This window comes from Chiloscyllium plagiosum, unplaced genomic scaffold, assembly GCF_037043375.1.
Source record: "Chiloscyllium plagiosum isolate Xiang-an unplaced genomic scaffold, Cpla_swu_hap1 HiC_scaffold_41, whole genome shotgun sequence".
Taxonomy (NCBI): Eukaryota; Metazoa; Chordata; class Chondrichthyes; order Orectolobiformes; family Hemiscylliidae; genus Chiloscyllium; species Chiloscyllium plagiosum.
The window spans coordinates 30804401-30948579 of NW_028270179.1; the positions used below are offsets into that span (position 1 = coordinate 30804401).

A 144179-nucleotide genomic window follows, 5' to 3' on the forward strand; every position below is an offset into this window, starting at 1 on the left:
AGGCCAACTCTCGCATTTTCACTGATTCGGTTGTTCAATGTTTTCACTGTCAGGTAAATTTAGTGACAATTAGAGCCAGCAGGAGTCTCTGGGCTTAGAGCAGAGACGAGAATTGTCGACATGCAGAGACTGAGATTCGAAGAACATCCAATATTTTACTCATTATCGGAAACAATTTCATTCTGTTATATTCAATGTTCACTGTGTTTCCTATTTGTATAAGTATGCATCATTTTGGATTTCAGTCTGTTTATTCACATGGGTACATCTTGGAATTGGGTTGCATTTTACAGCATCCCAGTTGCTGCACAATCACCGTGATCTATTCTGTTATGCAGACTAAGTTCAGAGAGCAGTTGAAGAATATGTTGAATCATTCCTTTACAGATAAATCGATCAAAGACCTCACTGAGCAATCAATCCATGGATTATCCGTTTCATTTGGAATATCCAGACAAGAAACAAACTGTCAGTCTTTAAAAAAAAATCTAAGGGTAATGCAGATTTGAACAATATTATCCGAACGGTCACTGGTTTGCACATTACAATGCTTCCCTCTCCTCAGAGGGCTAGGCAACAAATTTCTGAAAGAGAGATTTGGACTTGATGTCTGAAAGGGATTATTTGTGACAGCGATTGTAACAAATTGTAAGACATAAACTAAAAATGACAGGGGGACTGGAATTTATGCAAGAAGTGTGCGGATTGGGAATCTTGGAGAAGAGACAAGAAAGAATGGTGAATAAGAAAAGTGAGTGAGCAAAACCAAAAGCCATTTTCAAAAACCCCACAGTAAAAAAAAACCAACGAAACTGACACATTATGTTCAAAGAAAATAGGCCTAAATGGCTCGTGATTTCCTGCCAGGGCATTCACAACAAAATGAATGGGGCTGAATTGTTTGATAATGATGTAATTAATATACTAATGGGATTGGATATTGGTTCCGATCATGTGGAATCTGTTTGGATTAAGCTGACATACACCAAGACACAAAAATAACAGTAAGTCTGGAATCGTTTTGTTGGTAGTGACCTGCAACTGGAAATTAAAAGTAAGAGCAATGTTAGAAAGAATAATGCACAATCATTGATCTCTTTAATCTGCATCCGGATTGGCAAAATCAATGAGTCACGTCTCCATAGAGGAGGAATTCCTGGAGTTGAAAAAGCATCGTTCCATAACTCGTAGTTTGAGGAATCCAGGAGAAAACAGGACAGCCCAGTATGGGTGCTGGATAATGAGAATGAATAATTAATAATATTTTTGTCTGACATTCCTTGAGAATTAATGGCAACTATGAAGTATAACATATTTAACTCTGTGACGAGATTCCGTATCTCAATGGAGTAAAGGCCAACGGTATGAGATACATGATGGCGATTGGGGAATATAACTGAAATGTATATGTAAAAGTAAAACAAGGCATCCTAACACCGCATGGATGAACTGCAGCATCATGTCTTGCATATTTGCAAATCATGACAGAACCATGATTTACAGGAGAAATTAGAATTGGTATCAAACGGGAAGAAGTGGAATAAGTGTTGGTTGGAATTGGAATACAGACCTGAGAAGTCTCACTCCCAACAGAACGATTCCAGACTTACTACTATTTTTGTATCTTGGTGTATGTCAGCTTAATCCAAAAAGATTCCACATGATCAGAAACAATGTCCAATTTCGAAATTAGCCAAGGAAGAATGGGATTGTTTGGGGATGGAAACTTCATGACTGTGTGATTGATGTGGTCGGGGGTGGATCCATCTGCGTGAACGCCTGATAGATCAGTATAATGTGGCATTGATCACTGCCCATGACTGACTGGGTGATCGATGTGATTGGAGTGTGCTCCACGGAGGACTGACAAAGAGGCGTATTGCGTAGGGCAAAAGATTGACATGGAGGGTGTGCAGAAACGGAAAAGTGGAGGATGGGTGGAGAGTATGCACGGACTGAATGTGGCATGAGCCTTCTGAGGGGCAAGTACTGAAGAAATATCTCCCTTGCAGGGATTTCACTCACACTTCTTCTCTTCCTCTCTCTTTTTCTCTGTTTCTCCTCTTTAATTTTCTCTCACTTTATCTGGTCATTAACATATCAAACTATGTTTTTCTATCTGATTCACTTCCTCTTTTGCGATCTTACTCTTCCTCCTCTCTAAATTATCTGCCTTCTTTTTCTTACACCATCTCCGTCCGTACCTCTCACTCCATTTATCTGCTTGCGACCAAACAAATGGAGCAGTGGAGAGTGTGGAAATACAAAGGTGTTTTTACATACTGTGGGTCAGGCATGGGGAAAGAGTGATAGGGATACGGTGTGCATGGATAGTAAATAGATGAAGGAAATCAGTTGCAATACTAAGAGGTAGTAAAATTTTAAATTGGGCAAAACATTTGGGCGTAATTTTTATGGGAAATATTCGGAAGGATGAGCAATATTTCGGCAAGGACATTTTTGAGCAGACATAACATTGGGGAAGCGGGCAAAACTTAAGGAGGCTAGATGTAAAACTGGGGAAAATGCAACACTAAGAGTCTAAACGCTCTGTAAAAATAAAGCTATATGACACACAACATAGATTCACGTTGTTTGCAAAATTACGGGACTGCAAAATTGAGAGAGCAAACTTTGGGGGCACACAGAGTGTGAGTAAAAGTAGGAAGTTGCATGGTCGGGGGGGTGCAGAGTTTAAGATTGGAAGAATGGGGCTGTAAATTATGTGGGAGCTGAGAAAATATTGTAAAAAGAGTCTGCAAAATGTTGCAGAATGTATAAATGTGTGGACTGAAAATTTGGAGGCGATCGTTTACCCTGCTTTACTATCATTCTGCCTATCTGTCTCTCCCACTTCCTCGTGGGATCCAGGATCCCATGCAACGGCCGAATACGGCCTCTGTGGTCCACGGGTTCTTGATAATATCATTGCAATCACCACTTATTCGCAATTTCCTTTGTATCAGGGCTTCATTCATAAAGACCTGTGCACTGTTCATGATCCATGTAAAAACGTTCCGTATTCTGACATAGTACCTAAACTGCTCGAATCACGCCATTCGGCCCATCAGATCCAGACCGATCCTTTGAAGGGCAAACCGGGCAGAGCCACCCAAACCACGCATTTCGCAATATATTAAAACAGGGCAAGTTTCGACTGTGGAAGGAAAACAGAACACCCTGGAGACGATGCAGATTCCACACAGAGTGAAATTGAATACAGGTTCCTGGTGCTGGGAGGCAGCAGTATTAAATTCTGAGCCACAATGTCGCTCCAATCTCCACTATCTGCAATAATGTCATAGTCTCATTTAACTGAATTTTATATATTCTAACCAATATTAAAGACTGAATTGATTGTAGAATCTGACTTCTTAATTGTGGAAACATCTTACAATTATATGTGACCTATTAATATTGTCGGCCTGCCACCTAATCGTATTATTCAATTGTTGAATCACTTTATAAGAGCAAGGGTTCTGTGATTATGATTCTGATTTTGTGATTGTTGTAAGTATTTGGGGCGAAGATTTCCTGTGCACTTCTTCGGTCTTCATTTAATTTGTATGAACTTACAAATTCATTTACTCAGTAATAAGTGTGAATTCACGTCAAGAATTGTCTACTTTACTCATTCTCTAATGTGGCAAGGTTGAACAATTAATGTTAATCAGCTTTTTTGTTAGTTATGCAATTTCTCGACTGAATGTGGGAGATACTAAGTTTTTCAATCCATTCATGACGTTGATAAAGTAAGTAAATATGTCCAATTCCGCCAATGGTGGCTTGTCTTACATTAGATTCCAGAAGTCAAGCTCAAATCGTTGCGAAAATCGAATCAGTTCTTCCTTAATCCATTTGTTATTCATGCTTCAGGTTTTGTTGATGTCGATTTCTTAGCTGTTGACAAATGTTCTTTACAGTAGTCTTACAAATAGAAGTGAAAACTATATCAACGAATGCTGTATTGCGGAAAGAATAAAAGAGAGGCTTATGCAAATATCATTCTTGTTCCATAATCTGAGAGCACTGAATGTTTGGATATTTCTGTGTTACAAAGAAAATATGAGGGATGTTTTATCTTCACAATGTGAATGTTGACGACAGCCGTGTGTTCAACACCATTGCCAAAGGAAACAGATCTTAAAATTCAGAGGTAAGACCTCAGCACCACCCTTTCTAACTATATACTGAGCTTCCTGACCAGAGACGGCAATCAGTGAAGATAGCCCACTGTATCCCCTCCGTCAAAACACTCAATATTGGCGCCTAGAAAGATGCGTTCTCCACCCCTACCATACTCCCTGCACATCCACGACATGTGTAGACAGAACGCCATCTCCACGTTTGCTGACGAGACGACCACGCTCGGAAAGATATCAAACAATGATGAGAGCTCAGAAGAAAGAAAAGAGATCGAGGATTTTGTTACGTGGTACAATGATAACTATCTCTCTCAATGTTAGTAAAACTAACGAACTGACAACGGACTTCAGAAAAAAAGAGGAGAACACAATCGTAGCTATATCAACTGAGTGGAGTTTGAGAGAGTTGAGAGCTTCAGGTTCCTCAGAATGATGATAACCGATAATCTGTCCTGTACTTCCCACGGAGATGAGAATGTCAAGAAGGTGTCACAACACCACTTCTTCCTCAGGCGGCGCAAAAAAATTGGCATGTCCAAAACAACCCTCATCAACTTTTACAGATGCACCATAGAGAGGATACTGCCGGGTGCAGAATGGCCTGATACGGCAACTTCTCTGCGCAGAACCTGAAGAAACTACAGTAGGATGTGTGCACAGCTGAGATCATCCCGGAATCCAATCACCCATTTATAGACTCTATCGTCAAGTCTCGTTTCCACGGAGAAGTTGCCAACATCATGAAAGACCCAAACCAGTCGGAAATACTCTCCGGCAACCGTTTCTGCCAGGCAGAAGGTACAGACGTTTGAGAACAGGAACTGACGTGTTCAAGTGTCGCTTCTTCTCTGCTCTTATTAGACTGATTAATGGAGTCTTTACCTCCAATTATTGCTCAACGTTTTAATGTTGATCTTGCCTCGCGTATGTTTTGTGTGCCGTAAAATGCATGGCTTTATCTGTCCAGTATTTTTTTTTCATTCTATCATCTATATATCCTTGATTACGATGATATGCCTGTGCTGTTCACAAAAAGCCATTTCGCTGTGCTCAGTTAAACAGGATTATAAATAAAATAAAATAAAGTAATATCAAGTCAATTCATAGTCCAGAAGAAAGAGGAGTAATATTGTACTGTTCAGCTGCAACATTAAAACACATTTTTACTAACAAAAGCAGGTTCAAATGCAAGTTATCAGGAATTGACCAGAAACAACTGACAGCACTTGCAGTATCCAATAACCACAGTCGCTGTTCTCTTCTTGTCGTATCTTGACTTTAATTTGTGACCAGAAATGGGGGAAAAGCGATGAAATATGAAAGCAAATGTGAACGGAACAGAACAGGGCATTGTCATAAGAAACAGAGCAATTCTGAAAGCTTACAGAGGAGTGGTGTCAATGAATGAAATTGGGGTATTAATAATGTTAATTCTGTCCACTAGGACATTGAAAATAACAAGTATTAGATGTGTGGCTGGCATTGCCAAAAAGTAACAAATGGCACCTTTGGAAGGCTTCATTTTTCTCGACTGATGGTCACAGTTTCAATTTGCCTGGGAATCAAAGAGCCAGGTTTCCAAACACGATGTACAAGAGTTCTGGGTAAAGTTAGTGCATTATCCCATTTTATTTTATTCTACTTCCATGGGAAAACTTATGATTGGAGTTGAGAAAAAGTGGAAAATATTGCTTTAGTAAATAAAGTTAAGGCTACATCTCCTGAATTAGCTGGGATTCGTAAAGGGTCTAAAGTAAGTCTTAAATGAAGTTCCACGCGACTATGGTCACTAAACAATTCACTGATGTAATTAATTTTCATTTTCATTTATTGTAAGTTCAACAGGTTGTTAGATGATGAATTATTTATTTACTGAGTCTACCTATCCATATTTCAGTGCAAGATTACATATATGTTTATGGCAGCTGAAACAGGAAGGGACACATTATTATGATGAATCATTGTATAAGCTGAAACTGTCTGATCAGCCTCACGGTATATGCAATTCTTTCTCTTGAACATTGAAGAAAATTAAGCTAAATGTTAGAGGATAAAGTGAGGACTGCCGATGCTGGAGATCAGAGCTGAAGACGAGTTTCTGGAAAAATGCAGCAGGAAAGGCAGCATCCGAGGAACAGGAGAATCGACGTTTCGGGCATAAGCCCTTCTTCAGGAATTCCTGAAGAAGAGTTTTTGTCCGAAAAGTCGATTCTCCTGTTCCTTGGATGCTGCCTGACCTGCTGCGCTTTTCCAGCAACACATTTTCAGCTCTAAGCTAAATGTTAGTCTCTTAATGCTCTCTGCGTGAAAACCTTCCGAGGCACATCTCCTCAAAACTTACTCCCCCACCACCCTGAACCTGTGCCCCCATGTAATTGAAACTGTGTTCCTGATTCGAGAATGCTGAAGCCTGTCTAAATACGTGACTTGCTGCTTGTTGGCATTGACAGGAACAGATCTAATACTTATCATTTGCAATGTTCTGCTGGACAGAATTAACAATATTCATTGCCCCGTTGCATTCTTGGACATCCACCCTCTGTGTGCATTCAGAATTGTTCTGTTTCTTATGGCCCTGCCCTGTTGTGTTTGGTTCTCGGTTGCTTTCACAGTTGATGGATTTACACACATTTCTGGCCTGACATAAAGTCCAGATACTACAGGCTGAGAATAGCAATTGTGGTTGTAGGATGCTGCGATTGCTGTCAGTCGTTTATGCTCAATTCATGGTATCTTGTGTTTGAAACCTCTTTTTTTCCTGAGAAATTACCGTGATTTTGCACCTTAACAGTAATATTCCGTTTCCTCTCAACAGTCTATGATTTGAATTGATTTGATTTATTTTCCCGTGTAACTAAATATGGTGAAAAGATTATTTGTGATCAGTAGAAGCAGACCATAGAGTGAAATCTTACATGCAGATGATAGAGTGAAAATAAACTGGACAGAGTAACCCATGCAGTTTACAACACACAAAGCAAGATGTGGCAAGATCAACATGTAAATGCTTCACCCAAATAACCACAGATCGAATAAAGCACATCTTCTCCAACTGATTATAAAATAATTCGAATGTTCATGTTCTAGATTTATATTGTATGTATCATCAGATATAATGCAGTGTGAATACTGATCCAAGATAATAAGACGTCACCCTATTTTTACCTGGTGGAAATAAAAATAAATCACTTACCTCGATGTTTCTAAACGTCACATCTTGCAGCTCTCAGTTAAGGATAATATAACAAAAAATAGCTAAAGTAAAGTTTGCTATGCAGTGTACTCAGATTGCAGTCAGTCAAAACTGTGGCAATTGAGAATGGGTTCAATGGATCATCAAGACTGGCAGGTATATTTATGCATGGCGGTCAGAGGACACATAAAATATGATGAGAAGGAAAAGATAATCACCTCGTGACTTACGTTGATATTAACTCATATCATTTATCTATTTCCAATGGAAAGTCACAAAAGCCTTCAAGGATGCGTATTTTTTTTTCAACCAATATATGCCATAATATGTAAGAATTGAAATAATTTGGAGCAAATGTTTCATTTTGGAATTACAGAACTTCCAGAGTGTTTATTGAACTGTCAGATTTCTGTAGTCCGAGCAAAACAAGAAAAGATTTTTGCGTCCAGCCTCTGGGAGAATGACTTGGCTTAAAAATGAATAAATCCTGGCAAACATGTTAAATTTTATTCATGAACATTACAACACAGTTAAATATTATCCTATGTAACCAACACTGGAGTGATAGTTTTGCAGGTAACACCAACAGCTGCAAGTATCGGGTAAAACATACCTTCTATCTGGAAAATTACTGAATACTTGAAGTAGGCACTGATGTTGTGGACTCACTGATGTTTACTGCTGAAAAATAGAAGTTTCTTCAATGCAAGCCACTTTTGTATTGAGAAACCGCTTCCGTGATATTAGTAATCTATTTGAGTGTCAAACTATTAAATTAGAGTAATCCGAACAATTAGAAAATCAAATGTATTTACTTCAAATCATGTTCCATGGTTCAGGCAAACCAGGTTATAAATTCTAGGTGTGCAGCATACAACGTAAATCAAACACTCAATTCAAAGTGGGGTATACGGTCACAAAGTTCAGAAATCTCTTGCTGGAAAAGTCATTCAATCATTGCAAACACACTTGTAGAAGAGGAGTCAGCTAAAGACTGGATCTTACTGTACGTATGTCTATCTTTACCTTTCTTCCAAATGGAGAAAGTAATCAAGAGACACGGAGTAAGAAATGATCAGTATGGAATGATTTGGATACATTACATGTGGTGCACAGATTAACATGAGGAAGATAAAAATACATACAGTTTGAAAGGCATTAGGGAAATGGTGATCAGAGATGTGCACTGAAACTTTAAGATGATTTAACTACGGTTATCTGCTGAAAACTACACCCGAAATCCGTGGAATTCACGTCAAGTCGAATAGCGTCAATTGAGGGAGGAAAGAAAACACTAATCATTCCAGTGTAGAATTCTTTACTGAGGCATTTTTCAGGCGTTATTTCAGATTTCCAGTGTCCACCATAAGTTACTTTATGATGAATGTCTTGGACAGATTAAAAATGCAAACGTTCCATGTCAACCACCTTCAAAAGCAATGTCAATCCCACCGTCCAAGGTCTTCCATTCTCGTGCATTGGGAGCGTGCTCGTTATGTTCGTTTGAAAGATGACCTGTTTTGAATCATTGACCAGAGCTGACAACGTTGAATATATATTAAATGCGTAGGCAATGGACAGATGGAAAGTAGAGATGAGTAATAAATTCTGGCTCAACCAATAAGCACACTTTTTCTTTATAATGGCGATTAAAAAAGACTGTTTGCAAAATTGGAGCAGTGGTGTGACTCGTATCTTGTATACTTTGATCAACTTAATTTTGCACACTATTGTCTTTGAATTATGGGCCAACATTCTCCTTGACTGGTCTATTACCCGATGAGCTGAAGAATGTGTTGCTGGAAAAGCGCAGCAGGTCAGACAGCATCAACTTATGTCATTCTTGAAGAAGGGCTTCTGCCCGAAACGTCGATTCTCCTACTCCTTTGATGCTGCCTGAATTGCTGTGCTTTTCCAGCAACACATTTTTCAGTTCTGATCTCCAGCATCTCACTTTCTCCTATTACCTGATGAACTTGGATCCTTGAACTTGAACATGACATAGAATTTTATTTGAAGGTGTGGTTATGGGACGTGTGCTTTTCTGGTTGGCCAGCATTCATTGCCGACTCCGACATCCCCTTCAGAACACGGTGATGAGCATACATTTTAAAAGGCTGCAGGCCATTGTTGACCCACAATGATATCAGGGAAGGATTTTGTCCCAGCGAGAGTGATGGAACAACTATATAATTCCAATTATATTGGCTGGAGATCTTCTGAAGGATTCAGCCGTTGTAGCATTGGATCAGAACCGGAACAACGAACCAGTCAGTTCAGGGAGTCGGACCAAATGTGAGACCGAGATAGGCAACAGCGAGAGTAAGAATAGGCAGAGTTACGTCGCTGGGCTCAGAGGAGAGAGAGGCGCAGATACGAAGTGAGTTACTGAAAACGTTTGGAGAAAACAGGGTATTTGTGATTTGTGACGTTAAACTTTCTGTTATTGATTGGGACTCACTTAGATCCAGGGGACCAGATGAAGAGCAAATTATTGGATGTGCCCAGGGGAGGATTGCTTTTGAGACAGTACATTGACAATCTAACTAGAGACGCGGCCATACTAGATTCGAGATTATGAAATGTGTCAGAACAGTAGATCAGTGCTAAGTGGAAGAGCACTTTGGACTTAGTGACTATAAATTCATAAGATTTCGAGGAGTCATGGACAAGAACAAGAGTGGCCGTCTGATTAGAGTGCTTAATTTGGAAAGGACCAATTGCATTTAATTAGATAATAACTGGTGAATGTGGATTTGACAGTTATTTGAGGTCCAATCTGTATCTGGAAAATGTGAGGCTTTTATAGACCAGTTGATTAAACTACAAAACATTAAAATAATTTGAATGTTAAGCCTGACAAGAATCGGGAATTGTGGGTAACAAGGCGAATTGTAAGCTTAGTTAAAAAGGGGAAAAAGAAGAGTAGAATATACATTGGCAGGTACAAACTGACGAAGCACTTTGGGTGGATAGAGAAAATTAGTAAGGAGGTTAAATGGGGAATTAAGAATCCTAAAATCGACCACGAAATGTCTTTAGCAAACAGGGTCAAGGAGAATTCTAGGACTTTTCATGCATAGATGAGAAGAAATTGTGTCACAAGGAAAGAATAGGCACACTCGAGGACAACGGGCGTGCAGTTGAAATTATGCATGGACCACAGAAATTTTAAAGATGTTTAATGAAAACATTACATCAGTATTCGCCAATGGAGATGTGCGAGGGAAAACATCCAGCAAGATGGGCAGGATACTGGAACGCACTGCCACATGAGGTAATGAAAACAACCAGTTTGACGATATTTCAGAATCATTTGGATCAGTACGTGAATAGGGAGAGAATAGAGGGATTCCAACTGAAGAAGGGCAAATGACTTGTGTTTTATTTTCATTAGGGCATAATGTTCGGCGAACGTTTGGAGGGCTGAGGGCCTGTTCCTTTGATATACTTCTTTTTCTTTGTTCTAAGTCAGGATATGAGTGGCTTGGAGGAGACCTTGCCGGTGATAGCTTCCCCATGAATCTGCTACGCATTTTCGTGTTCGGCACATTGGTAATGCGTTTTGACAGTGCGATCTGATTGAAATTTGCTGAATTTTGTCAAGACATCCGATATAAAGAACAAACTGCTAGTCCTGAGCGTGGGCGTTGGAGCAATTGGATAGATGAGAATATAATGCCATTCATGCACTGCTTTATCCTGGATAGTTCACAACTTCTTAAGTGTTGTTACAGCTGCACTCATCCATACAAGCGAGCAGTAGTCCATCACACTCATGACCTGCACCTTTTAGATTATGCAGAGGCTTTGGGTAGTTAAGACCTGAGTTATTCGCCACAGTATTCCTAGTCGCTGACCTCTTCCTGTAGGTAATGTGTTTACGTGGTGAGTCCAGTTGAGTTTCTTATCAAACATAAAGCCCAGGATGTTCATAGTGGGGACTCATTAATTGTAACAGCATTGAATGTGTCGGGTCAATTGTTAGATTGTCTCTTATTGGTAGGGGTCAAAACTTGGCATGTGCACGACGTGGATATGACTTGCAACTTTTCTGTTGAGTGTGTGCTGCTGGAAACGACAGCAAATCAGGCAGCATCCGAGGAGCAAGAAAATCGATGTTTTGGGCAAAAGCCCTTCCTGAGGTAGGGATTTAGTCTGAAACGTTGATTTTCCTGCTCCTAAATGCTGTCTGGCCCGTTGTGCTTTTCCAGAACCACACTCTGGCCTCTTATCGCCAGAACCTGCAGTCTTCTATTTGCCTTGACACTTGTCAGCCTCGCCAAGTCATCGTACAGATATTGTTGCAGTTGAAAATGGATTGCTTCCGTACCTAGGTAGATGCAAATGATGAGGAACATTGGGCAGTCATCAGCAACATCCGTAATCATGACGTTATGCTAGAGTAGCTGACGATAATTTAGCCTTGGTCACTATCTTGAGGAACACATATAGAGATGTTCTGGTTCTGAGATTACTGACCTCCAACAACCTTGACATTTGGCCTATCTTATGATTATCACCCTAACTAATGGAGAGTTTGCCCCGAGATATCCATTGAGTCCAGTTTTGCGACCTTCATGTCAAGAGCTGTACTTCCCCCTCAGCTTTGAAATTCAGTTATTTTGCCGATGTTTGAAACAAGTCTGTAATGTCTGGATTTCTGAGTGATCTACCCCTATCCAAACCGGCTTTTCTTCGGTGTCACTGAGTCTCATTTCTGAACGGTCTCCCATACAATAATGTGAGTCCATGGCGAGCACATGGACTGCACTGTTCAAGAAGGCATTCAAAATCACCTTGTTTAGGTGGAAACTAAAGTTGGGCAATAAATGCTGGATAGCCAGTGATGCCCACGTGACATGAGTGAATTAAAAAACTTGCATGTCTATAACTTCTCCGTCCATTAAAACTGTTTTCTGATCCACTTTTTAAATAATGCTTGAACAGGTTTTTATTAGAAAAGCAAACGGACACACACACACACACACACACACACACACACACACACACACACACAGAGTTATTCACGCACGTTCAAAAGCTGCGGTTGAATGCGAGATGCACACAGTTGTTTTCTCCTGCGGTACAATTCCTTTATCTCTTCCCAGTGTTTCTCAGATGGCTGCACATTCAAGGTCCCCATCTCTACCATCGGCCACGTTTGGTCCAATGAATTCTTGAGACCCGAGAATTGCTCCAACCGACTGTAATCTCCTCCCATTTGTTGGCCACATTGCAGCCCACTCTGGACGGTTCGACCCTGTCTCAGATAGACATGCCCAGAAAATGGTTTTGAAATGTCAGGTTTGATGGTTAGGATTCTCACGGGATTAATGTGTTAATCAACTTGTTTATTGGTCAGTGAGGGCACGGAATAGCTACATGAATCACAGACATCAATATAAACGTCTGGCCATTTTGTGGTCGTCCTGGTATGTCTGGAGATCTCTTTGCAGAGCAACCTTTGCTCAATTTCCTGCTTCTGACCCTGCCATGTGTGTTCCAACCTAACCCACCGTCATTCAGCAAATCATGCTGGATTGCGCATGTGTCTGTGCAGGAATACTTCAGAACTGACTCTCCAACAGTGTGGTGTTCCATCAGATCTGGCTTCCCAGTAGTGAGTGCTGACCTCAGTGCAGAATATCCGAGAGACTGATTTGTGCTCCCTCATTACTGATACTTTGACATGTCTGTGCTCAGTGCAGCTCATAGTGGCTTGTCAATCCTCATGACTCCCCGTTCTATTCAATTTACACTGACACTCCGCTGGTCCGAGGCTGCATGTCCTGAACCACTGAGGTTCCCCAACCGGGAGGGAACAGGAGGGTTCAGTGGTCCAGGATATTCAGCCTCGGAACTTCGGGTGACCATCCTCCAAAGTGGACTTCGGGTCAGGCCGCAGAGAAAAGTGGCCAAACAGAGGCTGATAGCTAAGTTCAGTATCCAGAAGGAGGGCCTCAAACGGGACCTTGGGTTCATATCACATTACAGGTGATCACCATTGCACTACACACACACACACACACACACACACATACACAGATATTCCTACACACACACACTTACATACACACAGACGCGCACACAGACACCCACACACACACCCTTATAGACACACACACTCCCACACTCAGACATGCACCCCCTCACAGACTTAAGACACTCTGCACTCACTAAACACACACTTTCTCACACTCACAACCCCATCCCAAACAGACACACACACACAGATAGACAAAGACCCACATGCACACATATATTTTGTGGGGTGAATTTATACTTGGAGAGTTACATTGTACTTTGCTCAAAAACTGCATGCATTCATGGAGAACTACGAGCTCAAAAAATGCAAGAATTTATGTAAAACTCTATCATCTCACTTTTTAGATTCGAATCAATGTAAACATCATGGCATAGACAGAGAACACAGTGGGCGTACACCTACTACATATTGTCTAGCTCTCACCATTGTTAACAGGTAACCCGGGAATGCAACTTTTGAAAAAAGGTTTTGTGATTTACACATGAAAGAAGTGAAACTATGACTGTATTCTAACAGATGGAAGGCTTAACAGACAATCAATTTTTCAATATACAATTTCAGTTACATCACACTGTAAATTTTTGCTATCAATTCTGTGTTACAATCGAGCCTCCACTATCACCTGATGAAGGAGCGTTCCTCTGAAAGCTGGCGTGCTTCCATTAAACCTGTTGGACTATAACCTGGAGTTGTGTGATTTTTAACTTTGTACACCCCAGTCCAACACCGGCATCTCCAAATCATGAATATAATTATACATCTTCTCACGTAAGTGATCAAAACTCTCCACAATATTCCAACAGCAGAGTCACTGATTCCTTCTACAGTTTGCAGAAACACTCACTTCTTTTATAGCAGATTTATTTAAGAATAAATTGCAAATACCAATTTGTTCCTTGCTTCGAGGCACTATCAAAACTTGAACTAGTGTTAGATCCAGAGCTAAGTGGCTGAATTCTGTGCTGGAACAATTCTTCTATCTTTTGGATTCAATCGTCCCATTTCTGATAGAAGGGATAACAGTTGTAAGATCAAAAAGGCTGATTTCAAAGTAAGGGGGTGACCCAGATCATCACAGGGAAGAGCGGATGGATGCTATCGGGAGTAGGCAATGATTAGTGTGTAGATGACTGACAGAAGTGTTCACCAGTGGAAGAATATTAATGAATAAAATGCGAAAATCACAATGATCCAACAGGAAAACACGGGTTTCAATTTATGAAAGTAAATGAATTTTTAACGAAATAAATGAATTTTGGACATGTTTCACGGCTGAAACAGCTTTCTGTTATGTCGGAATTATGGGATTCAATCGACTTCTCATATACCTGCGAATAATGCAGTGGAAGAAAAATAATACAGGTGTTCGATTTCTGTAAATAAGAAAAGGAAGAAGCAATAGACTGGAAAAGCATCAGGAAACCGAGTGTGAAGAGTCATGCCTTCGATGTTCTCCACTGAGTATCTCACATCTCCGGGCTAAGTCAGTCCTCAAGCTTTCTCTTTATAAGTTCAAAACGTATTCTGTCAGTAATAATGACATATTAATAAAAGCGTTTATCTGCATCTTGTGTGGACCACGTTGGCAGCTCATTAAGCAAGGAAAGCAGCAAGGAAACGCATGTTTCACTCAGTCTTATTGATTTAACTCATGAAGGGAGAGGCAGACGAAATACGACTGAGAAAGAGAGACAGAGAGAAATGACTGAAGTAGGGAACATGACATTTGTGTCTGCCTTTTCAGAAACAATCCGACACCAAACCATATTATTCAGCTTCCATCCATGCATCACTTTCATTTACCGATATACATAGAACGTAGAACAGAACAGTACAATACAATACAGACACGTCGACGATCGATAATGTACCGAGATTTTATCCTCTTGAAGATCAAATTAATCTACATTCCAAATCTTTTACGATCAACCATGCAGCTATCCAAGAGTAACTTAAGTATCTGACTCTACTACCAACGTTGGCAGGGCATTCCATACACTCACCATTTCCTGTGTTAATAACCTCACACTGACAACTTCCTCCAAATCTTCCCCCAATCTCGTTAAAATTGTGTCCACAAGTGATAGCCTGGGGAAAGGTCTCTGGCTAGCCACTCTATCCATGCCTCTCACATACACACCCCGTTACTCATAGCCACACACGTACATACACATACTCTCTCACTGACACTCACACCCGCAACACAGACACACACCCATATGAACACACACGCATAAAACTTGGTGCAGTGAATTTGTGCTTACAGAATTGCATTTTGTATTGCTCAAAAACTGCATGAAAGATGCAAGATTCTGTATTTTTTTAAGGAAATAGGATCATGCTGAACATTGGGACATAGAAAGACAGACTTCAATCTCACACCTTCAATGCATTTTGTGAGCAGACATCGCACCTGTCATTAAAGTTCACTTGAGAATGTAAATTAAAAATAAAAGTTCTTAGATTTACATATGAAAGAACTGAAACCAACACGGTTTTTCCAAATGTTGAGAGACTTAACTAACAAAGAAGGAAATATTCAGTATATCATGTCAGTTGCATTACATTTAAACTTTTTGCTGTAAATTATGCATCTTACGATCTTATACTCAACCACCACCTGACGAAGCAGCAGTGTTCTGAGAGCTAGCCCTTCCACATAAATATAATGGAATATTGCCTGGTGTTGTATGATGGAGAAATTTGTACACTCCAGTCGAAATCTGCCACCTCCAAATTACGTTTCTCGTTATCTTTATCCAATCACTTCTCCCCCTTATTCAATGCGAAAAGTCCTATCTCCCTCAACCTTTATTCAAAAGATAATCCCTCCAGTACACGCAGCATTCTGATAAATCTACAGTGCACCCTCTCTAATGCTTCCATATTTTTCGAACCACTGAACACAAGCATCCAAGTGTGGTCCAAACATGGTTTTATACAGCTGCAGCATAATCTTGCGGTTCTTAATCTAATTCCACTGCTACCTAAAGCCAACACAACATACACCTTCTGAATCACCCTTTAAACTTGGGTGGCAACTTTGAGGGATCGACGTGTGTGAATCCCAAGATCACTCTGTTCCTCCACAATGACAAGAATGCTGCCTTTACCTTTGTTATCTGCATTATAATTTCAACTTTCACAATGAATCACTTTGTGCTTTTTCAAGTTACACTCTGACTGCTACCTCTCAGCCCCGTTGTACATCCTGTCATTGTCCCGTTACAACCTACAACCGCACTCCACATGTTCAGAACTGCAGTAACCTTTGTCTCATCGGCATACTTGTCTAACCACCCTTCCACTTCTACATGCGAGTTATTTGTAAAAATCACATAGAGCAAAGTTCCCAGAACAGACCCCTGTGGAAAACCACTGGCCACCGAGATACAGGCTGAATACTTCCCATTTACGACCATTGTCGTCTTATATGGGCCAGCCAAATCGGTATTCAGTCAGCCAAATTTTCCTGTGGTGTGTCTAGGTGGGATGCTTTTCAGTCAGTCGATGTGGACATGATGGCCGAATCACCGACTTACACACTGTAGGGATTTTGTCATTCTAGATATGCTTCCATTGTTCATTGACAGATCCCGTTACATAACACAAGAGATAGCATTAGAACTCCAAATCTCTGTGAATACCCGAAACACAATGCATTCCTTCTGACAACGTCTTCATGGAGGAGCTTTCGGTCCTGGAAGCAGTTCATTACAGGGCACAAGCACAAACCCCTAACATCACGTCTTAATTTCTGAAGGGTGATGAGACCCATTCAACTCTTCATCTCTGGAATCTGAATCGTGAAAGGGTGGTAGAATTACTGGCTTTTATTGGTAGAGGAATTGAGTTCCGGAGTCCTGAGGTCATGATGCAGTTGTATGAGACTCTGGTGCGGCCGCATCTGGAATATTGTGTGCAGTTTTGGTCGCCATACTATAGGAAGGATGTGGAGGCACTGGAATGGGTGCAGAGGATGTTTACCAGGATGTTGCCTGGTATGGAAGGAAGATCGTATGAGGAAAGACTGAGACACTTGGGACTGTTTTCATTAGAGAAAAGAAGGTTTAGGGGTGACTTGATTGAGGTGTACAAGATGATTGGGGGTTAGATAGGGTTGACAGTGTGAACATTTTCCCGCGTATGGAGTCGGGTATTACAAGGGGGCATAGCTTTAAATTAAGGGGGGGGTAGATATAGGACTGAAGTTAGGGGTAGGTTCTTCACTCAGCGAGTCGTAAGTTCATGGAATGCCCTGCCAATAGCAGTGGTGGACTCTCCCTCTTTATGGGCATTTAAGCGGACATTGGATAGGTATATGGAGGATAGTGGGTTAGTATAGGTTAGGTGGGCTTGGATCGGCGCAACATCGAGGGCCAAAGGGCTGCGCTGTATTCTTCTATATATATATAAAATTAAGGAGTTCTCAGAAACAACAGCGACGGTCAGGGGAGGTAAACAGAAACAATGTGACAACTTGAATTAAATGTCAAAAATGTGCTGGGACGAATTACCAGAATTCCCTGCCGAAGGATATTGAAAGCCAACCTGCAGCACCCAGAGTGCAACAATTCAAGAAGGCAGCTTCCTACCCCTTTCACTAGAGGGCAATTAAGAACAGGTAATAAGTGCTCGTTCCAGTAAGCAATGTCCAAATTATTTAAGAATTCTGACAGGGTCATTCAGGAGAGTAAATAGAAAGCACTTCTACACACAGAGAATAGTGGTGGTTAGGAAATCTCATCTTCAAATGGCGGCTGATGTTTATTCAATTTTTACATTTAAATCTGAGATAGACAATTTTTATATGAGCAAGGGATGTGTTCTCAAGACAGGCATATGGAGATATCCCACAGATCACACATGGTGTTCCGAGCCAGCTGAGCAGATTCGAGGACCTAAACGGCTTCACCGTGTTACTGATTTCCTATAAATAAGTTATTTCGATCTTCTTTCGTTTTCTCATTACTCAGGCTGGTAACTTTGTTCGGTACATCACGTAAACTTTAAGGAGATAGTTTTGAACTTCCGTTCCAGTCACTCCCTGCCTCAGTTAGTGATGTAACTTTTAACAGAATTCAAACTGGTGCCAATTATCATTATGTCTGTGATGAAAAGTAGGGTACTCTTTGAAACCATAAAATGAGCATCGGTGTTTCAGTTTTGTCATTCTCCCTCTCACCACCACAGTGATGATGTTGGCGATACTGCTTTTGCTGCTTGGAAAGCTGGTGATGATTGACGTCCAGAAAAATTGTAAGTACCCCCGTTAATCTTCCTTGCAGAGAATTGCACAACTTCTTGTGGTCAAACGAGGCAAGCACTCTTTTGAACGTTGGCCACTATGCTCTTTGCTTTCTTCCACGACTACAGAAAACGTAAATAATGAAGTATTGATCTGAATGACACACATGATTGATCATGTGTGTTCAACCAGATCAATACTTCATTAGTTCCGTTTTCTGTAGTCTTGGAAGAAATAAAGATTTCACACAGAAAGACGCCGATCATAAATCCCAGTCTGTCCACAAATTGTACGCTTGCATTCTTTCTTATTGGAAATATTGATCGCCAAGCAGATGCGCAATTGGTATGCGACAACTCAGTGGAAGTGGGATGTTGTGGGTCAATGTAGGTTTCAAATTCTACCTGCTCCAATGTTGTGTAATAACATCTCTACAGCAGATGGATTCGCATACAATTCAACAGATTTTTTTAAATATATGCATGGCTTTGCCGGACTTTAATTTCAAATGGATTGGATTATAAAATGCAAGAGGTTTCACTCAAGGTAAACAAGATTGGAGTCAGCATAATTGGAATATTGTGAACAGTTTCGGTCATCGTACCTGAAGAAACGCAGACCACAGAAAGTTCATTGAGCTGATGCCAGTTATGGACGGACTGTCTTAGCAGGAGAGGTTCAGTTTCGAAACCCATTGGAGTTTCGAAGAATAAGAGGTGAGATTATTGAAGAAGAAAAGACTGTTGAACACCTTTCCAGTTCAACTGATGTGAGGTCTATTGATCGAATGTGAGAGTGTAAAACGAGAGGACCTCATCTCAGAATGAAGTGTTAACAATTTAAAACATTCTTGGGGAGAAGTTTCTTCTATCGGATTGTTGCAAATCCAGGGAATTATTTACCCCACAAAGCTGTCAAGGTTGAAAACTTCAAAGGAGTGACAGACACATGTTTCAAATAGTAAGGGAATCGGTGAAGTATTGGTAAAAGGCGGGAAATTGCAGTTGTGGGTGTAGTTGGTCTGATATCTGCAGTGGCTGCAGCATGAACGCCTTCACAATGGCTGCATTCCTCCAAGTCCTGTCTTCTTTGATCTCTGATGTATTATTAAAAGTGTCTATATTGGCCGTGCGTCAAGATGTCTGTTGCACAAGGAAATACTTAACACTTACCTTTATGATAGGTCCGAAACAATCCCTCTTTGATCAGCTGTCGACCATATAAGAATCATAGAATTATCCAGTTCAGTGCGCGACCATTCTATCCATTGTCTCTGCCCTGGCTGCTGTAAAAGCTGCAAAGTTAGCACAATTCTCCACCTCAACCTTCACATTCCTCTCAATTCATCCCCTTAACATGAATATCCAAATCTCTTTTGAAACCTTCTGTCGAATATGCCTCCACCTCTGTCCCAATTAGTGTGTTCCATATCCCAAAAACTCTCTGAATAATGAAGTCGTTAAGTTATGGACCAGGGGATCTGTTCACTTTTAAGCCAGCTGATGTTTCCGATTGATTCTTACTTCCGAAAGCAAACTGCTCAGAAGCTTTACACTCCCTCGTCCTAAACATTTGCACACTGTGAACAAACTAATCAGTTCTCAATCGGATATATCTATAGCAGGTCAGAGCTGCAGCACTGCATGCATATCTGGTATTCACAAACAATAATGGAAACCACTTCAAGCAATATGCACTGTTGCGACCCCAACGAAATACGATTAGAAACGAGAGACTTCAATCTGCATTTTCTGGCTTTATGGCCCCCAGTGAGACCACAGGAGGATATCCCCGTGTGTGGAATGTTAACATTGAAGCATACTTTTTCTGTCTCCTAGATCCAATCATTCCATGTGTTTTAGAGAGAAGTTACTGCAGTAAAGTACCATGTGATGAGACAATTTCAGTAAGGACCGATGGGGCATGCCCACACTTCCAAGTGTGCTGCATGCCTTTCTTGCCAGCGATGAAGAAAAGGGAACATGCACCTCTGGAAAGCATTTGAGTTTCCGAATGGAGAGATCTGTCATCTCAGTAATTCCATCTTCATTTCAAAATCTCAATACAATGAGCTCTGGCACACTGCTTTCTCAGACACATGAATAAAATTAACTGACACCAACAAACTTAAATTGTCCAAGCTTCATTTCCCATTCAGATCATAGTTATAACATAATGACAGGGACGAGGGCAACGGTCACAGAATAGGCAGGATACCGCGGCGACATTGTCTTTGTTGCAACTTAGCTGCTGTGTAGGCCTTTGGTTACATGGCAGTTGGAAGACCATATTCAGACCGGATCACCACAGTGTAGGAATGGTATGGAGGCTCTGGGGAGGCTCCAAAAGAGGTCTGGCTGGATAGGAGGGGATTAACTGCAAGAAGTGAATGCAAAACCTTGGATCATATCTGCTAGACTTTGGTAGTAGGAGGGACGAAGTGTCAACAGCACAAAAAATGATGCAAGGATAGATTATCCAGGCGGAGCTTTTTTTATCCCCAGGGCGGATATGTCAAATAGAGGTAGACATATATTTAAGGTGAAGGAAATACATGTGGAATCATATGAGGAATGTTTTTAACAGCGAGGGATGTCGGCGTCGGGACCACGCTGCCAGGAGAGGTGGCTGAACTGGATATCGAAGTAAAGCTTAAAATTAGATGTACAAATGAACGAATAGAGTAAGAGGGATACAAGCAACGTGCAGGCAGATAGAATTAGTTTAATATAGTAGCATCGTGGGGAGAACCAGCCGTTCCTATACAGTAAAGTTCTGTATTCTATGGATCGGGTTAGCAACAAAGGAAAGCAAAACCTGCTCGGGTTGTTTTGCTCTGAAGCAGAAAGGATAGAGGGATGAGTGTTTGTGTAAGTGTATGTTTGCATGTGTGTGTGTGTATTTGTGCAACTCTGTATATGAGTGTGACCGAATGTGAATGTGGGAGAGGGTCAGTTTAAGGGTGTGCGTGAGTGTATGTGCACATGTGAATGTTTGTGACTGTGTGTGTGAGCGTAAGTGATTTTGAGTGTGTGTATTTGTGCATATGCAAAGGAATGTGTGAGTACGTGGGAGATGATCTTTGTAAAAGTGTGCGTGAGTATATGTTTGTGTGTGGGATTGTGTGAGAGTGTCTGATTATGGGACAATGTTTGTGTAATGGAGTGTGTGTGTCTGGGAGAGAATGTGTCAGTGTGTTGGAGAGCGTGTATGTGTGTGAGAGTGCGTGTGCGTATGAGTGTGGTAGGAAGGTTTGTCCAAGTGTATGTGAATGCGAGTGTGTGTCTGTGAGTGTGTGAGAGTGTGAGTGTGTGATTGGAGGGTCTCTGTAAGTACGTGTGAATGTGCGTGTGTGCATGTGACCGTGTCACTGTGAGAGAGGATTGTCTTTGTGAGTGTGTCCGTGCGTGCATGTGCTTGAAATTATGGGAAAGGTTCTGTGGAAGTGGGTATGAGTGCGTGAGAGAGGGCGTACCAGGGTCTGTGTAAGTGCATGTGAATGTATGTGAGAGCATCTTTGTAAGACTGTGTGTGTGTGTAAGTGTTGCAGGAAGGTTTGTGCAGGTTTGTGCTTGTGTGTGGGAAAGGTCTGTGTAAGTGTTGTCAGTTGTGAATGGCAGAGAAAGGTCTCAGTAAGTGTGCGTGAATGCGTATGTGACTGTGAGTGTAAGTGTGTAGTAGGAGGGTCTGTGTAAATGCGTGTGTGACTGTGTCAGTGTCTTTTTGTGTCTGCGCGCACATATATGAGTGTGTGTCAGTGTTTTGTGTGGGAGATGGTGGTGCGAGCGTGAGTCAATGGGAGAGACATCTGTGTAAGTCTGTGTCTCTGTGTCTCAGTATTTTTGAGTATGTGCAAGTCTGAAGGAGAGGGGATGTGGATGTGTGTGTTAGTATGTGTGAGCGTGTGGCGGCTGTGTTCTGTAAGCGTGAATGACAGTCTGTGTTTGAGGTGAATGTTTACGTGTGAGTGGGTTTAAGTGTGTGTTGGGGGTTAAGTGTCTGCGTAAAGGTGTTTAAATATCTGAGTAAGGGAGATTATGAGTAAATATGCATGAGAGTGTGTGCATATGTGAGTGTGTGTGAATGTTTGTGTGTGAGGTGCTGTGTGCGTGTGAATGCATTGGAGGAGCATATGTGCAAGTGTGTGTGTGTCCGTGTGTGCGAGTGGTTGTGAGTATATGGAGTGCGTGGGAGAGTTACTGCGAAACTGTGTATCAGTATGTGTGAGTGTGTGGAAGGAGGGTGTACATGTCTGTGACTGTGAGTGTGAGTGTGTATTTGTGCGTGTTTTGAGATGTGCGGGTGAGACTCAGCAATTCTGTTGGTGGTCATGTGAGTGTGTTTGTGTGCATGGGGGAGAAGGTTCTGTGTAAGTGTGTGGGAGTGCTTAAGTGTGCTGAGTATGTGTGTGCATATGAGAGTGCAAGTGAGTGTGTGTCAAGAAGGAGGTGCTATATAAATATACATGAGAGTGTGATTGTTTGGGAGGAAGATCTGTGTAAGTGAGTGAGTGTGCCTGAATGTGTGCATGTGGGACAACGGTCATTGCAAGTTGATCGGTGTATATGCGAATGTGCGGGTATCGAGGAGACAAGTTGTGCATGTGTGGTTGAGTGTACGAATGTGGAACGAGGGTTTTGTAAGTGTGAGTCTCTGTGTACGTGAGTGTTAGAACACAGTCCGTGCATGTGTGTGTGAGGGTGTGTATGGGAGAAGCATTTGTATAAATGTGCGTCTGTATGGGAGATGTGTCTCTGTACGAGTGTGCGAGTGTGCGAGTGTGTGAGTATGGGAGTAGGGACTCCATAAATGTGTGTTAGTGTTGGGGGAGATGGTCTGTATAAGTGTGTATGAGAGTGAAGGAGGAGGGCCTGTGCAGGTTTGTGTGCGTTTCTGCCTCTGTGTGTAGAGGGGAGGGTCTGTATAAGTGTGCCAGCGTTTGTGAGTGTGAGCATAAGAGGAGGGTCTGTGTAAGTGTGTGTGGTGCCTTCGAGTGTGTATGGGAATGTTTCGGAATAAGTGTGTGTGAGCGTGCATGTCTAAATGTTTGGGTGGACGTTCTATGTAATCTTGTGTGACTGTGGGAGCTTGTATGAGTACATTTGAGTGTGCACGAATATATTTGTGTGCTCTTGTATGCGAGGGTCTGTGTAAGTGAGTGTGCGTGTGGGAGGACAGTCCGTGCAAATGCGTGTGGACGTTTGTGTATGTGTGTGTGTGTGGTGGAGATCGTCTGTGTAAGCGTATGTGAGTGTGTGAGAGAGGGTGTGTAAAATTGCTTATGAGTGTTTGAGCGTGTCTGAGTGTAAGGAAGGAATGTCTGTTTAAGTGTGTGTGAGTGTGTGCAAGTGTGTGTGCGAGAGAGTCTGCGCAAGTGCGTTTGTTTGCATGTGCGTGCATACGTGTGAGTATGTGGCATATGTTCTGTGTAAGTGCATGTGTGTATATGTGAGCGTGTGTGTGTTTCTGTGGGAAGAAGGTCTGTATAATTGAGTAACATTGTGTCTGCAGAAGTCCTGTGTAATCGTGAGTGTGTGTGGGGGGGGCAATTCCTGTGTAAGTGTAATGTGTGTATATGTGAGTGAGTGTGAATTCGTGGAAAAAGGTCTGTGAGTGTGTGTATTTATCTGTTAGAATGTGCGTGGGTGAGCAGAGGCTGTGAGTGTCTATGTATATGGTAGTATGTGTGACTGCGATTTTGTGGAAGAGAGTCTGTTCAAGTTTCTGTTTGTATGCGTAAGTGTCTGTGTGTTTGTGTATGCAAGGGTCTGTGTAAGTGAGTGTGCGTGTGGGAGGGCAGTCCGTGCAAATGCGTGTGGACGTAAGTGTGTGTGTGTGTATGTGTGTGGTGGAGATCGTCTGTGTAAGTGTGTGTGAGTGTGTGAGAAAGGGTGTGTGAAAGTGCTTATGAGTGCTTGAGCGTGTCTGCATGTAGGGGAGGAATGCCTGTTTAAGTGTGTGCGAGTGTGTGCAAGTGTATGCGGGAAAGAGTCTGCGCAAGTGTGTTTGTTTGTATGTGCGTGTGTACGTATGAGTGTGTGGCAGAAGTTCTGTGTAAGTGCAAGTGTGTATATGTGAGCGTGTGTGTGTGTCTCTGTGGGGAGAATGTCTGTATAATTGAGTTAAAGTGTATGGGAGGAGGTCCTGTGTAATTGTGAGTGTGCGGGGGGGGCAATTCCTGTGTAAGTGTAATGTGTATGTGTCGGTGAGTGTGTCATGTGTAGGAGCAGGGTTTGCTTAATTGTGTCTGAGAGTGTGACTATGTGAGGAGGGTCTGCGTTGATTTGAGTGTCTGGGTTGGAGGAGTTCCTGTGTAATTGTAAGTGTGCATGCGGGATAGGATTTGGGTAAGTCCTTGAGTACGGGAGAAGAGACTGTGCAAGTGTGAATGTGTGTGTGAGCACATGTGTGTGGATGGAAGGTCTGTGCATATGAATGCTAGTGTGCAAGAATGTCTGGAAGGATAGTATGTGTAATTCTGTGCATGTATATGTGAGTGTAATTCGGGGTATGAGTGAGAGAGAGGGTCAGTAGTAGTCTGGGAGTGCATATGCGAGGGTTAGTATTTGTGTGTGGGAGAAGCATCTGTGTAAGTGTCTGTGACTGTGTGTGAGGTTGTGTGAGCATATAGGAGTGCGTGTGAGTGCGAATGTGTGGGAGAGGGTCGGTGAAAATGTGTGTCAGTATGTGTCAGTGTGTGTGAATATGAGTATGTGGGTGGAGGATCTGTGTAAGTGTGCATGTGTATATGTGTATGTGAGGGTGTGTGTGAGTGGGAGGCACATCAATAAAGTGTATATGAGACAATGATTATGTATGAGAGTCTGCGTTTATATGTGAGTGTGAGTAGGTGTTTGTTTTGTGGAGACGGTGAATGTGAGTGAATGTCAGTGTGTTGGAGAGGTTCTGTTCAAGCATGTGTGCTTTATACATACATGTCTGTGAGTGTGCATGGTAGGACGATCTTTGTATGTGTGTGGACGTGTCAGTATTTGAAACCTTCCGTTTAAAAACGTGTGGGTGCATCTGTGAGTTTGACATGAGGGTCTGTGTAAGTGTGTGTGAGTGTGAGTGTATGGTAGAGGTTGTGCAAGGGTGTGCAGGGGAGCAAGGTGTGTGTAAATGTGTGTGAGTGCAGGTATGTGTGAGGAGAGTCTGTATAAGTGTGCGTGAATGTGTGAAAGTGCGTGTGAGAAGGTGTGTGAGTGTGTGGATGAAGGGGTTGTGCAGGTATGAGTCTGTGTAACTGTGTGTGTGAGCTTGGAGGCAGCTTAGTGTAAGTTTGTATGATATGTAAGTGTGTGAATGTGCGTGTGTTGGAGGAGGGTTTGTGTATGTGTGTGGCAGTGCGTTAGTGTGTCTGTGTGCGAGAGGAACACGAAAGCTGCGTGAGCGTCAGAGTGGGCAGAGGGTGTGTGTTGTCTGAGTGTGCGCCTGAGTGACTGTGTGTATATAAGTTCATCTTTTAGTGTGAATATGTGGATGAGGCTCTCTGTTAGTGTATCTGAACGTGAATGCGTGCCACGAGGGTCTGTGCAAGTGTGTGTGGCTGTGTGTTTCAGTGTATTTGAGCATTTGTAAGTGTCTGTGTGCTTGGGAGACAGTCAGCGGAAGTGTGTGTTGGTGTGACAGTGTGAGAGGACGGTCTTTGTAAGTGTGTGTAACTGTATGTGTAAGTATGTGTGAATGATTTTACGTAGATGTGAGCATGTGGGAGAGGGTCTGTTGAAGTGTGTGCCAGTGTGTGAGTGTGAATGCATGGGAAGAGGGGCTGTGTAAACGGGTGTTACAGTGTATGAATGTGTATATATGAGTGTGTTTGAGTGCGTGCATGCGAAGGTCTGCGTAATTCTACGTTTATACGCCTACATGTGTGTGTGTGGTTGGAGGTTCTGTGTACATGTTTGAGTGCCTGTGTGAATGTCTGGGAAAGGGTCTCTTTAAGTGTGCGTGAGACTAAATATCAGCGGAAGATCTGCATAAATGTGTGAATATGTGAGTATGGGAATAGCGTCTGTGTTAGTTTGTATATGGACCGGCTGGAGAACATTCTGTGTAAATGTGAGTGAGTGTGTATGTCTCTCTGTGTGTACATATGTGTATGTGTATGTGGGGGGCCGGAATGGGTTCATGCAAGTATGATTGTGCGTGGATTGTGTGAGTGTGTGATTGTGGACGGATGGTCTATGTAAGTGTGCGAAAGTGTGTGTAAGTGTGTGTGAGAGACACGTTATGTGCAAGAGTGTGTGAGAATGTACGTGTGTGAGTGTGTATGAGGGAGGGATGTCAGTGTAAGTATGTTTGAGCATGTGTGTGAGAGGGTGGAGGATCTGTGTAATTAAGTGTGCATGTGTATATGCGAGTGTGTGTGGGAGAGGTTCTGTGTAACTCTGTGTAACTGTGTGGCAGTGTTGACTGTGACTGCGTGTATGTGGGAGGAGTGTCTGTCTCAGTGTGAGTGCTCGTGATTGTTTCTATGGGAGAGTGTCTATGGAAGTGTGTGAGTCTGGGATACAAGTCTGTGTAATTCTGATCGTGCATGTGTGTGTGGGAAATTGTCTGCATAACTGTACGTTAGCATGTGGAAGCATGCAAGGACTGTCTGCGTAATTTTGAGTGTGTGCGCATGTGAGAGGATTGTCTGTTTAAGTTTGAGCGTTTGCATATGTGGGACGGTCCGTGCAAGCGTTGGAGTGGATGGAAGATCTGTTCAAGTGTGAGTCTGTGGATCGGAGAGGGTCGATTCAAGTATGTGAGTTTGTGTGAGTGTGGGTGTGTGGGAGAATGGTCTGGGTAGGTGTGAAGGCGCGTGAGTGTATGCGTGTGAAAGAAAGTCCATATAAGTATGTGTAAGTGAATGTATGCTTGAGGAGGAGTTGTGTAAATATCTGCAATTGTGTGAGTGCTGGAAAGGACATGTCTAAATGTGCCTGAGTGTGTGAGTATGGGAGAACGTCTGCGTAAGTGCATGAGTGTGAGAGTGTGGGAGAGGGTTTGTTTAATTGTGTAGAGTGTGGGAGTGCGGGGAAATGACTGTGTTAGCGTGAGTGGGAGAGTGTGGGAGAGAGTCTGTGTAAGTTTGTATGAGTGTGGGAGTGTGGGAAAAAAATCAGTGTAAGCGTGAGCGTGAGAGTGTCGGAGTGGGTCTGTGTAAGTGTGTATGAGTGTGGAAGTGTTGGAGAATGTCCGTGTAATCGTGAGTGCGTGAGTGTGGGAGAGATAGTTTCTTAGTGCATGATGGTGACAGCCTGGGAATGGTTGTGTAAGCGCCGATGTGTGTGTGAGTTTGTCTGACAGGATCTGTGTTATTGTGTGTGAGTGACATTGTTTGTTGGAGGAGTGTGTGTGCATATGTGCGTGTGTATATGTGAGTGTCTGTGTGGGACAGAGTCTGTGGAAATGTCTCTGAGTGAGTGAGTGTGTGGATGAGGGTCTGCGTAAGTGTGTGCGAGTATGTATGCGTGAGTGTTGGAGGATGGTTTGTGTAAGTGTGCACAAGTGTTTGAGTGTTGGTGAGTGTCTGTCAGTTTGTGTTATTGTATGAGAGAGTGTGTTATTGTATTTGAGTTTATGCATGTTTAGAAGGTGTTTTTGGGTAAGTGTGCATGTGTATATGTGAGTGTGTGTGCGAGCGTGTTTTACTGTATGCAAGTGTGTGCGTGCATGTGGGGGAGGTTGTCTGTGAAAGTGTGTATGTGAGTGTGTGCGCATGTGTGGGAATAGGGTTTGCACCAGTGTGTGTGTGAGTGTGGATAGAAGGGCTTTTCATTCATTCGTGGGTCTTGGGTGTCAGGGTGGTGATTGAAATGGAGAGGAACTTCCCAAGTGTGGTGTTCCCTAATACCTGCAACCCTTGTACTTCTAGTTGAAGGTGGAAGTGCTTTTTAAATGCGCTGTTTCGGGACTTTTGAGGAATTTGTTGTCTACGCGCGAGTGTTTGTGTGTGCAGTTCAGTGCGTAGATGGAGGTTCCATGTGAGTGTGTATGAGTGGGTGTTTGAGTGTGTGAGTATCTGCTTGTGCGTGTCCATGTGTGAGGATGTGCTTGCGTGTGTGAGCGCAGGAGTTAATCTGTGGGTGTCTTTGACACTGTGAGTGTAAGTTTGTGAGTGTGTGTGTGAGGATGTGTGTCTTTGTGTGAGGAGAGGAGTGAGTATGTCGAAGAAGGGTCTGTGTAAGTGTGTGTGAGGGTTTGGGAGGAGGGTCCGTCTTAGTGTGTGATGATGAGAGTATGGGAAGGGTACTGTAAGCGCCTGTGCGTCTGTGAGTTTGTCGGAGAGGAACTGTGTTATTGTGTGAAAGTGTCACTGTGTGTGGGAGGAGTGTGTGTGCATATGTATGTGTGTATATGTGAGTGTCTGTGTGGGAGACAGTCTGTGTAAGCATGAGATTGGGTGAGTGTGCGTGATTGGGTGAGTGTGTGTATTTATGTGTGACTGTGGGAGGGCGTCCATGTGAGTGTGTGTGCGATTGTGTGAGTGTGAGTGTATGTATGTGTGCGTGTTTGATTGATGTAAGAGCGTGTGTGGGAAGTTATTACGTGCTTGTGGGGTTACCTGTAGAGTGACAAGCAACAAAGATCATGGTTGAGGCCATCCTGGCGGTCGCCGAACTGAGATACAGCGTCTGCTGAGTCACATGCGTGATTATTACCCACGGGAGACTGATTCTATCTAAACAACAGCGGGGTGCTGTGTGTATGAGGGGTGTGTGTGGGGTTTGTGTGAGTACGTGTGGGAAGTGTGTGTGTGTGTCTGTGCGTGTGTGTGTGCCTGTGTTTTCGTTTGTGCGTGAGTGAGGGGTAGCGTGTGTGAGTGTGTGTCTGGGTGTGTGTCTGTGTGTGAGGGTGTATGTGTGTGGGGGGTACGTGTGTCGCGGTGCAAGTATGTGTGTGTGTGAGGGGTGTGTTTGTGTGTGTTGGGTGAGGTATATGTGTACGTGTATGCGTGTGTGTGGGAGTTTGCTTGTGGATGTGGATGTGTGGGGTTGTGTGGGTAAGGTGTGTGTGTTTGTGTATCCGGGTGAGTGGGTGTCTGTGTGGGTCGCTGGTGTGTGTGAGAGGGTGTGAAGGAGTGTGGGCATGTGGGTTTTGTGTGTGTGTCTCGGTGTGTGTCGATGTGTATGTGGTTGAGAGTGAGTGTGTCTTTGTGTTTTGTGGGTCTGTGTGTCTGCGTGTGTGCATCATGTGTGTCCGTTTGTATGTGGTTATAGGGTGTGTGTGTCTTGGTGTTTGTGTGTCTGTGTGTCTGCGTGTGTGTGTATTCGTGTGTGTGTGTCTGTACGTGTGTATGTCTGTGCCTGTGTGTGTGTGTGAATATATATTAGTTCATACATGTGTGATGATTAACCACAGCAGACTCTTTGAGTCCATATAAACAACAGCAGTGTGCCAGCCTGCTCATTGTAGCTCGGAGCAGCAAGCCTGATGATGTGGACATCTCCAATATTGATTGTTTGTGTCTTGGTGCTGGCGCAGCCCAACACTGCTGACAGGGAACTGCGAAGCGGCATTTATTTGGGAGGTCAGTGCAAATCGGAGAGAAGACTCTGGATGTGGGTGAAGGGGAGAAAACAAGGTTGTCATTCTGCCCGTTCAGCCTGTGCCGCCTTTTTTTTGCGTCAGGGCTGTTTCGGCTTGTTTCTGCGGTATCTCAGGTCGGTTCTGTTAAGGTGAAAAATTGCAGCGCAATCAAAATCTTCCTTCCTGCTCTTTGCTGAGTCACCGTGTGTTCGGTTTCTTAAACAGGATTATATACAACTAGAGGGCTCAGGGCATTGGTAAAGGATGCAGAAATGCAGAGTGAGGAACGAAAACCACTCTCACTGAGGTGTTTGGGGAGCGAGCGACCTGTCAATGGGGAGCTGAGGAGTGCGTTCAGAAGCCTCCAGGACGAAATAATATGGAAAGGAATGACAAGGAAACAACGAAATGGCGCTGGGTGAACTGCCCACTTGCAGAGCTGGCATGTACAAGCTTGGCCGAACTGCCTCCTTCTGTGTTGCGGGTGATTCTAAATCATTGTAATTATATCTCCATTCAGACATCCTTCACTCCCTCCTCACTCTCCTCCCCCCACCCACTGAGAGGCTGCTGTGAACATTACCTTTCTAAGATAATAAGATGTAGGGAATACAAATACACTGTATGGCCCATCTACTCTGTTCCGCAGTTGAAGAAGATCGTTGCTGAACTGATCATCCGCAATTCCATTCTCAGGACTCTCTGCAACACTTATGATCCCTTCCCTGATTACAGATATCCCTATCTCAGACCTTTCAACTCACTGAAAGACGGTAAGAGTGAGGCACTGGACATTTGGGGAGATCAAATGTAAAGTAGACGTGTCCAGGGACCTGAACAGCATTGACGTACAAAGGGATCTTGGGATTCAAGTCAATGGCTCCCTACAAGTAGCTATGCCATTAGATAAGGTCACAAAGAAGGAATATGGCAGGATCGCCATTATTGGTCTGGTAATTGAGCACAAAAGGTACAATATCATGCTCTCCCTTTATAAGAGTTTGTTTGAACAACACCTAGAACGTTGCGTTCAATGCGGATCAACACAATTATTTGAAAGATTTGAAAGCAATGGAGAGTATGCTCAAGAGGATTACCCGAATGTTGCCTGGATTAGAGGACATGAACTATAAAGGATAGGGCAGAAAAATGCAGTTAAATATCACACAGCCACAGGTGAAAGTCCAACAGTTTTATTTGGAAGTACTTAAATCAAATACGAGTCATTCTGAATCCTATGATACTCGCCCACATGTAAACTGACGAAGGAGTAGCGCTTCGAAAGCAAGGCTGCTAAATAAACCGTTTGGATTATAACCTGGTGTTGTCCACTTTTTAACTTTGTCCACCCCAGTCCAACACTGTCACCTCTAAATCATTATCAAGTGTTTCCCCTCGAGCGGCGGAGGCTGAGGGCAGACTTGGACGATGTCTATAAAACCATGAGATGCATAGGTAGAATGTTTTTTTACCCGGAGTTGAAATGTGTGATACTAGAGGCTATGCATTTAAGTTGAGAGGGGGCTAGGACAATAAAACGTGATCCTCAAATCTCCTTGAAACTGTCCCATTCAACTCTGTCTCTCTCGCACTCGTTTTTTTCTCTCTCTATCTCCGTCTTTCTCTGTCTTTCTATCTCCATTTGTCTCTTCATTTCTATCTCTACCCCTGTCTCTGTCTCTTCTACACTTTATGATATCTCTTTCCCTCCATCACTATCCTTAGCTCTGTCTCTGCGTATCTGCATTTTCTCTCTCTCTTTCTGTCTATCTCAATCCCAATCATTCTGCTGTCACTATCTCTGTCTCTGCTTCTCTATCTGCCTGCCTCTCTCCTCCTATCTCTCCCTCCCTCTCTCTCTTTCTCTCGCTGTCTATTTCTCGGTCTCTGTCTCTCTCCCTTTAAGCCTTTTCTAGAAACAAAATACTGTTTATGCAATGCCTGATGCCCGGTGCCAGAGTTTCTTTCACATGGTCCAGTAAGGCACCATGGCAGATTTCTTGACATCCCAGCTCCAACATGAGTTGGTATGTTCTCTCAGAATTTTGCTTCCAATTGTTTGACCTACTCGGAGAACTGTGCACCGCTCTGATCTACAAATTAAAATGATCCCGGCTTGTGGGTCATATAGGAAAAGCTAAGGACCCAGACTGAAAACCAGCTTGTTAGGCCAGAGGCGCCAAATTGTTTTGTTTCTGTCATCATTGAGGCTTATCCGTGGATGTATTCAGAAGAGGTTCCAAGGATACAATTAACACGAAGAACATGGACATTTCAAAAAAGTCAAATAGCTTTCTTCCAGCACAAGAATTGTTGGGAAGATGCAATTTCATAGTTTAGATAGAAAGTTTTATCCTTTGAGAAGTCGCAGTAGCAGATGGATTATCACATCTCAGTTAACAGTCACCCCGCCTCCACACTAAATCTTCTTATTCAGCCGATTGAAAAGCTGGTTTCCAATTGGCATAACGGTACATCGCCACTTTATGTGTCAGTGCTGATATCCTTAAACATCTCCACAATTCTGCTCTCGGTATCCCTCACTTTTACCGTACCTAAAACACAGTGCACAATTCTGCTCTCAATATTTGTCCATTACACCACATATAAAGAACCGTGCACAATTCTGTTCTCCATATCTCTCAGGTACACCATACACAAAACACCATGAACAATTATGCTCTCATTGTCCCTCGCTTACACCACATTTAATGTACAGCACACAAATCTTCTTTCAACATTTCTCAGTTGTACCACATAAAATGCGCAGTGAAGAATTCTGCTCTCAATGTCACTCAACCGCAGCAAATGTAAACAACAGTTCACAATGCTGCGATCTGTATTTCTCAGTTACACCATACTAAATCATTATGCACAATTCTGCTCTCGATATCACTCAATTGCACCACACATGAGCACAGTGCACAGTTGTGTTCTCAGTATCGGTTATAACAGTCTTTGAGCACTTTGGATAGCTCTTCATTCCCTGTCCCTGTGTGAAACTACACTCCACTCTGGGTTGGAAACTACTTACAGGACTGAATGTTGATAATGATGAAAGGCGTTTTCTGTTTCACAGGTTTCTTCAGCGATTGTATGAGTTTGGGTGCAACTTGTAAACAAAGGCCGTGTGACAACAGTGAGACTACTCTCAATGGGATATGTGCCGGTAACAAGTACTGCTGTTGGAAAAGCTGATGAAGGGAAAACCAAATGTGTCACAGGGCGCGGAATGACTGAGGTTCAACTGATGCTGTCTGCCCATTCTGAAATTCTGTTTCAGCTCAATCACGTAGACACGATAATATTATGACCCACTGTTTTCTGAAACAAGGAAATAAAATTCACTGCATTGATCACTGGTTGTGTCTGTCTCTCATTGCTCACTACGATCAGGGTGTGCTCACATTGACCAGAATTTAGGGAATGTGGGTGGAGGGTGGTGGAAGGGGAATGACCGAGAATGAGGATGCATATTGATTTTTTGTAGCTCGTACTTCGTTACAATCACAGTCCCATCGCTTCATGACAAAATGCCATGTTCACACATTGCTTAGCAGGTTCAACTCCAGCTGGAATCACAGGCTGGAGAAAATCATCACGATGTCTGGATGTTCCAATTCTGTCAGAGATCAGTGTTTAGGCATCTGTGCACTTTTGGACAAACAATGCTTAGGCAGTCAGAACTGTCAGAGGGACAGTGCTGCGGAAGAGGGCTCTATTAGAGGGTCAGCACAGACGCAAACGGTTCTGCCAGACACTCAGTATTAAGGAAGTAATCTCACTTAGAGGATCAATGCTGGGGAAGGAGGCTCTGTCGGATGGTCATTGCTGCGCTTTACGGCACTGTCGGTGTGTCAGTGCTGAGGATGTGGGCTCACTCAGAGGTCAGTGGTGAGGCAGAGTGTGCTGTTGGAGGGTCAGTGCTTAGATAGAGTGTCTTATTGTAAGGTTAGTACTGCAGGAGCAGTGCACTGTTGGAGAGTTAGTGCAATGGGAGCACAGCGCTATCGGAGGGTCAGTGCTGAGAAAGTGGGCATTGATGGAGGGACACTGCTGAGGGAGCGGCCAGTATTGGATGGACAGCGCTGCGGGAGGCTTAGCGCTGAGGCAGTGTCACACTGTAGAGGGTCAACGCTGATACAGTGGGCATTGTTAGATGGTCAGTGCTGGTGGAGTGGTCACTGTTTGAGGGTCAGCACTGAGAGAGATCTACACTACCGAGGGAAGGTGCTGACTGGGTGCTGCACTATCGGAGGGTCCGTGCCGAAGGAGTGGGCACTGTCAGAACTTCAGTGCTGAGGGAGTGCAGCACTGTTGGGGGTGTCAGTGCTGAGGGAGAGGCGCATGTCAGTGTTATGTGTGTGTCGCACTGACGGAGGGTCAGTGTTGAGGGGCTGATTCAATGTTGGACACTCAGTGTGAAGGGAGTGCCACACTGTCAGAAACGCAGTGCTGTGGGATCTCCGCACTGTCGGAGGGTCAGTGCAGAGGGAATGCCACACTGTCGGAGGGTAAGTGCTGAAAGATCATGAACATTCAGAAGGTCAGTTTGGAGGGATTTCGCACTGTCAGACGGTCAGTGCGGAGGGAGTGCCATACTCTCAGTACTGAGGGAACTGGTAATGGCGGAGTGACACACTGACGGAAGTTCAGAGCAGAGGGAATACCACGCTGTCGAAAAGTCAGTACTGCCGCTCTATCAGATGTGTAGTGCGGCATTGTCACATGTTGTGTGAGTGCCACATGGTCTGATACTCAGTGCTGAGGGTTCTCTGCACTGTCGGAGTATCAGTGTTCAGGGAGTAGACACTTTGAGAGGGTTCATGCTGAGCGAGTGTGTCATTCTCAGAGCGACAGCCCGATGGGGATGCCACCCTATTGACCATCTATGCTGAGGGAGCGCCGCAAGGTCAGAAGGTCAGTGCTGAGGGAGCGCCGTACTGTTGGATGGTCAGTTCTGAGTGGGTGTGGCACTTTTAAATGGTCAGCCTGAGGGAATGGCTCTCTGATGATGGGTAATTGCTGAGGGAGTGCCGCACTGTGGGAAAATCAGTGTTAAAGGAGTGCTGCACAGTAGTGCCGAGGGACGTCCACTCTGTTAGATTAGCAGCGGTGACGGAATCAGCATTATCGGAGGTTGAGCACTGAGGGAGTATCATGCAGTTAGAGGGTCAGTGCTGTGGGACCGCGGTTCCGTCGGAGGTTCAGTGTTGATGGAGCTTCAAGTTATTGGAGGGTCAGTGCTGAGGAACTGTGGCACTCACAGAGGGTCAGTGCTGATGGTGTGCTACAATGCCAGAAGGAGAGAGCTGAGAAGGCGCTGCACTGATGGTGGGTTAGTGCAGAGAGTGTGGCGCACTGTCAGTGGGTCAGTGCATATGAAGTGCCGCACTGTCAGTGGATCAGTCCTGAATGATTGCCGCACTGTTCGAGGGTCAGTGCTGAGAGAGTGTTACACTGTCGAAATCGCAGTAGCGAGCAAGCTCTTCATTTGCTGACTGCCAGGGTTGAGGGACAGTGGCACTGTCCTAGGGTCAGTGCAGAGGAAGGCGGGAACTGTTGGTGGGTCAGTGCAGTGCGAGCTCAGCACTGTCTGAGCGTCATTGCTGAGGAAGAGCAGCACTGTTGTATGGTCAGTGTTGAGTGAGTGGGCACACTTGAGTAGTCATAGCTATGGGTGTGGGCTCTTTCGGGCGTTTAGCACAGGGGAAGTGAGCACTTTCAGAGGGTCAGTACTGAGGAAGTGCCGCACTCTCGGAAGTCAGTGCTGAGGGGGTGTCCCACTGTTGGATGGTCAGTGTTGAGGAAATGTCTCACTGTCAGAGGGTCAGGACTGAATGAGTTCCACAATGCCGAAGTGACAGTGCTGAGGGAACTCTGTACTATTGGAATGTTAGCGCTGAAGGATCTCCAATCGTCAGAGATTCAGTGCTGTGCGAGCACCGCACCATTGTATGGTCAGTGCCGGGGAAGGACAGGATAGTGCTGAGAGAGTGCAGCACTGTGATAGGATCATTGCTGAGGGAGTGTGCAATGTTGGAGGATCAGTGCTGATCGTCATTGCTGATGAGGTCCCGCACATTAAGGGCAAGTGCCGATGGAGCTCTGCATTGCCAGACGGTCAGTGCTGAGGCAGAGTCCCACTATCAGACGGTCAGTGCGGAGGGTGCGCTGCACTGTCGCCGGATCAATGTTGTGGGAGTGAGCACTGTTGGAAAACCAGCGCTGAAGGAATGCTGCACTGTTGGTTGGTAAGCGCTCAGGGAGCCTCGCGCTGTCACAGGATCAGTGCTGAGGATGCACAGCACCTTTACTTGGTCAGGGCTGAGGGAGTGCCGCGCTGTCGGAAGATCAGTGCAGAGGGAGCGTTGCATTGTTGGTGAGTCAGTGCTGAGGCATCGCCGCGCTGTCAGAAGATCAGTGCTGAGGAAGCGCAACACCATTGGTGTGTCAGTGGTGAGGGAGCTCTTAACTGATGGAGTGTCAGTGCTGATAAAATGCTACACTGTCGGAGGGTCAGCAATGGTGGAGCTCCGCATTGTCGTAGGGTCAGTGACAAGAAAATGGGGCACTATTGGAGGGTCAGTGCTAAGGCAGCTCCTCGTTGTTAGAGAGCCAGAGCAGAGGCAGTGTCCCACTGTCAGTGGGGCAGTGGTGATGTAATGGGGAACTGTTAGATGGTCACTGTTGAGATAGCGGCGCACTGTCGGATGGAAAGTGCTGAGGGACGGTGCACTATTGTCGCGTTCGCGTTATGGGAGCACCACACTGTTGGATGTTCAGATACAAGGGAACGTCGCACCTTTGGATGGTCAGTGCTGAGGGAGTTTTGCACTGTCGGATGGTCAGTGCTGAGGGAGCTCCCACTATCAGAGGGTCAGTGCTGATCGAATTGCGCATGGTCGGATGGTCAGTTCTGAGGGAGCACAACAGTGTCGAGCGTCAATGCTCTGGGAGCGCGCAATTGGGAGGATCAATGCTGATCGAGCCCTGCACTGTTGGAAGGTCAGTGCGGAGGAAACGTAAGGCTTCCCAAGGCTCAGTGCTGAGGGTTTGTTGCACTGACACAGGGTCAGGCTGAGGGACCTCGGCTATGTTAGAGGGCCAGCGCTGAGGGTGTGTCGCACTGTTGGATGATCAGTCCTGAGGATGTGTGCCACTGTCAGCGAGTCAGTGAATGGCTAGCACGGGTCTGCCATTGATTTCGTCTTGAGGTTGCACTGCTCTGTTGGCGGGAGTGTCCCATTGTTGTAGGGTCAGTGCTGTGGGAGTGCCATACTGTCGAAGACCTCCGCACAGTTGGAGTGTCAGTGCTGCGGCAAAGTGAGATTTTGGGAGCGCTGAGATGGTGGGCACGATCAGTGGGCTGAGGGTGTCCGCACTTTCAGAGTGACAGCGTTGAGGGAAGGTCAAACCATCGCAGGGTCAGGAATGAGCAATTGCCACATGGTTTCTGGTTCAGTGCTGTGTCAGTGGGCACTGTTGCAAGGTCACTGCTGAAGGAATGCCCAACTATCGGAGGATCAGTGCTGAAGAATTGCTGCACTGTTGGAATGTCAGCCCTGAGGTAGTGGGTACATTAAGACGTCAGTGTTGAGGGAGCGCCGCACTGGAGGAGGACCACGCTGAACGAGTTTGACACTGTCAGTGGGTCAGTGCTGAGAAAGTGTCCCATGGTTCGTGGAACAGGACTGAAGGAACTCCGGATTGCCAGAGGCCCAGTTCTCACAGGGCTCACAGTCGGACGGTCACTGCTGAGGGCGTGTCGTACTGTTGAAGTGTCAGTGCTGAGGTAGCTCTACACTGTCAAAGGACCAATGTGGAGCGAGTCCCGCACTGTGGGAGGTTCAGCACTGAGGAAGTGCCGCTATTGGGGACTGTCAGAGCTGAGCGAATGCTGCACCGTTCGAGTGTCAGTGATGAGGATGTGTCACACTGTCGGAATGTCTGAGCTGAAGGAGTGCCACACTGTCAGAGGGTCAGTGCTGAGGGAGATTTGCACTGTCGGATGGAGTGCTGACGAAGTACGGTACTGGTAGACGGTCAGTGCAGAGGGAGAAGGCACTGTCTCTGGATCAGTGCTGTAGAATTGCTACACTGTTGGAATGTCAGCGCTGAGGCAGTGGGTACTCCAGGACGGTCAGTGCTGAGGGAGCGCCGCACTGGAGGAGGACCACGCTGAAATAGTTGGACACTGTCAGAGGGTCAGTGCTGAGAAAGTGTCCCACGGTTGGTGGGACAGTGCTGCAGGAACTCTGCATTGTCCGAGGCCCAGTGCTTACAGGACTCACAGTCGGACGGTAACTGCTGAGGGCGTGCCGCAATGTTGAAGGGTCAGTGCTGAGGCAGCTCCACACTGTCATAGGGTCAGTGCTGAGCGAGTGGCACACTGTGAGAGGTTCAGCACTGTGGAAGTGCTGCACTGTTGGAGTGTCAGAGCTGAGGGAGTGCTACAAATTTCGAGTCCCAGCGCTGAGAAAATGTCACACTGTCGGACTGTCTCGATCTGAGGCAGTGACACACTGTCAGAGGGTCAATGCTGAGCGAGATTTGCACTGTCGGATGGAGTGCTGAGGAAGTCCCCTACTGCTAGGTGGTCGGTGCTCATGGAGCGCTGCACTGTGGGAGGGTGAGTGCTAAAGGAGTGGGCAATGTCGAAAGGTCAGCAGTGAGTGATTGGGCATCGTCAGCGACTCAGTGCTGAGATAGTGGAAATATCGTCGGGTCAGCTTTGAGGGAACATTGCACTGTTGGAGGGCCAGCGCTGAAGGAGCATTGCACTCTGAGAAGGTCAGTGCTGAGGGAGCGTTGCATTGTTGGAGGGTCAATGATGAGTGAACGCTGCAGTGTCGGTGTGTCGGTACTGAGGGAGTGCAGCACTGTCAGAGGGTCAGTTCTCTGGGAGTGCTGCACTGTTGGAGGATCAAGGTTGAGGGTGTGTCACACTGTGAGAGGGTCATTGCTGACTGAAATCCTCACTGTTGGAGTTTCAGTACTGAGGGTCGGAAGGTGAGTGCTGAGCGACTCGGCACTGTCAGAAGTTCAGTGCTGAGGCAGTGGGCACTGTTGGAGGGTCAGTGCTGAGTGATTAGGCACTGTCAGATGGTCAGCACTGAGGGTGATGGTACTATCACATGGTCAGGGCTGTGAGAGCTCCAGTGACCGTGTTCTGGGAGGTGGGTGAAACAATTTAGTTGTTTACCACAGAGGGCTGATGATGATGGGTTATTAAAAATATTGAAGACTGACAAAGAGAGAGTGATTCTTAAACAGTGAGGGAATTGGGGGTTAATGGGGGAAAACAGGGAAGGTGCAGCAGTGGTTAGTCAGATCAGCTGTGGTCCTATTATATGTCACAACAGAATGTGATGTCGTGAAAGGCTTACCTCTGCTCCTGTGGTGGGAAATATTCTCTGGATCTCTGTCTACCAGGAATGTGTGTAGCAATTTCAGTCAGTGGTTAGCACTGCTGACTCGCACAGCCAGGCATATGGGTGACTGTCAGATTGGAACTTGCAGATTCTCCCTGTGTCAGCATGGGTTTCCTCCGGCTACTGCTGTTTCCTCCCACAGTTCAAAGATGTGCAGGCTCAGGTGGACTGGCCATGGGAAGTTTCTCCACAATGTGACAAGGATGTGCAGGCTGGCTGGATTAACTCTGCAAAAATACAGGCCAGAATGCTGCTTAGTATCCTGTGCACTCGATCGGTCAAATGGCCAAACGTCATAGGAGCAGAAGTTAGGCCATTCAGCCCATCGAGTCCGATCTACCATTCACTAAGGGTCTGCCCTAGGATCTTCTTCTCTCCTACCAATGAAAACATCTTCCCAAAATTCACTCAGTCCATGCTATTCAATATTCTGCTTCTCCACCATAGAGATTCTGCACAGAAGCTTTGGAATAGTAATTTCTCTGACGCACTGTGGGATTGGGGTAAATGATTAGCAGTTTGACTCAGTGAAGAAGGTGGTGAAATTTCGACAGAGTCTCTGAAATGCGATGCAGTGACGTGGAGCAAGCTCAGGTTGTATCAAAGGGTGAGTACACATGTTAATGATTTAAAATGATCACGGATTCAGCCTGCTGAGTTCCTTCCAAGGAAGGAGGGCACTATAAACATCTTGTTGAAGGGCTGTTCGATTCAGAATACGTCAGCTCCAGGGAATTAGGACGGATTATGTCCAGAATCGCTTCTCACAATATCTCGGCACTGAACAGCACCACCCAAGACTAACCCTCAAACACGTGCCGTGCACTTCGGAGTAAAGAAGGTGAAGCAAGGGATATAATCCTGACGTATGAGCAAGGAAAATGTTTCATAGGAAAATCTACTGGAAAAAATCAGTGAGAGCAGAATCCAGAATCAGAAGTGCAAATCGGTGTGAAGGCTTTCCACAAAGGAACCAGACAGCAACAGTGAAAAAGTGAGAGACAGACAGAGACAGCAAGAAAGATCGAGAGCAAGAGACAGTGTGTGGGAACATCAAAGAGAGGAAAGAGAGAATGAGAGAATTGTAGAGAGCCAGACAGCGAAACAAAGAGCACGACAGACAGAGACAGAAACACAGAATGTTTGAGAGAGTAAGAAACTACGGGAAGAATGACAGACACGGAAAGTTAAAGATACAAGGAATTCAGAGAGAGTGAGAAGCGGTAAGTGAAAGGGAGCGACTCATATTGTTACATAGTAAGTGAGACTGAGTTGAGAGAAAGTGATTGAGTCAGTGTGAGTAACTGTGAGAAGCAACAGTGAAAGAGATGAGAGAATAAGAAATACATATATAACTAAGCAAAGATGTTAACGGAGTGACAGCAAGAGTGCCAGAGAGACTGTGAAAGACAAAGATTCAGCAATATATGAGAGAAAAGAGAAATTATGAGTGAAATGAGCGAGTGAAAGTCAGAAAGACAGGGACATACAAACAGAGCAAGATAGAATGACAGAGTGAGAAAGATGAGAAGGTGTGAGAAAGCAAGACAGAGGTACAGGCACAGTAAGAAAGAAAAAGAGAGTGACAGCCAGAGGCAGTGAGCAATAAAAGAGGGAGTCATAATGTGAGAGAAAGACAGAGAGTGAGAGACATAAGAATGACATAGTGAGAGTGAAATAGAAACACGATTGACAGTATGAGGACAAGACAGAAACAAAATGAGAGACAGAGAGAAACGTTGGGATCCTTTGCCGATATTGACAGTCCGATTGTTCCTACTATCTTTCTGTTACCAGATTCGAAGGCCCCGGCTCTCGCTTGCCACTTGACATGGGACTGTTAGAGACCATTCCCATAGAAGTAGGTTTGTAAACAGTGTCATATTCGCTCTGCCCTCTCCAGGCTCAGAGGAGCTGACCACAGAATGAAGGGAGTATTCCTATTCCTCCTGCTTGAACTCCTGGACCTGTTTCTGTCTCGGGCCGGTCTTTTGCCACGGAGGAATTTCATCGCACAAGTGAGTCGCTACCGCGTGGGGGCATGTGGGTGGGAGGTTATCGAAAGTCTGGCTCTCGTACTGAAAGGAGACTGCTGGCTTTTGCTGATTTCACTCAGCCCCGCTGGCCCCAGGCACCATCCATTCCCTGTCAGTCCGCTCTCTGATACTGCCTTTTCCTAGCTTGGCACTGAGGCTTTGTGGACCAGAGAAACAAACAAATAGACACACAGCCAGAGAGAAACACACACACACACACACACACAACCAGAAACATATCACCTCAAACAAGGAGTCGTCCGATTCCGTACCTCAATATGCTGAAAGGTGATCATCTCACTCAACGTCAAGTGAGTGGGTTCCCACTTGCAACCCACATCCTTGATGCCTTTAAAACTACAAAATAAAAACTCTTTCTCCTGCGCATCAGCACAAGTCACTGTGACACTCTAGCATCCACCCACATATGCTGGCACATCCTACCGTTCAGGCACAGCCTGTGTGAATAGATAGCAATCATTGAATTCGATCTCCACGTTGGAGCTTTACAACAGAGCAAGTCGGAGACGCAGGTTTGTCAGCCGCTCTGTAGAGCAGGTTTAGAGGTTTATTTTCTGGGCGTAGTGGCAGACTCCAAATGCCTCACATCCACACTCTGTCCGAACCTAGAAAAAAGATGCAGAGTCAAAAACTTTTCATGGGTGTTTGTTTGCAGAGACGAAAGTCTCACGTGCGCGATCCCCATGACCCTAATGGCTCCCTCTTCCGGCTGTTCAGGTTTCACCATCAGTAATTCTGACGTGGTGTACGAGTGGGTTGAGAAGAATCCTGGTTAATCATCGGCCTCGCTGGTTTCGTTCGCAGAGACTAGAGCCACATATGAAGTGTTGAGAGGCCTGTGCCGAGAGCAGACCTGCCGAGGAGACGAGCTGAAGATCAAAGCCAACTGCTACCGGGGTACCCATTGATGCCGGGCGAAGGAGTTGGTGATGTTGGATCTGCTGATGACCCAGACGCTCCATCTTCCATGTGTGAAAGTGCAATGGCATGGATATTGTGGGATCGTGGAGATGGCACTCCCAGCTACCAAGCATTCCATTTTTACACAGCTTAGCTTGGTATTCAAGACCCCTACAGCATTATTACCCTGCCATCTGTCATACTGGCAATAAATATTGATGATAGTGCCTGTCAATCGATCTCTTCCTCTTCCTCGGTGTCTATTGATCCATTCTGAATGCTCAAAGGTGGGGAAGGATTTGAAAATGAGCACACAAGCTGAAACAGAGATACAAACACCACACACACACACACACACACATTCACCCTATACATAGACACATATCCACATACATGCAACGACACACCCTCACACATCCACCCACATCTACACACACCTACCCATACATACACACACGTGCGCGCTAACACAAACTCGCACAAACACACACCAGTACCCACATACACACGCATATCCACTCACACACACGCACACACCAACACATACATGCACTCACAAACACAAACTCACACACGCACCCACATATGCTCACACCGACACCCACACACATGCCCCCTCAAAAATCGACACCCGCACACAGACTCACACACACACTCACACACTTTCAAACACACCCACATGCACACAGACACAAACACACAATGCCACGCACATGCACAGACAAACACGCCCCTCAGACACTCACACACACACGCCCACACACAGCAACGCACATGCACTCAAATGTACACACAGACACATTCACACACACAGACACATCCACCTACCCAGATGCACACACACACAGGCAAGTGCGCGTGCAACCACCCACCCACACACAAACACCCACAAGCGCATGCACACATTCACAAACACACACCTACAGACACACAAATGCATACCCACACACATCCCTCACACACAAACACACAAATACAAATTCACACACACCACCAAGCCCAATGACACCCACCCACACACATCCACGCACTCACCTACATACAACCACACACGCACCCATATTCACATCCACTCATCCACAACCATTCACGGACACACACCCACACACACCACAACACCACACACTCCACACACACGTACACATTAAACACCCATAGACACCCACCCACACACACTCACTCAAACTGACACGCATTCACCCACACACACAAACACACACCGCGCTCCCACACACTCCACACGTACAGAACACACATTCATTGTCATACACCTATTAAACCCACACCATCCCACGCTCACACATACAACTCAACAAACGCACATCCACCCACACACACACACACACACACAGTTGTATCCGTGTTGTAGAATTGATGGAAATCATCCGCCAAATGCTACATGTTGGAAGGAGATACAAGGGGACTAAGGATAGATCGTTTTTGCGACTCGATTAAAAATGATCGTGTAAATCATCTTTTGAAAATACTTAACACTCTAATAGTTTTCCGTCTGGAAAGGATGATTTTTTTACAAATCCTGGGACAACGATTTGCTGATGGTACGACGACACTGCTCAACCATGTTTTACTTACATGTCAGTAGACGTTAGACAGGCTTTATTGACATCCCCGCGGCAATCCTTATTTTAGCAGACTCTTTACTCAGAGATGTATCCGGTAAAAGAAAAATATGATGAATTTTGTTGGAAACAAAAGTTTCCAGCGGCATCAAGGTTGCAAGGATGAAAAGCATTTTTTCTCCCACGTTACAATGTGCTCCTCGGATGAGCCCTTTATGTGAGATTTCAGATGATTCGATAATGTGGCAGGTGGGAGACATGGCACACGTCTCTGCTGGCTACATCTGCGGGGAATGCACCCAACCCTAGCTCCTTGAAAACCGTGTTAGCGAATTGGAGCTGGATCTGGATGAGGGCGTAATTGAGAGGAGTTACCGGGAGCTGGTCAGTCCCAAGGCTCAGGAAAATTATAGATGGGTTACAGTTAGTGGGAGGAAAGGGGACAGACAGACAGTGCAGAGATCCCCTGTGGACATTCCCCTCAGCAATAAGTACACCGTTTTGGATACTGCTGGGGGGGATGACCTACTAGAGGAAAGTCATAGTAGTCAGTTCTCTGGCACTGAGCCTGACACTGTGGCAAAGAATGTAAGGGGGAAGAATAGAAAAGTATTCGTTGTAGGGGACGCGATAGTTAAGAGAATCGACAGGAGATTTTGTGGTCAGGATCGGGATTCCTGGAAGGTATGTTGCCTCCCTGGTGCTAGGGTCCGAAACGTCTCAGATTGGGTGTATAAGGTTCTAAAAGGTGAGAGCGAACAGCCAGAAATCGTGTTACATATTGGCACGAATGATAGAGCCAGAAAAAGGATTGAAGATATAAAATGTGTTTTCAGGGAGTTAGGATGGAAGCTGCAAAGCAAGACGAACAGAGTAGTGTTCTCTAATTTGCTACCAGTGCCACGAAATAACAAGGCGGGGAACAGGGAGCGGGCGCAGCCTAACACGTGGCTGCGTAGCTGGTGTATTAGGGAGGGCTTCAGATATGTAGATAATTGGGATGCCTTCTGGGGAAGGTGGGACCTGTACAAGAAGGACGGTTTGGATCTGAACTGGAAGGGGACCAATGTCCTGTGTGGAAGGTATGATCGAGTAGTTCGAGAGATTTTATACTACTATGGCAGGGGGGTGGGAACCTGAGCTGTATACCGGAGGTGGGAGTTGATGCAGATGAGGTAATAGCAAGAGGGAAACCATCTAGTGGGAAGGATTTTCCAGGAAAGGAACCAAGGAATCAGTTAAAGTGTGTTTGTTTTAACGCAAGGAATATCAGGAATAAAAGTGACGAACTTAGAGCATGGATCAGTACCTGGTGCTATAACGCTGTGGCCATAACACAGACATGGGTTTCTCAGGGGCAGGAATGGTTGCATGGAAGTTCAAGGATTTAGAGCATTTAAAAAGAATAAGGAGGGGAGAAAAGAGGAGGGGATGTAGCACTACTGATCAGAGACGGTATCATAGCTATGGAAGCTTCCATTGTCGAGGAAGATCCGCCTCCCGAGTGAGTATGTGTGGAAATTAGGAACACCAAGGCAGCAGTCACCACGTCAGGGGTTTACTACGGGCTCCCCAATAGCAGCAGGGAGATGGAAGAAAGCATAGGTCGGCAGATTTTGGAAACGTGTGGACGTCATACGGTTGTTGTAATGGGTCTCTTTAACTTTCCCAATATTGATTGGAACCTCCTTCGAGCAGAAGATTTGAATGGTGCAGTTTTTGTAAGGTGTGTTGAGGAGGGTTTCCTAACTCGGTACGTTGAGAGGCCGACGAGGGGAGAGGCCATTCCAGACTTGGTGCTCGGAAAAGAGCCGGGGCAGGTATCAGATCTTGTGGGAGGAGAGACTTTTGCTGATAGTGAACACAACTTCCTCACATTCTACATAGCTATGGAGAATGAGAGGATTAGGCAAAATGGGAGGATATTTAATTGGGGAAGAGGAAACTATGAGTTTGCGATTAGACATGAGTTAGGAAACATGGACTGGGAGCAATTATTCCATTGTAAAGGCAGTACAGACATGTGCAGACTGTTTAAGGAACAGTTGTCGCGAGTGATGAATAAATATGACCCTCTGAGACAGGCAAGAAGGGGTAAGATAAAAGAATCTTGGATGACGAGAGCGGCGGAGCGTCTCGTCAAAAGGAAGGAGGAAGGAGGTAGCTTACATAAGGTGGAGAAAGCTGGGGTCAAGCTCAGCTCGAGAGGATTACAGGCAGGCGAGGAATGAGCTTAAAAATGGTCTGAGGAGAGCCAGGAGGGGGCACGAGAAAGGCTTGGCAGAACGGATTACGGAGAACGCAAAGTCACTTTACACTTACGTGATGAATAAGAGAATGGTCAAAGAAAGAATAGGGCCGATCAGGGATAGCATAGGGAACTTGTGTGTGGAGTCCGAGGAGGTCGGGGAGCCCTAAATTAGTTTTTTGCTTCTGTCTTTACGAAAGAAATGAACTTTGTAGTGAATGAAACGTTTGAAGATCAGGTGTGCATGCTGGCAAGGATAGAGATAGAGGAAGCTGATGTGCTAAAAATGTGGTCAAACATTAAGACTGACAAGTCGCCAGGCCCGGACCAGATTTGTCCTCGGCTGCTTTGGGAATCGAGAAATGCAATTGCTTCTCCACTTGCGAAGATCTTTGCATCCTCGCTCTCCACTGGAGGCATACCTGAGGATTGGAGAGAGGCAAATGTAATTACTCTCTTCAAGAAAAGAAATAGGGAAATCCCCGATAATTACAGACCAGTAAGTCTCACGTCTGTCGTCTGCAAGGGGTTAGAAAGGATTCTGAGGGATAGGATTTATGACCATCTGGAAGAGCATGGCATGATTAAATACTGTCAACACGGCTTTGTGAGGGGCAGTCATGCCTCACAAAGCGTATAGAGTTCTTTTAGGATGTGACTAGAAAAGTTGATGAGGGTCGACCTGTGGATGTGGTTTATATGGACTTTAGCAAGGCATTTGAGAAGGTTTCCTGTGGTAACCTCATTCAGAAGGTCAGGAGGAATGGGATACAGGGGAACTTAGCTGTCTCGATACAGAATTAGCTGGCCAACAGAAGACAGCGAGTGGTAGTAGAACTAAAATATTCTGCCTGGAAGTCAGTGGTGAGTGGTGTTCCACAGGGCTCTGTCCTTGGGCCTCGACTGTTTGTAATTTTTATTAATGACGTGGATGAGGGGATTGAAGAATGGGTCAGCAAGTTTACAGACGACACAAAGGTAGGAGGTGTCATTGGCAGTACAGAAGGCTGCAGCGAGACATTTAAAGGATGCAGAGATGGGCTGAGAGTTGGCAGATGGAGTTCAACCTGGATAAATGCGAGGTGATGCATTTTGGAAGGTCGATTTTGAAAGCTGGGTACAGGATTAAGGATAGGATTCTTGGCAGTGTGGAGGAACAGAGGGATCTTGGTGTGCAGTTACATAGATCCCTTAAAATGGCCACCCAAGTGGACAGGGTTGTTAAGAAAGCATGTGGTGTTTTAGCTTTCATTCACGGGGGGATTGAGTTTAAGAGTCGTGAGCTGTATAAAACCTTTGTTAGACCACACTTGGAATACTGAGTCCAGTTCTGGTCGCCCTATTATAGAAAAGATGTGGATGCTTTGGAGAGGGTTCAGAGGAGGTTTACCAGAATGCTGCCTGGACTGGAGGGTTTATCTTATGAAGAGAGGTTGACTGAGCTCGGACTTTTTTCATTGGAGAAAAGGAGGAGGAGGGGGACCGAATTGAGGTATACAAGATAATGAGAGGCATAGACAGAGTCGATAGTTTATCTTTGAAAGTTGCCACTCAGGTGGATAGTGCTTGTCAGAAGGCCTATGGTGAATTAGCGTTCATGAGCAGAGGGATTGAATTCAAGAGTCGTGAAGTAATGGTGCAGCTGTACAAGACCTTGGTTAGGCCACATTTGGAGAACTGTGTGCGGTTCTGGTCGCCTCACTTTATGAAGATGTGGAAGCTTTGGAGATGGTGTAGAGAATGGATCGTTGCCAGGATGTTGCCTGGAATGGAGAATAGGTCGTTCAAGGATAGGTTGAGTGCTAGGTCTTTTCTCATTGGAACGGCGAAGGATGAGGGGTGACTTGATAGAGGTTTATAAGATGATCAGAGGAATAGATGGAATAGACAGTCAGAAACTTTTCCCCCGGGTACAACAGAGTGTTACAAGGGGACATAAATTTAAGGTGAAGGTTGGAAGGTATCGGGGATATCAGGGGTAGGTTCTTTACCCAGAGAGTGGTGGGGGCATGGAATGCGCTGCCTTTGGGAGTGGCAGAATCAGAATCATTGGCGACTTTTAAGCGGCAATTGGATGGGTGCTTAAGCTAGGACAAATGTTCGGCACAACATCGTGTGCCGAAGGGCCTGTTCTATGCTGTTTGTTCTATGTTCTACGTTCTATGTTCTATAGCCAGAGACTATTTCCCAGGGCAGAAATGGCTAACACGAAGGGTCATAGTTTTAACTTGTTTGGAGGAAAGTATAGAGGGGATGTTAGAGGCGAGTTCTTTACACAGAGAGTTGTGTGAGCATGGAATGCGTTGCCAGCAGCAGTTGTGGAAGCAAGGTCATTGGGGACATTTAAGGGACTGCTGGACATGCATTTGGTCACAGAAATTTGAGGGTGCACACATGAGGATCAATTTGTCGGCACAACATCGTGGCCTGAAGGGTCTGTTCTGTGCTGTACTGTTCCAAGTTCTATGTTCTTTGTTATATGTTCTATGTACTGTAATGTATTGTCCCGCAAGGCCTCTGCGGATTGGGCTCCAACCGCGGTCATATGAATAGAATAGTCCACTTTGTTGCTTTCATCGATCGAAATCCGAATCATTCTGCATTGCTGCGAAGCTTTCTGCTCACCATGTGACAAAATTTAACAGCTACCCACACAATTTAATTTTCGTTACGGATTGGCCCACGCCTGGTGATGCAGTCACAGATCTCTCACTGTCACCTTGGCACCAGTAGTTACCCCGTCAGTAGTAAAATGAGCACTTACTACAATTCGGATGAATGTGTGAGCTCTCCGTGTACAAATTGTTTGCCATGAGCAGTCAAAGTGATTTTTAAATAGGGTTGTTGCTCAGAATTCTGGGATGCCCTTAACCTGCCTTAGATAACATGACTTTTTCTCTCATCATCCAGTTTTATTCATTTTCCTCACCCTCTCACTCTCGATACTGTTCCTCTCTATATCTGATCATTTCCGTTCTCCATCACATTTCTCAATTTCCTCTATCCCCTCTTCTCACCAAATATATAATATCTCTCCTTCTGTATTTACTGTATTCCTTGATTTCTCCAGTTTTCTCTCCTCTTCCTTCGCCTCCATCTCCAATTTGCTCTCTGGTTTCCACTCTGTACTCATTGTGGGCTTTGTGTGTGAGCGTACACGTATGTCTGTGTGAGAATATCTATGTGCAGGTAAGTTTTTACTTGCCATGCGGACACCTAACGTTTCATAACAAGTAATAGATTGAACTTTTGGAGTGCAATCTCAGATAGATAGGATAGTAAGGGCAGAGTTTGGAATTCCAGCATCGCATCATAAATTATTGCAGTTGGGAGGTCATGTTATGGTTGAGCAAGCCATTGTCTCGGCCACTTTTGGAAGATAGTGTGCAATTTCGTTCTGCTTATTATCGGAGGAATGTTGTGAATCTTAAAGGGTTCAGAAAAGATTTACAAGGATGTTACTCGGATTGCAGTGTTTGAGGGAGAGCGCGAGGTTAAAACGGCTCGGGCTATTTTTTGTAGAGAGTCAGGAGCTGAGGGATGAACTTTAAAACTTTTGCAAATTCATCAGAGACACGGGTAGGATGAATAGACATGCCTTTTCTCCAGAATTTGGAGTCCAAACAAGTGGGCATTTATTTAATGTGAGAGTAATAACATTTAACAGGGACCTTTTTCACATGGAGTTGGTGCATGTTTGGAATGTGCTGCCAGAGGAAGATCTGTACCGAAGGGTTTGCTTCCATGCTGTACTTCTCTATGACTCTGTGATTTTTTGAACCTATGATATTATCTTATCAAGTATCTTATCAAGAGCGAATGAAAAGTCAACATCCACCGCTGATGCATTGTTCCCGTAAACAGACAATTATTGATTGGTGCTTACTCAGCCCCAGCTCACCCTTTTGATATTCACTGGAGGGTGTCATACAGAATCGAGACTGACAGCAGGGCAATTTCACTTCGGAGGTAAATATTTAACAAACCGACAATGACTGTTACACGAGTACTCTCTGCTGAAAACCGGCAAGGAACCGTGGTGTCATACAATTACCAAGCAATGGCCATCTTAATAAGACACTGAAGAATCACTACCTTTGATAGCCAATGGCGTTACTATTCCTGATTCCGCCCATCCCCCTCAAACCATCTAACCACATCCTGGGGTTACCATTGAGAGCAAATCGCTTTATTGCCTCATGTCATTCAATGGGATTACCATCATCGAATTCCCTGACGATTAATATGCTGATGATTACCATTGAAAGGGAAGCTAATCATTGTCCTTTGAAGTTCAATGATGTCACTGTTACAGAATGCTGCCCACCCGACAACATCTTGGGGTTTTCCATTGAGAGTGAAACTAACCATAGCCCCTTGATATTCAATGGCATTACCAACATTGAATTCCCTCCAGAATAAAACCTGGGGGATTACCATTGACCAGAAATTGAACTGGAGTCACCAAATCAGTACAGTCACTATAAGGGAATCTTGCAGCGATTAACTCACCTCCCGAATCACTTCCTAATGCCGTTCTACCATCGATAAGGCACACGTTCGGAAAGTAATGAAATATTCTCTAAAGATCTGAATGATTCCAACGCCAACAGTACTCCAGAGAGTCAACATAATCACAGGTATATCAGTTCGACTGGCTGACACCACATTCAATCCTCCTCTCATTAATCTCGCCAACATTCGGGCGCTCTACCTGTTTTCCTGATGAAGAGCTTTTGCCCGAAACATCGATTTTAAGACCATAAGACATAGGAGCGGAAGTAAGGCCATTCGGCCCATCGAGTCCACTCCGCCATTCAATCATGGCTGATGGGCATTTCAACTCCAGTTACACCCCGTAGCATTCTCCCCGTGGCCCTTAATTCCTTGTGACATCAATAATTTATCAATTTCTGCCTTGAAGACATTTAGCGTCCCAGCCTCCACTGCACTCTGTGGCAATGAATTCCACAGGCCCACCACTCTCTGGCTGAAGAAATGTCTCCGCATTTCTGTTCTGAATTTACCCCCTCTAATTCTAAGGCTGTGTCCACGGGTCCTAGTCTCCTCGCCTAATGGAAACAATTTCCTGGCCTCCACCCTCTCCAAGCCATGTATTATCTTGTTATGTTTCTATTAGATCTCCCCTTAATCTTCTAAACTCCAATGAATACAATCCCAATATCCTCAGCCGTTCCTCGTATGTTAGACGTACCTTTCCAGGAATCATCCGTGTGAATATCCGCTGGACACGCTCCAGTGCCAGCATGTCCTTCCTGAGGTGTGGGGACCAAAACTGGACACAGTAATCAAAATGGGGCCTAACCAGAGCGTTATAAAGTCTCAGTAGCACATCAGTGCTTTTATATTCGAACCCTCTCGGGATAATTGACAACATTGCATTCGCTTTCTTAATCACGGACTCAACCTTCATGTTTACCTTTAGAGAATCCTCAACTAGCACTCCCAGATTCCTCTGTACTTTCGATTTACATATTTTCTTACCATTTAGAAAGTAATCCATGCTTATATTATTATTTCCAAAGTGCAAGACCTCGCATTTGCTCACATTGAATTCCATCAGCCATTTCCTGGAGCACTCCTCCAAACTGTCTTGATCCTTCTGCAGCCTCCCCCCTTTCTCAGTACTAATCCAACTGTCCAAAGGCTGAGCTTAAAGGTAATATGACTATGATTTCCCTTTTAACTTCCCTCCCAGCCAAAGAGGAGAAATTCTTTGAAGCCGCAGGAGAGAAAGGCCAATGTTGCTTCCTCTCAGCTATGAAGCTCTGACGACACTGATACACAAAGCTCTACGCGTTTCACTTTGTGCTTTTCTGTGCCCAGTCAAAAATGTGGGACCCCATCAAGAGCCATCACTCACTCACTGACCAACAACTAGACTCTGAGATCAAGGATTCCAGTGCGTGGATCATCGAGAACTGAAAGATAATTCCCTTCCATGTCCTTTCATTGAATTTGGCAGAACCCAACCTATGTCTGTTCAAGCAGATTTCGCTTAATTTATACATTTCAAAATTAGCTTCAAACCTCCACTTTGGGTTGTGCTATCGGATGAAGCAAGGGGTTACTGGAAGGATTTGCTCCAATAGATATCACTTATGGAGTCTTGCTGTTTGAGCTCGTCAAAGGTTCTCAGAAGAAACCAAACGAGGCAACCTTGACCATGGATCTTCAATTTGCATCAACCGGAGTACATCCTGCTCCTTTGCTGATTTTCCGTATTTCTTTCAGCTAGCATTTAACATTTAGACACAGAATGCATCAGTGCAACAGATCTTGCTCATCACGACAGGATGTTCATTGTTTGATCTTGCTGTGCATTCATTTCTTCCACTGCTTCAACAGTGTCACATCGGCAATTTATTGCTGCTCCACGTCACGGTAAGAAAGCTCCACCCTTCATTTCTTTGTAGTCTGTTTTCTCATTTATCCTGATCTCACTGTTCACGCATTCACCATCTGTTTGCATCTCTCTTTCTCTCCCTAACTATCGCGATCTCCCTCCATGCCTAACCGTACATCTGCTCACAGACCTCTCCGTGAATCTCTCTCCCTCTCTCTTCCACCCCCCCCCCCCCCCCCCCCGTTCCACATCCTTTTCATATCTGCTTTTTGTCATTGTATCTCTCTTTCTCTTTCCTGAAGATACATGAGTTGGCTTTCTCTCTGTTTTACATTTTTACCTCTTGCTGTCTCTGAAAATCCCCCTCTCTCTCTTTCTGTTTCCCTGGTACATCAAAATGCTTTAGATGCTGAAATAGTCAGAGAGTCATAGTGATGTACAGCATGGAAACGGATGCTTCGGTCCACCACTTCCATGCAAATCAGATATCCCAATCCAATCTAACCCCACCTGCCATCACCCGGCCCATATCAATCAAAACCCTTCGTACTCATATATCTATCCACGTGCCTTTTAAATGTTCCAACTGTACGAGCCACCACCACTTCCTCTGGCAGCTCATTCGATATATAGATATGCCCACTGCTTGAAAATGTTGTGCCTTAGTTTCTTTTACCCTTTTCCTCTTTCAAACTTAACCTATACCCTCCAGTTCTAGACTCCCCACCTTTGGTAAATAGATATTTACCATATCTATACCCCTCATGATTTTCTAAACTTCTATGCGCCTCCGACTCTTCAGGGGAAACTGCTCCAGCCCATTCAACCCCTCCCCATAGTTCAGAAACCTCCAACCCTGGCAACATCTTCATACGTCTTTTGTGAACCCTTTCCATTTCCCCGAATTCCTCACCATAGGATGGAGAGCAGAATTGACCGCAATATTCCAAACGAAACCTAACCAATGTCCTTTAATGCGGCAACATGACCTCCCAACTCCTCTATTCAATGCTCTGAGCAATAAAGGAAAGCGTACCAAACGCCTTCTTCATCATGCTATCGACCTGCGACTCCAGTTTCAAGGAGCTTTCACCCTGCACTCCAATGTCTCTTAACTCAGTAACACTCTCTAGGGTAAAAACAATGACTGCAGATGCTGGAAACCAGATTCTGGATCAGTGGTGCTGGAAGAGCACAGCATCCGACGAGCAGCAAAATCGACGTTTCAGGCAAAAGCCCTTCATCAGGAATAAATGCAGAGAGCCTGAAGCCTGGAGAGATAAGCTAGAGGAGGGTGGGGGTGGGGGTGGGGAGAAAGTATCATAGAGTACAACAGGTGAGTGGTTAGAGGAGATGAAGGTGATAGGTCAAGGAGGAGAGGGTGGAGTGGATAGGTGGAAAAGGAACTCGGCAGGTCGGACAGGTCCGGACAGGTCAAGGGGATAGTGCGGGCTGGAAGTTTGAAACTAGGATGAATTGGGGGAAGGGAAAATGAGAAAGCTGGCGAAGTCCACATTCATGCCCTGGGGTTGAAGTGTTCCGAGGCAGAAGATGAGGCGTTCTTCCTCCAGGCGTCTGGTGGTGAGTGAGCAGCGGTGAACGAGGCCCAGGACCTCCATGTCCTCGGCAGAGTGGGAGGGGGAGTTGAAATGTTGGGCCACCAATCAACCAAACCGCCCCGTGTTTGGAAAGTGCTGCCTGAAGATCTTTAGAGAATTCAATCCCTTTTGTAATTGATACGCATTACTGCTACTGTGCCTTTCAAGCAGAGGAAGGGGGGACCTGGAAATGGGTTCTCGAAACATTCGTTCTGTTTTCGTCTCGCACCTGGTGCCAGACCTGCAGAGTTATCCAGCAATTTCACTTTTCGGTTTGACGAATGCTTGTTGAACGTGGTCAAAACAATTATTGCAGATGCTGAAAACCATATTCTGGAGAAGAGTCATGCTGTAAAATTACAGCAGTTCAGGCACATCCGAGGAACAGGAAAATGATCTGAATGAAGAGACTGGGGGCGTTCTAGAGAGGTTTGCCGATGTTACAAATTCAGAACAGAAATGCAGAGATATTTCTTCAGCTAGAGAGCGGTTGGCCTGTGGAATTCATTGCCACAGAGTGCAGTGGAGGCTGGGACGCTAAATGTCTTCAAGGCAGAAATTGATAAATTATTGCTGTCACAAGGAATTAAGGACAACGGGGAGAATGCGGGAAGTGGAGTTGAAATGCCCATCAACCATGATTGAATGGCGGAGTGGACTCGATGGGCCGAATGGCCTTACTTTCGCTCCTATGTCTTATGGTCTTAAAATCGACGTTTCGGGCAAAAGCTCTTCATCAGGAAAACAGGTAGAGCGCCCGAATGTTGGCGAGATAATTGTTGGAGTTGCACTGATTCAGAACTTTAGAGAGTATTGCATTACTTTCCGAACTTGTGCCTTATCGATGGTAGAACGGCATTAGGAATTGATTCGGGAGGTGAGTTAATCGCTGCAAGATTCCCTTATAGTGACTCTACTGATTTGGTGACTCCAGTTCAATTTCTGGTCAATGGTAATCTCCCAGGTTTTAATCTGGAGGGAATTCAATGTTGGTAATGCCATTGAATATCAAGGGGCTATGGTTAGTTTCACTCTCAATGGAAAACCCCAAGATGTTGTTAGGTGGGCAGCATTCTGTAATAGTGACATCATTGAACTTCAAAGGACAATGATTAGCTTCACTTTCAATGGTAATCATCAGCATGTTAATCGTTAGGGAATTCGATAATTCGATGATGGTAATCCCATTGAATGACATGAGGCAATAAAGCGATTTGCTCTGAATGGTAACCCCAGGATGCGGATAAATGGGTTGAGGGGGGAGGGGGGAATCAGGGATGGTAACGCCATTGGCTATCAAAAGGTAGTGATTCTTCAGTGTCTTATTAAGATGGCCATTGCTTGGTAATTGTATGACACCACGGTTCCATGCCAGTTTTCAGCAGAGAGTACTCGTGTAACAGTCATTGTCGGTTTGTTAAATATTTACCCCCGAAGTGAAATTGTCCTGCTGGTAGTCTCGATTCTGTATGACACCCTCCAGTGAAGTTCAAAAGAGGGAGCTGGTGCTGAGTGTGCACCAATCACTAATTGTCTGTTTACGGGAACAATGCATCAGCGGTGGATATTCACGGTTCATTCGCTCTTGATAAGATACTGTGTTCAATATCATAGGTTCAAAGAATCACAGAGTCATAGAGATGTACAGCGTGGAAGCAAACCCTTCGGTACAGATCTTCCTCTGGCAGCACATTCCAAACATGCACCAACTCCATGTGAAAAAGGTCCCTGTTAAATGTTATTACTCTCACGTTAAATAAATGCCCACTTGTTTGGACTCCAAATTCTGGAGAAAAGGCATGTCTATTCACCCTACCCATGTCTCTGATGAATTTGCAAATGTTTTTAAGTTCATCCCTCAGCTCCTGACTCTCTCGGAAAAATAGCCCGAGCCGTTTTAACCTCACGCTCTACCTCAAACACTTCAATCCGAGTAACATCATTATAAATCTTTTCTGAACCCTTTAAGATTCACAACATTCCTCCGATAATAAGCAGAACGGAATTGCACACTATCTTCCAAAAGTGGCCGAGACAATGGCTTGCTCAACCATAACATGACCTCCCAACTGCGATGCAGGAATTCCAAACTCAGCCCTTACTATCGTATCTATCTGAAATTGCACTCCCAAGGTTCAATCTATTACTTGTTGTGAAACGTTAGGTGTCCGCATGGCAAGTAAAAACAGACATACACGTACATATTCTCACACAGACATACGTGTACGCTCACACACAAAGCCCACAATGAGGAGAGAGTGGAAACAAGAGAGCAAATCGGAGATGGAGGCGAAGGAAGAGGAGAGAAAACTGGAGAAATCAAAGAATTCAGTGAATACAGAAGGAGAGATATGATATATTTGGTGAGAAGAGGGGATAGAGGAAATTGAGAAATATGATGGAGAACGGGAATGATCGGAAATAGAGAGGAACAGTATCGAGAGTGAGAGGATGAGGAAAAAGAACAGAATTGGATGATGAGAGAAAAAGTCAGAGAGAGAAAGAGAGACAACCGTGAAAAGGGAGGAGAATAGAAAACCTGTTATCTAAGGCAGGCCAAGTGCATCCCAGAATTCTGAGCAACAAAACCACTTAAAAATCACTTTGACTGCTCATGGAAAACAATTTGTTCACGGAGAGCTCACACAAACATCCGAATTGTAGTAAGTGCTCATTTTACTACTGACGGAGTAACTACTGGTGCCAAGGTGATCGTGAGAGATCTGTGACTGCATCACTAGGCGTGGGCCAATCCGTAACGAAAATTAAATTGTGTGGGTAGCTGTTAAATTTTGTCATATGGTGAGCAGAAAGCTTCGCAGCAATGCAGAATGATTCGGATTTCAATCGATGAAAGCAACAAAGTGAACTGTTCTATTCATATGACCACGGTTGAAGTCCAATCCGCAGAGGTCCTGTGGGACAATACATTATAGTAGATTAGATTACGTGACAGATTACATTAGATTAGATTACATTACATTGTGGAAACAGACCCTTCAGCCCAACAAGTCCACACCGACCCGGCGAAGTGCAACCCACCCATACCCCTACATTTACCCCTTACCTAATACTACGGGCAATTTAGCATGGCCAATTTACCTGACCTGCACACCTTTGGACTGTGGGAGGAAACCGGAGCACCCGGAGGAAACCCACGCAGACACTGGGTGAACGTGCAAACTCCACACAGTCAATCGCCTGAGGCTGGAATTGAACCCAGATCTCTGGCGCTGTGAGACAACAGTGCTTACCACCGCGCCGCCACCCAGAACATAGAACATAGAACTTGGAACAGTACAGCACACAACAGGCCCTTCAGCCCACGATGTTGTGCCGACACATTGATCCTCATGTATGCATCCTCAAATCTCTGTGACCATATGCATGTCCAGCAGTCTCATAAATCTCCCCAATGACCTTGCTTCCTCAACTGCTGCTGGCAACGCATTCCATGCTCACATAACTCTCTGTGTAAAGAACTCGCCTCGAACATCCCCTCTATACTTTCCTCCAAACAGCTTAAAACTATGACCCATCGTGTGAGCTATTTCTGCACTGGGAAATAGTCTCTGGCTATAGAACATAGAACATAGAACAATACAGCATAGAACAGGCCCTTCGGCACACGATGTTGTGCCGAACATTTGTCCTAGTTTAAGCACCCATCCATGTACCTATCCAATTACCGCTTAAAGGTCGCCAATGATTCTGACTCTGCCAATCCCAAAGGCAGCGCATTCCATGCCCCCACCACTCTCTTGGTAAAGAACCTACCCCTGACATCCCCTATATCTTCAAACCTTCACCTTAAATTTATTTCCACTGGTAAAACTCTGTTGTACCCGGGGAAAACGTTTCTGACTGTCTACTCTATCTATTCCTCTGATCATCTTATAAACCTCTCTCAAGTCACCACTCATCCTTCACCGTCCAATCAGAAAACGCCTAGCACTCTCAACCTATCCTCGTACGACATATTCTCCATTCCAGGCAACATCCTGGTAAATCTTCTCTGCACGCTCTCCAATGCTTCCACATCTTTCCGAAAGTGAGGCGACCAGAACCGCACACAGTACTCCAAATGTGGCCTAACCAATGTCTTGTACAGCTGAACCATCACTACACGACTCTTGAATTCAATCCCTCTGCTAATGAACGCTATTTCACCACAGGCCTTCTTCCAAGGTCTATCCACCTGAGTGGCAACTTTCAAAGATAAACTATCGACTCTATCTATGCCTCTCATTATCTTGTATACCTCAATTCTGTCCCCCTCCTCCTCCTTTTCTCCAATGATAAAAGTCCGGCTCAGTCAACCTCTCTTCATAAGATAAACCCTCCAGAGCAGGCAGCATTCTGGTAAACCTCCTCTGAACCCTCTCCAAAGCATCCACATCTTTTCTATAATAGGGCGACCAGAACTGGACTCAGTATTCCAAGTGCGGTCTAACCAAGGTTTTATACAGCTCACGACCCTTAAACTCAATCCCCCTGTTAATGATTGCCAAAACACCACCTGCTTGCTTAACAACCCTGTCCAGTGGGTGGCCATGTTAAGGAATCTGTGTACCTGCACACCAAGATCCCTCTGTTCCTCCATACTGCCAAGAATCCTATCCTTAATCCTGTACTCAGCTTTCAAAATCGAACTTCCAAAATGCATCACCTCGCATTTATCCAGGTTGAACTCCATCTGCCACCTCTCAGCCCATCTCTGCATCCTTTAATTGTCTCGCTGCAGCCCACAACAGCCTTCTATACTGTCAATGACACCTCCAACCTTTGTGTCGTCTGTAAACTTGCTGACCATTCTTCAATCCCCTCATCCAAGTCATTAATAAAAATTACAAAAAGTAGAGACCCAAGGACAGAGCCTTGTGGAACATCACTCACCACTGACTTCCAGGCAGTATATTTTAGTTCTACTACCACTCGCTGTCTTCTGTTGGCCAACCAATTCTGTATCGAGACAGCTATGTTCCCCTGTATCCCATTCCTCCTGACCTTCTGAATGAGGTTCCACGGGGAACCTTATCAAATGCCTTGCTAAAGTCCATATACACCACATCCACAGGTCGACCCTCTTCAACTTTTCTAGTCACATCCTCAAAGAAATCGATAAGCTTTGTGAGGCATGACTGCCCCTCACAAAGCCGTGTTGACTGTATTTAATCAAGCCATGCTCTTCAGATGGTCATAAATCCTATCCCTCAGAATCGTTTCTAACACCTTGCAGACGACAGACGTGAGACTTACTGGTCTGTAATGGCCGGGGATTTCCCTATTTGCTTTCTTGAATGAGGAATTACATTTGCCTCTCTCCAATCCTCAGGTACGACTCCAGTGGAGAGCGAGGATGCAAAGATCTTCGCAAGTGGAGAAGCAATTGCATTTCTCGTTTTCCAAAGCTGGTCTGGGCCTGGCGACTTGTCAGTCTTAATGTTTGATTAATTTTTCAGTACATCAGCTTGCTCTATCTCTATCCATGCCAGCATGCACAACTGCTCTTCAAACGTTTCATTCACTATAAAGTTCGTTTCTTTCGTAAAGACAGAAGCAAAAAACTAATTTAGGGCTCCCCGACCTCCTCGGACTCCGCACACAAGTTCCCTATGCTATCCCTGATCGGCCCTATTCTTTCTTTGACCATTCTCTTATTCCTCACGTAATTGTAAAATGCCTTTGTGTTCTCCGTAATCCGTTCTGCCAAGCCTTTCTCGTGCCCCCTCCTGGCTCTCCTCAGACCATTTTTAAGCTCATTCCTCACCTGCCTGTACTCCTCTAGAGTTGAGCTTGACCCCAGCTTACTCCACCTTCTGTAAGCTACCTCCTAACTCCTTCCTCCTTCTTTTTGACGCGGCGCTCCACCGCTCTCGTCATCCAAGATTCTTTTATCTTACCCCTTCGTGCCTGTCTCAGAAAGACATATTTATTCATCACTGGCGACAACTGTTCCTTAAACAGTCTCCACATGTCTATAGTGCCTTTACCATGGAATAATTGCTCCCAATCCATGCTTCCTAACTCATGTCTAATCGCTAACTCATAGTTTCCTCTTCCCCAATTAAATATCCTCTCATTTTGCCTAATCCTCTAATTCTCCATAGCAATGTAGAATGTGAGGCAGTTGTGGTCACTATCAGCAAAATTCTCTCCTACCACAAGATCTGATACCTGCCCCGGCTCTTTTCCGAGCACCAACTCTGGAATGGCCTCTCCCCTCGACGGCCTCTCAACGTACCGAGTTAGGAAACCCTCCTCAACACACCTTACTAAAACTGCACCATTCAAATCTTCTGCTCGAAGGAGGTTCCAATCAATATTGGGAAAGTTAAAGAGACCCATTACAACAACCGTATGACGTCCACACGTTTCCAAAATCTGCCGACCTATGCTTTCTTCCATCTCCCTGCTGCTATTCGGGGGCCTGTAGTAAACCCCTGACGAGGTGCCTGCTGCCTTGGTGTTCCTAATTGCCACCCATACTCACTCGGGAGGCAGATCTTCCTCGACAATGGAAGATTCCGTAGCTGTGTTTCCCTCTCTGATTAGTAGTGCTACATCCCCTCGTCTTTTCGCCCCTCCCTATTCTTTTTAAATGCTCTAAACCCTTGAACTTCCAGCAACCATTCCTGCCCCTGAGAAACCCATGTCTGTGTTATGGCACAGCATTATAACACCCGGTACTGATCCATGCTCTACGCTCGTCACTTTTATTCCTGATATTTCTTGCGTTAAAACAAACACACTTTAACTGATTCCTTGGTTCCTTTCCAGGAAAATCCTTCCCACTAGCTGGTTTACCTCTTGCTATTGCCTCATCTGAATCAACTCTCACCTCCGGTATACAGCTCAGGTTCCCATCCCCCTGCCATAGTTGTATAAAACCTCTCGAACTGTTCCATCAAACCTTCCATCCAGGACATTGGTCCCCTTCCAGTTCAGATGCAAACCGTCCTTCTTGTACAGGTCCCACCTTCCCCAGAAGGCATCCCAATTATCTACATATCTGAAGCCCTCCCTAATACGCCAGCTACGCAGCCACGTGTTAGGCTGCGCCCGCTCCCTGTTCCTCGCCTTGTTATCTCGTGGCACTGGTAGCAAATTAGAGAACACTACTCTGTTCGTCTTCCTTTGCAGATTCCATCCTAACACCCTGAAAACACTTTTTATATTCTCAATCCTTTTTCTGGCTCTATCATTAGTGCCACTATGTAACACGATTTCTGGCTGTTCGCTCTCACCTTTTAGAACCTTATACACTCAATCAGAGGCATCCGGATCCTGGCACCAGGGAGGCAACATACCTTCCGGGAATCCCGATCCTGACCACAAAATCGCCTGTCGATTCTCTTAACTATCGAGTCCCCTACAACGAATACTTTTCTATTCTTCCCCCTTACATTCTTTGCCACAGTGTCAGGCTCAGTGCCAGAGAACTGACTCCTATGACTTTCCTCTAGTAGGTCACTCCCCCCAGCAGCATCCAAAACGGTATACTTATTGCTGAGGGGAATGTCCACAGGGGATCTCTGCACTGTCTGTCTGTCCCCTTTCCTCCCACTAACTGTAATCCATCTATAATTGTCCTGAGCCTTGGGACTGACCAACTCCCGGCAACTCCTCTCAATTACGCCCTCAGCCTCCTGAATGATCCGTAGTTCATCCAGCTCCAGCTCAAATTCCCTCACACGGTTTTCAAAGAGCTAGAGTTGGGTGCATTTCCCGCAGTTGTGGCCAGCTGAGATGAGTGCCATGTCTCCCACCTGCTACATTATAGAATCATCTGAAATCTCACATAAAGGGCTCATCCGAGGAGCACAGTGTAAGGTGGGGGAAACAATGCTTTTCATCCTTGCAACCTTGATGCCGCTGGAAATGTTTGTTTCCAACAAAATACATAATATTTTTTCTTTTACCGGATACATCTCTGAGTGAAGAGTCTGCCACAATAATGATTGGCGCGGGGATGTCCATTCAGCCTGTCTAACGTCTACTGACATGTAAGTGAAACATGGTTGAGCAGTGTCGTCGTACCATCAGCAAATCGTAGTCCCAGAATTTGTAAAAAAATCACCCTTTACAGACGGAAAACTATCAATCAGAGTGTTAAGTATTTTCAAAAGATGATTTACACAATCATTTTCAATAGAGTAGCAAAAACGATCTATCCTTAGTCCCCTTGCATCTCCTTCCAACATGTAGCATTTGGGGGATGATTTCCATCAATTCTACACCACGGATACAACTGTGTGTGCGTGTGTGGATGCATGTGGGTGGATGTGCGTTTGTTGGGTTGTACGTGTGAGTGTGGGATGGTGTGGGTTTAATAGGTGTATGACAATGACTGTGTGTTCTGTACGTGTGGAGTGTGCGGGGTTGCGGTGTCTGTGTGTGTGTGTGTGTGTGGGTGAATGCGTGTCAGTTTGCGTGAGTCTGTGTGGCTATGTGTGTGGGTATGTATGGGTGTTTAGTGTGTACGTGTGTGTAGCGTGTGTGGTGTTGTGGTGCGTGTGGGTGTGTGTCCGTAATTGGCTGTGGATGAGTGGATGTGAATATGGGTGTGTATGTGGTTGTGTGTAGGTGAGTGCGTGGATGTGTGACGGTGTGTGTCATTGGGCGTGGGGGTGTGTGTGAATTTGTATTTGTGTGTTTGTGTGTGAGGGATGTGTGTGGGTGTGCAGTTGTGTGTCTGTAGGTGTGTGTTTGTGAATGTGTGCATGCGCTTGTGGGTGTTTGTGTGTGGGTGGGTGGTTGCGCACGCACTTGCCTGTGTGTGTGTGCATCTGGGTAGGTGGATGTGTCTGTGTGTGTGAATGTGTCTGTGTGTACATTTGAGTGCATGTGCGTTGGTGTGTGTGGGCGTGTGTGTGCGTGTCTGTGCGGTGTGTTTGTCTGTGTGTGTGTTTGTGTCTGTGTGCATGTGGATGTGTTTGAAAATGTGTGAATGTGTGTGTGAGTGTGTGTGCAGTTGTCGATGTTTGAGGGGACATGTGTGTGGGTGTCGGTGTGACCATATGTGGGTGCGTGTGTGAGTTTGTGTTTGTGAGTGCGTGTATGTGTTGGTGTGTCTGCGTGTGTGTGAGTGGATATGCGTGTGCATGTGGGTACTGGTGTGTGTTTGTGCGAGTTTGTGTTAGCGCGTGTGTGTGTATGTATGGGTGTGTGTGTGTAGATGTGGGTGGATGTGTGAGGGTGTGTCGTTGCATGTGCTCATATCCAATCCTTCCCCACCTTTGAACATTCAGAATTGATCAATAAGACACAGAGAAAGAGGAAGAGATCGATTGACAGGCACTATCCTCAATATGTATTGCCAGTATGACAGATGGCAGGGTAATAAGGCTGTAGGAGTCTTGAGTACCAAGCTAAGCTGTGTAAAAATGGAATGCTTGGGAGCTGGGAGTGCCATCTCCACGATCCCACCATATCCAGGCCATTGCACTTTCACAGATGGAAGATGGAGCATCTGGGTCATCAGCAGATCCAACATCACCAACTCCTTCGCCCGGCATCAAAGGGTGCCCCGGTAGCAGTTAGCTCTGATCTTCAGCTCGTCTCCTCGGCAGGTCTGCTCTCGGCACAGGCCTCTCAACACTTCACATGTGGCTCTAGTATCTGCGAACGAAACCAGCGAGGCCGAGGATTAACCAGGATTCTTCTCAACCCACTCGCACACCACGTCAGAATTACTGATGGTGAAACCTGAACAGCCGGAAGTGGGAGCCAATACGGTCATGGGGATCGCGCACGTAAGACTTTCGTCTCTGCAAACACACACTCATGAAAAGTTTTTGACTCTGCATCTTTTTTCTAGGTTCGGACAGAGTGTGGATGTGAGGCATTTGGAGTCTACCACTACGTCCATAAAATAACCCTCTAAACCTGCTCCACAGCGCGCCTGACAAACCTGTGTCTCCGACTTGCTCTGTTGTAAAGCTCCAACGCGGATATGGAATTCAATGATTGCTATCTATTCACACAGGCTGTGCCTGAACGGTAGGATGTGCCAGCATATGTGGGTGGATGCTAGAGTGTCACAGAGACTTGTGCTGATGCGCAGGAGAAAGAGTTTTTATTTTGTAGTTTTAAAGGCATCAAGGGTGTGCGTTGCAAATGGGAAATTGACGTTGAGTGAGATGATCACCTTTCAGCATATTGAGGTACGGAATCGGCCGACTCCTGCTCTCAGGTGATATGCTTTTGGTTGTGTGTGTGTGTGTGTTTCTCTCTGGCTGTGTGTCTATTTGTTTGTTTCTCTGTTCCACAAAGCCTCAGTGCCAAGCTAGGAAAAGGCAGTATCAGAGAGGGACTGACAGGGAATGGAGGGTGCCTGGGGCCATCGGGGCTGTGTGAAATCAGCTAAAGCCAGCAGTGTACTTTCAATCCGAGAGCCAGACTTTCGATAACCTCCCACCCACATCCCCCCACGCGGTAGCGACTCACCTTGTTCGATGAATTTCCTCTGTGGCTAAAGACCGGCCCGAGACAGAAACAGGTCCAGGAGTTCAAGCAAGGGGAATAGGAATACTCCCTTCATCCTGTGGTCAGCTCCTCTGAGCCTGGAGAGGGCAGAGCGAATATGACACTGTTTACAAACCAACTTCCATGGGAATGGTCTCTAACAGTCCCATGTCAAGTGGCAAGCGAGAGCCGTGGCCTTCCAAACTGGTAACAGAAAGATAGTAGGAACAATCGGACTGTCAATATCGGCAAAGACTCCCAACGTCTCTCTCTGTCTCTCATTTTGTTTCTGTCTTGACCTCATACTGTCAATTATGTTTCTATTTCACTCTCACTATGTCATTCTTATGTCTCTCACTCTCTGTCTTTCTCTCACATTATGATTCCCTGTTTTATTGCTCACTGCCTCTGGCTGTCACTCTCTTTTTCTTTCTTACTGTGCCTGTACCTCTGTCTTGCTGTCTCACACCTTCTCATCTTTCTCACTCTGTCATTCTATCTTGCTCTGTTTGTATGTCCCTGTCTTTCTGACTTTCACTCGCTCATTTCTCTCATAATTTCTCTTTTCTCTCATATATTGCTGAATCTTTGTCTTTCACAGTCTCTCTGGCACTCTTGCTGTCACTCCGTTAACATCTATGCTTAATTCTATATGTATTTCTCATTCTCTCATCTCTTTCACTGTTGCTTCTCACAGTTACTCACACTGACTCAATCACTTTCTCTCAACTCAGTCTCACTTACTATGTAACAATATGAGTCGCTCCCTTTCACTTACCGCGTCTCACTCTCTCTGAATTCCTTGTATCTTTAACTTTCCGTGTCTGTCATTCTTCCCGTAGTTTCTTACTCTCTCAAACGTTCTGACTTTCTGTCTCTGTCTGTCGTGCTCTTTGTTTCGCTGTCTGGCTCTCTACAATTCTCTTATTCTCTCTCATTCCTCTCTTTGATGTTTTCACACACTGTCTCTTGCTCTCGATCTCTCTTGCCGTCTCTGTCTGTCTCTCACTTTTTCACTGTTGCTGTCTGGTTTCTTTTTCGACAGCCTTCACACCGATTTGCACTTCTGATTCTGGATTCTGCTCTCACTGATTTTTTCCAGTAGATTTTCCTATGAAACATTTTCCTTGCTCATACGTCAGGATTATATCCCCTGCTTCGCCTTCTTTACTCCGAAGTGCACGTCCACAGTCCACCTGAGCTTGCACATCTTTGAACTGTGTGAGGAAACAGCAGCAGCCGGAGGAAACCCATGCTGACACAGGGAGAATCTGCAAGTTCGAATCTGACAGTCACCCGTATGCCTGGCTCTGCGAGTCAGCAGTGCTAACCACTGACTGAAATTGCTACACACATTCCTGGTAGACAGAAATCAAGAGAATATTTCCCACCACAGGAGCAGAGGTGAGCCTTTCAGGACATCACATTCTGTTGTGACATTTAATGGGACCACACCTGATCTGACTAACCACTGCTGCACCTTCCCTGTTTTCCCCCATTAACCCCCAATTCCCTCACTGTTTATGAATCACTCTCTCTTTGTCAGTCTTCAATATTTTGAATAACCCAGCATCATCAGCCCTCTGTGGTAAACAACTAAATGGTTTCACCCACCTCCCAGAGCACGGTCACTCCAATAGTGTGGAGCTCTCACAGCCCTGACCATCTGATAGTACCATCACCCTCAGTGCTGACCATCTGACAGTGCCTAATCACTCAGCACCGACCCTCCAACAGTGCCCACTGCCTCAGCACTGAACTTCTGACAGTGCCAAGTCGCTCAGCACTCACCTTCCGACCCTCAGTAGTGAAACTCCAACAGTGAGGATTTCAGTCAGCAATGACCCTCTCACAGTGTGACACACCCTCAACCTTGATCCTCCAACAGTGCAGCACTCCCAGAGAACTGACCCTCTGACAGTGCTGCACTCCCTCAGTACTGACACCGACACTGCAGCGTTCACTCAGCATTGACCCTCCGACACTGTGGCGCTCCCTCAGAACTGACTGCCCAATAGTGCTGAGTACCCTCAGCACTGACCCTCCAACAGTGCAACGCTACCTCAGCACTGACCTTCTGAGAGTGCAATGCTCCTTCAGCGCTGGCCCTCCAACAGTGCAATGTTCCCTCAAAGCTGACCCGACGATATTTCCACTACCTCAGCACTGAGTCGCTGACGATGCCCAATCACTCACTGCTGACCTTTCGACATTGCCCACTCCTTTAGCACTCACCCTCCCACAGTGCAGCGCTCCATGAGCACTGACCGCCTAGCAGTACGGGACTTCCTCAGCACTCCATCCGACAGGGCACATTTCGCTCAGCATTGACCCCCTGACATTGTGTCACTCCCTCAGATCAGACAGTCCGACAGTTTGACATTTTCTCAGCGCTGGGACTCGAACAGTGTAGCACTCCCTCAGCTCTGACACTCCAACAGTGCAGCACTTCCACAGTGCGGAACCTCTCACAGTGTGCCACTCGCTCAGCACTGACCCTATGACAGTGCGGAACTGCCTCAGCACTGACCCTTCAACATTGCGGCACGCCCTCAGCAGTTACCATCCGAATGTGAGCCCTGTAAGCACTGGGCCTCAGACAATGCAGAGTTCCTGCAGCACTGTCCCACCAACCGTGGGACACTTTCTCAGCACTGACCCTCTGACAGTGTCCAACTATTTCAGCGTGGTCCCCCTCCAGTGCGGCGCTCCCTCAGCACTGACCGTCCTGGAGTACCCACTGCCTCAGCGCTGACAATCCAACAGTGCAGCAATTCTACAGCACTGATCCAGCGACAGTGCCTTCTCCCTCTGCACTAACCGTCTACCAGTACGGCACTTCCTCAGCACTCCTCCGACAGTGCAAATCTCCCTCAGCACTGACCCTCTGACAGTGTGGCACCCTTCAGCTCAGACATTCCGACAGTGTGACACTTCCTCATCACTGACACTCGAACAGTCCACAATTGCGGCACTTCCTCAGTGCTGAACCTCCCACAGTGCGGCACTCGCTCCACACTGGTCCTATGACACTGTAGAGCTGCCTCAGCACTGACACTTCAACAGTACGACACGCCCTCAGCACTGACCGTCCGACAGTGAGCCCTGTGGGAACTGGGCTTCCGGCAATGCGGAGTTCCTTCAGCACTGTCCCACTAACCATGGGACACTTTCTCAGCAGTGACCCTCTGACAGTGTCAAACTCGTTCAGCGTGGTCTCCACCAGTGCGGCGCTGCCTCAACACTGACGTCCTAATGTACCCACTACCTCAGGGCTGACATTCCAACAGTACAGCAATTCTTCACACTGATCCTCCGATAGTTGGGTATTCCCTCAGCAGTGACCTTCCAACAGTGCCTACTGACACAGCACTGAAGCAGAAACCATGTAGCAATTGCTCATTCCTGACCCTGCGATGGTTTGACCTTCCCTCAACGCTGTCACTCTGAAAGTGTGGACACCCTCAGCCCACTGACAGTGCCCACTCTCTCAGCGCTCCCAAAATCTCACATTGCCGCAGCACTGACACTCCAACTGTGCGGAGGTCTTCGACAGTATGGCACTTCCACAGCACTGACCCTACAACAATGGGACACTCCCGCCAACAGAGCAGTGCAACCTCAACACTAAATCAATGACAGAGCCGTGCTTGCCATTCACTGACTCGCTGACAGTGGCACACATCCTCAGGACTGATCATCCAACAGTACGACACACCCTCAGCGCTTGCCCTCTAACATAGCCGAAGTCACTCAGCCTGACCCTGTGTCAGTTCAACAAACCCTCAGCACTGAGCCTTGGAAAACCTTACGTTTCCTCAGCACTGACCTTCCAACAGTGCAGGGCTCTATCAGCATTGATCCTCCCAATTGCGCACTCCCACAGCATTGACGCTCGACACTGTTGTGCTCCCTCAGAACTGACCATCCGACCATGCGCAACTCGATCAGCACTGACCCTCTGATAGTGGGAGCTCCCTCAGCACTGTCCCTCCGGCAGTGCAAAATCCCCTCATCACTGACCATCCAAAGGTGCGACGTTCCCTTGTATCTGAACATTCAACAGTGTGGTGCTCCCATAACGCTAACGCGGCAATGGTGCACCGTCCATCAGCACTTTCCATCCAACAGTGCGCCGCGATCTCAACAGTGACCATCTAACAGTTCCCCATTACATCACCACTGCCCCACTGACATTGGGACACTGCCTCTGCTCTGACTCTCTGACAATGCGGAGCTGCCTCAGCACTGACCCTCCAATAGTGCCCCATTTTCTTGTCACTGACCCTGCGACAATGTGGAGTTCCACCATTGCTGACCCTCCGACAGTGTAGCATTTTATCAGCACTGACACTCCATCAGTTATGAGCTCCCTCACCACTGACACACCAATGGTGTTGCGCTTCCTCAGCACTGATCTTCTGCCAGCGCGGCGATGCCTCAGCACTGACTCACCAACAATGCAGCGCTCCCTCTGCACTGATCTTCCATCAGCGCGGCACTCCCTCAGCCCTGACCAAGAAGAGGTGCTGCGCATCCTCAGCACTGATCCTGTGACAGCGCGAGGCTCCCTGAGCGCTAACCAACCAACAGTGCAGCATTCCCTCAGCACTGGTCTTCCAACAGTGCCCACTCCCACAACATTGATCCGGCGACAGAGCAGCGCACCCTCCGCACTGACCGTCTGATACTGGGATTTTGCCTCAGCACTGACCGTCTGGCAATGCAGAGCTCCATCAGCACTTCCCCTTATAGTGCGGGACCTCATCAGCAATGACGATCAGCACTGATCCTCCAGCATTGCGCACTCACTCAGCAATGATCCTATGACAGGGCTGTACTCTCTCAGCACTGTCCTGTACTTCCCCAGCACTGACCATACAATAGTGGGGTGCTCGCACAGCACTGAATCTCTGACGATTGGAGATCCTTCAGCACTAACATTCCAATAGTACAGAGTTCCCTCAGCACTGTCTCTTCGGCATTGTGGAACTCACTCAGTCCTGACCCTCTGACAGTGAGACATTTCCTCAACACTGACCATCCAACAGTGGGACACCCCCTCAGCACTGACTTCCGAGAATGCGGCACTTCCTCAGTCTGAAAGTGCTCACTTCCCCTGTGCTAAACGTCCGAAAGAGCCCACACCCATACCTATGACTACTCAAGTGTGCCCACTCACACAACACTGACCATACAACAGTGCTGCTCTTCCTCAGCAATGACGCTCAGACAGTGCTGAGCTCGCACTGCACTGACCAACCAACAGTTCCCGCCTTCCTCAGCACTGACCCTAGGACAGTGCCACTGTCCCTCAACCCTGGCAGTCAGAAAATGAAGAGCTTGCTCGCTACTGCGATTTCGACAGTGTAACACTCTCTCAGCACTGACCCTCGAACAGTGCAGCAATCATTCAGGACTGATCCACTGACAGTGCGGCACTTCCTATGCACTTCGCCACTGACAGTGCGCCACAGTCTCTGCACTCACCCACCATCAGTGCAACGCCCGCTCAGCTCTCTCCTTCTGGCATTGTAGCACGCCATCAGCACTGACCGTCTGTGAGTGCCACAGTTCCTCAGCACTGACCCTCCAATAACTTGAAGCTCCATCAACACTGAACCTCCGACAGAACCGCGGTCCCCCAGCACTGACCCTCCAACTGTAGGATACTCCCTCAGTGCTCACCCTCCGACAATGCTGATTCCGTCACCGCTGCGACTCTAACAGTGTGGACATCCCTCGGCACTAATCTTCAGACTGTGCAGCACTCCTTCAACACTGATTTTCCCACAGTGCGGCATTCCCTCAGCAATTACCCTCCATCAGAGAGGCATTCCCTCAGGCTGACCATTTAAAAGTGCCACGCCCACTCAGAACTGACCATCCAACAGTACGGCGCTCTCTCAGCATTGACCTTCTGACCTTGCGGCGCTCCCTCAGCATAGATGTTCAACAGGGTGGCATCCCCTTCGGGCTGTCGCTCTGAGAATGACACACTCGCTCAGCATAAACCCTCTCAAAGTGTCTACTCCCTGAACACTGATACTCCGACAGTGCAGAGAACCCTCAGCACTGAGTATCAGACCATGTGGCACTCACACAACATGTGACAATGCCGCACTCCACATCTGACAGAGCGGCAGTACTGACTTTTCGACAGCGTGGTATTCCCTCTGCTCTGAACTTCCGTCAGTGTGTCACTCTGCCATTACCAGTTCCCTCAGTACAGAGAGTATGGCACTCCCTCCGCACTGACCGTCTGACAGTGCGAAATCCCTCCAAACTGACCTTCTGAATGTTCATGCTCTTTCAGCACTTACCCTCCGACAGTGCGGAGATCCCACAGCACTGCGTTTCTGACAGTGTGGCACTCCCTTCACACTGAGTGTCCAACACTGAATCAGCCCCTCAACACTGGCCCTCCGTCAGTGCGACACACACATAACACTGACCTCTGAACATGCGCCTCTCCCTCAGCACTGACCCCACCCCAACAGTGCTGCACTCCCTCAGCACTGAAGTTCTGACAGTGCCCACTCTTTCGGCACGGACCCTCCGATAGTGCAGCACCCAGTCAGCACTGACCCACGGTAGTGTGGATCTCCCTCAGTGCTGACCCTCAAACAGTGACCACTCCACCAGCACTGACCATCTAACAGTGCCAACTGTATCAGCGTTGACCCTCTACAGTGTGACACTGCCTCAGCGCGAAGCCTCCCGCAGCACTGCCAATCCAATACTGGCCGCTCCCTCAGCAGTGTCCCTCCATCAATGCCCACTTTCTCAGCACTGACCCTCCGATAGCGCTGTGTTCCCATAGCACTAACTCTCCGACAGTGCACTGCTCCTGCAATACTAACCTTACAATAAGACACTCTATCTAAGCACTGACCCTCCAACAGCACACTCTGCCTCACCACTGACGTCTGACTGAGCCCACATCCTCAGCACTGACACACCGACAGTGCCGTAATGCGCAGCAATGACCATGCGACAGAGCCTCCTTCCCCAGCATTGAGCCTCTAAGTGAGATTACTTCCTTAACACTGAGTGTCTGACAGAACCGGTTGCGTCTGCGCTGACCCTCGAATAGAGCCCTCTTCCGCAGCACTGTCCCTCTGACAGTTCTGACTGCCTAAGCATTGATTGTCCAACAGTGCACAGATACCTAAACACTGATCTCTGACAGAATTGGAACATCCAGACATCGTGATGATGATTTTCTCCAGCCTGTGATTCCAGCTGGAGTTGAACATGCTAAGCAATGTGTGAACATGGCATTTTGTCATGTAGCGATGGGACTGTGATTGTAACTAAGTCCGAGCTACAAAAAATCAATATACATCCCCATTCTCGGTCATTCCCCTTCCACCACCCTACACCCACGACCCTAACTCCTGGTTAATGTGAGCACACCCTGGTCGGAGTGAGCAATGAGAGACAGACACAACCAGTGATCAATGCAGTGAATTTTATTTCCTTGTTTCAGAAAACAGTGGGTCATAATATTTCAGAATGGGCATCAGTTGAACCTCAGTCATCCCGCGCCCTGTGACACATTTGGTTTTCCCTTCATCAGCTTTTCCAACAGCAGTACTTGTTACCGGCACATATCCCATTGAGAGTAGTCTCACTGTTGTCACACGGCCTTTGTTTACAAGTTGCACCCAAACTCACACAATCGCTGAAGAAACCTGTGAAACAGAAAACGCCTTTTAATTATTATCAACAGTCAGTGCTGTAAGTGGGGTGCAACCCAGAGTGGAGTGTAGTTTCACACAGGGACAGGGAAAGAAGAGCTATCCAAAGTGCTCAAAGTCTGTTCTAACCGATACTGAGAACACAACTGCGCAGTGTGCTAGTGTGTGGTGTAATTGAGTCATATCGAGAGCAGAATTGTGCAGAATGATTTAGTGTGGTGAAACTGAGAAATACAGATCGCAGAACTGTGAACTGTTGTTTACATTTGCTGCAGTTGAGTGACATTCAGAGCAGAATTCATTACTGCACATTTTATGTGGTACAACTGAGAAATGTTGAAAGAAGACTTGTGTACTGTACATTATATGTGGTGTAAGCGAGGGGCATTGAGAGCATAATTGTTCATGATGTTTTCTGTATGGTGTACCTGAGAGATATGGAGAACAGAATAGTGCACGGTTTTTTATATGTGGTGTAATGGACAAATATTGAGATCAGAATTGTGCACTGTGTTTTAGGTACGGTAAAAGTGAGGGATACCGAGAGCAGAATTGTGGAGCTTGTTTAAGGATATCAGCACTGACACACAAAGTGGCGATGTACCGTTATGCTAATTGGAAACCAACTCGTCAATCGGCTGAATAAGAAGATTGAGTGTGGAGATGGGGTGACTGTTAAGTGAGATGTGATAATCCATCTGCTCTTGCGACTTCTAAAAGAATGAAACTTTCTATCTAAACTATGAAATTGCATCTTCCCAACAATTCTTGTGCTGTAAGAAAGCTATTTGACATTTTAGAAATGTCCATGTTCTTCGTGTTAATTGTATACCTGGAACCTCTTCTGAATACATCCATGGATAAGCCTCAATGACAACAGAAACAATACAAGTTGGCGCCTGTGGCCTAACAAGCTAGTTTTCAGTCTGGGCCTTAACTTTTCCTGTATGATCCACAAGCCGGGATCATTTTAATTTGTAGATCAGAGTGGTGCACAGTTCTCCGAGTAGGTCAAACAATTGGAAGCAAAATTCTGAGAGAACATACCAACTCATTTTGAATCTGGGATGTCAAGAAATCTGCCATGGTGCTAACGGGACTATGTGAAAGATAGCCTGACACCGGCATTGCATAAACAGTATTTTGTTGAAAGAAAAAGGCTTAAAGGGAGAGAGATAGAGACCGAGAAATAGATAGCGAGAGAAAGAGAGAGAGGGAGGGAGAGATAGGAGTAGAGAGGCAGGCAGATAGAGAAGCAGAGACAGAGATAGTGACAGATTATAAAGAGAAGCAAAGAGTGATAGGGATAGAGATGGCGAAAAAGAGAGAGAGAAAATGCAGATACGCAGAGACAGAGCTAAGGATAGTGATGGAGGGAAAGAAAGATCATAAAGTGTAGTAGAGACAGAGACAGGGATAGAGAAAAAAATGGAGAGACAAATGGAGATAGAAAGACAGAGAAAGACGGAGATAGAGAGAGAAAAAACGAGTGCGAGAGAGATAGAGTTGAAGGGGACAGTTTAAAGGAGATTTGAGGATGAAGTTTTTATTGTCCTAGCCCCCTCTCAACTTAAATGCATAGCCTCGAGTAACAGAAATTTCAACTTTGGGGAAAAAAAAACTTTCTATCTATGCATCTCATGATTTTATAGACATCGACCGAGTCAGCCCTCAGCCTCCGCCGCTCGCGGGAAAACACGTGATAATGATGTAGAGGTGCCAGTGTTGGACTGGGGTGGACAAAGTTAAAAAGTGGACAACACCAGGTCATAGTCCAAACGATTTATTTAGAAGCCTTGCTTTCGAAGCGCTACTCCTTCGTCAGTTTACATGTGGGGGAGGTTCATAGGATTCAGAATGAATCGTATTTGATTTAAGTACTTCCAAATAAAACTGTTGGACTCTCACCTGTGGTTGTGTGATATTTAACTGCGTTTTTCTGCCCTATCCTTTATAGTTCATGTCCTCTAATCCAGGCAACATTCGGGTAATCCTCTTGTGCATACTCTCCATTGCTTTCACATCTTTCAAGTAATTGTGGTGATCCGCATTGAACGCAACGTTCTAGGTGTTGTTCAAACAAACTCTTATAAAGGTACAGCATGATATTGTACCTCTTGTGCTCAATTACCAGACCAATAATGGCGATCCTGCCATATTCCTTCTTTGTGAACTTATCTACTGGCATAGCTACTTACAGGGAGCCATTGACTTGAATCCCAAGATCCCTCTGTACATATATGCTGTTCAGGTCCCTGGACACGTCTACTTTACATTTGATCTCCCCTAAAGTCCAGTACCTCACGCTTACCGTCATTCAGTGTGTTGAAAGGTCTGAGATAGGGAGATCTGTAATCAGGGAAGGGATCATAGGTGTTGCGGAGAGCCCTGAGGATGTAATTGTGGATGGTCAGTTCAGCAACGATCTTCTTCAACAGCGGAACAGAGTAGATGGGCCATGCAGCCTATTTGTATTCCCTACACCTAATTATCTTAGAAAGGTAATGTTCACAGCAGCCTCTCTGTTGGTGGGGGGAGGAGAGTGAGGAAGGAGTGAAGGATGTCTGAACGGGGATATAATTATAATGATACGGAATCACCCGCAACACAGAAGGAGGCAGTTCGGCCAAGCTTGTACATGCCAGCTCAGCAAGTGGGCAGTTCACCCAGCGCCATTCCGTTGTTTCATTGTCATTCCTTTCCATATTATTTCGTCATAGAGGCTTCTGTTCGCACTCCCCAGCTCCCCTTTGCAGGTCGTTCGCTCCCCAAACCCCTCAGTGAGGGCGGTTTTCTTTCCTCACTGCATTTCTGCACCCTTTACCAAAGCCCTGAGCCCTCTAGTTGTATATAATCCTGTTTAAGAAACCGAACACACGGTTACTCAGCAAAGAGCAGTGAAGAAGCTTTTGATTGCGCTGCACTTTTTCACCTTAACAGAACCGACCTGAGATGCCGCAGAAACAAGCCGATACAGCCCTGACGCAAAAAAAAGGCAGCACAGGCTGAACGGGCAGAATGGCAACCTTGTTTTCTCCCCTACACCCACATCCAGAGTCTTCTCTCCGATTTGCACTGACCTCCCAAATAAATGCCGCTTCGCAGTTCCCTGTCAGCAGTGTTGGGCTCCGCCAGCACCAGGACACAAACAATCAATATTAGAAATGTCCACATCGTTAGGATTGCTGCTCCGAGCTACAATGAGCAGGCTGGCACACTGCTGTTGTTTATATGGACTCAAAGAGTCTGCTGTGGTTAGTCATCACACATGTATGAACTAATATATATTCACACACACACACAGGCACAGACATACAGACGCACAGACACACACACACAGATACACAGACACGCAGACACACAGACCCACAAAACACAAAGACACACTCACTCTCAACCACATACACATAGACACACACCGAGAGACTAACACAAAACCCACATGCCCACACTCCTGCACACCCAATCACGCGCACCAGCGACACACACAGATACCCACTCACCCGGATACACAAACACACACACCTTACCCACACAACCCCACACATCCACATCCACAAACAAACTCGCACACACACGCATACACGGACACACATACCTCACCCAACACACACAAACACACCCCTCACACACACACATGCTTGCACCGCGACACACGTACCCCCCACACACATACACCCTCACACAAAGATACACACCCAGACACACACTCACACACACGCTACCCCTCACTCACGCACACACGAAAACACAGACACACACACACACATATACACACACACCTCCCACACGTACACACACAAACACCACACACACCCCTCATACACACAGCACCCCGCTGTTGTTTAGATAGAATCATTCTGCCGTGGGTAATAATCACGCATGTGACTCAGCAGACGCTGTATCTCAAGTCCCGACCGCCAGGATGGCCTCAACCATGATCTCTGTTGCTTGTCACACTACCGGTAATCCCACAAGCACGAAATAGCCCCTCACACACGCTCTTACAACAATCAAACACGCACACATACATACACTCACTCTAGCACAATCACACGCACACTCACACGGACGCCCTCCCACACTCACACATAAATACACACACTCACCCAATCACACGCTTACACCGACTCTCTCCCACACAGACACTCACATATACACACATACATATGTGCACACACTCCTCCCACACACAGTGACACTTTCACACAATAACACAGTTCCTCTCCGACAAACTCACACACGCACAGGCGCTTACAGTAACCTTCCCACAGTCTCATCCTCACACACTAAGACAGATCATCCTCCAAAACCATCACACACACTTACACAGACCCTTCTTCGACATACTCACTCCTATCCTCACACAAAGACACACGTCCGCAACAAACACTCACAAACTTACACTCACAGTGTCAAAGACACCCACACATTCACTCTTGCGCTCACACACTCAAGCACATCCTCACACATGGACACGCACAAGCAGAGACACACACACTCAAACACCCACTCATGCACACTCACATAGAACCTCCATCTACGCACTCAAATACACACACAAACACTTGCACTTACACAACAAATTCCTCAAAAGTCCTGAAACAGCGATTTAAAAAGCACTACCACCTTCAACTAGAAGTACAAGGGTTGCAGGTATTAGGAAACACCACACTCGGGAAGTTCCCCTCCATTTCAATCACCACCCTGACACCCAAGACCCACGAATGAATGAAAAGCCCTTCGATCCACACTCACGCACACACTGGTACAAACCCTAATCCCACACGTGCGCACACACTCACATACGCACTTACACAACCTCCCCCACATGCACGCACAAACTTGCATACACTAATACACGCTCGCACACACACTCACATATACACATGCACACTTACCCAAACACACCTTCTAAACATGCATAAACTCAAATAAAATAACACATTCTCCCATACAATAACACAAACTGACAGACACTCACCAACACTTAAACACTTGTGCATACTTACACAAACCATCCTCCAACACTCACGCATACATACTCGCACACACTTAAGCAGATCCTCATCCACACACTCACTCACTCAGAGACATTTACACAGACTCTCTCCCACACAGACACTCACATATACACACGCACATATGCACACACACTCCTCCAACAAACAGTGTCACTCACACACAATAACACAGATCCTGTCAGACAAACTCACACACACAGAGGCGCTTACACAACCATTCCCAGACTGTCACCATCATGCACTAAGACACAATCTCTCCCACACTCACACACTCACGCTTACACGGACATTCTCCAACACTTCCACACTCATACACACTTACACAGACCCACTCCGACACGCTCACACTCATGCTTACACTGATGTTTTTCCCACACCCATACACACTTACACAGACTCTCTCCCATACTCTCACACTCACGCTAACACAGTCATTTCCCCACACTCCCACACTCTACAAAATTAAACAAACCCTCTCCCACACTCTCACGCCCACGCACTTACGCAGACGTTCTCCCATACTCACACACTCAGGCACATTTAGACATGTCCTTTCCCGCACTCACACAATTGCAGATATTTACACAGCTCCTCCTCATGCATACATTCACTTACACATACTTATATGGACCTTCTTTCACACGCATGCACTCACGCCCCTTCACACCAACCCAGACCATCCTCCCACACACCCACACTCACACAAACTCTCACATACTTGAATCGACCCTTTCCGATCCACAGACTCACACTTGAACAGATCTTCCTTCCACTCCAAAGCTTGCACGGACCGTCCCGCACATGCAAACGCTCAAACTTAAACAGGCAGTCCTCTCACATGCGCACACACTCAAAATTACGCAGACAGTCCTTGCATGGTTCCACATGCTAACGTACAGTTATACAGACACTTTCCCACACACACATGCACGCTCAGAATTACACAGACTGGTATCCCAGACTCACACACTTCCAGAGACACTCTCCCATAGGAACAATCACGAGCACTCACACTGAGACAGACACTCCTCCCACATCCACACACACGCAGTCTCAGTCAACACTGCCACACAGTTACACAGAACCTCTCCCACACACACTCGCATATGCACATGCACACTTAATTACACAGACCTTCCACCCTCTCACACACATGCTCGAACACACTTACACTGACATCCCTCCCTCATACACACTCACACACGTACATTCTCACACACTCTTGCACATAACGTGTCTCTCACACACAATTCACACACTTTCGCACACTTACATAGACCATCCGCCCACAATCACACACTCACACAATCCACGCTCATTCTTGCATGAACCCACTCTGGCCCCCCACCCCCATACACATACACATATGTACACACACAGAGACATACACACTCACTCACATTTACACAGAATGTTCTCCAGCCGGTCCATACACAAACTAACACAGACACTGTTCCCATACTCACATATTCACACACTTTTGCCGATCTTCCGCTGATATTTAATCTCACGCATACTTAAAGAGACCCTTTCCCAGACATTCACACAGGCACTCAAACATGTACAGAGACTCTCCAACCACACACACACGCACACACATGTAGGCGTATGAACGTACAATTATGCAGACCTTCGCATGCACACATTCAAACACACTCATATATACACACTCATTCACGGTAACACCCGTTTACACAGCCCCTCTTCCCATGCATTAATACTCACACACTGGCACACACTTCCACAGACCCTCTCCCACATGCTCACATCTACGTAAAATCATTCACACATACTTACACATACAGTTACACACACTTACACAAACCGTCCTCTCACACTCTCACACTCACACACTGACACACACTTCCGCTGACTGTCTCCCAAGCACACAGACACTTACAAATGCTCAAACACACTGGCACACACAGCCACACAGACTTGTACAGACCCTCCTGGCACGCACTCACATTCAGATACACTAACAGAGAGCCTCATCCCCATATTCACACTAAAATATGAACTTATACACACCCAGTCACTCAGGAGCACACTCAGACATGCACACACCCTCTGCCCACTCTGATGCTCACGCAGCTATAGTGTTCCTCTCGCACACAGACACACTAACACACTGCCACACAAATACACAAACCCTCCTCCTACACACGCACACTCACACACTTACAAATCATACAAACTTACACAAAGCTGCCTCCCAAGCTCACACACACAGTTACACAGACTCATACCTGTACAGCACCTTCATCCACACACTCACACGCCTGTAATGTCCTTCTGACATGGACTTTCACACATTCACGCACACTTATACATACTCTCCTCCCACATACCTGCATTCACAAACAATTACACAACCTCTACCATACACTCACAATCACACACACTTACACAGACCCTCATGTCATACTCACAGATGCACCCACACGTTCTTAAACGGAACGTTTCAAATACTGACACATCCACACACATACAAAGATCGTCCTACCATGCACACTCACAGACATGTATGTACAAAGCACACACGTTTGAACAGACCCTCTCCAACGCACTGACATTCACTGACATGCACCGTCTCCACAAAACAAACACCTACTCACACTCACATATAAACACAGACTCTCATACATAATCATTGTCTCATATACACTTTATTGATGTGCCTCCCACTCACACACACCCTCACACACATATACACATGCACACTTACACAGATCCTACACCCACATACTCATATTCACACACACTGACACACACTGACACACACTTTCACCGACCCTCTCCCGCATATTCGCACTCACACGCACTCCTATATGCTCACACAACCTCACACACAGTCGCAGACACTTACACAGATGCTTCATCCACACACTCACACTAAACCTTGCATATGCACACGCAGACTACTACTGACCCTCTCGCTCACAAACACCCCGAATCACACTCACATATACATGCACAGAATTGCACATACTAAGCTTCCAGACATTCTTGCACACTAGCATTCATATGCACAGACATTCCATCCACACACATGTGCTCACACACACACTCACATTTGCACAGTCTCTTCTTCCGTACTCAAGGACTTACACAAATCCTCTACCACATGCACACTTACAATTACACAGGAACTCCTCCAACACAGACACTCAAATCAACACAGACCCGACTCATATAGTCACACTCTCAGACACAATTAAGCAAACCCTGCTTCAACACATGACACACTCACCGACACAGACACATTACACTTACACAGGAATTGTCCCCCCGCACACTCACAATTACACAGGACCTTCTCCCATACACTTTGACTCAATTATACAGACATTCTTCCCACAGAGACACACACACACACGCTCATATATACACAATTGCACTTACACAGAACTTCTGCTACACACTCACACGGACACACGCACACACAAACAAACACACTTGCGCAGACTCTTTCCCACACACACTTTGCACACACTCACACACACTTAAACAGACATTCCTCCCCTACATGCAGACACGCTCAAGCACTCATAAGCGCTTTCACACACCCTCTCTCACACACTTACACAGACGACCTCCACCACACACACACACACACACACGCGCGCGCACTCACGTCCACACGCATTTCACGGACTGTCCTCCCACTCGCACACTCACTTACACAGACCCTCGCATACACAAACACACAGACATTTACGCATACAAACACAAACTTGAACAGACTCTCTTCCACAAACTCGCAGACACACAGACTACCATATACACAGACACTCACAGACTCTGCTCACCCACGCACATTCTAACAGATACATACACACACTCACAGACCTTTTTCCACGAATTCACATTCACTCACATACACACACATTACACTTACACAAGAAGTGTCAATGGGAAAGCACTTGGGGGCCAGCGACCATAATTCAATTCGTTTTAAAATAGTGATGGAAAAGGATAGATCAGATCTAAAAGTTGAAGTTCGAAATTGAAGAAAGGCCAATTTTGACCGTATGAGGCAAGAACCTTCAAAAGCTGATTGGAGGCAGTTGCTTGCAGGTGAAGGGACGGCTGGAAAATGGGAAGCCTTCAGAAATGAGATAACAAGAATCCAGAGAAAGTATATTCCTGTCAGGGTGAAAGGGAAGGCTACTAGTTATTGGGAATGCTGAATGACTTTAAGAAATTGAGGGTTTGGTTCAGAAAGAAGAAGGAAGCATATGTCAGGTACAGACAGGATAGATCGAGTGAATTCTGAGAAGAGTATGAAGAAAGTAGGAGTATACTTAAGAGAGAAATCAGGAGGGCAAAACGGGGACATGAGATAACCTTATCAAATAGAATTAAGGAGAATCCAAAGAGGTTTTACAAATGTATTTAGGATAAAAGGGTAACTAGGGAGAGAATAGGGCCCCTCAAAGATCAGCAAGGCGGCTTTTGTGTGGAGCCACGGAAAATGGGGGAGGTTTTGCATTAGTATTTACTGTGGAAAGGGATATGGAAGATATGGACGGTAGGGAAATAGATGGTGACATCTTGCAAAATGTCCAGATGACAAAGAAGGAAGTGCTGGATGTCTTGAAGCAGTTAAAGGTATATAGATCCCCAGGACCTGATCAGGTGTACCCGAGGACTCAGTGGGAAGCTAGAGAAGTGATTGCTGGGCCTCTTGTTGAGATATTTGTATCATCGATAGTCACAGATGAAGTGCCGGAAGACTAGAGGTGGCAAACGTGGTGCCACTGTTTAAGAAGGGTGGTAAGGACAAGCCAGGGAACGATAGGCCAGTGAGCCTGACCTCGGTGGTGGGCAAGTTGTTGGAGGGAATCCTAAGGGACAGGGCTGAGAAGTGGCAGATGGAGTTTAATTCAGATAAATGCGAGGTGCTGCATTTTGAGAAAGCAAATCTTAGCAGGACTTATACACTTAATGGTAAGGTCCTAGGGAGTGTTGCTGAACAAAGAGACCTTGGAGTGTAGGATTCAGAAAAAAATAACAAGGATTTAGCCTGGGTTGGAGGATTTGAGTTACAGGGAGAGGCTGAACAGGCTGGGGCTGTTTTCCCTGGAGCGTCGGAGGCTGAGGGGTGACCTTATAGAGGTTTACCATATTATGAGGGGCATGGATAGGGTAAATAGGCAAAGTCAATTCCCTGGGGTTGCGGAGTCCAGAACTGGAGGGCATAGGTTTTGGGTGAGAGAGAAAGATATAAAAGAGATCTAAGGGGCAACTTTTTCACGCAGAGAGTTGTAAGGAATGAGTCACCAAAGGATGTGGTGGAGGCTGGTACAATTGCAATATTTAAGAGCCATTTGGATCGGGAGATGAATAGGAAGGTTTTGGAGGGATATGGGCCGGGTGATGGCAGGTGGGACTACATTGGGTTGGGATATCTGGCCGGTATGGACGGGTTGGACCAAAGGGTCTGTTTCCAGGCTGTACAGCTCTATGACTCTATGACTGTATGACCCCTGTGTTAGATCCAACTTAACATTAAGGACATTACTCCCCAATGGCCACATTTCCACATTTGAAGCAAGGGCCAGCCATTTGTACTTCGGGATTTCGTGGTCATGTTCCTCGTTCAAAAGATGTAGTACAAGGGCCTGTCTTCCCCACATCCAGGTTCCCATCAGGAAAGGGTTGATCAGCAGTGGCCGCTGGGTGGGCATTTCAGGTAGGTATCCTGTCCCAAACAACAACGTCAGGATTGGCATGTGGCATTTGGGATCGCAAGGGTGCTGGATAGAATCAATTTTCGCTGTAACTTGCATCGTGCTTCACTCTTGTTCTGGCCATTACAATAGAAATCTACCGCTCAACTCATTTGTGATTAGGAAATCCTAGATTATCTCATATTGTTTGGTTCATGTTGGCGACACCAGAAGGAATACATTGCAAAAGCATAGTGTTAAACAAAGGTGATGCATTCTCGGTTGTTTTTCAAATCTGGGCTGTATTCCACTTCCATCAGACAGATGGTTGCTTATTTCAGTCTCATAGCAAAAGCCATTCGTGCTCAGGCCACTCCCAGAATTTTGCTGTCTTTACATTTGTATCAACCTTCGGACGGGTTGAGAAAATTAGGACGGTGTGTTCTTGCAGTCAGGGTCATGCTTCATGAACGTAACTCTGATTCACGGGATGGCCCGGGCTTTAGGATGGCTCAGGCCAATCATCCTCTTGATATCTGCTATGGAGACTTGACGCTTAATTTTCAAAAGAAGGAAACGTTTGTAATGAGGAATGTGTTGAGGGAAATCAGGAGATGTTCGGGGCTTAGAGGGTATGCTTTAGATTAGATTAGATTACTTACAGTGTGGAAACAGGCCCTTCGGCCCAACAAGTCCACACCGACCCGCCGATGCGCAACACATTCATACCCCTACATTTACCCCTTACCTAACACTACGGGCAATTTAGCATGGTCAATTCACCTGACCTGCACATCTTTGGACTGTGGGAGGAAACCGGAGCACCCGGAGGAAACCCACGCAGACACGGGGAGAATGTGCAAACTCCACACAGTCAGTCGCCTGAGGCAAGAATTGAACCGTGCCGCCCATAAATCTTGGTATAAAATTCCCATGCCTTATCCCGATTAGTGTCATCCCCATTCTCCAATAGGGTCGGTATGCCAGACGTAGGCTCGGTGTTCCGAGTAAACAGTAAGTTCTTTATTTTGCAGCGTTGTTGCTTGAAATCTTTTTTGCATATTCCTCTGCCTTAGTGACCTTATACTGTTTCTCTTGATTCATTTGTTTTCCATCTAGCCATCCACAGTCAGCTATGAACATCTCTCAGCTTTTGAGATTTCCATTTGCTTAACATACCTCCATGCCTCAATCATATGGGGAATTTCTTCAACTGGCCATTAAGGTATATTTCCAATCTTTAATTAGCAATAAATTTATGCATCCATGCTTCAAATTAACCACGAGACAATGGCACAGCTCACTAACAATGTGTCCAGGAATAAAACCAATCTGTCCTGCCAATAAAATCACATTTTGAGAGTCAGGGCTAATACAATTGGTTATTAAAAATAATAAAAAATAATCATTATCTGCAATTCAGAGGTGAAAACTGAAAAAGTAGAATATAAACTGGAAATTATTTATTCAAAATTCAATTTTAGCATGTACACAGTTCACAACTCTGAAATCCATTATAATTACTTGGTTCGAGTCCCTTATTTAATATGCCAAATTAGATTCCATAAGTCGGCCTGACAATCATTGCTCATTTACAATGCTATAGGCCGTGAAATGACTGCAGCAGCATTAAAAGCTCTTGCCTACTCACATGGTAATATAATACTTCGAATGCATAAATAACGGCTGAATCCTAAGGCACAGATATGAACAATAGGATATTGATTTTGTTACATGATTTATCTGAACATAATGTTGAAATTGTCAGTGAGGGAGAGTAATTGAGAAATAGTAAAGCAATGACTAGTACTTCATAATCACCAATGCGATGCAGCAATCTTTAAATTAAATGGAAACAAACGAATCCTAAACAACATTAAACATGTTAGTATCGTTTTCTAAAAACACTACTGTTGGTTCGGGATATTTTGGATCTATCTTTATACCCACAGCTTTACAATATTTAAGCAAATTAAATGAAGTTCATGCAATACCACCACTAAATGATCAAAAGTTAAAGTCTGAAGTGATTTTCCTCAATGCTTGGTTTAGATTTTTATTAAGATTGAGCAGCGACCTGTTCTCATCCTGGAACAGAATTATTCTGCGCCAGAGGTCACGATTTTTTGCGCCAATACTTTAATTCCTTTAGTCTATTCCTTCATTTGTCGAACATGTAAGTGTGGGAGGGGTGAAAATGGTCTTTGGCAGTCACATGAAAGAATAGGGATTTTGAGACTAAGTTTATGCTGATGTCAAATGGTACAAAATCTCAGGTGGATTCTTTTTGTAGAAATCAAAATGTTCATGTCGGTTTACAACACATTAAACTGATTTCGATTGAAAATAGAATTGCTTTCATGTAAGCATGAATGGGATTAGTTAGAAATTGACAGTAGGGCAGCCATGGCCTGTAAAAAACAAGGTGGGTGGGGAGATAATATTTCATTTCATAATCACTGATGGTTCTATACACTTAAAATATATCATCTTAAATTCCCGAAATGCAATTCAAATTCAAAACACTCCTGGATCTCAACTCCAGGCAACAAAACACAAACATTCATTAACCAACAAGCAAATGTGCATTCGAACCAAATCACAAACGGTTAACCTTTCTGCAAGATGCAGCTGAGTCAGTCTCTCTTTCTCTCTCTCTCTCCCTCCCGCTCACACGCACACATGAACATTTTCCAACTTTCCTCATATCTCAGTTTACAGATTTTGTTTATTCCTTGCTTGTAATGGCCATGAGGCACTCACTTTCCAATGCAATCAAACTTAGGGAGATTAGCCTCATAAATCTTGGCTGTGAAACATAGTTGCTTAACCATGTGGGCAAAATCTAAATACCTCCCAGACGTTCCATTTGCAATTTTAACAACATTTTCAAAGCAAGATGTTCGTGCCGCTGCATTAGTCTGCAACCCAGGGGAAATGCAGTGGAGTCCTTAATAGATACACAATGTGTCCCGTGTGGCAAATCGCGTGAAACCTGGACATCCTGAAGCAAGCAACTATAATTACTACAGATTTGCACGAGCCAATTGAAAATAATGTTGGGCAATTGAATGGATCGGGGTTTCTTGAAGCACGCGGCATACCTCAGAGTGAGTCTGGGGCTTATCAAATATTTCATAATCTTGGGGAAAGCAAATTTGTTTTTACTAATTTTGTAAATGTTAAGATGCTTTCAACAGCACAATCCGGACAATAGGGCCCTGTTGAGTATCTTGCGGCTGTGGAGCGAGAATTACATCAGCATTCCCAACAGCATTTTTTTGTACCTGGCCAAATTTCGATTTTTGTTTTGGACGAGACCAAATCAGCAATCGCCCTCTTTTTTTCATTTCTCCAACAATATTAGCCAGTGACCTGGCAGAACTAGGGTATCTCCTACCGTGTTCCTGTGATATTCGGATTTACCTTGGTCCTTCAGGGTCTTTCTGGACAGAACCAGAGGACCTGGACTCCCTTCAAAACAGGACAAAGCGAATATGGGGCAGTCATTCCACATGACGTTTGAAATTAACAAACCCCATGGATCCTCAGTAGCCGTCGTATGAGACTGTAACCTGCAAAAGAGAACGAACAAAAGCACACAAAGACAAACTGGCGTGGGCACAGCTCTCAATTCTCCTGTAATTTTCTGCAATTATAGCTCCATCTTGCACAGACGAAGGCAAGTGCAAATTCAGCTTGGCTGCCAATTCCAACAGCATTCCCTTGCGCAACTTTTCTGAAACCCATTCTTCCACTCTCAGAAAACTCTTAGCGACTGAACGAGCCAATAGTTCAGAAAGCACTGTTTAAACCAACCGTATTCAACTCCCGGAGCAACAGACAGCAACACCTATCACTCGCCATCTTTATGTCCAACAATCACAAAGTTGAATTTTGAATTACACAATCTATCTCGACAACAGCATTCAAATTGCCAGAACCCTGGAATATATTTTAAGAAGTTTGTGTCAAAACTAACGTTTCCTCATTTTAAAGGCAGACGTGAGTTGTGTTTCCACCAGAATGCAACGGATCAGACGACTCGGCTTTAAACAAAACAGAATTCATTTAAGCACTACAGTTGGAACACGAACAAAATAGAAAGAGGAATTTAGAATAACTGCACTGTTGCAAAATTTAAACGACCCGCTACAGTAACAAGCAATAATTAACTGGTGAAAAACAGAAGCTATCCATAAACGGAATTCTTGTAAAAAGGGAAAATTCAAACAAATCCTTGCAGGCAGGAGGAACAAGATGCAAAAAAATACTTCAGAAGAAAGTCAGAGGAATTCTTCAAAGCAGCTTGCGACTCCCATGTACTCAGTATCTTTTTGACTGCTACAGCTAAACCAAACTGCAAAAACCATAACCATGAGACCTGGCCACAGCTATCCAATTGTTAAGCTATACTCTCCGTCACCATTGCCTTTAATAACTGTTAAAAATACAAACAGGTCCAAAACTAGCTTTATAAAGTGGCAGACTCATCACATGAGCGAGGGAAGAAATCATGGAGGCCCTGGCAGAAATGTTCACATCATCTCCAGCTACTGGTCTGTTTACAAATGACTGGAGGGTGACAAATATTATGTCTTTATTGAAGAAAAGTGCAAAGGAGAAGTCTGGGAACTATAGATCGATGAGTCTGACAAGAGTGTTAGGTATGTTATTGGAGTGGATGTGGAGAAATAGAATTTACATGTATTTGGAGGGGCAAGGTCATTTTAGGGATGGTAAGCATTGCTTTGTACGTCGGAAATCGTGACTAACCAGCTGGATTGAGTTGGTTAAGGACTGAAGCCAGAAGATAGATGAAGACAGAATGGCGCACATTATTTACAGGGACATTAGAATGCGTTTGTCAAGATGGAATTCAATTAGGAAAATGCCAGATATTGCATTTAGGAAAAGGAAGACGGGTTGGATTTACAGATAATGGCAGGGACGTGGGAGTTTTGTCAAACAGAAAAATCTGGGTTTCTTGCACAGAGTTCGATGAAAGTTGTGTCACAGGTAGTCTGGGTGGTTAATAAATGTATTATCACGTTTGACTTCCGTGCTAATAACATTGAGTATAGGAATGGGAATTCATTTTGAGGTTGTACACGACCTTGGTGATGCCATGTTTGGCGTATTGTGCATGTGGTTGCTCTGTTATTTGAATGGTATTATTTAATTGGAAAGGATTCGGAAAATATTCACCAGGCTGTTACTGGGACTGAAGGATTTTAAGTTACGGCAGGCTGGATAGTCTGATATTTTTAGCAGTGGCGGGTCGACGATTGAGTGGTGACAATTTAGAAGCTTATAACATTGTGAGACGGACAGATATGTTGAATAGCAAAAACATTTTCACTCGGGTGGGGGAGTTGAAAACTAGAGGGTATGTATTTAAGGTGACAGGAAAAATGTTGAACAGGGACATGAGGGACAATGTTTTCATATAGAGGGTGGTAGCATATGGACTGTCCTGCAAGAGAAAATGGAACAGATAGGCAGATTTAAACCATTCAAAAGAGGTTTGAGCAGCTTTGTGATTAGGAAAGGTTCAAAGACATATGGGCTGAGCGGATCCAAGTCGTTTTAGTTTTGTTTATTGACAGGGCAGATGTGTTGGATGGAAGTCTCTGTTTTTTTCTGCTGCATGACTCTAAGAACCTGTGTCGCTGTTACAGTGGGGGTTCCAAAATATGAACAAGAAGTGAGTTCCAGAGGTGAATCAAATTAACTCATTCATCATCAAGCATTTAGTTTCAGTGTTTTATGAGGGAGATCACAACTACCATAATATAGTGATTTTTCACCACATTTCCATCCAAATCCTTTCCCAGCAGGAATATTTTATAATAATCAGTTACTATCTGTTGTGATATTCATATTCAATATTTTCGCACACATGTAAAATCGTATTCGTGACAACTTCAACATTCAGGTGCAGTCGACGGCATCGTGGTATTTTTGCTGGATAGATAAGGTGCAGGACGACACAGTGCTGCCTGGATCTGGTGTTTTAATCCTTGCACATCAGATAATGGAATTTAAACACAATTAGAAAAATGTCTGAAATTAAGAGACTAATTACAAACATGAATCTATTGGCAATTATCAGGTTAAATCTCATCTGATTTATCGATGTTCTTAAGGGAAATAAATTACTATCCTTACCTGTTCCGGCCTACATGTGACTCCAGAACCACACCAAGGTGTTTGACTCCTTATTGGCGTCTAGGAAATTAAAGTTTGCCAATATTTGCTAGCAGATCCAGCGATACCCTCATTTATCAACTGAATAAAGAAAGAATGTAATTTCTTACTACAGCATTCTATCACCCGAGATTTCTTCACCAAGGTAAAGTATGAAACTCGAGTGGAATCATATTGAGTTTTGCAACTTAGTGCTTATATTACCGCAGAATCATAGCTGTCTGAAAAATGAATGCGTGTTAATTGTACTAACATCACATGACACATACGAAAAAACGTTTTAACAGAAAATGCAATCTCTGGGACAGAGCTAACGGATCTGAAGAGCAAATATATTTTGCAGCTGCAAGATCAGTCTTATCAGAGCAGGAATGTTCTCACACTACACGACCAGGCTAAAAACCTTACAGTAAAATTTGTTTTGTGACAAAATGGCCTCTCCCTGCTTCTTGTCAATTTTGATCATTTATTCAACACAGTTTGTCAATTCAGTCAGTCAATCAAACTGAAAGTGAGTGGGTCAATTCAGTCAGTCGGGAAGTCAGAGTGTCCATTTACTTCGTGAATGCGGTCAGTCAGTTAATCATCAGTGCATTCACTCAATAAGCCCATCACTGCGATCATTCTGGCAGTCAAAGCATCCATTCTGTCAATCGCTCAGAGTGTACATTAAGTTAGTGAGTCAATTCATTCAGTCAGTTTGTTCGTTCAGCCATTTCGTGAAACAGTATGTCCAGTCAGTCTGTCAGTGTGTGCAGTCAGTCATTCAGTGTGACCATTCAGTCAGCCAGTCGATGTGTTCAGTCAGTTATTCAGTCAGTGTGTACATTCAGTCCGGCACTTATTCAGTGAGTTCATTAAGTGTGTCAGTCAGTAAGTACATCCATTCAGTCAGTCAGTCAGAGCGTGCGTTCACTCAGTCAATGCGACCATTCCGTCAGTCAGTCAACAGTACCTCTATTTAGTCAGTGAGTGGATTCATTCTGTCAGTCAGTAATACAGAGCGCCCATTTACACAATCAGTGCGTTCATTTTGTTAGTCAGTCAGTGCGCCATTCAGCCAGTCAGTCAGTTAGTGCATTCATTTATTAAGACAATCAGTGCGATCAGTCAGTTAATCACTGCATCCAGACAGGCAGTTAGTCAGTAAGAGTGCCCGTTCATTCAGTGCGTCCATTCACTCAGTCAATTCGACAGTGTGTCCATTCAGACAGCCAGTGCGTGCAGTCAGTGCGTCAATTCAGTCATTCAGTCAGTCAGTGCGATCATTCAGCCAGTCACTGCGTTCACTCAGTCAGTCAGCCGTTCAGATCGTTTGTTCACTCAGTGCGTCCAATCATTCAATCAAGCAGTCAGGGCATCTCGTCATCATTCAGACCATCAGTGCGTCCAGTCAGTTAATGCGATTGTCAGTCCGTTAATTTAGTCAGCGTCCATTCACTCAGTCATTCAGTCAGTACGTCAATTATGCCAATCATTCAGACATTCTGTTAGTGCGTTCATTCACCCATTCAGTCAGGACATTCGTGCCGTCAGTCAGTGAATCCTCTCAGGCGGTCAGTTATTCATTGCGCCCATTCAGTCAGTCAGACATTGCATGTGCCCAATGAGTCAATCAGTCATTGAGTTAGGGAGCCCATTCCTTCAGTCAGTCAGTAGTATGACCATTCTGTCAGTCAGTCAGTCAGTCAGTGTGTCCACTAAGTCAGTGAGTCATTGAGTCAGTGAGTTAGTTCTGTCAGTTAATCGGTCAGAGACTTCATTCAGTCTGTTATTCGGTCAGTGCATTTATTAAGTCCGTCAGTCAGTCTCTCGTTGTGTCCATTCAGTCAGTTCGTCAGTCAGTGTGTCCAGTCAGTCGGTCAGTCCTTGCGTTCATTGAGATAGTCAGTCATTGATTCAGTGCACCCATTCATCAGTCCATAATTCAGTCCGTCAATACACTCAGTGACTGCACATACACTACGACATCCACTGTGTCAAGTCAGTCCATGAGTGCATGCATTCATACAATTAATCAGTCAGGGCGTCTCGGCGTCTCGTCATCAGTCAGACAGTCAGTGCGTCCAGTCAGTCAGTCTGACTGTCAGTCTGTTCATTCCGTCAGTTCGTCAGAGTCCATTCACTCATTATATCAGTGTGTCTATTAAGTCAGTTAGGCAGTCTGTCTGCCAGTGCATGCATTCATTTAGTCAGTGCCTTTATTCAGTCGTTCAGTCGGTAGGTCAGATCGTCCATTCGCTCAGTCAGTACATCCATTCATTCAGTCAATCAGCGGCTGCGTCCAATCAGTCGGTTATTGAGTATGTGCATTAATTCAGTAAGTCTCTCAGTCTGTGCCTTCATTCAGTATGTCATTCGGTCTGTACGTCCATTCATTCATTCCGACAGTGCATTCATTACGTCTGCCAGTCAGTCAGTCTGTCATTGCATCTACTCATAGCCATTTCAAGAATGAATTTGGAATTTACTGAGTAATCGTCACTATCTTCAAAATGCTGATCCACACAAAAAAAATCAAACACTTGACCGGTATTAGACCCTACAGCTACCTGGAACTCTATCACATTCCTCGTAGGACGAGCTATGTATCGGCATTAAACGTCTCCTGGACTTACTGTAAATCTTGCCTCCATTGAAATCTTTCCCATGAAGACAGTCTCAATTTATGTCAGCAATGTGCAAATGCTGCGCAACTGCAGCATAATCCTCTCACACATATTTGCATTTGATGACATATCTACTCATGTGTCTCTCTTCAACTTTTGGGAGATGTGCTGTCGAATCACAGGCATGGATATTCAATTTATGTTATTTCTAATCACTAGTAGTCATCGCAAGGTGTAAGTAACTTCTCGGCATTTGCCCCCCAACCCACGCCCCCCAAAAAAGAATGGGTTTTTGCTGTGCGTTAAGATATTGTGAGAGTTCGACGACTCCTCATGAAGGAAATGCACCAAAGAAAAACCGCTCCCTTGATAGTTTACCATTCCTTAGACTGGGATTACATAATTATTAACCATGCTGATTTCATGACACCTTTTATACTCGAAACTATCTGTAGACAGAGCGCGTGTGTGAGTGCGAGTGTGTGTGTGCGTGTGTGTGTGATAGAGAGAGTGAGAGTGTGTGTCTGTGTGTGCGTGTAAGAGAGAGAATATATGTGTGGGAAAGAGATAGAGAGTGAGAGAATATGTGTGTGTGTGTGTGTGTGTGTGTCAGAGTTCGACAAAGAGAATGTGAGAGAATGTGCGAGTGTGTGTCAGAGATCGAGAGAGAGAATGCGAGTGAATGTCCACGTGTGTGTCAGAGATCGAGAGGGAAAATGTGCGAGTGCGTGAGAGAGAGCGATAGAGAATGTGAGTGTGTGTGAGAGAGGGAGAGAGAATGTGAAAGTGTATGTGCGTGTGAGAGAGAATAGGAGAATATGTGTGCGTGAGAGAGAGAGAATATGCGAGTGTAATTGTCAGAGATAGAGAGGGACATTGTGAGAGAATGTGCAGGTGTGTGTCAGAGATCGAGAGAGAGAATGTGAGTGTGTGTGTCTGAGAGAGGAACTGAGAAGGTGCGTATGTGTGTGAGAGAGAGAGGGAGAGAGAATATGAGAGATTGTGTGTGAGAGAGACAGAGAATGTGCGAGTGTGTGTGTGAGGGAGAGAGAATGTGAGAGGGGAAGTGTATGTATGTGGACGTGTGCGTGAGAGAGTGAGTGTGTGTGTGAGAAACAGAATGTGAGTTTGTGTGTACGTATGCGTGAGAGAGGGAGAGAGAATGTGTGCGTGAGTGCGTGATAGAGAGAAATTGAGAGTGGGTGTGTATGTGTGAGAGAGACAGGAGAGAGAGAGAGTGTGTGTGAGAGAGAGTGAGAGTGAGTGTGTCTATGTGTGTAAGAGATAGAGAGAATGTATGTGTGAAATAGAGAGTGAGAGAGTGTTTGAGTAAGTGTGTGTGTGAGAGAGTGTGCGTAAGAATGAGAGTGTTTGTGAGAGAGACAGAGAGTGTGTGCGCGAGAGAGTGAGAGTGTGTGTCTGTGTGAGGAGAGAGATAGTGTGAGTGAGTGAAAGAGTGTGTGTGAGAGAGAGCGAGTGAGTGAGAGAGAGAGAATGTGAGAGTGTGTGTGAGTGAGTGTGTGAGTGTGAGAGAGTGAGACTGAGTGTTTGTGTCTGAGAGAGAGAGAATTTATGTGTGTGAGAGATAGAGAGAGGGAGTGTGTGTGTGAGAGAGAGAATGTGAGAGTGTGTGCATATGTGTGAGAGAGTCATAGAGTCATAAAGATGTACAGCATGGAAACAGACCCTTCGGTTCAACCTGTCCATGCCAACGAGATATCCGAACCAAATCTCGTCCCACCTGCCAGCATCCGGCCCGTATCCCTCCAAACTCTTCCTATTCTCATAACCACCCAAATGCCTCTTAAATGTTGCAATTGCACAAGCCTCCACGACTTCTTCTGGCAGCTTTTTCCATACACGTACCACCCTCTGCTGGAACAAAATGCCCCTTAGGTCTGTATTATATCGTTCCCCTCTCACCCTAAACCTATGCCCTCTAGGTCTGGACTCCCCGATCCCAGGGAAAATACTTTATTTATCCTATCCATGACCCTCATAATTTTGTAAACCTCGATAAGCTCACCCCTCAGCCTCCAACGCTCCAAGAAAAACATCCCCAGCCTGTTCAGCCTCTCCCTATAGCTCAAATCCTCCAACCCTGGCAACAACATTGTAAAACTTTTCTGAACCCATTCAAGTTTTAAAACATCTTTCCAAAGAAAGGAGAACAGAATTGCACATAATATTCCAATAGTGGCCTAACCAATGCCCAGTACAGCCTCAACATGACCTATCATCTTCTGTATTCAGTAATCTGACCAATAAAGGAAAGCAAACCAAACTCCTTTTTAACTATCTTATCTACCTGCGACTCCACTTTCCCTCCAAACTCTTCCTATTCTCATAACCACCCAAATGCCTCTTAAATGTTGCAATTGCACAAGCCTCCACGACTTCCACGACATAATATTCCAAGAGATAGAGAGAATGTATGTGTGAAATAGAGAGTGAGAGAGTGTTTGAGTAAGTGTGTGTGTGAGAGAGTGTGCGTAAGAATGAGCTATGAACCTACACTCCAAGGTCTCTTTGTTCAGCAACACTTCCTAGGACATTACCATCAAATATATAAGTCCTGTTAAGATGTGCTTTCCTAAAATGCAGCGCCTCACATTTATCTGAATTAAACTCGATCTGCCACTCCTCAGCTCATTGGCCTATCTGGTACAGATCCTGTTGTAATCTGAGGGAACGCTCTTCGCTGTCCACTACACCACAAGTTTTGGTGTCTTCTGCAAACTAACTAACTGCACCTCTTATGCTCGCATCCAAATTATTGATGTAAATGACAAAACGTAAAGGACCCAAAACCGATCCAGTGGCACTTCACTGGTCACAGACATCCACCACCACCCTGTGTCTTCTACCTTTGAGCCAGTTCTGTATCCAAATGGCTAGTTCTGCCTTTATTCCACGAGATCTAACCTTGCTAATCAGTCTCCCAATTGAACCTTGTCGAACGCCTTACTGAAGTCCATATAGATCACATTTACTGCTCCGCCCTCATCAATCCTCTTTGTTATTTGTTCAAAAATCTCAATCAAGTTTGTGACACATGACTTCCCATGGACAACGCCACGATGACTATTCCTGATAACTCCTTGCCTTTCCAAATAATAAAACACCGACGAGACTGGGATTTGAACACGCGTGCAAACCACAATGGATTAGCAGTCCTTCGCTTGAACCACTCAGCCACCTCGTCCAAAGTTGCAATGCACAGAATTATGGACGCTTCTCCCACAATTGTCCCACACTGAAACTTCACTTACCTGACTTGGCTCAGTTCTTAAACTCAGGTCCCTTCCCTGGTTGGACAGTTTACCTATTTTGTCAGGAATCCCTCCTGACGGTTCTTACAAATTCTGCCCATCCAATTTCCTAGCGTGTCAGGGAAGTTAAAAGCACCCACCACAACAACCTTGCTATTACATCTTTCCAAGATCTGTCTGCATTTTCTCTCTTGTCTCGCCTGCTGGTCGTTGGGAGGCCTGTCGTATACACGCAGCACTGTTATTTCGCAGTTCCTATTCCTGAGTTTTAAGCAATGAATCTTGCACTGCTCTTGCTTCTTGAGTGTTTATATTACACCTGGAATTGTTTCTTCACCAGGAAATAAATCCTTTTCTTCCACATATCTTGTAATGCACTGCAGAAACATGCCGTTTCTCGATCTAAGGTCGAGTACTGATTTTACCAATTTCACCGCGTGTGGGGCGGTTGGAGCCCGATGCAGGGAAGTGTAGGCCTCAGGCTCCATTTTCAGCCGAGCACTGAATTTAACAATTTCACCCAATGTGGGACTGTTAAAGATCCGGACAAGGAGGCCCCGTCTCATGCTCGTGTTTGTTGATCTATCATGGAATTTACGGGATTGAGAGCCCCCACAAGTATGGACGTCCATAGGAGGAAAGTTCCAGTTTCCATCTTGACCTAGTATTGCCGAGAATACAAATCTCTTTCCTAACCACAGAGAGTTAAAACCCAGTAGATGATGGAAATGAACACACTGGTCTTCTGTTTTGAAATAAGCCAAGTGACTCAGAGCAGAATGCCTCATCTGCCAGTTTTCCTGACTTTTCTTTCCAGGACTGACCAGGACCCACAATGTAGGGAAACGCAAGCCTTCGCATCATCTTGGGGAGTTGACTTTACAGAGTGCTGTGAAACTAAATACCTTCACACTCACAGATGGATACATGTGCACAAAAAGCAGGAGAGTCCCAGGCTCCATTCTCGGCCCCTTTCCAAAACCGATATCACACTAGATGAATTGGGGATGAATTGAGACCCACAGCGCGGGAGGTTTAGGCCTAAGATCCAGATCATGAAGCTAGTACTTACATTTGATCTAGAGTTAGCTGAACTCCACAGATCAGAGATGAAGAACGCAGGTTGAATCTCTGGGCCAAAATGATGCACATCCCACTCGCACCATGACCTTGATGCTGGACTCGGATGCATCTCAGACCTCGTGCTGTGTTAGTAAATTAACCAATATCTCGACAAAGCAGTGAAATATCGGCTCAGGATGCATCGGGGGCCCAGAACTGGGTAAGCCAATTAGTGGATTTAATGCAGGGGCATATAGGACTAGACTGCATATTGGTCCGAATGCAAGTCAGCCAATTAGAGTGAAGGTCAGAACTTGCTGCTCAGTGCAAGGAAATATTGGCTCTGACTCGGTTTTGGATTTGCTTCACCAATTGGCTGTGCAATTGAATGAGGCCTCAATGTGGCCCAACTGATATCGTGTGCCATTACTGCACCACGGCTGAGTGCAGCCTCGCCAGCCTCCGTCTCTCAGTTTCTATGATTATCATCCAAGGCTCCTGAATGCCCGGCTCCAGGAACTCACTCACTCCTGGCAACAACATGGAGGATTGGGAGCCCGCCAGCCAGTTCTGCAGCAGGGTGCCTCCTGGACTATGTCGTGGGTGAGCAGCAGTAGCTGAATGAGATCCAGCACTACCTCCGACAGTAGCTGCAGCTCACCATCACGGTCCCCCATGGCTTGATTGGCACCAAGGCTGCGTCTTGGCGTCGGTGGTCTCCAGCAAAGAGTGGAGCAATGTGCAGCCACTCTGGCCATCCTCGTTATGATGCATCTGGAGGCTATGCTAGTGCCTACATCACCACCCAGTGGATTGGTCTGACGTGTTGAAGTTTGAAATATGGGGCCTAGCTCTTAGGGGCAAGAATTGGTAGATATCAAACATGGTCCAAAAGCATGAGGCCTAGTTTTTAATGGGAACAAAATTTCAGAATATCATCAAGATTTCTCTGACAAAACTTCCCTTCCCATCCCAGCACTACAAAGGAGAGAGAATCACATCTGTTCTTTACCTGTAACCTCCCAACAAAAACCCCATCACCAAACTAAAAAAAAGAGCGAAAGAGAAAGACCTTTTCCTCGGTATGGAAGGAGGAGGAATTGGATTATGGAAGGTGGAGTTTGGGAAATGGGGGCTTTGAATTTAGGCGCGGGGTGTTGTGGTAGTGACGGGCTTGGGGTGCACCAGGCATGGAATTATAGTTTGGGCAGGGTTTTTGGTGATCTGGACAGGGAACAGTGTATGGGAGCGGTGTTTGGGGAGCGCTGGGCAGTCGAGAATGTTTGGGAAAGTGCCTGAAGTGCACTGCGTGGGAAATTATAGTTGGTCGGGTTTGTGCAAAGGGCGGTGCCGTGTTTAGGAGCGGGGTTTGAGGGTGAGCTGTGCAGAGAATTGTGTTTGGCAGCGGAGATTGGGGTGTGTTGGGCGGGACACAGCATTTGGGCTGGGGTGTTGGGTATGCTGGGCGTGGCACAGAGTTTCAGGGCGGAGTTTAAGGTACGCTTGGCGGGGCACAGTATTTGGGGGTGGAGTTTGTGGTGTGCTGGCGGGACATAGTGTTTGGGGGTGGAGTTTGTGGTGTGCTGGCGGGGCACAGTGTTTGGGGCGTAGTATTAGGTGTGCTGGGCGGGACACTGTGTAATGGGGCGTGGTTTGAGGAACTGTTTCTGGAGAACGGGAAACTGAAAACAACAAAATATTGGAGACCAGAGTGGGTCAAGGTCTGTATCTATGGAGATGGAGGAAACTCAAGTTCTGAGTTTAGATGTTGATGTGTTGCGAGAGCAGCATTTATGCAACATTGCTGGGGCGATGGTTGGACTGCTGTGACTTAGAAAGAATGTTGCCAATTCATATTATGTGGTCAGACTGTGTGAATGGCAGAACAACTGTGTTTCTATCTGCCAAACTGGCAAGAATAGACCATCCCACTGGTGCGGGCATGAGGGGAGAGAGCGTGATAGAGAAGGTAAAAAGCAAAGCTGAGAGAAAATGAAGCAATGAGCTCACAATTTGAAGGTGCTGAACTCAGCATTAGTCCAGACTGTTGTGAACATGCCTAGTTTGAAGATGAGATGCTGCTTCTCCAGCTTGCGCCGTGATTCACTGGAGTATGGTAGAATACCGAGGACAGACAAATGAGCTTGCAAGCAGGATGCTGTGTTAAAATGACTGGGCTACAGGAAATTTGGGGTCATGCTTGTTTACAAACTGGAGGTGTTCTGCAAATGGGGGTGGACACTCAATGTTGAGCAGGGCTTCAGTGCAGAGTAGATCTCACTTACATGCATAAAACCAGAGATTCGGAAATAAGCGTTGCAATTCACACTGACAGACAGCAAGGTTCAGAGAAAGAATAAATCCCACTTTCAATGTATGACCCGAAACAAAGTTCCACAGTCCCAGAGATTCGTAAATCTGACAGTGAGAGATTGGGAGCAAACGGCAGGTTCTTGGTCATATACAGTTCAGGCACTGGATAATGCAGAAGTAATTCAATGTTCTCTTTTATCGTCGGAGGTTGTCACATTGTATCAAGCACAGGAAGGTTTGCACAAACGTCAACCAACAATCAATGACGTACAGTCTGAATTACTTTTTTGTATAAAACTGTTTAATCAAGTAGGAAACCACCAGCAAACGATATTAAAACTGGCTTTTCATGGAACGACATGTACCTAGAGTTTGCCTTCACTTTTATCGTTTCCTAAGGAACTGTCCAAGATCATCACAATTCATTTGCAAGGATCTTTTTCTAATCTATAAATGTCATCATTCAAGATAGTGAGGGCAATCATTGGCCAGAGATAAGGACTGTAACACAGCTGGTCAAATTTACATATACAAGAAGGACAATGTGTCATTTGAGCATAGTTTCTCGTTTATTTTTGCCATTTATTGATGCGAATTGCTTAGAGAAACAGCAGAGGATTGGAGAAATAGTACACGATTTTCTTCACTCGTTCCATGACTGGCAATTTCGAGCATAGCTTTTAAAAAGACGATGAAGCAAGATTTCGGTCAGATTTCTCAGAACAGGCTTAAAGTTATCTGAAATAACCCAATGACAAATAGTAATGAAAGCTGATGCTGACACAGGTTTCACAGGTATTAAAACTTGTACATGGCTCTAGAATGCAATAAAAGGAAATAGAGTAGAATGAGAAGATGTCGAAATGATGGCGTATAGAAACAGATTCTGCGTTATATTCGTGGAAAATGGGTCCTTAGTGAAATAGCTGCATATATCAATGATGTTGTTTGAAGATACATCCTCAGAGCATCAGCATGGGATCTCTGAGTTCAATGAAGTTTCCACAAGGTCACTTGATGCTACTTTCATTCAGAAACAAATACATTCCTATTATCTTTCCTGTCTTTGTAGATTCCTATTCGGTATGTCTATCTCTGCATTCCGGTTGGTATTTTAATATTGCAGAGATCATGCACGCCCAAGGATAAGATCCAATGCACAAAAAGCAAAAGCACTCCAAGACCGTTTTCACTTTTGACCATTTCTCCAACAATTGTGCAACTGCTGAAAATCCCTCTTTCTGCAACTCACCAGCATGTGGTACTTCGGGGTGGGTTCGTGTTGTGGAGTTGGAATCCTGCACCAATCTCTCTGCTCAGCACGCTTTACTGTTTGGAAGTAATGCTAAGTAAATCACTTCCTCCCCCATTGTGCACACTTCTCACTGTCAAACAATTCCCAGATATCATTATTCAACCCAATCTAAGTAAGATTGTAATGAATCACTCTATGTATTAGCTCCACCAACCCACCGCCCCCTCAGTAATCTGAAGATGTGAAGGCAATACGAAAGGCCATATTCATGTGAAGGGTTTCCAGTGCTAGATGGATAACTGCTTTATCCGTAGCAGAATGTTTAACTAGACTACTTAAATTTATGTGGCTCTGGGCAGAGTCTGGCTCTGACGCGAATATTTAACTTGATTAAAAAAATGTTTTCCAGTTAAATTCCCACTGCAGCGGTTGTGAATCCCACGTATTGCTCGAGCTGCACTAATCAGCGCAAATCTGCGAGTATCTCATTATATTTTGGACGTCTGCTTTCCAGATAGTGCCATCTCATTTTCGAGAGTGGAGATGAGTTCCTTACCACAGAAACCATCGCATCTAATCTGCTCCTGTATCAATGTCAATAATATGATGAATAAAGTTCAACGCCTATTTGATCCTTTCTTTGTTGAAATATTTAGCCCTGTCTGACAGAAAATGATTTCATTTATTGTCATGTAAGGGATAGTATCCTGCAGCACACAAGCTTAACACATCATTTTGTTTCCTCGTATGCAGATTACAATGGAGTTTGCAGGACGGGTGTTATCTCTCGTCCTTGTTCACTTATCTCTGGGATGTGAGAATTTTCCTGTTCTTTTGCCATTAGTCATACAAGTTCATATAGGATGTGCCTTGCTGCTGTTGTGGATTTGGGTTACACCTGTTCATTTCTTTCAGGCCTTCAGAAGGTTTCTGTTTGACCTGGTGCCCCTGTTCTTTTTTTGGTTCCTCTGTTCCTCCATGTGGATTGGTCACGACATGTTCATACATCTTGCTTTTCGATTTTCTTTCCCAGCGATGTTCTGCCAAGCCACTCTTTCAATTCACGTATCATCTTTTCAGCGGCTCTGAGTTGTTTCCTTTCGAAGTTAGTTTCATAATTAACGTAACCGGATATTTCACCATGCTCTTCAACTGTTCTCTGAACTTGGACTGCGTCGCAACATAAATTAATGTGTTTGTGCTGCATGTTAAATTCCGCAACATATACGCAACTTCCTTCAATAAATTTTCAGAATTGTCATCGAGGAGTTCATTAACATTAAAAATGAACAGAATATATGGTAACCACAACAGTATAAAGCTGCCCGATATGGTGAGGAGTAAAATCACAGAATTCCGTCTGCTCTCCATCTCTGGATCATGCTGTCCCTTGCTATGACCCTTCAGTCCCTTTCTGACTCGAATAGCCACTAATATATGCCTGACTATCAGAGCATTGAGCAACAGAATTAAACCAAATGGTAGCAATGGCGTTAAAACCTTATCAACTATTCTAAATCCAATCCATCTCGGGTCAGTAAAATAGGCTCGTTTGTTAGAACAATACAGAGAAACATTGTTAATGATTCGTTTAGGCTTAAATCGAAAGTAAATGGGTATGTTTTTTAAACTGAAAAATAAACAGATTGTTGCAAGAACTCTTGTTGCGGTTTCCCTGGTGCAATATTTAGATTTAAGCCTCTCGCAACAAATTGCAATAAATCGATCAAAAGTAAAGGTGACAGTGGACCAGACTGAACAGTCCATTGCTAATCGAGCCAGGAGGTAGTTAAATTTACAGACAGCAGTGAGTGTCAGGAGAGGCATCGGGAAATAATACCAATTGATTCCGAGAAGCATGACCTCAGTGATAATCGTCAGTAGATCCGCCATTGCCATGGCCAACATGTAACAAGTGGTGCAGTTGGAGATCCCACACTTTCCCTGGGATAAGATTACAATTGCCACGAGATTTGCTGTAAGAGGAAAGAGGCAGAAGGATCTCAATTTTGTTTATATTCGTGTGGAGAAAGTAAACACTGAGATTTGTTTAAAAACTTCGAAAACGGCTCTTTTCACAATTTGAACCATAATTAAGTAAATGCAGATAATTGTAGATACATTAATTTTCTTTCATACGTGGAACTCGGGATTTCGACAAATCTACTAAATCTACTGATATGAAGGTCTGACTATATTTATGTCTAAAGAATAATTGAATAACTACGGAAGCTGCTTGGCTCATCGAGGCTGAACTGACCCTCAGAAGAACATGCGAACCAGTGCCCCCATCCCTGTAAACCCACGAAAGATTTCCATGCCTAACCGGTAATATCACATTTCCCAAGGCGCTTTTACCGAGCGTGCACAACCCTGTACACTAAGGGTCGGTGGTAAGCACTGCTGCCTCACAGTGGCATGTCAGTGCGCAACACAAAATGGTGAGCACAGACAATGGAATGATTATCTGAGCAGTTCCTATCCTGCAGAACGTTTTTCTTTTCCAACATCCTCATTCAAGTCTGTTCTTTGGGGTTTGCACACACCAGATACCCGGGTTTGATTCCAATCTGGGACAACTCTCTATGTGGATTTTGCACATTCTCCCCGTGTTTGTCTGGGTTTTTTTCGGGTGCTCCGCTTTCCTCATGCAGTACAAATATGTACTTTAATGCCCCAATGACTCTCCTTCTACCAGCACAGCTGGCAGGGCATTCCTTTTATTCACAACTGTCTGTGTAAAGAACGTACCTTTGATATCTCCTTTATACCTTCCTCCTAATATCTTCAAATTTTGACTCCTCGTACCAGTCAATCCTGTCCTGGGGAAAAGATTCTGGCTATTGACTCTATCTGTTACTCTCATTACTTTGTGCACCTCTATCAGGTCTCCTCTCTTCCTCGTTCTCTCCCGAGAGAAAAGTACGAGCCAATTCAAACATTCTTCATAGGCCAGCCCTCCAGTCCAGGCAGCAACGTGGTAAACCTTCTTTGCACATTCGCCAAAGTCTCTGTATCTTTCCTACCACAGGCAGAACAAAACTGGATACAAAAGTCCAAGTGTGGTCTCACCGGGGACTTGTAGAGCTGCAGCAAAAACTCACAGCTCTTCCACTCAATCCCCCGATGATGAAAGCCGAAGAACCATATACTTTCTTAACAGCACTATCCACTTGGGTGGAACCTTTGAAGGGTCTATGCACGTGCACACCCCGATCCCTCTATTCCTCCACACTGCCAAGAATCCAGTCTTTAATCGCCTATGTTAATCTCTGTGTATTGATATCAATTCTTTCCTAAAGCAGGACGTGTGACATTCAAATATATTTCAAATTGTGCATCAGAAAGAAGATTAATCATGTTGAGAAAGTGCTGCGAATAGATTAAATGTAATGACATGTGAAACCGAATGCAATCACCCACACAAGAGCAATTCTAACCTGTGATTCCTCTCAGTAAGAAAAGGCGACTGCTGTTATGGTTGTCCAATTTCCTCGCATACAGTGGAATCTGACATTGATAATCGCCACCAATACCTATTATCAGGGAATTTTCCCCTTCCACACACACGCACACGCAAACACACACACACACACACACACACACACACACACACACACACACACACACACACACACACATTCGCAGACACACATCCCTACGAGCGAGAAAAAATTCAAAAAGACAGGGATTTTCAGCGAAAAAAGAAGCATTGTACAGATAAAAATGACGTATTGGTGCCAGTAATAATGCAATGGTGTCGGTGTTAGAATGGCCAGCAAATACTATATGAAGTCACTGTGCATATCAAAAGCCAATGCATACACAGAATTAAACGATTTCAAGCCTAATAAAAACTTACCAGGAATACCAATTATAGTAAGGATTGCATAAAACATTTTCCTGACAGCTCGCACGGTATTGTGCATTTTCTCTGGGAAAATGTGTTGGGTTTGTACTGCAGACAATTTTTCAAGTTCAACTCTGAAACGTTCCATCCCAATACATTCAGGGGCATCCATCGGGACACTGAAGTGTTTTTTTTTTTCATTTCGTAAATTTTGAGTAAACAGATTACAACATGCGTGGTATCCCCTGTTGATGTAAAACACAGGTGTTGAGATTTAACTAGAGCCTGAAACACTCAAAATGGCCAGGTTTGATCAGTTTAAAGTCGAGAGTGTGATGCAGGAAAAGCACAACAGGTCAGGTAGCATCCCCGGAAAATCGACAGTTCGAACAAAAGCCCATCATCAGATTTCTGATGAAGGGTTTTTGCCCGAAACGTCGATCTTCCTGCCTCTCTGTGCTGCCTGACCCGCTGTGGTTTTCCAGCACCACACTCTCGACTCTGATCACCAGCATCTGTAGTCCTCACTTTCTACTGATCATTTTAAAATTGTACTCACGCTTGGAAACTGCGAAACTACAACATGAATTTGAAATCTGTATTTTATACTGTTCCAGTGCTGGACCTAACGAATCTAGATAAACAAATCAGAACCCCAAGGTAAACCCACTAAGATAGTCGTAGCCCAGCAAGTGACTATTCAGCCTGCACTCAGCTGAACTCAAACATCCACTTCCTTCTTTTTCTCCTGGACTTTATCTCACAGCTGCTTGTTCAACTCGCTTTTGAAGAAATTTGTCATAGCTTCATTTTCTCCCAGTGATGTTTCTGGTTTCACATGGGACAGGATGTAAAAGGATGGTTCCCCAGTACCACCTGTGCATTACTAATGTATAAAATTTAGCTCCATGAGGTTTTTCACATGTTCGGGGCGGGGCTGGGGGGGGGGGAGCAATGTCTTTTTGTTTGTAATGTGTGAACGCCACATTGTAGTTATCACATCTGTCTGTTTTCTTGGTCTCGAATTGAATCCCTTCTACAATGATCTACCTGGTTTACAACAGCAGCTACTTCCAAAATTGACCGATGGAGCTTTGGATGATGAAGTGGAACCACCATATAATGCACTCGATTTCTGTTAAAAAATGCACAGAAATGTGTATCTTTTAAAGATTTAACTCTTTGGACAACTTGATTGCAGTGACTGCAGGGCCTAGGAAGTAGGTGGTAAAATAAAAGCAATTATTCTCATAATCCTATGGAGTCCCCAAACACAGTGGTGCCAGGATATGCGAAATTCACTGCAACCACAGCGTCGTCCTGTACTTTAAATCTCCATCTCCAGTCGTTCAGAACTACCGTGATTCCAAAGTGTTGCTTTTTTGTTTCTGACAGCAAAATGATACAGAATGTGGGGTGCTCAGCCCACACCATCACGGAAACCTGCCTTCCATCCATATACACCGTCTACACGGCTCGCTGATATGGAAAGGCTTCCAACATCATCCAAGACCAGTTACACTGCAGTCATGATTTGCTACAACCTCTTCAGTCAGACAGGAGATGCAGAAAGCTGAACACACACACACACACACACACACACACACACACACACACACACACACACACACACACACACACACACACACACACACACACACACACACACACACACACACACACACAGACCTACACACACACACACACACACACACACACACACAACATACACACCAGAGATTCAGGAACAACGTTTCCCTGGCTGTATTAGACAACATCCCCTGTTCCGCCTTCATCAACCTTCTTTGTCACTTATTCAAAAATGCAATAATGCTTATGAGACACGATTTCCCATACACAACGCCACGTTGACTGCTCCTAATTAGTTTTTGCCGATCCAAACACATGTAAACTATGTTCCCAAGATTCCCTCCAACAACGTACCTACCACTGACAACAGGTTACCTGGCCTTTACGTTCCTGCCGTTTCCTTACCTCCTTACTAAAGCATTGACATCACGTTAGCCAATCTCCAGTCTTCCAGCACCTTATCTGTATTGATCAATGTTAAAAATAACTCAGCAAGGGGTACAACAATCAATTCTCCAAATTCGTACATAGTTCTGGCTTTCATCTGATCACGTCCTGGGGCTTTATCCACCTTTGTGCATTTTAAGGTGTCCACCACCTCCTCCTCAGTCAGATGTGGCTGTTCATTTCATTTGCTTTCATTTCGCTCTTAATAATAAATACTGATGTGAAATAGTTGTTAAGTGTCTCGCCTGTCTTTTGCAGTTCCACACATTCCATGTGGCCTTGTTGACCTTTTGGGGGATAGGGGAAAGGGGGAGGGCGGCTATTCTCTCCCTCGTCACTTTTATCCTTAACGTATTTGTGGAATCTCTTTGGATTCTCCTTTACTATATTCACAAAGTTACCTCATGTCCCCATTATAGAACATAAAACATAGAACATTACAGTGCAGTACAGGCCCTTCGCCCCTCGATGTTGTGCCACCCTGTCATACTAATCTGAAGTCCATCCCACCCTGTCATACTAATCTGAAGTCCATCCCAGTACATCCCAGTACATCCCAGTAGAGAAAAGAAGGTTTAGGGGTGACTTGATTGAAGTGTACAAGATGATTAGGGGGTTAGATAGGGTCGACAGTATGAACCTTTTCCCGCGTATTGAGTTGGGTATTACAAGGGGGCATAGCTTTAAATTAAGGGGGGGTAGATATAGGACAGATGTTAGGGGTAGGTTCTTCACTCAGCGAGTCGTTAGTTCATGGAATGCCCTGCCAGTAACAGTAGTGGACTCTTCCTCTTTATGGGCATTTAAGAGGGCATTGGATAGGTATATGGAGGATAGTGGGTTAGTGTAGTTTAGGTGGGCTTGGATCGGCGCAACATCGAGGGCCCAAGGGCCTGTACTGCGCTGTATTCTTCTATGTTCTATGTTCTATCCTTCATCACTGTCCACAACTCCACCGACCTTAGTGTCGTCCGGAAATTTATTAACTCACCCTTCTAAACCCTCATCCAGGTCATTTATAAAAATGACGAACATTAGTGGACCCAACACCGACCCTTGCGGTACGCCGCTAGTAACTGGACACCAAGATGAACATGTTCCATCATAACCTTCTGTTTCTTTCAGCAAGCCAATTACTGATCCAAACTGCTATGTCTCCCACAATCCCATTCCTCCGCATTTTGTTAAATACCTTACTGTGGGGAACCTTATCGAACGCCTTGCTGAAATCCATATACACCACATCAACTGATTTACTCTCATCCATCTGTTTGGTCACTTTGTACGTCCCATGTACGTCCATATGCCTGTCCAATGACGACTTAAATGCAATTAAACTTGGCGAATCTACTACCGTTGCAGGAAAACCATTCCATACCCTCACTACTCACTGAGTAAAGAAACTACCTCTGACATCTGTCTTATACCTATCTCCCTTCACTTTAAAGTTGCGTCCCCTCATGTTTGCCGTCCCAATACTTGGAAAAAGGTTCTCTCTTTCCACCCTATCTAACCCTCTGATTATCTTGTCTGTCTCTATCAAATCACCTCTCAACCTTCTTCCCTCTAACGAGAACAGCCTCAAGGCCCTCAGCCTTTCCTCTTAAGACATTCCTTCTCTACTAGGCAACATCCTAGTAAATCTCCTCTGCACCCTTGCCAAAGGTTCCACATCGTTCTTAAAATGCGGTGACCAGAACTGTGCACAATATTCCAAGTGTGGCCGTACCAGAGCTTTGTACAGCTGCAACACAACCTCCTGGTTCCGGAACTCAATCTCTCCATTAATAAAGGTCAAAACACCGCATGCCTTCTTCACAAACCTGTCAATCTGGGTGGCAACTTTCAGGGATCTGTGTACATGGACACCAAGATCTCTCTGCTCATCTGCACTCCCAAGAATCTTACAATTAGCCCAGTACTTTGCATTCCTATTACCCCATCCAAAGTGTATCACCTCACACTTGGCCACATTAAACTCCATTTGCCACCTCTCAGCTCAGCTCTGCATCCTATCAATGTCTCTCTGCAACCCACTACATCCTTTGTCACTGTCCACAACTCCACCGACCTTAGTGTCGTCCGGAAATTTATTAACTCATCCTTCTAAACCCTCATCCAGGTGATTTATAAAAATGACGAACATTAGTGGACCCAACACCGACCCTTGCGGTACGCCGCTAGTAACTGGACACCAAGATGAACATGTTCCATCATAACCTTCTGTTTCTTTCAGCAAGCCAATTACTGATCCAAACTGCTATGTCTCCCACAATCCCATTCCTCCGCATTTTGTTAAATACCTTACTGTGGGGAACCTTATCGAACGCCTTGCTGAAATCCATATACACCACATCAACTGATTTACTCTCATCCATCTGTTTGGTCACTTTGTCAAAAAACTCAACAAGTTTCGTTATGCACGACATACCCTTTACAAAACCGTGCTGACTGTACCTGATCAGATTATTCTTTTCAAGATGGTTATACATCCTATCTCTTATAACCTTTTCCAACACTTTACCACCAACTGAAGTGAAACTTACGGGTCTTTAATTACCAGGGTTGTCTCTACTACCCTTTTACAGTGAACACTGTCGAAAAATATTTGTTTCGTGCTTCCCCTTCCTCCTCTAACTCCACACACATCTTCCCACTTTTATCCTTGATTGGCACTTATTTAATTCTCGTCATTCTTTTATTCCTGACATACCTATTGAAAGCCTTCGGGTTAATCCTGCTTCTATGCGCCAACAACTTCTCATGTCTCCTACTGGCTCTTCTGAAATCTGTTTTTTTTTGGATTTCCTGACTTCCTTGTAACCATCAAGCGCTCTAACGCTTTTTTCATATTTTGTCCGAACATAAGCCTTCTTCTTCGTCTTGACCAGGGATTCTACTCCCTGAGTAAACTACGACTCATGCGTTCTATATCTTCCTCCCTGCCTGACAGGCACAAAATTATCTCGTCCACACGGTGTTGGTTCGGTGTTGGGTCCACTAATGTTCGTCATTTTTCCTTGAATAAGCTCCACATTTTTAATGTCCTCATCCCCTGCAGTTTCCTTCCCCATTTTACCTCCTAAATCTTTACTAATTGTAGCGTAATGTCCCTTCCCCCAGCTGTAACTCTTGCTCGGTGGGGTACACCTATCCCTTTCCATCACTAACGTAAAACTGACAAAATTGTGATCGCTGTCTCCAAAGTGCTCACCAACTTTCAAATCTAACACCTGGCCAGGCTCGATACCCAGCGCTAAATCTAAAGTGACTTTGCCCCTTGTAGGCCTTTCTCCATACTGTGTCAGGAAGCCCTCCTGCACACACTGGACAAAAGCTGACCCATCTATAGTACTCATACAGTAGTGATCCCTGTCAATATTTTGATAGTTGAAGTCTCCCATGACAACTACCCAATGACAATCAAATCATTGATATAAATGACAAAACGTATTGGATCCAACACCTGTTTGTCTGTGTTATCTATTTTTAGCTGATGTCCTCAGTTGTGAATGAATAAATAACAGTTCCAGGATTGTGCTATCCTGTACCATTTTCCAGACTTTTTAAAAAAATTTCATGTCTGATAACTTGCAACAGTCGAACAACTTCACTGTCAGGTCTCAAGAGTGGATCAGGTCAGAAGGATGGAAAATCCTGCAATAGGGTGGACTCCGGTGTGGGTGAGGCGAGAAACGACATTTCTCTGAAACCACAGCTCGAAAATCTTCATCAAATCTCATTTCTATTAATTCATGGGACTTGGGTGGTGCTTGCCTGCCTGGTATTTGTCTCCCGTCTCTCCTTCCCCCTCTTGAGAACGTGGGTGGAGGTAGCGGTGAGCTGTTCCTTGAACCTCTGCAGACTGTGTTTTGTAGGCAGATCCACAATAAATAATTAAGGAGGGGATTCCAGGATTTTGACTCGGCGACACTGAAGGAAAGGTTGAGATCAGTAATACGTCATTCCTCTTCAATGATGAAAATAAATTGAGGAATACACTGAGATCGAAGGGGCACACAGCATGCTCCGGGTGTGACACTTCAATGCTCATCACATAAAGAATCACCATAGGAAAAAAAAATCTGACTGAACAGGCCGAGAGATAAAAGGCAGTGCAGTTAGACTACAGAAAGTGATTAGTGGGTCATCAAATGGAAGCATCTTAAACGAACTGATTCTGAACGAACTTACCTGTCACAGATGGATCTGTCCACAATGGTATTTCTGCGAGAGTCCAGCGCACAGGCATGGCAGAAGTGAATTCCCACACATTGTAAAGATGCCTTCTTAGAGTTATGTGGCACTACTACTGGCAAAGTGGGACATACCTATCAAGAATCCAGTAACTAAAATTGAACATCCATGAGGCAATCGTGGGCCATCATCACCAGCAATACTGTAGCCAACCACTAACACCGAGCTGAGAAATATGGATGATTTTCTCCTATTAAAGGGTGCATTTGGAATTCTTCACTTCAGTCGCTGTCAAAGTTTGGCTATTATGTGCATTCGTAGAGGCTTTCTCTTAAATGCACAAGTGATTCAGATTCACAGAAAAAAAATGTGGGAAAGTGAAACTGAGGATTATAAGCTAAGTCACGATTTTTTTTGACAGAGCAAAGTTGTTTGGTTGAATCGTCTTCTTGTCCCACGCCTTATTGTCTTGTGTTGGAAAATAATGTTTATGCGGTGATGTGCGATCTGCTGCTTAGTGTTTGGACTGTTCATTGACAGGAAGATTCTGAAAACTGTCGAACGGCTAATCACTTGTAGAGGGTGAAGCGTGTGTAGAATGAGCTGCCAGAGGAGGTGGTGGAGTCTGGTGCAATTACTGCCTTTAAAAGCCATCTAGATGGGGACATTAATAGGAAGGGTTTAGAGGGTTATGTGCCAAATGTAGACAAAGCGACGTAGATTTATTTAGGAAATCTTGTCGGCATGAATGAAGGGTGTTTTTCCATGTTGTAAATCTCGATGACTATAGCAGATCTACCAAGAAATCAAGGTGTAAAGGACCAGAATAATATGAGAAAGATTACAATAATGTCAGGGTCAAGCATTCTTATGAAATTTTACAAAGATCCAATTCATGAACAAAGAGTTTCTGTGAGACTGATCTGCGTTTGTCCGCAGAATGCCTTTGTGCTCTTAATCACCTTGCCTGCACGATGCTGTTCTGACTCTCCCCAGGTTCTGTACCTGCCAGTGTCACTTGTCCTCTCATCATTGCTGTCTTTCAAAACGTAACTGGGAGAGGTTTTCGTAAGTAAATGGGCCAGTTCGGAAGTGGGATGCCTTTGAAGATGAGATGAAAAGAGCCCAGAGACAGTGTGTTCTTGTCAGAATGAATGGCAAGTCTGGTAGGTGGAAGGAATGCTGGAACGCAAGAGAAATTGAGGCTCTGGTCAAGAAAAGATTGAGGTTTTAGTCAATTACAGACTGCTGAGATTGAGTGAATCCGAACGGAGTAAAACGGAAATCGGAGGATTTCAGGTGGAAAAGCAGGAGGCAAAAAGGGGACATGAGGTTACTTTGGTGAATATGGTTAAGGAGAATCCAAAGATATTCCACAAAAACGTTTAGGACAAAAGAGTGACGAGGGAGAGAAGAGCCGTCTCCCCCCCCCCCCATATCCGCATTCCCCCGAAAAGTCATCGAGGCCATGTGGAATGTGTGGAACTGAGAGAGACACGCGAGATTCATAAACAAGTGTTCCACATCAGTATTTACTGTTAAGAAGGAAATGAAAACAAAAGAACTTGGAAAAATGTACAGTCGTATGCTAAAAAGTGTCCATATTACTGAGGAGGAGGTGCTGGGCATTTTAAAATACAGAAATGTGGACAGAGACCAGGGACGTGATCAGATGAAAGCCAGCACTTTGTGGGAAGTTAGAGAAGTGATTGTTGTACCCCTTGCTGAGGTATATGTAACATCAATCACCACAGGTGAGGCGTTGGAAGACTGGAGATTGGCTAACATGATTTCAATACTCAAAAATGGTGGTAAGGAAATGGCAGGAAAGTAGAGACCAGTGGCTCTACGTTGTTGTGGGAAGTCCTCACGGACAGAATTTACATGTATTTGGAAAGGAAAGGACCAAATTAGGAGCATTCCACGTGGTGTTGTGCGGTTGAAATCATGTCTCATGAGCTTGATTGAATTTTTGAAGATGTGACAAAGAAGATTGATGAAGGTGGAACAGGGATTTGTCCAAATGGTCTTTAGCAAGGCTTTTAATAATGTTCTGCATGGTAGACCAGATAGCAAGGTTTGATCACATGGAATCCAGCAGAGCTAACCACTTGGATATAAAATTGCCTTGAAAGAGGGAGACAAGATGGTGGTGGAAGGTTCTGCTTCAGACTGGAGGCTAAAGACGGGCTCCATATTAACTCTGACTTAACTCCACAAGTGCTGCCAGACCTGCTGAGCTCTTCCAGCATTTCCTGTTTGTGTTTCTGGCAAAGGAGTTCAATAATGTAAGGATATCTGGGCAAGAGCAAGTTGGACACCGAAGTGTCTGTTTCTGTACCGTGCAATTCTACATTTTTGCACCTTTATGACTAATTTGTTCGTCCTCCAGTTCAGACCCTGCAAGAGACGCCGTCTTGATTGATTTATTGTCACGTGTACAGAATTACAGTGAAAGGTTTTTTTATGTGCAGAACAGGCAGATGATAGTAAGCGTGGATGTACAGATCATGACGATTGAGGTAGAGACATTGCACATTTCCACACTCTGCCAGAACAACGTTAGCAGGATCATCATTATTTGAGGCCAAGGAGTCCATTCACCAGTCTAATACGTGTGTGTGTGTGTGTGTGTGTGTGTGTGTGTGTGTGTGTGTGTGTGTGTGTGTGTGTGTGTGTGTGTGTGTGTGTGTGTGTGTGTGTGTGTGTGTGTGTGTGTGTGTGTGTGTGTGTGTGTGTGTGTGTGTGTGTGTGTGTGTTGTTCAGGTTTCTGTTTCTCCTGTTCTTATTACATCGGTGCAATTGGTGCTTCATGATGTTAGCAGCCGTATAGATGTAGTATATGGATGGAAGGCTGGTTTCCGTGATGGTGTCGGCTGAGCACCCCACCTTCTGTAGCTTCTTTCTGTCCGAAACAAAGTCGGAGCAATTTGGAAATGCGGTAGTTCTGAACGACTGGAGATGGAGATTTAAAACACAGGAAGACGCTGTGGTTTCAGTGAATTTCACATGCCCTGGCACCACTTTTCAGAGGTTACTACAGACTGCGTCTATGTTTGAGAACTGCATAGGATTATGAGAATAAAGGCTTTTATTTTATTATTCATTGCCTGGGCCCTGCAGTCACTGCTATCAATTTGTCCAGAGACTTAAATCTTTAAAAGATACACATATATGTGCATTTTGTATAGACGTCGAGTGCATTATATGTTGGTTCCACTTTATCATCCAACATTTTATCGGTTAGTTTTGGAAGTATCTGCTGGTGTAAAACAGGTAGATCGTCGAAGAAGGGATTCAACAAGAAAAATGACACATGTGATAACTACAATTTGGGGTTCGCACATTACAAAGAAAGAGGCATTGATCCCAACTGTGTACATGTGAAAAACCTCATGGAGCTAAGTTTTATACATTAGTAAAGCAAAGGTGGTAGTGGGGAACCGTCCTTTTACATCCTATCCTATGTGAATCCAGAAACATAACTGAGAGAAAATTCAGCTGTGAGAAATTTACTCAAAAGCGAGTTGAACAAGTAGCTATGGGATAAAGAACAGGAGAAAAAGACGAAAGTGGGTGAGTGAGCTCAGCTGAGTGAAACCCGCAGAGAGCTGCGAATGACAGTACAGGCTGAAGTGACACTTGTTGGGTTATAAATATCTTAATGTGTTTATCTTGGGGTTTTGATTTGTTTAACTGGATTCGTTAGGTCCAACAATAGAAAGGTGTAAAACACAGGTCTCGAACTCATGTTGTAGTTTCACAGTTTCCAAGTGTGGGTACATTTTTAACTGATATGCAGAAGGTGGGGACAACAGATGTTGCTGATTAGAGTCGAGAGTGTAGTGCTGGAAAAGCACAGCGGGTCAGGCAGCACACGGGAGCAGGAAGATCGACGTTTCGGGCAACAGCCCTTCATCAGATTCCTGATTTGTCCGAACTGTCGATTTACCTGTTCCTGGGTTGCTGCCTGACCTGTCCTGCTTTTCAAGCACCACACTCTCGACTTTAAACAGATCAGTCTTGGCCATTTGAGAGTTTCAGGCTCTCACTAAATCTCAATACCTATGTTTTCATCAACAGGGCATGTGACGGATGCTGTAATCTGTTGACTCAAAATTTACCAAATGGAAACAAAAACCTTAGTGTCCCGATGGATGCCCCTGAAAATATAAAATGAATGCATTGCTATAGAACATTTCCGAGTTGTACTTAAGAAAACTGTCTGCAGTTCAAAATAACACAGCACTCTCACAGAGAAAATGCATAGTTCTGTATGAGCTGGAAGAAAAATGTTTTATGCGATCCTTGGTATTCCTGGTAAGACTTGCAATTGTTTAATTCTCCAATGCATTGGCTTTTATTGTGCAGAGTGACTTCACATAGTATTTGCTTGCCATTCTAACACCGGTGTCATAACATTATTACTTGTACCAATATACCGATACTTCATTTTTATCTGTGCAATCCTACTTTTTTGTTGAAAATCCCTGTCTTGCTTGATTGTTTCTCGCTCACAGGGATGTGTGTCTGCGAATGTATATGTCGAATGGTGGTGTGTGTGTGTGTGTGTGTGTGTGTGTGTGTGTGTGTGTGTGTGTGTGTGTGTGTGTGTGTGTGTGTGTGTGTGTGTGTGTGTGTGTGTGTGTGTGTGTGTGTGTGTGTGTGTGTGTGTGTGTGTGGTCTGCCCTGTGAAGCTAGAGTCAGGAAGGGGGAGATTCCCTGATAATAGGTATTGTTGGATTATCAATGTCAGATTCCACTGTGTGCGATGAAAATGGACAACCATAATAGCAGTTGCCTTTTCTTACTGAGACGAATCATAGATTAGATTTACTCTTGTGTGGGTTATTGCATTCGGTTTCACACGTCATATAATTTTAATCTAATTAGATGCAGTGATTTATTGGCAGCACTTTCTCATCTTGATTAATCTTCTTTCTGGTGCAAAATTTTAAATAGAATTGGATGTCACACGTCCTGCTGTAGGAAAGAATTGATATCAATGCACAGAGATTAACACAGATGATTAAAGACGGGATTCTTGGCCGTGTGGAGGAACAGAGGGATCTGGGTGTGCACGTCCATACATCCCTCAAAGTTTCCACTCAAGTGGATAGTGTTGTTAAGAAAGCATATGGTATTTTGGTTTCATTAACAGGTGTATCGAGTTTAAGAATTGCGAGGTTTTGCAACAGCTCTACAAGTTCCCGGTGAGACCACACTTGGAATTTTGTGTCCACTTTTGGGCGGCCTAATATAGGAATGATACAGAGGCTTTGGACAGGGATCAAAGAAGGATTAACAGGATGCTGTCTGGACTGGAGGGCTTGCCTTATGATGAAAGGTTGGATAGGCTTGGACTTTTGTCCCTGTAGAGAAGGTGGAAGAGAGGAGACCTGATAGAGATGTACAAAATAATGAGAGCAACAGATAGAGTCAATATTCAGAGACTTCTCCCCAAGGCAGGATTGCCTGGTACGTGGATTCATAGTTTGAAGATATGAGGAGGAAGGTTTAAAGGAGACGGCAGACGTAGGTTCTTTACCCGGCGAGTTGTGAATGAATGGAATTCGTTGCCAGCTATGGTGGTGGAATTAGAGCCATTGTGGACATTTAAGCACGTTTCTGGAATGTAGGAGGAAACCGGAGCACCTGAAGAATACCCGGACAAGCAGGGGGAGAATGTGCAAACTCCACTCAGACAGTGCTCCGAGGTTAGAATCAAACCCGGGTCTCTGCTGATGTGCTAACCCCAGAGAACAGACTTGAATGAGGAAGTTGGAAACGAAAAGCGTTCTGCAAGGTAGGAACTGCTCAGATAATTGGTTCATTGTTTGTGCTCAAGATTTTCTTGTGTGCACTGACCTGGCACTGTGAGGCAGCAGTGCTAACCACTGAGCCTTAGCGTCCAAGGATGTGCACGCTCGGTGAATTTGCTATTGGAAATTGTTATGTTACTGGATAGGCACGGAAAATTCTCGTGAGTTTCCAGGGATGTGGGCTCTGGATGGCATGTTCTTCTGAGGGTCAGTTCAGCCTCGACGAGACAAGCAGCTTCTATAGTTCGTCAATGATTCAATGGACATAAAAATATTCAGACCTTCGTATCAATAGATTTGTCGGAATCACGAGTTCCACGTATGAAAAAAAAAATAATGTATCTACAATTACCTGCATTGGCTGAGTTATGGTTTAAATTGTAAAAAGGGCCGATTTCCATGTTTTTAAACAAATCTCAGTGCTTACTATCTCCACACGAATATAAACAAAATTGAGATCTTTCTGCCTCTTTTCTCTTACAGCAAATCTCGTGGCAGTTGCCATCCTATCCCAAGGAAATTGTGGGATCTCCAACTGCACCACTCGTTACATGTTGGCCATGGCAATGGTGGATTTACTGACGATTACCACTGAGGTCACGCTTCTCCGAATCAATTGGTATTATTTCCCGAGGCCTCTCCTGAAACTCACTGCTGTGAGTAAAGTTAACTACCTCCTGGCTCGATTAGCAATGGACTGTTCAGTCTGGTTCACTGTCGCTGCTATTTTTGATCGAATTATTGCATTTTGTTGCGAGAGGATTAAATTTAAATATTGCACCAGGAAAACTGCAACAGGAGCTCTTGCAACAATCAGTATATTTTTTAGTTTTAAAACATACCCATTAACTTCCGATTTAAGCCTAAGCGAATAATTCACAATGTTCCTCTGTATTGTTCTAACAAACGAAGCGAATTAACTGACCTGAGATGGATTGGATGTAGAATGGTTGATAAGGTTTTAACGCCATTGTCACCATTTAGTTTAATTCTGTTGCTCAATGCTCTGATAGCCAGGCATATATTAGTGGCTAGCCGAGTCCGAAAGGGACTGAAGAGTCATGGCAAGGGACAGAATGATCCAGAGATGGAGAGCAGACGGAATTCTGTGATTTTACTCCTCACTATATCGAGCAGTTTTATAGTGTTGTGGTTACCATATATTTTGTTCAGTTTTAATGTTAATGAACTCCTCGATGCCAATTCTGAATACACATTTAAGGAAGTTGCACGTTTGATGTGGAATTTAAATTGCAGCACAAACACATTCTTTTTTATTATGACGCAATCCAAGTTCAGAGAACAGTTGAAGAGCATGGTGAAATATCCGGTTACGTTAATAATGAAACTAACTTCAAAAGGAAGCAACTCAGAGCTGCTGAAAAGATGATACATGACTGGAAAGAGTGGATTGGCAGAATATCGCTGGGAAGGAACATCGAGAAGTATTTAGGTGTCGTGACCAGTCCATATTGACAAACAGAGGAACTAATAAAAAACAGCGGCACCAGGTCAGACAGAAATCTTCTTCAGGCCTGAAAGAAATCAAGAGGCGTAATACAAATCCACAACAGCAGCAAGGCACATCCTATATGAACTTGTATGCCTAATGGCAAAAGAGCAGGAAGATTCTCACATCCCAGAGATAAGAGGACAAGACAGAGAGAAAACATCCGTCCTGCAAACTTTTGTTAATGTGCGTACGAGGAAACAAAATGATGGGCTAAGATTGTATGCTGCAGGATACTATTCCTTACATGGCAATCAACAAAATCATTTTCTGTCAGACAGAGCGAAATGATTCAACAAAGAAAGGATCAACTTGGTATTAAACTTTATTCATCATTTTATTGCCATTGATAATGGAAAAGATTAGACACAATGGCTTCTGTGGTGAGGAACTCATCCCCACACTCGAAAATGCGCATCCACCATCTTGAAGGCAGACGTCTGATGTATAATGAAATACTCGCAGATTTGCTCGGATTGGTGCAGCTCGAAGAATATGTGAGATTCTCAACCGATGCAGCAGGAATCTAACTGGTGAAATCTTTGTTAACAAGTTAAATTTTCTCATCAGAGCCGCATTCTGCCCAGAGATAAGTTGATTTACGTATTGTAGTTAACCATTCAGCTCCTGATAAATCAGTTATCCATCTATCACGGGAGCCCTTCACCTGAATACGTCCCTCTGTGTTGCCTTCACTTCTTTTAATTAATGAGGAGGTGGGGGGCGTTTGGGGGTAGCTAATCCGTAAAGTGATCCATTACAATCTTGCTTAAATAAGGTTGGATAACGATATCTGGGAATTGTTTGATAGTGAGAATTATGCACAATGGGGGAGAAAGTGATTCACTTAACATTTCTTCCAAACAGAAAATCGTGCTCAGCGAAGAGTTAAAGGCAGGATTTCAACTCCCGCGCCTGAACCCACCCTGAAGTACGACGTAATGGTGAGTTGCAAATAGAGGAAGTTTCAGCAATTGCACGAGTTGCTGGAGAAATGGTCAAAACGGCCCGAGAGTATTTTCGTTTTTTGTGCATTGGGTCTTGTCCTAGGGTTTGCATGGTCTCCGCAGTGTTCAAGCACCAACCGGACTGGGAGAGATAGGCGTACCGAATTGGAAGCTACAAAGAGAGTATAGATAATACAAATACATTTGTCTCTGAATGAAATTAGTAACATTTTTCCTTGTGGAAACGTCATTGAAGTCAAAGATCCCATGCTGATGCTTTGTGGATGTATCTTCAAACAACACCATTGTCAGATGCAGGTGTTTCCCTGAGGATCCCTTTTACACGAATATAATACGGAATCTGCTTAGACATTCGATCATTTCGACATTATCTCATTCACTGGTATTCATATATTATTGCAGTCCAGAGCCGTGTACAAGGTTTAGTATCTATGAAACCTGCAGTCTAGACATCAGCTTTCATTGCTATTTGTTATTGGGTTATTACAGATAAAAGTTTTGAGATATCTGACCAAATTCTTACTTCATCGTCATTAAAAGCTATGCATGAAATTTCCAAACGAGTGAAGAAAATTTTGTATTATTTCTCTGATCTTCTGCTGTTTCTTTGAGCAATTCTCATCAATAAATGGCAAAAAAAGATCAGACAAAAACTATGCTCAAATTACGCATTGTCCTGTTTCTAGAATACTGAGAGTCAATGTAACTTTGACCAATGATTGCCCTCACAATATTGAATGAAGGAGTCCTCGATACATTTTGTTCAATAACATGCTGGTTTTAAAATCGTTTGTTAGCGGTTTCCTACTTGATTGAATGGTTTTATACAAAAATACAGTAATTCAGACAGTCGTTCGACGATTGTTCATTGATGTTTGTGCAAAGCGCATTTTGTCTATCTCTGATGATGTAAGAGAATATTGAATCCCTCCTGCATTATCCAGTGCCTGGTACTGTATGTGAACAAGAACCTTTCATTTTCTCCCACCTCTCATTGTCAGATTCACGAATCTTGCGGCTGTGGAACTTCGCTTCTAGTCATACATTGAAAGTGGGATTCATTCTGTCTCTGAACCTTGTTGTCTGTCAGTGTGAATTGCAGCGTTTATTTCAGAATCTCTGCTTTTTTGCATGCAAGTGAGATCCACTCTGCACTCAGGCGCTGCTCAACATCGAGTTTCCACCCCCATTTGCAGAACATCCCCAGTCTTTGTCCAAGCATAACCCTAACCTTTTTGTAGCCCAGTCATTTCAACGCAGCATCCTGCTTGCAAGCCCAGACTCGGCATGTGACCATACTTCAGTGACTCACAGCGCAAACTTGAGACGCAACATCTCGTCTCTCCTTTGTTTTGCTGGGGGTGGGGATGAAAGGATTGTCAGAGAGGCCTCGATGAAATTCTGAAATCTTACTCCCATTGAAACATCGGACTGATGATTTTGGACCATGATTGACGTTGACCAATTCTTCGTGCCAGATGCTAGGCCCGAAGCTTCAAATCCTCAACAAATCTGCTCACCGGTGAGTGTTGATGCACGCACTGGCCTGGCCTCCCTGTCCGTCATGCTAAGGGTATGCCGGAGCACCCTTGGGTTTGCCCATTGCCCTCCTCCTTGCTGGAGCCTACCGGGGTCAAGACGCAGCCTAGGATGGCACCCAGGCCTGGAGGACGATGATGGTAAGCTGCAGCTGCTGGTGGAGGTCATGTTGGGGCTCATTCTGCTACTGCTGCTCACCGACGACATGGTGCAGGAGGCACCGTGCTAACGCAGTTCACTGATGGGCTCCCAATCCACCATGATGTTGCCAGGAGAGGGCGAGTTCCTGGAAGTGGGCACTCAGGAGCCTTGGAGGGTAATCACGGAAACTGGGTGTCGGGGCTGGTGAGGCTGCACTCAGCCATGGCGCAGTCGTGGCCCTTGGGGCCATATCAAGGCCTCAGTCAAATGCACAGCCAATTGGGGAAGCAGTTGTGAAACGGAACTGGAGCCTTGATTTCCTTGCACTGAGCGGCAAGATCTGTCCTGCACTCTGATTGGCTCACTCAGTATTAGGACTGTTAGGCTCACTCAGTATTAGGACTGTTAGGCATCCACTCTTATATTCCCCAGCATTAAGTCAACGACTGGGAAAGAAACTGGTTAATTGGCTATCCCCGCTCTAGGCCCATGATGTATCCTGAGCTGATATTTCACTGCGTTGTGGAGATATTGGCTAATTGACTAACACAGCACAAGGTTTGCGAAGCATCCTCGAAAAGCTCCATGGCCAGGGTGCGGATGGGATGTGGCTCAGTTAATTCACCATGACGAATCACATTGGCTGACTCGGCCCAAGCCACAACTTGAGCCTTTATGTCCCTGCTCTATGAGTGATGGTGTGGGCGGTGGGATGGTTATTCCATCCAAATGACACCAGGTGTGAAGTTGACCGACTCAGGATTAGGGCCAAACTTCAACCTGCGCTCTCTATCTCTGATTTGTGGAGTTCAGCTAATCCTAGATCAACTGTAAGTACTCGGCCCAGGATCTGGATCTTTGGTCGAAACTCCACACTGGGTGAAATTAGTAAAATCAGTGCTACGCCTCAGATGGAGAAATGGCATGTCTCTGCAGTGCATTACAAGATATGTGGAGGAGAAGGATTTAGTTCCTGGTGTAGAAACAAACTTAGGTGTAAAATAAATACTCAAAAGCATATTCATAGAAGCAAGGGCAGTGCAAGATTAATTGCTTAAAATTCAGGAACAGGAAATGAGAAATAACAATGCTTGGTGTGTACTACAGGCCTCCCAACGACCAGCAAACGAAAGAGGAAAGAACATATCTTGGGAAGATATGAAAGCAGGGTTGCGGTTGTGGGTGATTTTAACTTCCCCGACACGCTAGGAAACTGTATGGACAGAAATTGCAAGGGCAACTCAAGAGGGATTCTTGACACAATACGTAAACTGTCAAACCTGGGAACGGACCTGAGTTTAGGAACAGTGCCAGGCCAAGGAAGTGAAGTTTCAGTGAGGGAGAAGTTTGGGAGAAGTGAACATAATACTGTGCGTTTTAAGGTATTCACGGATAGGGATAACAACCGTCTTGTGGTGAAGATCTTAATTTGGAGGAAGGCAAACGACAACAATATTAGGAAGGAAATGGAAAAAATTGATTGGAGTCGGCTGTTTGAGGGTAAATGTACATCGGACATATGTGATTATTTCAAATAGCAGTTGGCAAGATTTCAGGAGTGGCACATTCCTGGGAGAATGGGGGATATGATGGCAAGTTACATGAACCTCGGATGACCAGGAATGTGAACACATTGGTCAGGAAGAGAAAGGAACCATTCGTACCGTCGGCAAGATTGGAACAGATGAAGCCCATGAAGTATGTAAGGAAAGTGGGAAAGAGCGTAAACAAGGAATTAAAAGGACTAAAAGGGGTCGTGAAAGGTCGTTAGCAAACAGGGTGAAGGAGAATTCAAAGGTTTTTTATTCTTGTACAAAAAGCAAGAATGTAGCCAGGAAAGAGTTGGCCAACTCAAGGACGAGGGATGGAATACATGGCTGGAACCAGAAGAGGTTGGTGGGATCCCAAACGAATTTTTTGTCTCAGTATTCAGCAAAGAAAATGAATTGGTGGAGGATGATCTCAGGAGAGGGAGTGTCGAGTTTCTAAGACAAGTTAGTATTAAAAAGGATGAGGTGTCATGCATCTTTAAAAGGTTCCTTATGGGTCGAAACCAAAATATTGATGGAGGCAACAGAACAAACTATAGGACCATTGACAGACATTTGTGTCTCTTTGGTCACAGGTGAGGTCCCAGAGGTTTGGTGAATAGCCAATCTAGTCCCTTCATTTATGAAGGGCAGCAGGGATAATCCGGAAATGACAGACTTGTAAATCTCACATCAGTGACAGTGAAATTCTAGGAAAAGATTCTCAGGTACCAGAATTAGGATCAAATTGATTACTCATGATAGCATGGATTTGTCCTGGGTAGGTTGTGCCTCGCTAATTTGGATCGAGTTTTTTTTTATTTATTCATTCACCGGATGAGCTTGTCACTGGTTCAACCAGCAAATATTGTCCATCCCTAATTGTCCAGAGGGCAGTTAGGAGTCAAGCGTATTGCTGTGGGTCTGGAGTCACATATGGGCTAGACTTGGCATGGATGGCAACTTCCTTCTCTGAAAGATATTTGTGAACCAGATGTGTTTTCCAACAATGAATTCATTGTCATCATTCAACCCTTAATTCCAGATATTTGTCATGCGCATATTCTACAATCTGCCGCGGCAAGACTGGAACTGGAGCCCCAGAACATTGCCTTCGTCTGTGCACGAACATTCCAGTTTGGCCATGGCCTCCCACCGACACCTCCTTTTGTGGAGCTGGTGAAAATGATTGATGAGAGAAAAGCAAATGATATTGTCCAAATGGGCTTCGTACAACCTTTGGTAAGGTCCTTTATGGCAGACTGGTACAAAAGTTGACATCACGTGGTATCGGAGAGATCGGAGAGAGCGGGCAAGATAAGTGCAGCACTGCCTTGATGGAGGAGACAGAGAGTAACGATTTAAGGATACTTTTCGCAATGGACGTTTGTGACTAGTGGTGTTCCATAGGGATCAGCGATATGATCGCTGCTGTTTATGATCTACGTGAATGACTTGGAGGGAAACGTAGTCCGTCTAATTAATAAGTTTACCAAAGATACAATGAATGGTGAAGCTGCACATCATGAGGAGGATTGTTAGAGGATGAGCAGGATTCCGAACAGTTAGAGGAATGGGCAGATAAATGGCAGATGGAGGTTAATCCAGAGAAATGTGTGGTGTTACATTTTGGAAGGTCAAGTATAGGTGGAAATTAGAGAGTGGATATCTGCATCCTTCGGAGTATTAATTTGCAGAGGGGTCTGGTGTGAATTAGTGCACAAATCACTTAATGTGGCAGCGCAAGTAAATAAGGTAGTTAGAGAAAACGCTTAAGGTATGCTTGCCATCATTGGACAGAACATTGAGGATATGGATTGTCAAGTTATGCTGCGGGGAATTTGACGACAATTTCCCCTCCCAAGTGGTCGACGATCCCCACCAGTGTATCTCAAAAACATCCCGCATCTCCGCCCTTGAACACTACCCTTCCACTTGCAACAATAGAATCCCTGCTACCTCATCAACCTCCGGATACCTTTCCCCCATTTCTACCACCTGCACACAGACTCTACTACCAGGGATACTTTGCCCACCCCTATCTGCCTTCCATAAAAACTATTCCCTCCGTGACTCCCTTGTCAGGTCCTCGCTGCCCGCCCCCACCATCCCACACTGCACGCCCGGCACATTTCCCAGCCACCGCAAGAATTGCAGACCCTGCACCCACACCTCCTCGATTACCTCTGTCCAAGGGCCTAAAGGATCGTTCCACATCTAACAGAGCTTTTCCTGTACTTCCACACATTTCACCTTCTGAGTCCATTGCTCCCGATGTGGTCTCCCCTACATTAGGGAGACAAGACACAAACTTGCGAATCGGTTCAGAGAACATCTCTGGGGCATCCGCACCAACCAAACACACCTCTTCGTGCTGATCCCTTTAACTCCTCCACTCAATCCAACAACGACATGTAAGTCCTGGGCACATCTATCGCCAAACCCTAACCACCCAACACCTGGGAGTAGAACGCCTATTCTTCCGCCTTGAAACCCCTTCGCAACCACACGGGAGCAATTTGGATTTCACCAGTTCTCTCATTTTCCCTCACCTACCTTGCCTCCAATCCATCCATGCAACCTCTGCATCGCTTTCTTGATCTGTCCAACCTGGCCATCTTCGTACACATCTATCGACACCACCCTCCTCTCTGAACTTTCATCTTCGCCCCCACTTCAAATATCGCACGCTCAGCTACCTCCCACCACTCACCCACCCCAGCCACACTCGTCTGCAATTTATCTCTCAAGGTCCCTTGATCCAAAATCCTCATTCCTGATTAAGTATTCATGCCCGAAACATCGACTCTCCTGCACCTCAGTCGCTGCCTGACTGCCTGGGGTTTTCCAGCATCACACTCTTCGACACTTGACATATTGCATACAGCTGTGGTCCCACACTATCCAAAGGACGTGGATGATTTGGATTGGATACCGAAAGTGTTTAGCAGGATGCTGTCTGGTATGTCAGATTTTAGCTATGGAGGAATATTGGCAAGACTACGTTTGTTTTCACCGGATCGCAGGAGATTGTGGGACAGTCCAATAGAAGTTTACAAGATTGGTAATGGCATGGATAGAGTGGAAAATGAGGTTATTTCTTCCCGGGGTGGAGGGGATCAAGTAATCATTCATGCAGGTTCAAGATACGAGCTGGAGGATGTTTAAAAGAATTGCGCAAGGCAATTCTTCACATAAAGGATGGTGAATGCCAGGAGGCTGTTGCCAGAGGAGGTAGTGGAATCAGACGCAATAGCATCATTCAAGAGGCACCTGGACAGGAAGAGAGGGGAGGTACACTGACCAGGAAGGGAAGACTGTTTTAGTATAGAAGGATAGAATATGATTGCGCAGGCTTGGAGTGCCAAAGAGCCTGTTCTTGCACTGTGCTGTTGGTTGAGAAATATGGGCATTCATGTCCAGAAGTGAGGTGGCCCCATGAGCTAACCAGATAGACAGATTGTAAGATCCCTCCAGGGACTCAATCACTGAGTCCCATATTTTACATTTGCCAGAAAGGAAGCAACATTCATAGTGAATTACGCCGTCCTTTCACTCCCCTGGAACCAGAGTTCATGCTGCATTAGATGTACTGTCCTTCCCCTCCTCTTGAATAGGGCAGTCAGGGTGCATTACAAACGTGTCTTTTCGCACGCTGGGACCGGAGATTTCAGCGCATTAGATAGAGAGGCCTTCCCCTCCTCTGGAATCGGGGTTTATAATGCATCAGATGCACGATTCTTTCCCCCCTTTGGTACAGACATCATGGTGCATTAGACGCACTATCCTTTCCCCGCTCTGCGACGGTGTCACAATTCATTGGATATGTTGTCCTTTCCACCCTCTGGGACCGGGCGTCAGAGTTCATTAGATACACCTTCCTTCACTGCTCTGGGACTGGTGTCACAGTGTTACACACACTAGCCTATCCTCGCTTTGGGACTGGTGTCAAGGGGTGTTAGATACATCATCCTTTTCCACACTCTGTGGCTGGGAGTCAGAGTGAATGAGATACACTTTCCTTCCCGCTCTGGGACTGGCGTCACGGTGTTAGACACACTAGCCTTTCCACGCTCCGGGCCTGGAGCTACGGTGTATTAGGTATATTGTCCTTTCCAGCCTTTGGGACTGGGAGTCAGAGTGTAGGGATGGACGGTGAAGTATAAAGAGAGACAAATGGAGAAGGTAGTATCGCTGTAGACAGATCACTTTACTCAGTGATGGTCTGTTGAAATATCAGTGATGTATTTCGCAATGAATGACCTATCATGGAGAGAAGGTGGAAAATGAAAAATATAAAATTGTGATTGATGAGAGCAAATGGCATGGAAAGAATGATGTTGTTGTTGCTGTGTGATGTGACAGTCAGTGTACACCTCATTGCACCCTGTACCCCGTCCACTAGTCTGGTATATCTTCGCCAAAAAGGAATGGGTATGGACAGATACAGCTTGGGCACTTGGACTCCAGCCCAGGCCACCTCGGGTCAGGAAATGGCAGCGGGGAACTCTGGGCAGATCTGATTCATGTCAGAACAACACTGTTGTTCTCACAGTGAGAGAGAGAGACATGAGAGAGAAAGACAGCTGTTTAGATAGATAGATAGAGAGAAAGAGACAGAGAGATGGACAGATAAACATAGAGGACTGAAACGGACCGACCAGTCCAACAAGTCCATGCCAAACATGATCCCAAACTAAACTAGTCCCACCTACCTGCCACTGTCCCATATTCCCTCCAAACCTTTCTATTTCATATTTTCATGAAAATGTATTTTAAATGTAATAATTGTATCCACGTCCACCACTTCATTGGGAAGTTCATTCCACACGCGAACCACCCTCTACGTAAGAAAATACTCTCTGATGTCTGCTTTAAATTTATCTCCTCAATCATGTGCCCTACAATTCTGGAAATTCCTCACCTTAGAGAAACGACAACCTCCACCAACTTGATCTACGCCTCTCGTACTTTCACAAACTTCAGTCAGGTCACCCCTCTCAACCTCCTATGCTCCTCTGAAAAAAGTCCCAAGCTATCCACCAATTCCTCATGACTCAAACGTTCCATAGCCAGCACAATCTTGGTAAATCTCCTCTGAACCCCCTTCACCTTGATAACATCCTTCCTATAACTGGGCGACCAGAACAGGAAACTACTCCAAAAAGACCTCACCGATATTCTGTACAATATAAACATAACATCATACTTCTTCAAGCGAAAGGATGAAAGAATGAAAGCAAGTGTGCCAAACACCATTTCACCCATCCTGTCCATCTCTGACACAAACTTTAAAGAACAATAAAGTGAACTCATCGGTCGCACTGTTCTACAACGCGTGCTAAAGCCCCAGAATTAATTGTACAAGATGTACCCTTGCTTATTGCACCAAAGTACAAGAGCTCACATTTATCTAGAGAGAAGATCTGTGAGAGAGATCAAGACAGCAAAAAGCAAGGGATCGAAATTGAGCAAGAAAATCAAGAGACTTGGGAATTGAGAGACAGAAAGGGAAGTAGAAAGATTCAGAGCGAGTGAGAGACAAACAACAATCACATAATTTGTGTCTTGCTGTTGCCTGTCAGGGAGTGTGATGACCGACTTGTCTGGATGGCTGCAGATCCAACAACACTTAAACTTGACAATGAACTGGCATGCTTAATTGCTACAGTTTCCTCCAACATCATGGACGTTCAGGTTAGATAACTTAAAGTTTTGAAACAGGCCCTTGGGCCACAAACTCGAACAGTAACCCATCCAGACCCATTTCCATACATTTACCCCTTCAACTAACACTATGGGCAATTTAGCTGACCTGCACATCTTTGGACTCTGGGAGGAAACCCACAGGGCGAATGTGCAAACCCCACGCAGACAGTTGCCTGAGTGAGGAACTGAACCCGGATTTCTGGCGCTGTGAGGCAGCAGTGCTAACCACTCTACCACCGTGCCGCCCTTAAGCAACAGTGGGGACGATCTACAAGGTGCACTGCAGAAAGTCACCAACGATCCTCGGACAGTGCCTTCCAAATTCACGATATTTTCCATCTGGAAGGACAACAGCAGCAGATACATGGGAGTCCCAGCCCCTGCAAGTTCCCGTCCAAGCCAGTCAGCACCCTGCAAACAAATCAGCCATTCCTTCAGTTCCACTGTGTTAAACTCCTGGCATTCCCTCCCCGAGAGCATTGTGGGTTAACACACAGTACGTGGACTGCAGCGGTTCAATAAGGCAGCTCACCTCAAATTCTCAGGAGAGACTGGGAATGGGGAATTTATTCTCGCCGAGACAGCCACGCTCATGTAAAATAAGAGAATATAAGAGATTGTGGATAAAAGGCATTAGATTTAAATGAATGGTGAGGAGGAATTATTCCCTCAACTGGTTTTGAAACAATGGAATAATTTCTCACAGTGTGTTAGATGTCAGTTCATTGATTAAATTGATAAGTGGACACAGACAGAGTTTGAATTACTAGCGGAATGACAAGTGGAGTTAGGGCTGAAGTGTGTTCGGCCATGGTCATATTAAAGGTTGGAACAGGCTTGAATTGCAGACACCTGCTCCTCAATCTCAAGTTCCTTCAGTAGTGTGTCGGTGATATTCCTTCAGCAATAGCATCAGAGAGCGCAGTGGGCAGCGATAGAGAGATAGAGATCTCTAATTTCACAAAGATTAATACTGGTATGCGGCATACATGTGGAAGCTGAGGTCCAGCAGTTGAAAAATGCTTGGATGAGCTCTGAGGTGTGAAGCAGTAATCTGTTTGTCCGACATACCCAGGGACAGAAAGACATTCAAAAAGGCACCATGATTTATCTCGTATGTATACAGGAACCAGTGTAACAGACATAAAGTACAAAAATGCTCCTCTCCATTTGATTAAAATTTTCTCCCCAATACTACCTCCCTGATTAAATTCAGATTAATTGTCTCTTCAAAAATAGATATTTGTTTCCACATCTGGCTTGGCTCAGTGGTTAGCACTGCTGCCTCACAGCACCAGGGACCTGGGTTCAAATCCAGCCTCGGGCGACTGTCTGTGAGGAGATTGCACGTTCTCCCCGTGTCTGGATGGATTTCCTGCCACATTCCCCGATGTGCAGGTCAGGTGAATTAGGCATGGTAAGTTGCCCATAGTGTTCGGCGCATTAGTCAGAGGGACATTGGATCTGTGCGGGGGTTAGTTTTCAGAGGGTCGGTGTGGACTTGTTGGGAAAAATGGCCTGTTTCAACACTGTAGGGAATTATGTCCGAAAAAAAAAACCTGAACATCCATGATCTTCAAACGCGACTGTTCCTGGATTCATTGATCTTGGATGATTGAACACAGAGGGTTGGCAGGTTGTAAAGCCCCAGTTGTACAAAGGAATAATGTGCATGCGCTGTGGTGGTGAAGCTCGATGAAATGATTTATTTACAAACAGATAAATATACTCATTTAGCTAAATATCAGAAAAGCGCATGCACTGGAGGCAGTTTGAGTCCTGGATTGATTAGCATCACCGTTGGCCAACGCGAAACCCTGGAGGACCGGAAGCAAGCTGGTCCTGCAGCCAATCAGCGCTCCCATATTGCCTGAATGCGGAAGTTGGGCAATGAAGCTGCTAATTGGTGCCCAGAGAAGGTGTTGCTGTTCCTCATCTATCTCTGAATGAAGATGGAGTTTTACCCAGACTGAACCAACTTCAGGTGGGGAAATTATCTGGAAACATTTCATTGTTTTTCTTTTCTTTTATCAGTCGGGGTTAAATTGCTGACTTGAAGAATTGATCATTCGGGAAGTGAATCCAGGGAAGAGGACAGTTTCTGGAAAGTGAGGTAGAGGTCTTCCGCTGTAAAAGACATCGGTTACTGTTCTGAGGAAGGGTCCGTCGACCCGAAGATGCTGTCAGACCCGCTGAAGTTTTCTAGCAATATCTGCGTGTGTTTTTGTTAACCTTGACTGACTCAATTTGGCGCACTCTTTATCTGGCTGCCAGAATGATTTCATTTCATAATGTTTGCAATTAAAAAGGGTGATTTCGAGGCTAGAGCTGGCCAGCGATGAGGCATTAAATTAATATCATGTTGAGTTATGCCTTGTTTTGTTCTCCTATACATAGTTGGAAATATCATGCGAAGACACCATTCACCAGGAGAAAGTGAGGACAGCAAATGGTGGAGGTCACAGTCGATAGTATGGTGCTGGGAAACCACAGCAGGTCAGCCAGCAACCGAGGAGCAGGAGAATCGACGTGTCAGGCATAAGCCTCTCATCAAGAAGGAGGTTTGTGGGTAGGGGGCTGAGAGATAAATAAAGGGCGTTGGGGCTGGAAGAAGGTGGGTTAGAATGTGAGAGGTAGATGAAGGTGAACAAGAAGGTGATAGGTTGCAGAGGAGGGTGGAGTGGATAGATGGGAAAGACAATGGAAAGGTCAATAGAGCAGTGCCGAGTTGGAGGATTTTGACTGAGATAACGTGGGGGAAGGGAAACTGGAGAAATCCACATTAAGTCCGTGTGTTTGCAGGGTCCCAAGTTGGAAGATGACGCGTTCCTCCTACAAGCGTCGGGTGGTTAGGCTTTGGCAAAGGAGGAGGCCCAGGATCTGTATCTCCTTGGTGGAGTGGGCGGGGGAGTTGAAGTGTCCAGCCACTGTGCAGACTCAGGAGTCCTTGTGGAATCAGTAGACTGGCACTGAGGATGATGATGTGGCTGTGATAGTGAGTCTGCTTCAGGACGTGGCTGAAAGATTTGTTGCTGAACACCTCAATTGGCCTCACACTCGTTTAAGGTCCTGCTTGTGGTGTTGAGAGGGGGGCTGCGTGGGGGGACCCTGGGAGATAGTGAGCAAACTGGTCAATCTAAGACTGGTATAGTTGGGAAAGGAAGCAAGTCAAACAGTTAGGGGAGGAAAGAATCAAGCAGAGACCAAGCTGGAATGATAAATTAAACTGCAATTTCTTCAATGCAAGGGGCCTAAAAGGGAAGGCAGATGAAATCAGCACATGATGAGGAACATAGCGCTGGGATAGCATATCCATTACAGAGACGTGGTTCGGGTATATTTTGGACTGGCAGCTTAAAGTTTCAAGATACAAATGCTATAGGAAGGATGGGAAATGGGTCAGGACAGGGGTCGGGGGGGGGGGGGGGGGGGAGCGTAGCAATGTTTATAAGGGATGCTATTACATGCTGTTCATAGGATACTCCTGGGATTACATCCAGGGATATTATTTAGGTGGAAGTGAGCAATACGAAAGGGACGATCACCTTACTGAGATTGCCATATAGTCCTACTAATAGTCCTTACAAGCAAATTTGTAAGGAAGTTTCCCTTATCTATCAGAATAATAGCGTGGTTATGGTAGGGAATTTTAACTTTACAAACATAGACTGGGACTGACATAGTGTTCAGGGTTCTGATGGAGAGGAATTTGTCAAGTATGTACAAAAGAACTTCCTGATTCATTATGTGGCTGTTCCTACTAGAGAATGTGCAAAACCTGACCTATCCTTGAGAAATAAGGCAGAACCAGTGACTGAGGCGTCATTGGGGGAGCACTTTCGGGCCATCCACCTTAGTTCCATTAGTTTTAAAATAGTGATGGAAAAGGTTAGACAGGATCCGAAAGCTGGAGGCCTAAATTGGAGGAAGGCCAATTTTGACGGTTTTAGGCAAGAACGTTCAAAAGCCGAATGGGACACAGATATTTGTAGGTAAAGGGACAGCTGGGAAATGGGAAGCCTTCAGAAATTAGATGCCGAGAGTCCAGAGGCAGTATATTCCTATTGGATGAAAGGAAAAGCAGGTATGTCCAGGGAATGCTGGATGGCTCGAGAAAAAGCTTTGGCAAATAGGGTTAAGGAAAATCCAAAGGGTTTTTATAAATACATTAAGGACAAAAAGGTAACAATGGAGAGAATAAGGCCCTTGAAAGATCAGCAAGGCAGTCTTCGTTTGGAGCCGCAGGAAAAGGGGAGGGGGGGGGGGACATTAAACGCGTATTTTGCATCAGTGTTTACTGTGGAGAAAGAAAATGGAAGATATAGAATGTGGGGAAATAGATGGTGACATCTTGACAATTGTCCATATTACAGAGGAGAAGATCGTGGATGTCTTGAAATGCATAAAGGTGGATAAATCCCCAACAACTGATTAGGTGTGCCTTAGAAATTTGGGAAGCTAGGGAAGTGATTACTGGGCGCTTTGCTGAGATATTTGTATCATCAATAGTCACAGGTGAGGTGCCGGAAGACCAGAGGATGGCTAACGTTGTTCCACTGTTTAAGCAAGTTGATAAGGCAAAAAACAGGGAACCTGAGATCAGTCAGACTGGCATCAGTGGAAAAGCATAGACTGATTATGGATAGTCAGCATGCGTTTGTGCATGGGAAATCATGTCTCACAAACTTAATTGAGGTTTTTATTGAAGTTACAAAGAGGATTGATGAGGGCAGAGCAGTGGACTTCATCTGTATAGACTTCATAAAGGCGTTCGACAAGGTTCCCCATTGGAGACTGGTTAACAAGTTTAGAACTCATGGAATACAGGGGGAACTTGCCATTTTGATACAGAACTGGTTCGAAGAGGGTAGTTGTGGAGGGTTGCTTTTCTGATCAGTATCGTGATCAGTGGAGTGACACAATGATCACTGTACGGTCCACTAATTTTCATTACTTATATAAATTATTTGGATGTGAACATGTGAGGCATAATTAGTAAGTTTGCAGCTGACACCAAAATTGGAGGTGTAGTGGACTGCGAAGAAGATTACCTGAGAGTAAAACAGGATCTTGATGAGATGGGCCAATTTGTTGAGTAATGACAAATTGCGTTTAATTCAGACAAATGCGAGATGCTGTATTTTGGAAAAGCAAACCATAGCAAGACTTGTACACTTCATTGTAAGTTCCGAGGGAGTGATGTTGAACAAAGAAACCTTGGAGTGCAGGTTCATAGCTCCTACAAAGTAGAGCCGCAGGTAGACATGATAATGAAAAGGGCTTTCTTTTATTTGTCAAAGCATTGAGTATTGGAGTTGGGAGGTTATGCTGTGGCTGTACACGATATTAGTCTTGCCAGGTTTGGAATATTGCATGCAATTTTTGTCACCTTCCTATCGTAAAGATTTTGTGAAACCTGAAACTGTTCAGAAAGGAGTTATAAGGATGTGCCAATGTTGGAGGGTTTGAGCGATAGGGAGAGGGTGATTAGGCTGCGGCTATTTTTCCTGGAGCTTCAGAGACTCAGGAGTGAACTTGAAATGGTTTATAAAATCACAAGGCGTATCGTTAGGATAAATAGACAAGGGGTGGGGTGGGGGAGTCCATAACTAGAGGGCATAGGTTTAGGCTGAGAGGGGAAAGATATAAATGGTACCTAAGAGGCAACTTTTCCACACAGACGGTGGTGTGCATATGGAATGAGCTGCCAGAGGAAGCGGTGGAGCCTGGTCCCGTTGCAGAGTTTAAAAGGCGTCTCGACGAGTATATGAGTAGGAAGGGTTTACAGGGATATGGGCTGGGTGCAGGCAAATGGGATTCGTTTCGGTTAGAATATCTGGTCAGCATGGATGAGTTGGACAGAAAGGTTTGTTTTCACGCTGTACATCTGATCGACTCTATAACATTCGACCAGGCAGTATAAAGGGGGTCCATCCCGTATGCACTAACAGTAACTAGAAACATACCAATCCGCAAGAATGTGCAGCACCTTGCAAACAATTACTTTTGAAGTTTTATCTTGCACTGAGGTATTGATGACTTTTTAAACAACTTTTACAGGATAATAGAAAGGAAGGATTTGAAGAACGAAATCTGAAATTAACATCATGTCAAGAACTGAAATCACTCGATTTGTCAGCATCTGAACGCTGTGAATCCATCACCTTGGAGGGAGAAATGCTTCTCTGTTCTGTCTGCTTCAATGGATTTTAAACAAAACATTGCGATATTAACAAGCCCTTGCGAGAGTGTGTCAGTGCACCGACAGTGAGAAAAACCGAAAATAGCCTAAAAAGACAATTGCACAATACACAGCCGAGAAAGACCATTCACATGATCTATGTTTGGACGAGGCTTCCACTGATTATTAAATCTGGAGAGGGAATGCGAACAATTTCTGCATGGATAAACCATGGAAATGTGGGCACTGTGGGAAGGGATTCTATTACTCACCTGGTCTTGAGATTGATGAGCGTAGACACACGGGGGGAAGGCTGTACACCTGCCTTGTGTCTGAGAAAGGATTCAGTACTATCTCCAATCTGCTGACCCGCCAGAAATTGCACGCTGTGCAGAGGCCATGCACCTCTGACTATGGGAAGAGACTCACTGATACATCCAACCCATTGGCGCGCAAGCAAAATGGTATTCCCCTGCTCTGATTGTGGGAAGGAATTCACTAGTTCAGCTAACGTGCTGAGACACAAGCGAATTGACACTGAGGGCAGGCCGGAGTATTGCCCTGAGTGTGGGAAAGGATTTGTTCAGCCATCTGCCTTGGATATTCACCAATGGCTTCACACTGGGGAGACGCTGTTCACCTGCTCTCAATGTACGAAAGGATTCGCTCAGTCATCGAGCTTGGTTATTCAACAACAGCTTCACACTGGAGAGAGGTATTTTCCCTGCCGTCACTGTGGGAAGAGACTCTCTGATTTCTATGCCATGCTATGACATGAACGGGTTCACACCGCGGAAAGGAGGTTCATCTGCTGACAGTGTGGGAAGGGATTCACTCAATTATGCAGCCTGCAGAGACATCAGTGATTTCACACCAGGAAGGGGCCACTCACCTGCTCTCTGTGTGGGAAGGGATTCACTCAATTATCCAGCCTGCAGATACACCAGCGAGTTCACACCGTGGAGAGGTCGTCACCTGCTCTCTGTGCGGAAATACGTTATCTCGATTATCCAACCTGCAGACACACGAGCCGATTCACACCTAGGAGAGGCCATTCACATGCTCTCAGTGCGGGAAGAAGCTCTCTCAAATATTTGACCTGCCGACACACCTGCGATTGCACACTGGGGAGAGGACGTTCACCTGCTCTCAGTGCTGGAAAATACACTCAGTTATCCAGCCTGCAGCGACACCAGCGAGTTCACATCGAGCAGAACCCGTTCACCCGCTCTCAGTGCGGAAAGGGATACACTCAGTTATCCAGCCTGCAGTGACACCAGCCAGTTCAGACCGAGGAGAGACCATCCACCTGCTTTTGGTGCGGGAAGGGATTCACGCAGTCATCCAAACTGCAGAGACACCAGGCAGTTCACACTCGAGAGAGGCCGCCCACCTGCTGCCGGCGGCAGAAGGGATACACTCTAATATCTCGGCAGCAGGAACACCAACAAGATCATTAGTGACTGCAGAAGTGTGTTCTGCTGTTGGCGCTGCTGCTCAACACCTTCAGGACTAAATCATGTTGATCCTGCCAGTGGGCAGCTCAGAGGGCTTTTTTCTCCGAGACTGGCCACCCTCACTACTTTGCTCCCAGTGAGATGGATGCTTCAAATGCCATACGAAACTCTGAATGAAGAAAATTTTGGAAGGTAGAGGTTGTTGAGTCTGAGAATTGAACCTCAATTATCCGGCATTCAATAATCCGAATATTGGATTATCCGGCATAATCGCAAGGTTGCAATGCTTGGCTAAACTGTCACCCGGCATTCAATGAACTGAACAACATTCTCCCCACCCGTGTCCTTCAGATAATAGAGGTTCCTCTGCATTTCATTTCCTCCAATACCGTGCCACGTTGGCATGGAGATGGTCATGTCAGGCGGTTGTTTTGTTTAATTGACATGGGCACTTCTCACAGAAGGTAGTTAGGGATTTGTAAAGATGGAATCGCTCATTTGGAATCGCTCAGGGGAAATGAAACCAGAAAGCTTGCTGAGCTTGGAGCTGGAGGATGTAATATCGAGTAAGGCTGTCGATGAAAGGTCTTGTGGTGTCAGGAAGATGACAGACATTGGAGATATGAATGAGGAGCAGGAAAGCCATTCAGCCGTTCAAGATGCCTCACCACGTGAGACGATTGTGATCAATCGGATTGTCATCTCCACTCCTGTCTAAACCCTCAAAGCTTTCCCGACAAGGTGGTCAAAAGATGATGCCAAAGCTGCCAGTGAGTCAGTAGAACTGGTGTGTTCTCACTTCAAAAGGCGGAACTTTTAAAGAAATTTGCTTGTGATCATGGAGCAAATCAGTGTTGGGAAAAGTGACTGGTGTTTCCCCAGGGAATGTTGCACCAGAGACAGAAGCTTCTGAGACACCAATTCTTTCTAATGTGATCACCACGAGTGAAAACAGACGCGATCAATTCCAAAAACACTGATTTTTTCAGTAAAGTCACTCCGACTGCCCGAGAAAGCCAAGAAAGATTTTTATTCTGAGTTGCCAGCTCAGAATAAAATCTTCATTGCGTTAATCAAGGAATTGTGGGAACTCCCAGAATGCCTCCTTCTTCAAAGATCGCTATTTCCCCACAAGGTGGTTGACGATGCCTGCCAATGCATCTCTTCCACGCAGTGCACCTCCGCCCTCCATCCCCACCCCCCCAACACAACAGGGACAGAGCCATCCCCAGGTCCTTATCTTTCACCCCGTCAACCTTCGTATACACCGTATCATCCTCCACCACTTCTGTCACCAACAACCGGACCCCACCACCAGTGACATAGTTTCCTCCCCACCTATGTCAGCCTTCCGGAGAGACCATTCTCTCTGTGACTTCCTGATAAGTTGCACGTCCCCTCCTACCCGCTCCTGACACATTCCCCCACCACGCAAGAAGTGCAAATCCTGCACGCACACCTTCCCCTCCCTCTCCCCAACTCCGTCGAAGGTCCCCAAGGATCCTTCCACATTTGACAGAAATTTATCTGGACTGCAACCAATGTCACCTACTGTATCCGTTGCGACCGTTGTCGTCTCCTCTATATCGAGGAGACAAGACGTCAACTTGTGGATCATTTCAGAGAACATCTCTGGCACACCTGCACCAACCAACCCTGCCGACCCGTCGCTAAACATGTCAACTCCCCTTTCTACTCTGGCAACGACATGCAGGTCCTAGGCCACCTCCAACACAAAACCCTTACCGCCCACACCTGGAGGAAGAATGCCTCATATTCCGCCAAAGGAACCCTGCAACAAAACGGGAAAAATGTGGATTTCACGAGTTTCCTCATTTACCAACTCTGACTCACCCAAAACCCCCGTTGTCCCTGTCCCGACCCGCCACCTCGGCACCACCTTCTTGACTTTTCCTTCGAATTTCCCACCTATCTTTTCCGCCCTCCTCTCCCACCTTCATCTCTCCAGGGTGGAGAGATAAATGGGGGTAGGGGTGCGGGTGAGGTGTGGGGCTGTTGGCAAGTTACCAAAGTGTAGAAGAGGTGAATTGGGGTGGGGATGGAGGTGATAAGTCAGAGGGAGGGGTGGGGAAGGTAGCAAAGATTTTAAACCTCAGCCTGATGTGGAAGAGTCAAAATGTTAGAACATATGAACAGAGAAACGTACAGCCCAGAAAGAGCCCTTTGGCACATAATGTTTTGCCGAGGATAAATCCAAACGTAAAATAAAACAACCTGTACACGCCTCAATTCACTGCTATCCGTGTGCACGTCCAGCAGTTACTTAAATGTCCCTACTGACTCAGCACCAACACTGGCAACGTATTCTATGCGTTCGCCTCTCTCTGCACAAATAACCTACCTTCGATGCTCTGTCTATACCTTTCTGCGAATATCTTAAAAGTATGACCCCTCGTGCCAGTCAATCCAGCCCTGACGAAGAGTCCAGAAACAAAACAAAGCCCAAAATTGAGAAAGTTGTTGACATTATTGAGAGGTGAATAGTTTCTCTTCCGAATGGGGATTCGGAACAATAACAAATAATCTAGAAAGCAAACGTGCCCCTTGAATGTAACAATACATGGGAATGACATCACCAAGAAAGGTGGGAACCAACCATGAACAAGGCGCACGTCTGTGCACAGGCAGCTGGGACAACACAGGCACTGGGACATTTGCAGACCAGAAAGCTCTAGAAATCCCAGGTTTAAAAATGAGAGGAATCGGTGTAAAATCCAGTGGGCTATGGCATACGTTTGGGTTGATCCCTTTGGAAATTGAATGACCCTTAAGGACATCACAACATAAACGTGTTGGGCAGGCAAAGTAAAATTGAATTCAAAACATCACAGTGATATTCGCATTGTGATCCATAAGGATGCCTTGTTTCGCTTAAAGTTTACTTTTGCTTCACAAAGGGACATGTGGTGCCATACAATTACTTGCTGAATGCTTCAAATGAATAGCAAGGCTGTGGAGGGATATGGGCTGGGTGTTAGCAGGTGGGACTAGATTGGGTTGGCTTATCTGGTCGGCATGGACGGGATGGACCCAAGTCTCTGTTACCATGCTGTAAACTCTATGACTGTATGTTGATTGCCCCGACAAAGCTTGCAGGTTATTAATTCACTAGGGACAAAGGAGACCAGGATCAGTCAGTGAGAATCTCCATATACAGTGAGGCAGCAGAAGCTGGTCAGGTTCAGAAAAGTGATGACCGGATAAACCACCTGATGAAGGAACAGCGCTCCGAAAGTTACTGCATCCAAATAAACCGTTTGGACTATAACCTGATGCTGTATGATTGTATACTTTGACCATATGAAGCACATATTCAAATTGCAAAGCCCACACTGTGATAAATCTGTTTTCAATTGACACAGGGAGTGTGTCAGAAGAAAGATTTTTGAAAATGCTTGAATGGGACTGTCACTGGCAAGGCCAGCAGTAGGTGTCCATCTCTAGCTGTCCCTGAACAGGGACAGCTGCTTCACGTGTTGCCAACTCAGAGTCTCAGTGTCTGCCTTGCGATCACTGGAGCCTGTCTCTCCTGCAGAATAAATGTCATTGTCGAGTTAATTAGTATTCTTTAAAATGGATCTGACGAATGCATGCATTGTGAGGGTGGGTGGTGTTAGCTCGTGAAAGAGAAAGCAGCAGCACAGTAGTTGAATCCAGACTGCATCGCCTGTCCCTCCCTTCCATCCACACCTGACACACACACACTGGCCCCGATCTGAAATCCATACAGAGGTTGCTCACTCCCTTGTGGATGTTGGATGCAGGATGCAATCTCAGCTCCTGAAGCTCACTCAAAGAGGTATAACTCCTCCAGCACAGAGATTGGTCCTTTGCCCCAAACTGACACATGCAGAGCAAAATGGGCTGTCCACACGAAATCCATTTCCCAATAGTCGGTTCATATCCTTCTCATTTTTCGTATCCATGCCTAAATGTCTTTTATATCGTGTAAATGTACCCGTCTCAACCACTTCCATTGGCAGCTCATCCCATTAGCATATCACTCTCTGTGTAAAAAATGTTGACCTTCGGGTTCCCTTTTATTCTTGCCGTTAACCTTAAAGTGATTCCCCCCAATCCTCGATTGCCCAACACTCAGAAAAAGATTGAGTGCATTCACCCTATGCCTCTCAGGATATTATATATATCTATACGGTCCCCTCTCAGTCTCCTAGACTGAGGATGAGAAAGGACTATATTGTTCAATCGCTCCCTATAACATAGAGCAATGAGGAAAGGCAGCCTCCTTGTACATTTCGCCTGCAATCTTCCGAGTTTATTAACATCTGTCCGATAACAAGGTCACCAGAACTGAACACAATCCTTCAAATACAGCCTCACAAACATCCTGTATAACTGCAACATAACTTCCTAACGTCAATACTGAATGGTCTGACTGATGAAGGCCAGTTTGCCAAAAGCCTGCTTCACCGACCTGTCTATCTGTGATTCCACTTTAAGTGAACTGTGAAACTGAACTCCAAGGTAACTCTGTTCCACTCCACTCCTTAAGGCCCTACCATTAACCATGAAATTCCTACCTTGATTAGACTTTCCAAAATGCAACACCTCACATTTACCTATATTAAAATCCATTTGCCATTTCTTGGCGCAGTTCCCCAGCTGTTTTAGGTCCTGCTGAAATTTCTGTAAACCTTCCTCACTGTTCATGATACGGGCTATATCCGCATCATCAGCAAACATACTAATCATGCCTTGTACATTCTCAACCAAATCATTGATATAGAAAACGCACAGTATCTGGACTCGCTCCAACCCCTTCGGCACTCCACTGGTCACAGTTCTCCAGACCGATAAGCATGCTTCCCACCATCAATCGAATTGTACGTCTAATTTCCCAGCTCAGCCTGGATTCCAGGCAATCCGACCTTCCAAAACAGCCCACCATTTGGAACCTTATCAAAGGCCTTACTGAATTCCACATTGACTATGTTTACAACTCTGCCCTTGTCAACACTTAGCAAAGTTGTGTGGCCTCATTTCCCACTCAGAAAGCCATGCTGTCTTCTTTTACTCAGACCCTGTCTTTCCAAATGCATGCATATCTTATCCCTCAGAATCTTCTCAAGTAACTGACCCACCACAGACGTTAAGCTGACAGGCTTTTCTTTGCAGCCCTTCTTGAATATGGGAGCAAAATTCGCTATCCTCCAGTCTTCGACCTGTGGTTAAAGATGATGCGAAACTATCAGCCAGAGTCCCCTCAATTTCTTCTCTGGACTCTTGCAGTATTCCTGGATATAGCTGGTCAGGACCAGTATATTTATACACCTTCATACATTCTAATTCATCCAACACCACCTCGACTGTGTTATGGACTGTCCCAAAGATATCACCACTAACTTCCCCACTTTCCCGAGATTTTGTGCCTTTCTCCACCGTAAACACATATCCCCTGTGTGAGAAGCAAAGCACACAACATTATAAATTTCAGTCCCAGTCAAATTCTGAAGCAGTGAATTATATTGAAGCGTTCTTGAAAGGAAGGGTGCTAACAAGTCGGCACCCTGATACAGGAATTACTCCACAATTTATACAGTTTAATTCTCGATACTTCCCCGTTTACCTCATTGGCCTTCAAACCTATCAATATTCCTTCGTGTGTGTTGCTCCTGCCTATCTGCGCGCCAACCTGTTTACTTCTCCCCCTATTCCAGGCTGGGCGATCCTCACCCCTATTTATCCCATCCCTTACTTGTAAGCGACGTGGCCCGCTTCAGTGCTGACATGAGGGAAATGTGCTGAGCTTGGCATATCCTGATGATCTTTTGCACCTTACTTGTTCGGCTGTAACATCTTCCATTGTTTGCAGGCACATTTCATTCCTGTATGCACATTTTAACTAATGAAAAGTAACTATATAATCCTTCCACATAGTTTTAATTCCTGTGTTAGTTTATTTTATTTAATTAACAATTATTAACTTAGCTGAAACAATTTTATACTGATGTTAATAAGCAATTATAGTTGCATAAGTAAGACTGTTTACCAATATCGCACAATTTCCCCCTTTTTTAACTTTATTATATTCTTCATTTTTTTTCACTTCCCAATTGACCAGCATCTTTGCCGAAAGTTCATTTGTTTTGGAAATCTCCCCGAGGTCACTTATTCCCTCATTTTTTAACAGGTGGAGCCCTTCTCCCGGATTACTCTTTAGTGGCATATGTGTGGCCAAAGCTGTTTAAATCAAGCTTTGGATTAACCCCCGTGCGCAAAGCATGACGCAGCATCCTATTGCGATTAATATTCCCACCACTACGAGCAAGGAGTTTAGGAATGAAGCCACCACACACCTTCACTTTCCAAACCACAATTCTAGCCACCCGGTGAATGATATGCTGACTCATGAATTTTCAGCTAGTTCTTCAGCTAATGTTGTTAGACCTTGCAAGGTTCGAGTAATAGACCCATCTGGGGCTGTGTTACTTGGAATTAAGGTACAACAGCTCCCTCCTAACATAACACACACACACCCTTTTTCTGCTAGTCTCATATGTAGATCCATTCTGTTCTCCGATGCCCTTCTTCTGAATGCATCAAGTTGTTTGGCTATACATTTAATTGCGTCTCTAGTGTAATTGATGAACTATTGCTGATTATAGAAAATATCATTTATCCAGTCCACATTTTTGTTGTCTGTTACCCATCAGAAGAGTACTGATTCAAACGCTGCCGTGATCTGGTTGACAAACGTTGAACTCATCAGGTACCTCTCTTGGGACTCACAAACGAAGTACCCAATAGTAATCTCTTACATACTCCCGCTTCCTTTATTATCTCTTTCTTTTTAAATGGAGGGTGAACGGTATTACCAATTGTGCAATTGCACACGTGCCCATCCAATCTGGAGGTGGGGTGCGTCTCAATATTTTCCCTCCGCAGTACTACCACAGATCCACTCAGGGAATCCTTCATACAGAGTAGTTTCCTCCCTTTTCTCTCACGTACTCAATTTCGGGACAGATTACAGTTCCCCAAATATCTGGACCGAATTATGCCTGTTTACACACGATATGTGATTTCCGACCACGTCAGAAACATGGTGTTGGGGCGGGGAGTGGGGGGATCTTTAAGCCTCCCTTCTTAAAAGGAGGGAACTTTAATAGAAGGAGTATACAATCTTTATTACTCCTTGTCATCTTACCCTAATACAGGGATATCGTGCATGTCATACCCCTCCTGTCTCGCTTCCACCCGAGCAGAAAGGGGACGACTTGGGCCATTGGTCTCACAGAGGCACATGCCTCAGGTCTCCCAGAGGCAAAATTGTTTTAATTCATACTTTTCACAGTGTAACTTACCCATTCATCACAGGCGTTTGCATCCCAAGTTGTTTCTACTTCAATGGTCTGCTTTAAGTCCTTTACCTTTGCAATTTTTATCACCTTCGGGTCAGAGTAAGGGTCTCTACTATTCCTTTCTCCTGCTCGGGTTCTGTCTTTCCCCTATATTTTAAAACAACATTCCAGGAAATTCTTCCCGTCTGCTTTCATCTCTATCCCAAATATTTGGTCTAACTGGACCTGATAGGTTTCTTCCCCTAAAACTGCTTCATACCATGAGGTTTTCTTTATTGTTAAATATATTGGATTACACTTTTTTTATCCGGACAGTCAAGAGTTGGCCGTAAAGGGCCTTGGTCTACTGTAACGAGAGGATTAATAAAGAGATCAACTCTGAGGACTTCCTGCTTCCGCCATTCTTTTCATTCTTTATTCGAAAAATATCTCTTACACTTCTCTCTCCGAGATATTTTCTTCCCATTAGTCTTATCCCATGCACCCCTTTCGGGATCTTTTCATTAGAATATAAGATGTATCTCTGAGTTACTGTGTTGCCAAAGATTTCTTACATCTCCACAATCCACCAGACTGCAGGTATCTGTTTCTCTGCCTTGTGGATTTGTACTTTCTGGAACTGTTATCACTAAGTAACATGACCACACCATAGCCTGACAGAATCCTCTGACAAGAAAAGCTAATAGAGTGTACCTAAACATTCTTCCCATTCTACAGCGGCATTGAAGCGCCGAGAGACTTAGCATACAATACTACAGAAACTATCCTGTGCTCGCACCACTACTGTATAATCAGCTATTTAAAGTCTTTTTAGCTTACGTTTAAGTGGTTCTTTTGTCGTTTCGAATGTCTAGACTTCTCTCTCAACTGGTGGTTCCACTGGCCCTTTAAGCCGAGTGTAGTGAGTCCAGACTATTTCTGCCGTTCTTCTCGGGGTTTCAGTGGTTAAGAGTGCTTGGTACAACCCCTCCCAGTCTGGTTGCAATTTAGTCTCAGTCCATGATTTGACTAGGACCCAATCCCCCGTTTGGATGAGATGGACGGTGAATTTAAGGGGTGGGGTCTGTTCCAAGAAACTCCGTTTCCTGAGCAAAGACGAAGAAGACGACAAGCCCAGTATATACTTCTTTAAGAACAAATCTTTAGTATCCGGGGTTGACAGTTCTCCTTTCGATCCTTGATAGGGCAGGCCAAAGAATATTTCATGAGGGTTAAGCCCCATATCTTTCCTTGGGTCCGTTCGCTCTCGCAAAATGGCTATAGGTAAACACTTAGTCCAAGGGAGTCTGATTTCTGCTACTAAGTTAGATAACTGTTTATTGAGTGTCTGGTTCATTCTCTCAACGTTTCCTGATGAAGGTGGGTCCAAGGGATGTGGAACTCTCACGAGATTCCTATCCCCTTCATCACTCCCCGGAGTACCCGAGAAGTCAAATGAGTTCCCTGATCTGAATCTATGCATTCCACTATCCCGTATCTGGAGATTATGTGTTCAAGCAATATCTTGGACACCGCACTTGTGGTGGCAGTGTCTAAAGGGTACGCCCCCACCCATCCAGATAGGTGATCAACCATTACCAGCATATACCTCAGTCTTCCCAATCGGGGTAATTCGGTATATTCGATCTGAATGCTTTGAAATGGCCTTAGCCCAAGTTTTCTCCCTCCTGGGACTTGTTTCCTTAATGCCTTCTTGTTTATTTTTTACATGCTATGCATTCCTCACATATCTGTTGATTATTGTATATATTCCTTTGCATCCATATTTCCTTAAGACTTTGCTTGCACTCCCCAGTGACTCCCCTGATGTAAGACAGCCATAATTTATCGCATCGTCATTTTATTCAACATTTCTCTACCATCGGGTAACATCCAGCGCCTATCCGCTGTTTTTGCAGCTCCAAAATCTTTTAGTTTCTTTTCCTCATTTGCAGTAAACAACGGGGAACACTGAAGATCTAGAATTG

The 144179-nt window shown here is 45.0% G+C and overlaps 1 long non-coding RNA gene and 1 pseudogene across 2 annotated transcripts; one reads left to right on the top strand and one right to left on the bottom strand.

Moving 5' to 3' along the window:
• Window positions 1-40340: 40340 nt before the first annotated feature.
• On the top strand, window positions 40341-42775 carry LOC148138207 (uncharacterized). 2 transcript variants are annotated; one of them, XR_015754048.1, is made up of 3 exons: window positions 40341-40430; window positions 41493-41607; window positions 42364-42775. It is a non-coding gene; the product is annotated as an uncharacterized LOC148138207 (long non-coding RNA). The 2 variants fall into 2 exon arrangements; XR_015754049.1 differs by having other exon boundaries at window positions 40368-40430; window positions 41387-41607.
• An 18419-nt stretch (window positions 42776-61194) lies between these two features.
• On the bottom strand, window positions 61195-97119 carry LOC148138208 (uncharacterized; annotated as a pseudogene).
• Window positions 97120-144179: the final 47060 nt, after the last annotated feature.